The 141,700-nt window shown below is 46.7% G+C and overlaps 4 protein-coding genes across 7 annotated transcripts; 3 read left to right on the top strand and 1 right to left on the bottom strand.

The window, feature by feature from the left end:
- Positions 1 to 18,208: 18,208 nt before the first annotated feature.
- LOC135897629 (muscle-specific protein 20-like) lies at positions 18,209 to 22,300 on the top strand. Its single transcript, XM_065426313.2, has 4 exons — positions 18,209 to 18,374; positions 20,374 to 20,498; positions 21,088 to 21,292; positions 21,933 to 22,300. Exons 1-4 carry the CDS (start codon positions 18,324 to 18,326, stop codon positions 22,110 to 22,112), a joined length of 561 nt encoding a protein of 186 aa, XP_065282385.2. The 5' UTR covers positions 18,209 to 18,323; the 3' UTR covers positions 22,113 to 22,300.
- Positions 22,301 to 42,832: 20,532 nt separating this feature from the next.
- Positions 42,833 to 56,929, top strand: LOC139060201 (muscle-specific protein 20-like). Its single transcript, XM_070539167.1, has 4 exons — positions 42,833 to 43,047; positions 48,776 to 48,900; positions 53,246 to 53,450; positions 56,283 to 56,929. Exons 1-4 carry the CDS (start codon positions 42,997 to 42,999, stop codon positions 56,460 to 56,462), a joined length of 561 nt encoding a protein of 186 aa, XP_070395268.1. The 5' UTR covers positions 42,833 to 42,996; the 3' UTR covers positions 56,463 to 56,929.
- A 1,407-nt stretch (positions 56,930 to 58,336) lies between these two features.
- On the bottom strand, positions 58,337 to 83,781 carry LOC135897633 (uncharacterized). 2 transcript variants are annotated; one of them, XM_065426317.1, is made up of 8 exons: positions 83,648 to 83,781; positions 82,424 to 82,597; positions 75,407 to 75,495; positions 70,310 to 70,517; positions 65,159 to 65,290; positions 63,972 to 64,063; positions 59,155 to 59,362; positions 58,337 to 58,499 (listed from the first exon to the last, which is right to left on the bottom strand). In XM_065426317.1, exons 2-8 carry the CDS (start codon positions 82,520 to 82,522, stop codon positions 58,449 to 58,451), a joined length of 879 nt encoding a protein of 292 aa, XP_065282389.1. In that variant the 5' UTR covers positions 82,523 to 82,597; positions 83,648 to 83,781; the 3' UTR covers positions 58,337 to 58,448. The 2 variants fall into 2 exon arrangements, with proteins under 2 accessions (XP_065282389.1, XP_065282390.1); XM_065426318.1 differs by having other exon boundaries at positions 83,579 to 83,705.
- Positions 83,782 to 86,193: 2,412 nt separating this feature from the next.
- Positions 86,194 to 139,061, top strand: LOC135897635 (uncharacterized). Of its 3 annotated transcripts, none has more exons than XM_065426328.1 (35): positions 86,194 to 86,330; positions 87,626 to 87,641; positions 88,156 to 88,271; positions 90,034 to 90,093; positions 91,943 to 92,002; positions 93,647 to 93,682; positions 94,310 to 94,369; positions 96,522 to 96,563; positions 96,671 to 96,808; positions 97,556 to 97,696; positions 98,268 to 98,509; positions 99,928 to 100,049; positions 102,264 to 102,378; positions 103,310 to 103,480; positions 104,394 to 104,510; positions 105,496 to 105,625; positions 105,733 to 105,774; positions 105,867 to 105,911; positions 107,903 to 108,040; positions 114,011 to 114,252; positions 117,350 to 117,468; positions 118,839 to 118,953; positions 119,835 to 119,990; positions 121,693 to 121,812; positions 129,330 to 129,459; positions 130,463 to 130,510; positions 131,479 to 131,502; positions 131,844 to 131,885; positions 132,682 to 132,816; positions 133,536 to 133,771; positions 134,699 to 134,820; positions 134,938 to 135,052; positions 136,134 to 136,295; positions 137,658 to 137,774; positions 138,844 to 139,061. In XM_065426328.1, the coding sequence occupies exons 1-35, from the start codon at positions 86,297 to 86,299 to the stop codon at positions 138,991 to 138,993; spliced, it is 3,858 nt and encodes a 1,285-aa protein (XP_065282400.1). In that variant the 5' UTR covers positions 86,194 to 86,296; the 3' UTR covers positions 138,994 to 139,061. The 3 variants fall into 3 exon arrangements, with proteins under 3 accessions (XP_065282400.1, XP_065282399.1, XP_065282401.1); XM_065426327.1 differs by having other exon boundaries at positions 86,287 to 86,605; XM_065426329.1 differs by lacking the exons at positions 86,194 to 86,330; positions 87,626 to 87,641 and adding an exon at positions 87,654 to 87,728.
- Positions 139,062 to 141,700: the final 2,639 nt, after the last annotated feature.

Here is a 141,700-nt window from a genome sequence, read left to right as displayed (position 1 = left end):
GACCAGACGACAAGGACGAGCGCGAAACTTGCAACATTATTGTGAATGATTTACGAATATATACGTGCTGTCCGAGCGAGGGGTCGTCATCCGCGCATGCCTAGATATGCCAGCTCTTTGTCTGAAGTAGGGATGGAGACCATGCTGACACATCACTTCACAAGTCTAGAAATACGTTCAGATTCTGCAGTTTCCCGTGTCGCACGCGTTTTGTTCTTCATGATAACGGAAGTGTTTTCAAGCTCGCGCGAACAGTGCTTGCAAGTCAGACGATGATTTGCCAGAGAACCTTCAGAGTATTTTCCTTCGCGAGCATTTTTTACGTTGTTTGCGTGCTCCCTCAACCTATCGTTAACAGATCTCCCAGTTTGACCAACGTACATTTTTCCGCATCTTAAAAGAATTTGGTAGAGTGCACCTTCTGCGCATTCAACGACAGACCGCCTGTGCTTTGTGCCGCAGTCACGTTGCTGAGTTGCTGCAGGGTCGATCAACCTGCAAAGCTGGCCCCTGGCTCGGACAGCACGCATATATTCGTGAATCATTCACAATAACGCAGTTGGAAGCTTGGTGCTCGTCCTAAATTATGGAGTTTTACGTGCCAAAACCACTTTCTGATTATGAGGCCCACCGTAGTGGTGGAATCCAGAAATTTCGACCAACTGAGGTTCTTTAACGTGCACCTAAACCTAAGTACAGGGATGTTTTCGCATTTCACCCCCACCGAAATGCGGCCGCCATGGCCGGGATTCGATCCCGCGACCTCGTGCTTAGCAGCCAAGCACCATAGCCACTAAGCAATTACGGCGAGTTTTGGCGCTCGTCCTTGTCGTCTCGTCTCCGTCCGTATATTTCTTGCGCTGCCGCTTCTTCAAGTTTGAGTCGCGCTGCAGGCCAGGACAAGCCTGCCTTCACCACATCGCACTCGACCGCAGGCTTGTCTGGGATATGCGGTCTGCTCAATCACCAAAAATTGGTTTCACGGCGCAGATGTACTATCAACCAACCTTTGCTATGAGGAGTTACTTTCTTACTTAAGGACGTCGCGAAGTGAACCATGACGCTGTACACTGGACTTCACTATTCGGAAGGCAATTAAGGTATGCTGCACGGTCGACCACACTTTTCTATCTGGATGCGCAGTCTAGACCACCCAGATTGTCCGCGGAGGCCCAGCATATGTTTTGTCCAAACAAAGGTAAATAAAACATAGATATTTTACATATGGTCGTAACTTATAAAGAATCGGGCCTGTCGGATCCCGTTATTTTTCTTGTCCAAACACAAGATACCCATCTTACAAGAATGCCCCCCTCTCCTATGCGCTCACTGCATTCCCGCGCTCCGTATCCTGCTCGATTACGTAACGGTACCGAAATATCGGTGCAGTGTGTCGCACCCTAGCCGTTCCGTTCTTCTCTACATCTCATTTTTCTTTCTCGACCTTGTTTCGAGCCGCTTGGTAATTTTTCTCCCACGCGTGCATTTCTTGCGCTTCTCGAGCGGCTAAGCGAAAGCACGAAGTCTCACGGAAGAAGAGAGGAAAGTTTGAACTGTACACCGCCGCCTGCTTGCTTTCACACTCGGGCCAGCGGGGAGGGGGCGGAAAAGGGGGGCAAGCGAGGGCAAACGGGTGCTTGGCGCTGCAAGCCTGTCTTTAGGGGAGAGTGCCTCCCACGCTTTTGCCTCCTAGCCTGCACGCCTCGGGGGCCGGAGACCCGAGATTTTGGGACGCCGGGCGCGGCAGTTGCTTCTGGAAATAGGCGCCCTTCTGGCCGGCTTCTAGGTCACCCAACTCGCCACGCGTGCAGGCGTTGGCGGTGGCAGGCAAGACCGGCGGTGGCGGCGGCGGCGGCGGGCCGTTTGGCTGCGCAGTTAGCAAGTCCGGCTCTGCGTTGCGAGATTTCCACCGCGCAACCGACAGGGAGATGGACCCGGAGATACAAAAACTGTCGCCGCCTGTTTCAGCCGGGGTATCTGGGGACGCGGTAGCGCTGTGGCGGATTCGCAACCGCGGCGGAGCCAGCGCCGTCTGCTCAAGGCTGGTACCCGGCGTTGGATGCTCAGTGGCTATGGTGTTGGGCTTCTGTGCACGAGGTCGCGAGATCGAATCCCGGCCACGGCGGCCGCATTTCGATGGGGGCGAAATGCGAAAACACCCGTGTACTTAGATTTAGGTGCACGTTAAAGAACCCCAGGTGGTCGAAATTTCCGGAGTCCACTACGGCGTGCCTCATAATCAGAAAGTGGTTTTGGCACGTAAAACCCCATAATTAAAAAAAAAAGGCTGGTGACTTGGCTGCCTAGCCGATCTGCTGGCCCAGGCTTGGGCTGTTCAACGATCCTTGAAGTGTCTGTTGGCAAGTTCGCGAGCAGGTGGTATAAGAAAGGGGGGCCTTAACGACGCAATAAGAGTCGAGAGAAGCGGCGTTGTTTTTTCTGGAACGGGCTCCTTTGAACAACACCTCACGAGCGTGCCGAACAGCAACCGACGAGCTCCGACTGGCTTGTTGTTCGTGTCAGACAAGCGAACACTTGGCTTCCCGCGAACAGACCCGTGTTAGCAGGACTAAGTGTGGTGGGCAAGGAATAGGCGGGGCAGGCGGTGGAAAGTTCTTTAGAATGGTGTTCTTGTTTGGCCTGTTTTTATCGACTGACATACACAGAAGATTAGGCAAACGAGCTTTGCTGACATCGACAATGTGAAGGAACTTCCTTGAACGTGAAAGCTGTCACCCAACCGGAAGTGGTGAGCACCGACAAAGGGCATACACACATGGGTTTCCTTTGGCGTTTTGTATTAGTTACTATCTGCAGGTGCAGGAAACCCGTATGGGTTTTCTAGTGGACGGTAACTGAATGAATGGATGGATACAACTTTCTTGTACGTCCGGCAAGGTTTAACGCGACCCGGGCTCAGGTCTCCCATGGAGGAACGTCAAGGCCCTGCCTCAACGCCGCCTCACGGGCTTGCTGGACTGCCCACGTCTGTATTCCGAGGTCTGAGCTGCGCAGAGCGGCGGCCCACCTCGACGACAGGGTCTCCGGAGTAACTGCCATCCCTCCTATAACTACATTGCACTCCCACAGCATGTGTTTGAGTGTTGCTGGTCCTTCCTGGCACAATTTGCACGTGTCGTCCTGATGCTTATCTGGGAAGATGCGTTTGAGACGGAATGGATTAGGGAACGTGTTTGTCTGGAGTTGTCGCCAGGCGACGGCCTGCCTCCTGTTCAATTTGGGACTCGGCGGGGGGTATATCCTTCTGGCGTTCAAATATGCACTGGTGATGTCGTTGTATCTTGTGAGTCTGTCCCGTTCTGCTCGAGAAGCGTTCGCTATCGTACGAGAGGCGTTGCCCTGTTCGGCGCGGCGGGTCATGTCTCGCGCCGTCCGGTGCGCCGTCTCGTTTAGGTTCGGGAGCGCGTCACCTTCCGTGGTGACGTGCGCGGGGAACCATATGATCCTCGAGCTCGCGGTTTTGGATCTGCCCGCTTTGGCCAGAATGGACATGGCTTCCTTGGAAATTCGACCTTTGGCATAATTCTTTACTGCCGTTTGTGAGTCACTTAGTACGACTTCGCATTCCTGTTCTGTGAGGGCTAGCGCAATCGCTACTTCCTCCGCTATTTCTGAGTGTTTGGTGTATACACTACATGTGGTTCTGATTTTTGATTCTGCGTCTATGACTACGGCGGCGTATGTTTGGCCGTTCGCATATTCGGCTGCGTCAACAAAGCGCGCGTTTCTGTCCCTGCCGAATGAACGGAGCAGAGCCTCGGCTCTTGCCTTTCGTCTACCTCGGTTGTAATCGGGGTGCACGTTTCTTGGGATGGTTGCCACCGTAATGGTCTCTCTGATTTTGTTGGGGATTTTCATTTTCTGGCCGTGCTGGTTGTGGTACGTTATGCCGTGCACGGGAAATACGCTGAACGTTAGGTTAAATATTAGAAAACTACACAGTTGATTATTACAAAAATTTCTCCAATCACATTTACGAACACCGTGTTAAAAGCGACAAAACATTGACGAAAGTGTACGTACCAGTCCTGCAAGGACATGCGTGACTTAAAGATGTGCTGCCGTCTGGTGGTCCCGGTACTATAGCACTAGAGAGTATACGACAGCAATTCATCGCCAGTATTTGGTTCGCATCAGCCAAATGACTTTTTTCTAGGTTTCATACTTTTTATTTCTAGGTCATGCAGCTCAATTTCCACTCTGTAGGTAGAAAACTCGACAAACGTTGATTTGAATACCCGTCGCGGTGGCTTGAGGGACTAAGGTCACATAAGTGTCGTGCAGATGAGCACGAATTCGCTCGTTCGGTTCCCGGACAGAGCGGTTGCACTCCCATGACGGGCACAATGCAAATTGCCCGTGTAGTAGTGCTACATTGGTGCACGTTTAAGAATGGCTTGTGGCCAAATTAACCTCGAAATTTTGATTCTTCGTCTTTTGTCTATCATTCGTTCGTTTCTGGGCCGTAAAACAACGAGTCAAATAAATTATTAGTGTTATTTTCCTAATTGAAACTTTATTTTAAGAGTTTATGACATATTCAATAAAGAAAGCGTACTTATTTAGTGTAATTATTTGCAATAGCGATTGTAGTTGTTATTAGGAACCGTATTTATATTCTGCTACTACGCATTCTGAAATTCTTGACCATTGTCCCAGTTGCTCTCGAACAGCGTTATCTGTCAGGCAGGTGCATCGCTCACACCGAAGGGGGTGGCACAAAGATATGCAACCTAAGGTATTCCCGGCGCGTTGCGACACGTCTGAGTGGATAACGGCTTATCGGCAGGCCAGTTACAAGAAAACGAGCGCAGTGCGTATTGGGGTCCGACACTTCACTACATCAAATAGGGATAACATGGCAGGTTCCTTACCTCTTGAAAGTGCAAATATGCAGGTCTAATTGCGGCTACAAAAGCAGGATCTATGAAGCACGTATTGATCATGATATTTCTAGAAACGGAGATCGTTCTGTAGGCGGTTGCTTGCATCAGTTTGTCGTAAAAATAAATAGCATTAAAGTTGGGAATGCGACCGTTTATTAGAAAGTTCAGGCTGGGCCTCGTCAGTTGCGTCCACCTGTTCTTCAAACAGAGTCGCCAAGAGGTTTGGTGACGTGTCATGTACTACCTTTAAAACAGCTGTTTAAAACAAGGAATTTAAAGAATGTAATTCACATATAGTTGACAAAGTTTCCGCCTTTCGCGACGAACCAGATGCCCTCCTCTCTTTAGAACAATATCGTGGTTATCATATTCGGTGTTATAATTTTCCAATCAGGCCAGGCAGACGTTTTCTTTTTCTTTTTCTTCTATCAACAAAATTTGTTACGTCATCATCAATCAGCGCTCACCGAAGCGTTGAGCCGGTGGAACATTAAGGCGCGGTGAAAGAAACCTGTTAGCTGTTGGTTACACTTTCCGTCCGTGCCATAGAGTTTCCTACAATCACCAGAGAGAACCCTGGTGCCGCGATCGTTCAGCCACCACGAGAATGATGGGTAGTACATGAATTTGTGCGACCATAATGCTTGTGGCTTCAGACGTTCTTGTGGCTTCGTTTATTACGCCTTATCTGTGCCTAGATTGACCTCTAAACTTTAACTACTTTTCAGAAAGCGGCCAGTCGTCGAGGCATGCCAACTCTAATTATTAGAGTGCCGGCTGATGCGGTCCTCACACCAGAACGCGATGAAAGCACCACTGAAGTGTCTACGGTCAAGCGAGCTGTTTGAGCGACTGTGACACTTCTGAGTTCCTTCGTGCGTGCGCGCGCGTTTTTTTGATCATTTCTTTCCTTTTATTGTTAGCTAGCTGTGTGTTTTTTTGTCTCTTTAAGCTCCCTCTCTTTCTATGTGTGCGCATTTTTCTTTATCTTTGTCTCTCCTTACCCCTTCCCCAGTGCAGGGCACAAATTGGATATCTATCTTCCAGTTAACCTTCCTGCCTTTCGCGTCTCATTTATCTCCCTCTCTCTATATACTTTTTTCTTTTTTAGTGCAGAAGGCAATAAGACTCTGCAAACATGCATAATCGCTGCTGATTGCGGTGGTTTGGCTTGTCCATGTGTCCGTGGTGTAATGGTTTCAATATAGAGCTTCTGTACTAGAGGTCCTGTGCTCAAATTCTGCCATGGGACAACTTTAATAACCCTAATTTCATTTCTTATAACGAAGTCATATCTTAAACATAACCGCCTTGCAAAGTCACGAAGCCATTTAAAGCCAGAAGGACGAAGTTTAGGCAAATCCATGTGCTGCCCATCACTCCTATGCTGGCTCAACTGCCGTGCTTACAGCTCTCGTTGATGATAGCGCAACAGTTCCTTCTAGTAATTGCATGAAACTCTGGTCCGAGGTACCTATGCGTCGCGTCGTGGTCAAGCACATTGACACAACGGACAGCATTACCGCCAATTACGCCAACTGGCGTCCGTCACCACAGTGATGTGTATCGCCGGGATTTGCGCAGCTGATGGAATGGCCGATTGCAACCTGAGGACTGCGATATTGCTGTCTCCCCATGCCTGACGCGAACGCTGCGTCTATAAAGCCGAATCAACTCAGCCAGGCTCGCTGAAATGCTGCGCCTTTCGGAGAAACGATGCACCGTATCGGACACGCCGAGAAGAGAAAGAAACAAACATTGAATGCAGCTATACTAAGCTTGAATGTAATTTTTCTATTTTCGGCGCTTAAGTTTTAAGCAGTTTCCTCATTTGATCGTAAGTTTCCATAACGTCATTCTATTGGCATAAGGTCAGCAGAGGTGTCAGCAGAGTTACTGTCCGTCTTGTTTGCCTCAGTGACGCAACAGAGCATGAATAAATGTCGCAACAGAATGTAGCAATTACGCTAAAATTCCAAGATCGGAATTGCAGCAACGTGCTAAAGAGTGCCCATTTATTTACTGCCTCTTCAACATATATCTGCGGTTATAGCTAACTTTGCAGTGGCGAACACTCGGGTGTTTGAACATGGAAATTTATGTTAGGCCTTTCTCTCTCTAATTCTGGTCTCTCCGTCTTCCTCTATGGCTAGATAGTCAACCGTACGCAGCTGTGTCTAGCGTTTATGTCGTTCCCTTGCTCTGCATATCTCTAGATTGATAGTGCTTAACTGACAGTAATTATTAGAGGGGAGCGAATATTAACTTTCTCGGATAAGAATAGAATACAAATACTAAATATTGGATATTGAATCGAATATTGAATAGTCAAACGCAAACAACACAACCGAAACCTATTTAGGTATAATTAGGCACCACGTCTGTACTGACTAGTGTAGAAATTACAGTAACTATTAAGAACAAAAAATCGGTTGCAAGGAGAAGATCATTAACCATTATTAAAAGACTGCGTGAACGAAGAGTTTCTCAACCACTTTAGAGCCTGGTTGCAAACAAACCTTTTATGAAGAATGACTGCTGTAATACTATCTTCCCAAAAACGTTAACTAAATAGTTGTCACAACATGATGACAAGCTATGGAAAAAGAAAACAAAAGGCTATTGACGTATTTATGTGCCGTAGGGACATGAAAAAGGGCCCGCCTCAAGAAAGACACCACTGGTTGTAACTCAAAAGATAAAACTGCTGCATGACTAGAATGCCAAAAACACTGAATGATAGATTACACCCAAAAATCACAGGTTTTTCATGCAGGATTACGCTGAAAAAGCGAAAACAGAGCGTGTATTACTCATTTTGCTGTTGCATTTCTTCTAAATCTTTTGTCGCTGGTTCACTTCCGATAATTCGCGACCATTTCTTTTTCTTTGTTTTTTGTTTTAGTTTTAAGGAGACCATTAACCAAACTTTAACGGTCATTAGTTGCGAAATAGTTGGTTAGTTTTAAATATTCGAAAATACCGAATATTCGCCCACCCCTAGTAATTATTGTAGAAACATCCAAGCCGCTTCGGGAAACTCCTTCGTTAACATTTTCAATGTTTGCTTTTTACTTACCAGCTGAAGCTTATACCCGTAAGTTCATCAGCCTTCTCATGAGAGCTCTCGCCCCCGCCTGTGTGGTCGATGACAATGCCACATGAGTTAGTCAGTAAGGCACTACACAACCTGAGAGCTTGTTTTTGTCCTGCTCACGGTGTATAGTGAAGTGTCATCATAGCCAGGCGAGAGAGTGAATGATTGTGCACGCCAATGCCAGAAAATAATGATGCACACTGTATCACACGTGTTTCGCTTCCACAAGCGCTCTTTGCATCTATGCAAAAGACTGAGTTTGTATCCTGCTAACTCGCCTACAGCTCTGTGTCGGCTATAAAGAAATCAGCACAAAATCGCCGCGATGCGAATATCACATTGCTGTAGCTATTCGCTCCTTTTTGTTGTGGTTGGTCGTGGTCGAACTAGCTTTAACCACCGATGCAAAGAGGGACGTGTTCGTCGCCGAAGGCCAACTATTCTAGCGCATTCTGTCGAGCGAGAGCTTCGGTGTGTCACCTCTTTGAAGGTTTAGATGCTGTGGTGGAGCGCTCGGGAATGACACCTCCCCCTCTTCTCCCGCTGCCCTCTCACCCTGTGGGCAATGCGAGAGAGGAGAATAGCAGTCACCTTCCACGCCGGCGCTTGCGCCACTGGAAACAACACACACAGGACGAGTCGGCTTATATATGGCTGCCAGCATATCTGTACTACCGCTACAGATATGCTGGCAGACGGCTCTGGGGTAATACTCAATGGAACAACAAACGTTACCCAACTATGCTCAGTGCAGCACGTATAAGCGTTCGAGCGCACCAGTCCCTTAAATAAAGCGAGTTACTTTCTAGAAGCCTTGAGATGTTCGCGTACATTGACAATAATCGTCGACGGCTTCTGCACAATTTTTCATCCCGCCAGTTCAGCGCAGACAACGTACGTGTATCTTTTTTTTATGCGTTGCATATTGCAATCACTCAGTTCAGCCCTTGGGCGCGGCCGGGCAGCCACCATTGACCTTTAGCCCAACCACATGACGTGACGTCACGACAGCCGGAGGGAAAGCTGGGCCCAACTCGCGCAATATGCAACGCATTCTCAGCTTAACCAAGCTAAGCCTGGCCATTTTTTACTTGCGATAGATATACTTAGTGTTGGCGCTGCTTCGTGAGGCCTCTTGTGTGTCATGTGTGCCTCCGAGATGTGTGATCAGCCGTTGTTTTAGTTGCGACAGCAAGTTTTATTCAGTCTCTGCACATGTTCGTGCCAGCTTGTCTGAAGCCTCTCGCATGTAATATGTCTAATCAATATACAAAAAAGGCGAAACAACATGACCCAAAAGGTGTGCATCGAAATCTCAGAGGCAACAGCCGTCGTTCTCCTACTGCATATCGGATGGCGGCAAAGTAGTATCTGTGCCTCGTTTGTGCAAGTGGTCCACGTGCTGCTGATGCGGCGATTGGCGAGCGAGATCAGGTGCATTAGTGGCACTGTGTGCAAGACATGTCTGAACTATCGCAAGTCCTCGGAGTCGTAGTTTCATGCGAAAAGCCTTTCATTTTGTTTCTTCTTCTTTTTACTTACTTTCTCCAGTACCGTAAGTGTTCTCGTTGAGGTGAATCAGGCGCTGCAGTAAGTACACGGACGACAGAAAGGACATGGACAGGCGCGCACTTCCAACCGATTTATTTCGAGACGAAAACAGCCATCATAAAGATACAGCGCATGCGCAAAGAAATACCAGAGAAAAGTATCCAACTAAGCGCAATCAGACTCGTTCTTCGAGGAACCTAAATTCAGTACAGCGAAACAAAATAGATGGCTCCCTTCGCATAAATCGGCTTTAAATTTCCGTGATGCAGTAGGCCTCCGCCAGCGTACGCTCAACTGTACTGCCGTTTCGGTTTACAACTCGCGTCGCTGATAGCCCCCGGTTCACACGTACAAGTTGCAGGAGTGCTCTTTATAATAATTATAGCGCTGGCGCTGAACCAACGTTTCCTACTCGACACGAATTAGCACAACAGTTGCTCGCGATGTGTCGTGGGCGCATCGTGGAAAGGCGGCGCGCACCAAGAAGAGTTCAGCGCGCGTAAGCGGGTGCTCCCACGATGCAGACAGCGTGGGTTTGGCGGTAAGACGCAAAGGCGTTCAATAGAGCGCGTATGCCAAGGTTTTCCTTCGCGCTCGCGTCACCGTGACGCAACTACGCAAAGCAACGCTCCGGTTGTTTTAGCCGTCGTGAAGATGGAGAGGACCTTTTGGGAGTCGCGCCTGTCAGGCAACTCTACACTGTTGCTGGCACCGGCAGCGTGGAAACGTGAGAAATAAGGCTTTTTTCCCCTTTCAAATGTCGTTGAACAGTTAGTCCGCAGAAAAAAAAAACAAAAAAAAAACGGCACACTGTTTTCTTTTTTTTTTTAGTGAACATGACTGTTACAGGTGCTGAAAACACAATATCAACTACTACTACTACTACTACTACTACTACTACTACTACTACTACTACTACTACTACTACTATTACTACTACTACTACTACTACTACTACTACTACTACTACTACTAATAATAATAATAATAACCCGCGGTCTCCAATGACCTCTGTGTTGCACCAAATAACCAATTTCATCTTGCGCCTGCGAATTTCCTACTTTCATCATCCCACCACCGCGCTTCCCTTCTCTTGGCACCCATACTGTAACCATAATGGTCCATTGGCTATATAACCTTCTCTTTGCATGGCCTGCCCAGCTTTATTTTTCTCTTAATGTCAATTAGAATATCGGCTATTCCCGTTTACTCTCTGATCCGCACCGCTCTCTTCCTATGTCTTATCGTTACGCCTATCGTTCTTGGTTCCATCGCTCTTTGCGCGGTCCTTAATTTGTTCTCGTGCTTCTTGTCAATCTCCAAGTTTCTGCCGGTAGAATGCACCGATTGCACACCTTTCTTTTCAATGATAGTGGTAAGCTTCCAGTCGAGATTTCCAGTCGGGTAAGCGCAGTGAAATAAGTAGCAAGCAAACAGTGTTGTAGAATAATGATGTGCCGGGCTGGGACGTAAAGCGTACTTCTCTTTAGGCTACGCATGAACACATTATGTCTTCTGATTCACTGTATGTAGTGCTGTGGTTGTGCTTGATTACAGTATCGTATGAACTTCACCCATCATTTCACACCGGTGTTGCTAAGACTTAATTTTTTGTTAAAAACTTGAAGTTAGGTTGTGTTTTCTGGTACTATAGTAATATCCTCGAATTTTTAAGCACTCACTGCACCTTGGTTATTTTTTCATGCCAGTGATGACCAAAGCGACGCAACGTGCTAAGGTATCAGGTAAATACTATATTCGGGTATATCATTTTTTAGGGGGGGGGCGCGTTCACCCTAGGAATATTTAGAAATAGGGAGGAGGGAAAGACCCCTAAATGCGAGAAAATATGATAGTTAAAATACATGCAGCAGGGTGCCCTGCTAAACCAAAGCAATTTGCCTTTTTATGATTGTTTGTTATTCTATTCATTGTCAATTTTAACTGAGCGTTCTGCTGCATATCCCCAAGCAGCTCACTTTCAACTTTACGCCAAAAGCGCCTTGCAGGTGCTCGCCGTATACTGAAGCCACTTCTGGCTGGTGGATCGTGCTTGCCTAGAGATGTCGGCCAGGGGGCTCCCGGACGTCTAGGAGCCCAACCACATTCAAATAGAACCAATAAAGTTTTATCCATCCATCCATGCATCCCAAATTTTTACAGACTGTAACGCCCGTGCCTGGCGCCTGTGCTGTTCACGTACGAGAAGCCCACGCGTAAGCCTCTCCTTTACCCCTTTTTCGGAAATTTTATTTGAATTACTAATCCCAGCTGAGACCTGTAACCCAGTGGCTTCTTCTGAACGGCGTCTTTCGGAATTTTGAATCACATTTTTTTTTAGGTTTCTAGGTTATCAACAGAACTCTGTCACATGCTTCCGCCATTGTGCATCCCTCCTCTGTTTTATCGTCATTCCTCACCTCATCTGTACGTTTCTGTTCGCCATTCTCCTGTGCAGAGTAGCACGCTAGAGCGCGCTAGCTCAGGCCGACTTTTCTATCTTCCTTCCAATAAATATTCTCTCTCTCTCTCTCTCTCGTTTCTTTAATTATGGGGTTTTACGTGGCAAAAACACTTTCTGATTATGAGGCGCGCCGTAGTGGAGGACTCCGGAAATGGCTACCACATGGGGTTCTTTAACGTGCACCTAAATCTAAGTACACAGGTGTTTCGCATTACGCGCCCATCGAAATGCGGCCGCCGTGGCCGGGATTCGATCCCGCGACCTCGTACTCAGCAGCCCAACACCATAGCCCCTGAGCAACCACGGCGGGCATTTTCTCTCTTGAGCGTATGAACTACATTTTTGCCCACCATGTATGGTTTTCGGTTTAGCTATGTTTTATAGGTGGGCAATTAGTGCTGGCAGATTAAGGTATTAACGGTAGATTATGCGAGCATTATCTTTTTAATGGGACTTATGCCGATTCATGATATCTCCCGTTGAGCCGCTCATCCATACTATTCAAATCGAAGCTTTCTTTGCCCTGCATTTTGGGAGTGTGTGGCTATTGCGCAACTTTCACGGCACCGAAGCGACTTCTCGAGGTTACATGCGCGTTACCACGAAGCCAAATGACACTAAACTTCTGCAATTGGAAGTGAACGGGAACAGTTCCCGGCGCATAGCTGGAAAGAAAATAAAAAATTACGATTGCACGCGTCATATGCCTATCTTGCGTAGCGTTTAATTGGTACGTTTCAACAACGTTTCGCTTAATGTAGATTCTGGAAAGGCACTTTGTTTCTGCCGTCCCCTTTTTAGTGCGCAAAACAGCGCACCAGCGGATGGAGGACTGACAGAAGAAACGGAGTAGAAGAAACAGACGGAGTACTGACCGACCAAAAAGTCTTGATTGTCAACGGATTGGCTATTCTACTGATATACTTTCAAAGCATTGGCTTTATTCACCTTGTTGCTCAGTTTAATGCCGTTCGCGCCGTCCGTAGTGGTGGGTCAATCCCGCAGATAGTGCAGTGTACAGTTCTTGTGGGTATGTGCCACTGCATGTGTGTCGCTCTTCAATGAACCTCTTTGGTGCCAACATGGGTGTGTGCCGCTGGGGTCACTGAGTACGTGCTAATGTGTGTGCTCTGATTTCGTGGGCGTCGCACATCGCGAGTGGCGAAACCCGCCGATTGCTCCTGCATTATCGTGGGAGCTTCGCCACGTCGCGGTCACACCTCGCCTTTCCCTTCCTGAGTCGGTGGCGGGGCTGGCGTTTGCCGCCGCGCGCGTTATCCGGATGGTGCACCGCATCTCAGCGTCGGGTGCCTCTCTCGGAGCGCTGCTGCGTGCCCGGCTGCGTCACTGTATGCTTAAAAAGCCGGCGAGCACTCGAGCATTGGAAATGAGCGTAGTGGTTACAACTAGAAGGCTATATAAACGTTCTGTAAACTCATATGTCATGGAGCAGGACCTCCAGACCCCCAAACGATTTGACGCGCTTGCAACTCTCCTTTCTTTTTTTCGCTTCTCTGCTTTTGAATGCTGTGTGTTTAGATGGTATACTTTGACTGCTTGTTTTCTCCTGTGGGCGCTAGGATAGAAACAACATCCGCACGATGTGTTTTGCCGTTTCTGTGTAGGCCTACCAAGAAGACGCTGTCTAAATCTCGTAAAGCCGCTATGGAACAATCACCTGTCATTAAAGGCCGTCTTTCGTTTTTGCGTCTTTTCTGGCTTAGCATTACTCCACTCTGATTAAATTTTAGTCTCCTGCTTTTCCAGAAATGTAGTTTATCATTCCAACTTGAGCTAACATTCCTCTTTAGCGACCGTTCGAGCGTTCTTTGATAATGCCCCAGCAGCAGCCAAAGCGAGGCTGCTTGAACGTGCTAACCTCACTCAGCCTTGACCGTCTGGCGCTCGCCAACCGAGAGACAAATGGCAGCCCTGCCAGGGCTTCCTCTTCAGCGCAACAAGCGAGGCTCAACGCTCGTTAAGCGGTGACGACGACGAAGACGGTGCTCTCGTGACGACTCATTAAACCGAACAGCTCGCGCAATCGCGCAGGTCGGGACGGCCGTGGGTGTTCCTCCCAGTCCCCCGGCCAGACCACGCGCATCTGCGGTTTTCGTCCGGAGCCGACTATTTATACCGGCGTGTTTCGTTTGTCTGCCGCGGGCCCAAGGGGCAGGGGAACACGAAAACGCCGTCGGCGACCGGCGCCTGATTTCGTAATCGCGCCCGCGCACTGATTCAGCGCCCTATTTTGGGACAATAGGGTGGTTAGGAGAGGAGGGTGCCGCCAGGTTTCTGCCTTCGGACCCTCTCTTTCCAGAGATGTATCCGCGCTCCGTCCTAGACGGTCACGTGAGGATCCGCTGCCGAACACGCCACGAACGTTTCGGACGGGCGCCTGTCGGTTAGTTAAAGAAAAAAAAAAGAAGAAGCGCGCCTTATGTCTGGCTGCGCGCTAAGAATACGCTATTACAACTGTCATCTCTGGTCCAAATTTTTCGTGGCGTGAGATAGAGACGCATTATTTAGTGGGTGCGTTAGGCTGGCCGCGCACCTAGCAGGCTATTCTAGTTGACGAGGGGGATGCGTGAAATGACTCGCTCATACTTAGAACGCACGCACGCAATATACATAAGCTATACAAGAAGCAAATATCTAGTTTTTCTCCAAGAACAGTGACCTAGAATTCGTAGTTAGAATAAATAAATGAAGTCTTAATTCTACCTCTATAATGACTTTTCGTTGCTGTCTATTCTCCGGGTTTGATAAATCGATTGCGCATTATTCTTCAATTTTATTAAGTAAATGCCAAATTTTTGTTTATATTTTTTGCTTACTTTGACCTATTTTATTTATACCGGCCTCCCGATTTGTCGCCCATAAGCCATAATGGGAAAGTGTCAAACTCCCATCTCAGAAACGAAGACACCGACGCCTATTGACGTGTACGCACGCGCTGCGTAAGCAGTAAATGCACGAAACATATTTCTGACGTATTTTCGGCGTGGTGTCATTTGGGCTTTATCAAGCTCGGTGACCCCGCTCCGATGCCTGGCCGTAATGTGTTCCACGTTCTTACGAATGAAAACGAGTGGCTCGTGGCGTGCGGGTCGGCCACCGGTCTTACTGGCTATCGCAAGGCGCCAGTCGCGAGGAGATCACGCACTGATTCCGCGTTTTAATAGATAGGGAAATTCTGGCAAGCTATCAACGTTGCATGGATTTTGTGAGGCAGTTTCTCCTTCTCCATCCTCTCTGCTATCTTTTCGTCTTATTTCTGTGACACACCTGTCGCACAGTGGTCCCCGTCTCATCCATCCGGCGCGCTCGAGGTATTTTTGGTCTTTCGGGTGGAGAGATCAACTCCCAAGTTAAGTTTTGCGAAACGTGTAACCTGCGTAACCGTGTGACGAAACTCTGGAAGCCGCGCTGGTGGAATGTGGCCACTCGGAGGACTTGCAGCACAAAAGAAAAAAGAGAGCACACGCGTCAGCTTGGCAGTTGTTAATCGGGACGATCTACGCTACGGCTATTCAGGGCGCCTGGTCTGAACACTATTATTCGGTATCTGGCTTCGCTATAGTGGTCACTGTATCTAATCTTAAACTCGAAGGAACAAGCGGCCAAATTTGTAATCAGGCTAGACGTGCTAAGTTTATCCACATACAGACAGACAGACAGACAGCCAGCCAGCCAGCCAGACAGACAGACAGACAGACAGACGGACGGATGGACGGACAGAGGCAAAGAAATAAAAAAGAATTGTGCAGATCCCCCGCGCTGACGGTGTCAATATAAATTCTTGGCTTTTACGTACCGACAGAGTGATTTGTTTATGACGCATGCCGTATCGAGGAACATACTCACTCACGCACAAATCGCTTGTTCCAAAGCCAGCCAGCTCTTTGAAACATTTCTCGACGTTTTTCCTCGTGACAACTCGCGTTTTGAGGCGCTGTGTTTGCACTACCTCCGGGGCCGGCCCAATTTCCCCAGTACTTTCCTCGTAGCAGCTAACGCTACGTAGAAACTGTGCGATGTTGCACCGATTTTATGGTCGCCCTAGTTAACCTTGTTTTGACATTTCTTCGCCGCAGTACGAATGTTATCGTAGTTTTAACATACACCACTTGACATTGACATGGGTACGTGCGTACGATTGTATAAAACTTAGTCGCAGATCACACCACAATTGGCGTTTCTCTTACTAATGCCAGATGAGTACCTACGTGGGAACCATCAACCGGCATGTATAAACTTGTGTCTAACGTCCTTGGTACAAATCATGCCGGTAATTGCAGTGATACGGTAATCTTATACGTGGTCGTCATCGTGGTGCTGTCGTCACGCACAACATACGCTCGCGACCCACACAAACACAACTACTCAATTTATACAAACACGTTCGTCTACATAGGAACGTTTTGCGGAACTCCAAACAATGCTAGGTAGCCAGGCATCTGCAAAATGCTTTGCATAACATCGATTCCCACAGTGCATGGGGTGTGCACAATTTTCTGCCTACCTTTTCTGAGGTAGTTCGGCGTACTTAAATACGACCAAGTAAATCACCATAAATAAGATTTACTTACAACAAAACATTGCGATAGGACCTGAAAACGTCATGCTCATGTGCAATTTGGTGGAAAGGCGTTACGAACATATTCAACTTCCGTTTTAGCGCATGGCAGTACATTAGCGTTGGCTGCTGCGTATAAGACCACTGAGAACGCGAAATTGAAGTATGATCATATTTACTTAAATGTTAGAAATGTTATAAGTACATGGACATGTACGATATGGATGTGATACGAATTCATTTTACACGCAAGCGACTTACAGCCACACGAACCATAAATAACTACTAAAAAAAGCATTATGTAGCAATTTACATCACACTTCTTTAGAAGCAAATTTTGGTCGAAAGAATCTAAGACTCACTGAATATGCAGCATACGTTACTGTAGAAATGTTAATTAGTGGGTCAATTCCTTACGCTCGTCCCGATGAACACCGTTAAAAAATGTCAGATGGCGCCCTAACGAAGTAATATGCACGTCAAGAATAAGATGAGGTAATTTGCTGTTGAGGTCACAGTGACCAGTAACTAAGCTTGAATTTAATTTGACGTCACTGGCATTTCTAAACACATGTGTAATCTTGTTTCCCGAATACATGTTTTAAATGTGCCAGGACGAATTTCAACAACCTGAATCCTAACCATAGTAGGCTAATCAGAAAAAAGAAAACTTTATTCAACAGGGGAAACTAGCCGAAACGCGCAATTAATTTTTAGGGTAAATTTTAATGAAACACTTTACCTTCATTCCCTAACGTCCACATAATTGTCAATGAAAAACGCCAGAAATGCGTATTTGTAGCTGTGAGTAGTATTGAGTGATGTTTTTATTACCATAGTTAAGGTGCAAATATAACTAGAGAGGAGCCAGTGTCAGTCAATCGCCGTTGCCACTCGTTCTTAGCACCTAATGTATCACTCGGAGGGAATGCCTGCAGTGATTCACTCGTTGAACGCGCAGAGGTGACGTCAAAGCGAGGCCGCAGGTCTCAGTCATCCCCACAACAAACGAGGCCACGGGTCCCCGCTTTAATGTTGGTTTGTTTTGCCTCTCTCGCTTCTCTTTCCGATACACTACACGCGTTCACCGTTCGACTGGCTTCTCTCGAAGCGCGCAACTGAGCTCCAGCTACCATCGCACTCAGTAAAACGGTGCATCGTTTTCGACGCATGAGCTAGCCGTCAGGGGCCAGATTCACGAAGTTGATCGGAGGTAATAACGGTTGGCGACTGGTCCGGGCGCTGGTTCTCTGTCCAGTCAAGGTAGCCAATTTGCTGTAGTCAATGTGTTAGCCAATTAGGAAGCGTTCTCGCGTTCCAAGAGAATGACATACTGCGTCCCTCAAATGTCTGACGCCAGCTCCAGGTTTACACAGCGCTGCACCGTTTTACTGGGAAAGAGAGAGTGTGGCATCACTCGCCATAGTGCGCGCTCCGCGGAAAGCCGAACCCTCCTGAGCCAAAGGGGCCGTCATTGGCTAATTTCCATCGCGGCCCCGTTATGGGGGCGCTTGTGACATCATCTCCGACCAATCGCGTGGCTCCGCACGGACCCCGGGCGCTGACAGCGGCCCGTGACGACGGGGTATTTTTAGGAGGTCCCGCAGGCACCTTGGCCGCAGCGCATCCCAACACTGTGCCCAGTCGGAGTCCAGTGCTCGCCCCGAACGCACCGAGGAACAACCTTTCGCTTAGCGCACGCTACCAACACACAACACACAAGCCATGGCTAACCGCGGACCCGCCTACGGACTCAGCGCCCAAGTCCAGAACAAGGTGAGTATACGTGTACTCTGCCGTGGCGATGGACTATGCTGTGGGTGGCGCTCACGAAGAAGATGCTAAGGCCTGTCGGATTACGAGCGTTCTTCGGCAACAACTATAGTGACTGCATCTAGTCTGCGACAACGCGAACAGTGGTGAATTGAGTGAAAGGCGATGATGTCGATGCAACCGGAGAAGCTGTCAAAAGACGCTTGTGTCAGACCGTATGCACAGCGACGGGGCGTGGCCTCCTCGTGAAGTCTAAAATGAAAACGGCTGATAGAAAAAAAAAACCGGCTGGATACTCATACGCATGAAGATTGGTTCACTTCTAAGGCTTTTTTGAGAGTGCTGTTCCTGGTATGATATTTAAAATTGTAGGCGCTATACGCACTGTGACTCGTCAGCTTATAGTGTGTCTCAGCGTGTGGTGCCCGAAAGCTAGGAACTGCAAGTTTGATGGCTACCGAAAGATGTATGAACTTAGTTGGGGCTAACCCTTCAATCCTAAGGACAGAAAGTGGGACACATTCAAGATTGGTGCGTTGTCCCAAACAAATGTCAAGGGAAGTTTATGACAGGTGAATTTTGGCACCATCTGTACCCAGGTGGATTGCGCTATTGCACGGGCATCGCGATAAGCATATCCAAGCTGAAGCGAACGACAAGCTATATTTTTTTTACGGCTTCCTTCAGTAATTAGCCAAAAAGGAAAAATGACTCTGGTCAGGTGAAGCTGGAAGTAACTTTGCTGGCGATGTGAGTTTTGCCCCGCGATTGCAAAGACCGACGCCGGCTTGCCAGACACATCGTCACGAAAAATGGCCGACTGCCCGAAATTCTCGAGACGGTGTGAAACGAGAAAGAGCGATGCCGTTACTTTTTTGAATGCCTAAATTTAGCGACCACATTACTCGGTCACCAAAATTGGCAGCGTGCTCCGCGACCGCCTACGCGACGCCTTGCGCCGCAGCTGCCACCGCCAAAAATAGCAACACGTCTGCGCATCCTCGCCTGCTGACATTTCTCCACTGACCGATTTGGAGCAAAATGACGATGCCACGAACTCGCAAGGCTCTCCACTTTGCACAGCCCATACGTTTTCCGAAATGTTTCAACACAAGCTGCGTTTACAAACTGCCAAGAACCACGCGCTGACAGCCACGACGTTGCAGATTGACAACATGGCGTTGACACGACAACGTTGACACGAGCTCTCGAGACCGCTTAACTGCTTTCCTGTCAGAAGTTCCTGGCACTAAAGCAAGCGCATGGCAAAAGCTGTGGAATCTATCGGCTGAAACTTAAACGGAGGCCCCACTAAACAAGATAAAGTAGGGCTTGTCTGTGACGAATGGGTGACTAAGTTCTACGGAGTGGCTCGCACACGAGGTCTGCTCAAGAAACTTCAGTGCTAAATATTTTTTAATCAAAAGCGGGCTAGTCGAACACTCTCACCATGCGATGCGACAGCAGGTATATGAGGCCCATTGTGATCACTTTAAGGAGCGCCATGAAATGTTGAAAAACAAGGAGATAACGTTTTGGGGCAACCGATTACGCAAAAGGGGAACGACACGGAACATCGTCGTCATGAGCTTTGCCTCTGAATGTCGGTTGGTTGCAATACGTAGGCTCAGTCATACTTCTTTCGCCACAGCTCCCTTATTAGGCTAGAGATTTCGCGCTAATCTTAAGTAGGACTAAGACATGAGTAACTTCAATATAGACTACTACTTCCCTTCACACCCATCACCTGTTTTCAGCGTAACACAAGTACTTGACTAGCTCTGCCAATGCTACGAAAAGCGTACATTGACGTGGCATCGCAAATGTGTTTGGACGTCAAGGCCGGCCATCAATTCAAAGTAGCTCACCACTGTATCTGCAATCAGCATTTCAAATATGACTGGTAGACGTGATTCAATCCGCTCCGTACACAGTTTTGCTCTTGTAACACATTTTGTGGCAGACATCATTCTAAGTGCGAGCGTGTGTCACGACATCGCAGATCGCTGGCAAGCGTGACCCAGCTCTGGAGGAGAGCATCATTCAGTGGATGAGCGCCATCCTTGGTCAGCCCCTGCCCAACGGTGACTTCGGTGACATCCTCCGCGACGGCGTCGTCCTCTGCAAGTGAGTTCACCCTGAGTTTTTTTTTGTCTGCCTCTGTCTACTTTTCTACCGGCAATGCTCAAGAAAAATCTGATACGGATATCTATTTTTCACTTTTGGCACAACATACTCTCTTTCTCAAATGAATTCAATAAAACGATCTAGTTTCGATTTATTTGTTGAGAAGTTATAAAGATATAGGTTTTTATAAACGACGTTGGGATTTTACAAAACCTCGAAACGAAAGCTATGATTATGTCACGCCCATCAAATACAGGAAATGGCAAATTGCGCCGCGGGCACTGCATGTTTATCAGCTGTCAGTGACACGAGCCTGAGCAAAACAATACCCTTCTGCGCATAACAGAGACCGTGAAACGTAGTTTAAACGTATTGTTACTCGCTCTTTTCCAAATCCCGGGCGCCATTCTTCGCTGTCTCTCGCGCTTTAGAGTGAATAAGAATTTGTCATTGGTAAGAATTTGTCATTGGTAAAAATTTGCCATAACCCCATGAGCGATCCTTCTATTAACACTTCATTACCTGAGCAGAATTATCCTTGCATGCCAGGGTGGCGTGTCACATTGTTTTCCTACGTTTCTCTTCCCAGCCTGATGAACAAGCTGATGCCCGGTTGCATCCCCAAGATCAACACCTCCGGTGGACAGTTCAAGCTTATGGAGAACATCACCCACTTCCAGAACGCCGCCAAGGCCTGGGGCGTGCCCGAAATCGACGTCTTCCAGACCGTTGACCTGTGGGAGAAGAGGAACATCCCCCAGGTTGCACAGTGCCTGATGGCCGTTGGCCGCGCTGTAAGTACACGCGAACTGTAATACAAATGCAACTCATTCTTTCTCACGGCATCCAGCCGCGTGAAACCGTCTGCAGGGTACACACGGGAAAAAATTAGAAGCTTCTCAAGTTTCAGTGGCAGTGACACAGTCGCAATGACGTATACCGTAGACCCTGTCATCTCCGGGACGACTGAGAAGAATTTTATTGTCTGGGCAGGCGGAAACGCCTGCGAGTGACGTCATGGCCATGTAACAGAGAACGCTTCATAGCATTCACAACACTACAAGAACGTGGCACCTAACTCTTTGGCACGATGCTAAATTTAGAACACCGCAGCAGCGATGATGCAGCAGCCTTGCAAAGAGAAGACGCGAGAATGTCTCGAACTTCCCTGATAGAGATTCATTTTTGATAATAATAAGATGAATCACGCGGTTAGCTTATGAGCAATGAGGTTGCATTGTCACATTTTAGTATAGGGAGGAATAAAAAAAGATAAGTAGGATACGTCAAAGCAAGCGAAATAATGTCACTCAGGCAGCAGTAGTGTCCACAGAAAGTTAATCTAGTAATGGCTTTAGGGCCTTTTTCTCCCTTGTCTTCTTCCCTTCTGACTTCGATCTCACATGAGAGCCATGTTGCTTTTCACTTACGCAGTGCTACATGCACCCCGAGTACCGGGGACCCTGCCTGGGACCCAAGCCCGCCGAGGAGCAGAAGCGCGAATGGACGCAGGAGCAGCTGCGTGCCGGTGAAGGCATCATCAACCTGCAGTACGGCTCCAACAAGGGCGCCACCCAGAGCGGCCAGAACTTCGGCAACACCCGGCACATGTGAAGCGCTCGCCAAGCTTCCCGACCCGCACGCTGCTCGACACACGCAACAACAAGATAACGTGTCAGCTTGCCGCCAAGCTGCTGCCCCAAGTCGAAGAGGAAAAAGCATCCGTGCGAGAGCCTGATGCAACCGTACAAGAGACTGTACACATTAAGTTATTGTTTAAAAAAATGACACTTTTATCTTGACATTTCCTGTGACCCCTCATTTCCTCTTCCTTTGCGTTTCTTTTTTATTTGAATGCAGGCCAAAATTCACTCTGGAACTTAAATTGCCCATTACGCTATATACCGGTAGCCTTGACGTGCCGCGGAAGATTATGGATGGACTAAAATTATAATGAGGGTTCCGTCGCCCCCCTTCAAATGTTCCTTTACCTTTGTCAAATGCAAACGAACAGCAAAAGTTACGTCCAGCCCTCTTCTTACTTCCCTCTTTATTCGTATTTACCCTGTTTCCGTCATACCTACAACCTCTTGTAAGCATTTATAACGTTTAAAGTTGTTTTCAGGTACAGATGCCCCTCTATTGTTCTCCCGACTTACTATCTCTTAGCCATGCTGTGTGTCAGAAAGCTCGGCGTTGTTGAAAGATTCGCTAGTGGTCAAAATTAATCCGGAGTCCCATACTACGGCGTGCCTCATAATGAAAGCGTGGTTTTGGCACGTAACATCCCATAATTCAAATCAGTTCAATTCAAGCCATGCAAAAATAGAGAACGATATGCCCGATTAAGGAGCATGGCTGGAGGTTCTCCCATTTTTGTCGTTTAATTATTCGCAAAGACAATGGCAAGGACAATACTGTTCCTTTTCCGAGTATTTTTGTACGTGACAAATGACGCAAATAGTTTAAATAAATCATTAAGAGCGACTGGTAAAGTCTGTGATTCAGCGTCATTACCCCAATCTTACTCTAGGGTGGAAATAATTCGTTGAACAACGAGGCCATAATAACAAGGTCAATATCGAGGGCCTTAGGTTTCTGATGATATAGGTGGTTCTTTTCTTCATGAATCTTTCGAGTCATCTCTTATCGACGTTTATTTTCTCTTTCATCACACTTTATGCACAGCCTACAACATAAATCCGTGCTACATAGCAAACTTAACATATATTGATACTGATTTCGTAGGAGGCTAGTTCCCACACCTTTCACCAGAGTAGTCGGGATGGGCAAGCTCGGGTGACAAGTGCACGTAAAGACCCAGCGTATGGGTAGGCTTCATCTGTCCAGTGTTATAGGCTTACCACATGCGTACATCACGCCATACAGTCAGCCTTAGATGAGAGGCTGCATTCAGGCGCACTTTCCTTAGCCCTCTGTCTTTCTTTATTTTAATCTTCTTTGTGAATGTTTATTATCCGCACTTTTTTCTATCGTGTCATCACATTTACGGACCAAATTATCTTTCCAACCATTTCATTTATTTCACAATTATATATCTTTTTAATTATCCATACATTCCATAATTTTCTTTTTCTTTTCTTTTGTGTTTTCCATTTTCTAATTAACAAAAAAATATCTGGAAACAAATTGACCTGTAAAGTTAGAAGTCAAGGAGCCACAGTAAGAGGTGGCAGATGAATTCATGGAGTGATGAGATAAACACATTTGCAGGCGCAAGGTGTTTTCCGAAAGGTAGAGGCTTTTGTCCTGCAAGAGGATCAAAGTAGCTTTGATGACGATTATGATGCCGATTATCGTGATTTTGAAGAAACGAACGAGAATAGACGTCACCTGTACTTTGATAGTAACAAGCGGCCGGTAGCTCCAACAGGCAGCGGGTGAATTCGGGTGAATGAGCTAGAACATTACGATACAGTTTGTCGAACTTCGCTTGAGCCAACAAGATAGGGCGTAATATTTATTTAACCCAACCAGTGAAACTATAAGACTCTGAAGTTTAAAACGCCTAAATCTCAATTGTAGGCCCTCGAACCACAACGTACGACTAGTGCAACATCTAGCTCTGGCATATGACATTCTGGGCTACAAAAACATTGTCATGGTACGTCCTTGTCAAAGGGTAGCGTATGGGTTGGATACGTTGAGGCTAGCACAGCTTAACTGAAATTAACGTTGTAAATACTGACAGAGTTATAAGCCTATAATGCTCATTCGAACAGTTAAACATGGATGGCGGATTTTGTATTCGTGCCCAGTCGTGCGCTTCGACTGTGCTCGTGGTGTGTGGGGATGCCTACTCGGGTATCGCGCCAAGTACGATAGGAAGCTTAATTAACGCAATGACGCACAGATTTTAATGTCACAAACGCTCACGGCCGTACTCTACTCAAACGCTGGTAACAGGCACCATTGGGTTCAGAACCATCGTGCATACCATGCTCAATGCGTCGGTTTTCATCATCATCATCATCATCATCATCATCAGCCTGGTTACGCGCACTGCAGGGCAAAGGCCTCTCCCATATTTCTCCAACAACCCCGGTCATGTACTAATTGTGGCCACGCCGTCCCTGCAAACTTCTTAATCTCATCCGCCCACCTAACTTTCTGCCGCCCCCTACTACGCTTCCCTTCCCTTGGGATCCAGTCCGTAACCCTTAATGACCATCGGTTATCTTCCCTCCTCATTACATGTCCTACCCATGCCCATTTCTTTTTCTTGATTTCAACTAAGATGTCATTAACTCGCGTTTGTTCCCTGACCCAATCTGCTCTTTTCTTATCCCTTAACGTTACACCTATCATTCGTCTTTCCATAGCTCGGTTTTCGTCTGTCTCTAAAGGGGTGGAGGGAGGGCGCACAATAGGCTCGCTTCCACACCACACGTGCAGCACACGCCGGCACTTGGCTTCTGCTCGGTCATGTGACTTCATCTTGGTATATCATTGTATGTTGCGCAAAGAGTTCCCGCAATGACAAAATTTAACGTGCAGTAATCAGCACTACCAACCCAACCCCGATTAGGATGAGCCGCCACCTCCCTTAATTACACACTCTGCATCTCCCCTTGGTACTAGCATGAACTGCCCGCAGACACATCACTACGTGAAAAAGTGAACGTTATCCCCCGGAACGAAATCTAAACACACCTGAATGTTTGTTACGAAGAAAAAAGAAAGCATGGGGCAAACGATGGATAAAAATGCAGCACGTGTGTGACAAACAAAACATGAATAATTATGCAGAACACATCCCTGATGTCTACGTAAGCGAAGCTTCCTTCGTGTTGGAGAGCGATGCACCGAAACACAACATATGGCATGTGTCGAATGTCGACGTAGGTATCGCGTCATCTAAGCTCCAACCAGAAGGAACAAATTCCTGACCTTCTGCCGGCGTCAGCCGGTGTCAGGCGCCGTTGGCAGGCGTCGTCCAGAACAATTCGACGCTGGGAGCGACGCCGGGAGCGACGCCATAGCGGTCGCTCGACGCCGAAGTCCCTCCATGCCAGATAACAGCGCCGATGCCCGAAGTGGCTAACAAGGCATGAAATCCGGCTTACGTCGGCCGACGCCACGTGACACCGGCTGGCGCCGACGCCGGAACACTGTCGAGAACTTCTTTCTTGTGGCTGGGCCTGCGAGCACTTTTGAAACGCAATTGCGTTCGCTGCCAATGGGCTTCCCTGCTGACGATTTCCGTGAATTTAAATTCGCATGCGTCATAAATCGCCATGAGTGTATTAAGAACACATGCAGCGCACAATAGTTAGTCTGACGACACAGTCGATCGGGGATTATTTAGATATTTATGAGAGTTAGGGATGCGGAAAGGGTGCAGTATGTGTGGTCCGAATCAGGCAATAAATAAGCTGATACAAGACTATATGACGTCAGTGTGCAAAAAAGGTGTAAGGCGCGCAGACACGGACACAAGAGAAGTGGACAACACGCGTTCGTGTTGTCAACTTCTCTTCTCTTGGGTCCGTGTCTGAACGCCTTACCCCTTTTTTGCATTATCAATCCTTACCAGCTAGCTCACCTTTCTGTCGTTCGAAGACGTCACTGTGGCACAGTCTAGAAGAAACGGATACTAAGGTGCAGGAGTCATGAGAAGAAAGCTTCGCTTTAAAACAAACGCGGGAAATGACTATTTATGCACTGACACATTCACGTCAAACATGTGCCTGCGGAAGGAGAAAGGGAGATAGACCGAACGCATCATTCGTGATCAAGATAGACATTACTCTCGTAAAGGAACAACTTCACAAGCAGCAGTTACTCGTCTTTCCCTTATAGAGAGAGACAGAGTTTGAGTTGCCAACAAAAGATCAGCAGCTCTTTCTCTACGGTACAAAAAAACAATAAAGAGGAGATATTTGTCATTACGAGGCCAAAAGCACGGCCACCATTTGTACACTCCGAATCCTACTCTTTACTTCAGATCTACTATTAGTGCATTATTTCGGTATATTCATTTTAGGACGACAGTCTCAAAAGCTTAAAACCTTACTCATGTATTGTAACATACCAGGTAAAATTAAACATACATGGCTTTTCCGTGGTCAAATACTTAGGACACAAATCCATTCTCGATGTGCATGAATTTACTTTATAGCATGGTTAAATTTTCCAACACTAAATCGGGCTCCACAAAAAAAGAAAAGAAAGAAAGAAAAGGGAATTCTGAACGTTTTTACCCATCGAGAACTGCATAGCCAGTGTACAAGACAGCTTTGACGCAACAGTACTTGGCTGGTTATAGAAGAAACTGTTGCAGCCATGTGACCTGAAACTGCACTCACTACGTCTGACGGCTCAACCTGCAATCGAAGGCACAAGTATTCTGTCTTACAAACAATGCCTCCGAGATTCTAAGCGCAACTATGGCTTTCAGTGCATGGTCGTTCGTCTCAAAGCTGATGGCGAAGCTGCGACATCGCATTTTGTCTCAACGGTGGCGCCACTATATAACAGTCCCCTAGACAACCAGAGAAAAAAAAAGTGATAGAAATAGAGATGGTGGGATTCAAAGGAGTGAAACAAAAAAGACTATGGATATTTCCAAAAACGGGAAGAATGGAGGAGGGAAGATCTGTATGAAACGCCTTACTATTTTAGGCCTCGGCCGGCTGCAGATGAAAGGATTAGCTGGTCAGCTGTCGAGATAAGAGGCGATTAGAGTCGTGGTGCAAAGAAAAGCAGAGGAGAGATTTACAGAAACGTAGCCTTTGCAAGCACAAGTAATGCTACAATATGGTGAAATATGGTTTAAATACGATAGTTAAGATGGAGACCAGGTAGGCAGAAGACTATATAGCCATGCATGTACTAAAATCTGATTAAATCAAACAGGCAAAGTGACTGTCCCCGCCCCGTTTCAAAGAGGATGCCAACGATCATCATCATTGTCATCATCCATTGTGCGGCGGCGCAAATGTCTGCAGCGCACTTCACAAGACGCTTGACTATGACACAAAAATTATTTAAGTCCTTCACTACGGCATGTAAAGCCGTAGTTGAAGGACTAGGGTAGTTCCATGTAACAATGAGAAAGAATAACTATAAAATTACAGCAAATACCATTGATGAATAGGTATGGATAGATTATAGGTTATGATTTGAATAGAATGTCGGAATAAATGAAAACAAAAATATAGCTAATGTAATTGATTTTGTATAAATAAATAAAACCTCAAGTTTTGATTATTGAGTCGAAAGCTTTCTGACCCTGTAATAAAATCCAGGGTGGCATCGCCAACCTTCCTGTCGCTGAGCCCTAGGGTAGAGGCCCCCAAAGAAAGTAAGTTTTCAACATTTCAATCTAAGAAGGCGGAACGGCACTTCCAATGTTCTTTTTCGCACTTCAGAATATCTTTGACAATCAATGAGAAAATGATCGATTGTTTCATGTTCCCCGCAAGAGGGCCAGTTTGGTGTGGGAGCCAGACCAGCTCTGTGTAGGTAAAAATTGAAACATGGAATTCGGCCGCGTAGTCTAGTGATTGCGAGTTCAACTACTCGTGTTTGGTTGAGTTTACTATCCCAATAATGTGACAAGTGCCTAAAATCTGTACAGTTTGTTAAAGAAGGGGAGTGAAATTCACGCAGCGTCATTTGCCTCCAAAATCTAGCCCCTGTGATGAAAGCTGATGCCAGTAGGATTTCACTTGCTGGTTTATTAAGGGACGCTTTCTCCAACAAATCTGCCATTTCATCTAGAATTAGGTCCTCATGTCCTGGTACCCAAAATTAATCTAATCAAAGCTAAACGACGGGGCATTAACGATTTGAAAGCTCGCAAAACCTCCATCAAAAGAAGTGGGGGAGGAGCACAGAGACAGAGAGTCCATCACGACGACTGTAGAACATGTTGATGTATTTAGCTTATGAACGGCTAAAATTAAAGGTAAAAATTCTGCTAAAAGAATCGGTGCGAAGTCTGGGAGGAAGAGAAAACGACCAATCGAGGATAGGAGAAAATATTTTGATTCCGCACTTTTCTTCATTTTCGGAAGCGTCAGTGGCAATAACTGTCTTGATTGGTGTGTGCGGAAAGCAATCTTTCAAGATAGAGCTTCGCATGCGGTAAGATAGTGCTTTTGAATTTTTACGGAAAATATAATCGAATTGAACTCTAATGGAATTGGTGTTGCAACAAGCAGGAGGCACCTCACGAATTCGGACGTTTAACTGATCTAGGAGAGTTCACATAAAAAATAATTTGAGGTGTGTGGAATCGTGGCCCGTACAAGCCAAAAGACAAATCCGGCTAGGAGATCAAAACTGTTTGTGAACGCCTTATAGGGGATTCATATAGCATTAAAAATGATTGTACAGCTAATAATCGAAACCGCAGTACAAGAGAAAGGATCCTATAGCTTTCAGATATAAAACTTCATTCGCTACGAATTTATGTGGTCCTAAATGTCGCAAAGTTTTGTCGCAAGGCCTGCTTCTCCAGAAGAACAAGTGGGCGAAGTTGATATGCAGGTGCTCCAGAGTACAACACGCACCCAAATTCTAACACTGGGTGAATATACATGCGGTATATTTATAACAACGTTCTTCTTTGCATTAGTGATCGACTATTGCTCAGCCTGCGTAGAAAACCAGCCGCACGAACACCCTTTGCTGCAATATAGCCAATGCGCGCCTTCCAAGACAGAGAACAGTCATATATCACGCCAAGACACTTGACAGTATCTACTTGTGGAATGGTATCGAGATCATGAGAGAGAAATATACATGGGGTCTTTTGATGGAAATGTGAGCACCGAGCATTTGTTAACGTTGGGACAGATGCATCGCATCAAGCCATCTTTCTATAACAGACAAGTATGCCTGTAATAGGTTGTAAATATTTTAGATGTCATTTGCCAACTAAAAAACGGTAATGTCATCAATATACACGTAAGTATGTACATCATCATGACATGAGATGGAGCCCATTAGAATATTAAATAAGACTGGAGAAAGTACTGCCCCTTGAAGAACGACTCTTGTCTGCGCGTGCGTAGCCGAAAAAATGCCGCTTCAGAATCAATAAAATTATCTGTTCCTTAAAAATTTTGCAATCCATGCTTAAAGGTATTTTGGAATGTTCCGAAGCTGATCGAAAAATATCACATGCTCAACGCAATCACATGCTTCATCTTCTTCCTTTTCTTCATACCTTCTAACTCACCTCACGCACTGATCGCACGTGCTTGCGGCGGCAGGTGCATTGACCGCGAAATGCCAGCAACCACTAAAGACGCTCTTCTTGGTTCGGCATAAGCTTGACCGTAATTATACTTTAAGTATAAGGTACAACACCGAATTATACCGTAAGTAAGCCAAGTGACGACATCACCCCAAACTGTACATCACATAGGCGACAGTAAAAAAAAAAGCAGAGACACTTGTCTGGTGTCGAGAAAAATGTTGTACGGGTCATTACTCATTAAAGAGGTTTATTATGTTGCTTCTTTTATTACATTCGTTTTAGTTTATGTAACTTGATTTCTCATTTATATACCACGCTTAATTTCTCACTTGCGTGGCCAATTACTGTGGTGGGGTATGTGCCATGTTCAAAAGAACTCAACATCCAACTAGAGTCCAACCAAATAAATCGCATCAAGCCAGCTTGGGTAGAATGCGTGCAGGAGCTGTTCGTCTATCCTTCCACGTGTCTGCCATTATACACGGAAGATGCATAGCTATAGTTGGGCGAGTCGGTACAATTACATTTTTTACCTTTATATATGGAAGATGTATAGCTATAGTTGACAGTTGGGCGAGTCGGTACAATGACATTTTTTACCTACAGCATGAAGAATACGTACTGGGCACATAGGAAGGTCGACAACGTCCAACGACGACGGAAGGTCATATCGTCCTGTCGCCCAATTCATGGCCTATACACCTTAGCGGGTGCGAACCATGACAGAGGTCTGACATCATCATCATCTTCATCGTCACTTCTGTGGCTCGCACTGTAGGCAAATATGTCATAATACTACACGTTCTCCGTCTGCAGATCATCACAAATTAGAGCGTGCTAAGTGCATGCTAATTTGTTTTTACTTTGTCACTCTTCTTTGCAAGGAAATGAAGGCATGTCAGTCGCCTAAGAGCAAGAACAGGGACGTGTCACCTTCTAAACCCGCGTAGGATCAAGCAACAAAAGAAGTTCTTGAGAAACGTGCAAGTGTAGCGGCTACAGCAATGTGTGCATTGCTTGCATGGAACATTCAGAGCGCAAGCAAACGATGTGTTCATCTGCTCTAACACTTCAGAATATGTCAAGTTACGACTGCCGCTGTGACCGTTAAAGAGTGCGTATCTGTACTTGCCGAATTGTTTGTAACGCAAGCTCAATGTCCGAATAACCTTTGCGCCTTTGTTTCGGCATTCCGACCGGTACTTAAAGTGTGGGAAATAATGCAGGGTGTCGCAGGCTAAGTTATCACAATCTGTTAAAAAGAAACTGATACTATAATGATTATGAGACCTCCGCTGTTAGGTCTCATCAGTCCTCTTCCGCCAACAGGATAATTTAGATGTGCTAATTACACGTGCAATTATAGAAGCTCACTAATAATTTTTTTATTTTTAAATAAAAGGCTCACCTTCCGACGGAAAAGCTGTTATTGTGTCCTAAAACATCCCATTCAGTTGTTTTCAGTACGCCATGTCCTGCGTACTTATTTTCTCCCGTGTTTCACTCGTACCGCGCGTAATAAGAAACGCGCCGCCTGATTGCGCGTTTGCTCGCTGCCCCGTCTATGGCCCCAAAAGGATTCGAAAGAACTAACCTATACGTAAACAAGTAGTCTCAGTATATTGCAAGTAATATCCTGCGGCATTAGGGCAAGAAGGTTGTACCCAACGCCTGGTTGGCAGCGCATATGCCACATAGCACCTAACAGTATTGAATTCTTTGCGTTCAACTAATATGAATGATTCGAGCAATAAAAACACTGCAGTCCGAATGATTGCAGTCAGACACTTTAAATGAGACTACACATTCTCATTTGTCTTTCAACAAGCGACAGCGTGCCGTGATTAGCCAAAGCCGTCTATCTGGCTAGTTCAGAAATGTCTTTTCAGACCTATAGGCAAGCTGGAGCTGGCAGATTTTCAGTGACGCTTCGCTTTACAAGACCATGTTTACAAGACTTCATGGTTTGCATAAAGTAGGCTAATTCCTTGCTGGCAACAGTTCGTTGCTGGCAATAGCCTCTACTAGGTCGTGCCTGTAAGGCTTAACAGCCATCGTAGGGAGGCGAGGAAACTGCATGGACGACGCGGACAGGAACACATCGCTTTTCTCACTGTCTCTGTTTTAGCGGAGTAAGCGTCTACTTTGTTTGTACGCGTCGCCTTCGTCCGTTTCACAAAGCAAACAATCACCAAGTTTCAATGAAGCGTTGCAAGAGAGACACGCGAAAATGATGACGCCCAGGATGGATGAGTGCTAAGGGGAGGTCGCTTCAAAATAGCACGCGAGAGAAAAGGCTGCGCGGACAATATGGCACAACGACAAAAACTGCGCAGAGTCAAAGCGACAACCGCCACGAAACGCGAAGGTGACCGCAAACAGGATTGTGGCAAAAGAGCGACTACGCCTGGGCAGCATTGCGAATGAACAGAACCGGGCACAAACATGTTAACTCGGGAATATATTGACGTATAGTGACAACACCATGCGGTGTATTAAGAAGAAGAATGCCGCATGACGCGATTACAAGCACAGAGAGCCATCCAGTTACCCTGCATACTGTAATGAGTGCCTTTCCAGATCGTTCACGCTCTGTGAATAGTCGTCGGCCAATCATAATCCTTTTCCCTCATACTTCTTAGCGACCGTGGTTTACAGTGCCTCAACGATAACATCAGCCTCCCCGCAGGGGCGTCTGCGTAAGCAGGCGTTCGGTGTGTTGCGACACCACGTACCCGAGCACACGAGATCGGACCCTCCCGCGTGTAGCCGTGCACGGCTTAGCCATGTCCGGGGAAAGGGGGATCCCGGGGGTTGAGCCGATGCCGGGTGTTGGGACCGTGAAGGTCCGAACACCCGGCATCGGCTCAACCGGTGGAGGCAACACGCCTCTTCGGTCTCTGCTTCTTGTAGACGGCACCTCCAGGCTGACCCACCTGGGGGAAATCAACATTCGCCTTTTCCTGTTCCCCTCTTCATTCTTTTTTTTCTATCTTGTTTCTTTTACTCTCCTATCATCTCTTCTCTTCCATCACTTCCTAATTTTCCTAGGGTGGCTAGGGTTAACCTTGTGTGTGTGCTCTTCCTTGGGTATAATATTTTAGGTTTTAGTGGCAATGCACGGTTGGCGCCTGCCGCCTTACGCACTAAGTTCTGCAGCGTTCCGAGTTGGGCGCCGTGGTGGGTGGCCGCAATTGCTGCCGAAAACAAACCAAAATACAATGGGAACACCCGCATTTCCCCGCCTACTTGATCGTCACCCTCAGAAGAGGGGACGCACCGAAGACTTAAGATCATGTTTCACCCGCACAAAAGAGACCTACCCGAAATACCATGTAGTACACAGTGAGAGCGCTGAAAAACAAGCCAGATTCATTTCACCATTCCCAGTAGCAAAACCTTTGACCGAAACCTTAGGGTCAGGTTATAAAGTGATAAAAATGGCTAGTGGAGGCCTTCTTCTTGCGATCCCTCAGAAGAATCAGTATGAGAAACTAGGCAGTCTTGTGACATTTGGCAATATACCAGTCTCTGTTACACCACACAGATCAATGAATAGCTCACGCGGAGTCGTGTCAGAGGCAGATCTCCAACATTTGACAGAAGCTGAACTCCTGGAAGGGTGGAAAGAACAAAATGTCACCAATGTAAAACGTATTATACTTAGACGAGACAAGGAAATCCCCACCAAGCATCTTGTAACACACGCATCCAGCGTACTGCCCGAAACCACCGAAACAGGATATATCAGGTTAACTGTCCGACCATATATCCCCAACCCCAGACGGTGTTTCCAATGTCAAAGGTTCGGCCATGGCTCGCAGAGCTGCCGTGGTCAAATAAATTGTGCAGTGTGGAGTCTAGTGCCACCCCTCTGACAACTGCAGTGGCACACCTCACTGTGTGAACTGCAGTGGTGACCATCCAGCCTACTCACGCTCCTGTCCGAACTGGAAAAAAGAAAAGGACAATCACCCTCAAAGTCAAAGAAAACATTTCGTTTAAGGCAAGCCCGTAACAGGTGCTCACCTTTCCACAGCACACCTTATGCTGATGCGGCGTGTCGGGGGGCAGCGTCGCAGCGGCCATTGCCAAGTGCCCAGCCCGCGTGCAGCAAGCAGGTATCTTTGGCTCCTGCCCCCAGAGTGGAAGTAGGTAAGCCTACTCCCTCCAACCAGCAAACAGGCCAGGCTACCCTTGGATTGCCGGCCCCAGAAGAGTTATCTGCGGCAACCTGCGCTACACGCAATGATCCCGCAGGACTGATAGCGGCCCCGAAGGTAGGCGCAGCTAAGGCTGCCTCAACCTCCCCGGCCCCTTCCAGCCCTGGCAACAGCCGGCGCAGCCAAATCCCACAGGGAGCCCCATCGACCTCCGGGCGGATAGGCGCAGGGGTCTTGCCTTCCGAGGTGGGGCTCTCTCGGAAAACTTCTCGCTCTCAAGAGCGCGTGTCCAGCGCCTCACAAGAGGCAATGGACACTACACCTATCCTCACGGCGCACCAAGCGCCTAAGGAGCGGCGAGGCTCCCTCTAACGCTACAGAAAGGACAAAACCCCCGTTACAGGGCCTCAAAAGAGCTCTGTAATCTAACCTCTGTAATCTCTGTAATCACTACTTCTGTTTCTGTACACACAGCCCCAATTTACTTCCAATATGGATACATAAATTATTCAATGGAACGTCAGAGGTCTTCTTAGAAACCTTGGATGATGTGCAAGAACTTATCCACGAACACAACCCAAAGGTGCTGTGTTTACAGGAAACACATATAAAATCGAAACACAAACACACTTTCTCCGACAGTATGTTACTTCCCGCAAAGATCGCGATGATGCTATCGCATCATCGGGCGCAGTTGCATAAAAGCATAGCGTGCCAACGTTTACAGCTACGAACGCCCCTTGAAGCAGTGGCGGTTCGAGTTGTTCTCCTAAACAAACTTATCATTATTTGCTCGCTTTACATATCCACACGTTACCAATTAAACAAACATGAATTTCAGTCCTTTATAGATGAATTGCCAGAACCTTATGTTGTTCTTGGCGATTTAAATGCACACAGCTACCTGTGGAGCGACCCTCGTATAGATGCGCGAGGCCGTCTTGTTGAACAGTTCCTTTTTTCTTCTGGCGCGTGCCTGCTGAATAAGAAGGAACCTACATATTACTCTCTTGCAAACAGAACCTTTTCTTCAATCGGCCTTAGCATAGTTTCCCCTTCTATACTGCCTGAACTTGAATGGGAAGTCACGAACAATCCTTACGGGAGCGACCACTTTCTCATGCTGCTCAGAGCATCTAAAGAAAATGAATATCCTCCACAGGCTCCTAGGTGCAAGATCGATACAGCTGATTGGGAGAAATTTCGAACTCTCACCAGCATCTCATGGGCTGACATGTCTTCTTTAGGAATTGATGCTGCTGTGGAGTATTTTACAGTATTCATAATAGATGCCGCATCTAAATGCGTATCCGACGTAAGTGGTTTGGCATGCAAACGACGTATACCGTGGTGGAACCACGTATGTGGGATCGCCCGTAGGAAACAGAACAAAGCGTGGGGGTCATTACGCGCTTCTCCCACTGCAGAGAATCTTATTAACTTCAAGAAAGTAAAGTCTGAATGCAGGAGAACATGCCGACATGCCAGAAGTTTTTATCGGGCAGCAACTCGTATACAGATGAGGCCAAAGTCTGGAACAGGGTTAATAGGATAAGAGGGCGACAAACATATTCACTCCCTTTGGTAAACACACAAGGCGATACCCTGCAGGACCAGGCAGATTCACTTGGGGAGCATTTTGAGAGCGTGTCAAGTTCAACCCATTATTCACAATCCTTTCTCAAATATAAAAAAATAGAAGAATGCAAGGCATTCATAAGAAAATGTCGTCAGAATGAACCGTACAACCAACCTTTCAGTATTGCCGAGTTGAGAGCTGCCTTGAGCTCATGAAAGAGCTCTGCACCGGGATCTGACGGAATCATGTATGAAATGCTCAAAAACTTACTCAATGATACGCAAGTTACACTACTCACACTTTCCAACACTATTTGGACCATGGGATACTTTCCAACCGTATGGAAAGAAGCCATTGTGGTCCCAGTTTGGAAACAAGGCAAAGATCCTTCCTCCGTGACAAGTTACCGCCCGATAGCCCTCACAAGTTGCCTTTGTAAGGTATTTGAAAAAATGATTAATCGGCGACTCATTCATTTCCTCGAACTGAGCAAAATGCTTGATCCCTATTAGTATGGCTTCAGAGAAGGATGGTCCACAACCGATCATCTTGTACGTATTGAAGGATATATCCGTGACGCATTTGTACACAAACGGTTTTTCTTATCCATATTCCTCGACATGGAGAAGGCGTGTGAAAAACGTGGCGCTACGGCATCTTGAGAGACTTATCAGAAATGGGCATTCATGGCAAAATGCTAAACCTAATAGAAAGCTATTTGTCCAATCGTACCTTCCGGGTAAAAGTCGGCAATGTACTGTCACGTTTTTTTATACAGGAAACAGGTGTACCCCAGGGAGGCGTGCTCAGCTGCACACTCTTCATTGTTAAGATGACAACACTTCGTGCTTCATTACCACCGGCCATTTTTTATTCCGTCTACGTGGACGACATTCAAATAGGTTTCAAATCCTGTAACCTCGCAGTGTGCGAGCGACAGGTACAGCATGGTCCGAAGAAAGTGTCAAAGTGGGCAGAGAAAAATGGATTTAAAATCAATCCTCACAAAAGCACTTGTGTTCATTTTACAAGAAAGAGAGGCCTGGTCCCGGATCCTTGCTTAGAACTGTGTGAACAATGATTACCTGTCAACAAAGAACACAAATTTCTATGTATTATACTTGACTATCGGCTCATTTTCATTCCACACATAAAATATTTGAAAGAAAAATGTCTAAAAACAATGAACTTAGTGAAACTTCTATCCCAGACTACATGAGGTAGTGACAGGGAGTGTCTAATGAATCTATACAGGAGCCTAATACGGTCACGATTGGATTATGGCGCCGTAGTGTATAACTCTGCCGCCCCGAGCGCGCTAAGGATGCTGGACCCTGTCCACCATCTAGGTATCCGCTTAGCCACTGGTGCTTTCAGAACAAGCCCGATTAAAAGCTTATATGCCGAATCGAATGAGTGGTCACTCCACCTGCAGAGATCATGCATCAGCTTTACCTATTTCCTTAAAGGGCACTCTAATCTTGAACATCCATGTTTTAATACCGTAACCGATATGACGTGTTCTACACTTTTCCGCAATCGTTCCTCTATAAGACAGCCTTTCTCGCTGCGTGTGAAGGAGCTTAGCGATGCAATGCACGTCCCACTCCACGGGCATCTCCTAATGCGCCTAACCAAGCTATTACCTCCTTCGGACTGGCAGGTGATAGAATGTGACGTATCCTTTCTAAAAGTTACAAAGCATGCTCCAGAGGTCGAAATCCGAATGCATTTCCTAGAACTTCAGTACAAGCACTCGTGCACAGAGTTCTACACAGACGCTTCCAAGTCACACGCCGGAGTGTCCTATGCAGCCGTCGGCCCATCCTTCTCGGAATCCGATGTACTACATCAAGAAACAAGTATATTTATGGCAGAGGCCGACGCATTATGGTCGGCTGTAAAGCATATAAGGAAATCAACACTCCAAAAAGCCGTTATATATACAGACTCCCCAAGTGTGGTGGATGCCTTAATGTCACTTGCAAGCATAAAAATTCCGTACTCACTGAGGTCTATTCCGACCTGTGCAAAGCTTATCTATCTAACCAGCATATCATTATATGCTGGGTACCTGGCTATAGGGGAATCGAAGGTAACTTTCTGGCAGACCAGATGGCCACGTCAATTGCATCCCCTGCTGTTAATACTACTGCTTTGGTGCCTTTCACAGATCTGAAACCTTTCATACGAAAGAAACTGCGAAACCACTGGCAACGCATGTGGGACGCAGAAGTAAATAACAAACTGCATGTGATAAAGCCACAGTTAGGTTCTTGGCCCTCCGCAAGAATATCATGGCGAACAGATGTCCTATTCTGTCGTCTCAGAATAGGACACACATTTGGGATCCATCATTTTCTACTTACTGGAAGTGAACCTCCAACCTGTGGTAGACGCGGTGAGAGGCTGACCGTCCTCCATGTGCTCCTGGAGTGTCGGGAAGCCGAAACGGAGAGAAAGAAACATTTTCCGCTTGCATACCATTATTACATCCTTCTACACGCGGCTATGTTTCTTGGTAAGTAACCACCTTTTTAACACTAAGGCAGTCCTCAACTTCTTAAATGATGTTGTCCTGCATGTGATAAGCCCATTAAATTTGTAGAGCATCCTCGTTCCAGAGGATGCCGCTGCAATAATTGTTTTGCATAGCACGTGCCTCCAGGCCCTTGTGTTTCAAGGGCTCTAAGGAGGCAGTAGTGCTCTAGCCAATCTTATAAACTGATATATTTTACATATCATATCATTCTTTTGAAATGCATCTTAATGTTTATTGTACACGTCATACGTCATCACCATATTCTTATTATATAGACTTTACGCACTTTATAGCGACTATATAGGGCCCCTTTACAGCCACGTCACACCAACTTCAATAGAACTCATAATTACACTGGAAACTCATTACCACGGACATGACGCTCTTTGGTCATACTTGGCCCTTGCGCCATGAAACATCAAAAATTCATTCATTCATAACATCAGCCTATTTCACATAGGTCGACGGCCTTTCACAGCGATCTCAAATTACCATTGCCTTGCGCAACGGACTCAATCGTATGCCTACAATTTCCGTAATCTCCTCCCAACGCCAAACCTTTGGCCTATTTGATGACCTCTCTTACTTTATCTTGGCAGCCATTCGGTTTCTGTAGACCCCCTGTCGTTTCCTTATGCATCACATGACCTGAACACTCTCTATTTATTCCTCTTAATCTGTGGTTGAATATCAGCTATCCACGTTTGCTCTTTGACGACAAATTCATTAGCAACGTTTAACCAAAGGGCCCTTAGTTCACTTTGTATAAACTTTTTTCTTCTGCGTTTGTTCACCTTTTGTGGAGCAGCATTCCTGCTATATTGAAATATTAGAATAATTTTCAGGATACTTTAACCGACAAAACATCACGTGGTGCTCACGACTGACTAAATATGCCGGCCACTCATCAAAACGACCACCTACACGGACAACTACTCTTGCAACAGATCCGACGCGTTGGAAGGCTACTGCGTATTCATTTGCAGCCGTGCCGCTACTGCCCGGGCTAGTGGATGCTTGATATTTTCTTCAGCGCAATGTTCCGCAGCTCAGGGCCCGTATTGACAAACTGCTCTTACGCTAGAATCGTTGGCATACAAGAGAAAATTCCCGCCAATCTTGATGCTGGAGATATTCATAGAGCAAGCGGCCAGCCAATGGCAAAGAGCCCTCTCAAACGAAAAGCTTTGGGACTTTGGCCCCTCGTGTCCAAATAATACGGCTTGTTAGGTACAGCCTTGAATGATTAAAACCCGCGGAAATGCAAGCTCTTCTTCTTCTGATACTGTGACACCATGGCGCGCATATCCTGCCACGCACCGTAAAAACAACACGGAAATTACTTGTTGAAAGTTAACCATGAACGGAAATGTTTTACTGAAAAAGAAGATAAAACGCATCTTGCAACAAAGGCACCACAAAGCAATGTAAAGCACAACATGAAACGAAGGACACTGCAAGAAGCCGTGGTTTTGGTCCTTCCAGACTGCCCAAAATAGGGTTCTTCGGGCAATCTCTAGACTGATTACGTGCGCTGTAGAACGTTCTTGTTGTATCTTCCGAAATGACCCGAAATTGTTTACTGCTACAACAGTGCACGGCCTATATTACATTTCTCCATCTGTCTGTCCATGCAACTGCCAATCATATCACCTCTCCAGGCTCTCATTTTCCACTTACACATGCGTTCTCTCCCTTCAATGCAGGGTTGCCCCACCTTTCCTTGGCGTTGCCTAATGCGCTCAGTTCTCCTACGTCCCGTGACCTCGTGAAGTCAGAGCATAAGGCTCGCATGTCTCTTGTTATTTAGCACGTTGTGGTTAGAGCCGCTAAGGCTAACCAATTGCAGGTCGAACATATAGACAATACTAGTCTGAAGGTATGCACAGAACCACTTCGAGCAGCTAGGATGTGTGCAAGTTGGCATGCGCATACCCGAGCAGACGCTATTCTCTCAGACTTTCGACATCACCGAGTGTATTCTGATACTGGGTGACGCGGACCCCGGTGCATGCAAGCAGGTGTACGTTTCAGCCAGCACGTATTCATATATTTGCATGTGTGTTTACTAGCACCTTTGCTTGTTGGCGCCTGGGCCGCTGATCAACGGAATTCCAGCTTTTCCCCAGCTATGCACCTGGGTCGAGCCGGTGGGGTGGCTTCTTCGTTCAGCTCTGAGTCGGGGCTCGCACCTCGAAATAACTTTTCAACTCGCGCCCTTTCGTACACACTGAGGCTCAAAAGAACTCCGCGACCTTATTGTGGTGCACCGTCCCACTTGACTCTTCAGCCCAAAACCACCACATTGTTAGCCGAATACTTTTCGCTTTCCTGTTGACAATCCCGACAGCTCGCCCGTAGAGCCGGGCCCGCAAGTTGAGACTCGGGCGAAACTTGATGAGAGCGGTTGCGTAGTTGGCTTCGTCAACGCCTCCGGTGACAGCTGTCGCGAAGGATTTGGCCACCTCGATACAGGCGCCCGACGCGAGCCGTTTCACGCTCCGTGCCACACCTCCTTGGAGCGCTTTGCGTGATTTGCGCGCTACACTAGGCCGTCACGTGGCGGGACAAGATATCTTTCGGAGGAGCGACCTAGACGGCACGCTGAGAATACGCGTTTGGGATTCTAAGCACGTCCAATGACAGCCCACACTAGCTTCCGCCTGTTCCTTCTCGCCGTGCCCGCACGCGAGCTTCATGGAAAGCTGCCTGCCCTGAAGGTCAATGGACTCTCTGTCGCCTCCACCTTTAAATGCAACAACATTTATTGGACTTGTGCCGTCCCATTCCGTCGAAAGCCTGGGATATTCAGTCATGCCAATAGAACACGAGAGAAAAAAAAAGGACGGGATTGAGGATTGGGATGACATGGAAGCGGAGGGGGGAGTGGGGCTTGTTCCACTGCAGTGTTCGAAGAGCTGGCTATGCAGGCAGCCTGAAAGAGGCCGCAGGCAACCTCCACGCCCTAAAGGCTGTGGTTCTGCCTGAGTGCTGGCTCGTGTGCCTTTTGGTACAGCGGAAAATCGCACCTTGCTTAGACCTCAGACTTAAAGATGGTTGCCGCTACAGACAGCCAGGTAATTCTATGGCGGGCAAGTGCAACTCCTGCAACCCATTACTTGTTCCGTGTATCCCTCATTTAAAAGGGTAAGCTTCGAAAAATGACTAATTAACTCCACCATGATGCTGAAGCGTTTATAATTTGGGAAATCAACAGAAAAATCAAAATGTCAAGTCATATTATGTTTTGTGTTTTATTCTTCTTTCTTCTGCCCTTTTTCTTGTATCGCCCTTGTGCCCTACCACGTTCCTCATTTGCAGAGTAGCATGTTGGCGAATACATTTATGTCGACAAAGCTCTCTGCGCTTAGATAAAGAATTCCCCATTTCTCTTCTTCTTATACAGAAGTGTATTATTAATGATGCTCGAATAAGCGGAAAAAAATCGTCTGCAGTACAGTAGGGCAACTTCCAGATATGGTGGCCATGTCGTGCAACAGGTGGGATTAGCCTGGCGTGCTAGGCCAGTAATTCGTCCGCATGCGCGTCTATGACGATGGCAATACTAATTTCACCAAGCATTGATCAAATCAGCGTGTCAAATACCAGCAACGGTCCACGATGTCCACCGAGACAAATGGAAATTCGGACGTGAGCATTTAGCAGAACATCACTATGAGAGAATAGAAAAGAAAGGCTAATTGAAAGCCTGGGAGGTTGACCACTACAGAGCCTGGTTGACCACCCTTCACCGGGGATATCACTCAAGAGCACCAGTTTAGCCCCAGTTACGCAATGTCTGTCCTCTAGTTCACAGTCTTTAACCGTCATGCTAGCTCGCACTTATTCTCCTGAAGTATGTACTGTGATTTCTTTATGTATTGCCACGTTGCTTCTTCAAATGCGCAATTTTTCTTTAATTGTTTAAAGTCATACAAAACAGCAATATTTCTTTTTTTGTTGTTTTGTCCGTAACCACTCTTACACGGGTATGTATTGACTACACCCCCCCCCTTGTGTAATGCCTTCGGGCCTTCAAGGTGATAATAAATAAAATGATTCATTGGTGAGCGGGCAAGTTGAACGAATGATATGTGACAAAGAACTCCAGGTCAGTGTCTCTTCCATCTACCCGTTCCGGAACAGTTAATTCTCTAATGCCAACTTCACCAGACGTCTGTAGAAACTCGAAGGCGTTCTTAAAGACAAAAGATTGAGTTAAACGTTGACCGATTTTAACTTACGTGCACTGACAGCCATGTGTGTGTACTTGTACATCCGCTATGTAACTCTTCTACATTTCCGTCCATCATTCTCCCTCAATTTTTCCGTCTTCCACTGCTGGGCAACAAATCATATTCACTGTACCGGTTGGTCTACCTGCCATTTCCCTGCGTTTTGTGTCCATGCCTCTTTCTCTCTGTTGTTCGTGAAATGCACCATTTCTCGGTGCAATGCACCGGCCATGCTGGCACCACGACGCGGCGTCGTGGCGAGCCCCGGAAATCGTGCTGACGGCGGCGGCCAAGGTGCACAATCCCTGGGCTGAAAATAAGGAGGAGGAGGGTGAGCGCAGCACCACAGCCGTGCCGTACAACGCGCTGGAGCCCGTTATGGGAACCTGAGCCGGGGTTCTTTTTCCCTCTCTCGAAGACGAAGGTTCTTCTTCACCGCAACCTTTTCTCTTTCTTTTTTTCAGGGCAAGCTCTCGGGCGCGTGCAGCGGCATCCGCCGCCACCGCGGTAGCCTCCGGAGAGGCGTGGTCTATCTTTAGTAGGCTCCCTCCTCACTCCCCCCCAGCCTCCCATGCCCGGCGGTGAGAGGGTTTCAGGAGCCCTGGACGGCGGTGGGTCTTAGTCGTGGTCTGCCCCGGCTCCTCACTGCCGTCACCGTCTACCCACCGCTGTGGTCAATTGCCCCTCGCGCTTTCCTTGCCTCGGCTGCTGCTGCTGCTGCTGCTGCTGCTGCCCAGTGTGGTCGTCATGGCTTACCGTGGTCCGGCGTACGGTCTTAGCGCGCAGATCGCAAGCAAGGTAAGGAACGGCCCGAAAAGGAAGTTGCGATCGCCGTCGGCTGCTTTTCGTGGCTCGGAGAGGAGCGATATCCCGCTCCTCCCATCCCTCAAGCCTTATCTTCTCGCTGTGCTCAGGCTGATGACCCGTCGGAGAACTCCTTTTTAGCTCGCCGCCTTCGGGCTTCGGCGTATACGGCTCGTGAAGACAATGAAGGGAGCCCGTGCGGCAGGGTGCTCACAGCCGACAACATTAAGCAGGCGTTCGACGCCTTCTTTTGCGGGGCGATGAAGTGCCTCGAAGGGCCGTTACAGACATCCGATGCAATAAGATTAACCTCGACAGATGGCGAACAGTAACGCTCCAGAAAAGCATAGAAAAATACAATGCGTGTAATTGCGTTTATGTGTGAAGAACGCATGCTTCTCCTCGAAATAAACTTCATGAATAGGAAACAGAAATATAACGAATATAGTTATCCACTTTTAGATATCATTTCGCAACTCTTTATTTATTACTATCTTACGGGGCAGGAATGGCGGCCGTTGCTATGATGCTACTCTCAGCGCTTTTTGTAGCGTGTGCTTCATCACCAGTCATAGATGTTACCAATAGTAAAGTGACATTCGTTGTTGCGAGGCATAAGGATGCCTTAGAGTGGGACATCCTTCCCAAGGTTTCCCCATGCAAGAAATTCCACATACCTTGCCGGCATCGCCGGTAATTCTTGATTAATGTCTCCCGAAGGAGTGGAACAAAAATGATTTGATTCGGCATAAAAAAGGTTGAAGGGTGGAATGTTGTGTCTAGAAATATAGAGCTCGTTCGCTTTTTTCCCCGAAAAGGCAGTTATATTATATGCGCAGAAATGTCATTGTCAAGTCTCAAGGCACAGACATATCTTTATACATTGCAATTAGGAGGAGTCGAAGAGAACGGAAGTAGAAGGGCTGTCGGGTGAAGAATGAGAGTGAGTAACCTTGTCGGCTATATGTATAATATAGCGGTAGTGACCATGACACTGCGCCGGTTGTGAAATCTACACCCACTACATCTTTGTACCCAGAATATTTCTTCTACAACGGGACACTCGCACTCTAATGCCCAGTGTGTCTGCCGCCTTCTTCGTAATCTTACACGTGCGGATAAAGTATTTCTCCTAGGAAATCGGGCTGGGGCGGCCGTTAGACCTACCGTAACTTCGGCCTGGGGCCCAGCACGTGACAACCCTGAAGTGCCCAAAAGTACTTAGTCTCCAGGTCTGCAGCTGGTGCTCGTCATCTAGTGTGGCTGACAAAGGCCACAGAATGACAAATACCTATAGGTGGCGGGACACGGACAGACTAACCTAGGAGCGGTTATGGACAATAACTTCCACAAACCAATAATGCATCTTCTTAACGATGGTTCGCACGCAGTTGTTTAAATAAGTATGCCACGTGGCAACCAGTGTGGCAAATGAGTTAGAAGGAAGCACTTAATCTATAAAGGAATCTGGCCTTCTATTACGTCATTGTTTAAAATCTGAGCCATCTGGCTATTAGAATTGTAAATCATAGCTACAGGGCTAAAAGCACGGGACATGTCCTTCGCGCACTTCGTGTCATTGACCTGTCCATTTAGCGTGTCTGTACATTTTTTTCTGAAGTATATCAAGTCGCCTCATACCTTCACTACGTCTTCGTACATCGTTGTTGTGACGCTGCCATATGACTGCACTTCATAACACATGTGAGAGTATCATCGTAATATTAAATTAACCACGCATAAATACTTTACTAAGGGTGGTCTTGCCCCCTCGCAATGCGATAACTCTTCTCAGCCTAACCGTAGCTGCGCTCCGGGCATATGATTATAGCACTAAAAGAGCCGTGTGTATGTTCACTTACAAGTTATATCAGTGTTCAGAATAAACGGCTTGAATATCAACGCGCTCAATGTGGAGAAGTCTACAGACTGATTGCATTGTTGCAGCAAATGATAGTAAAGTTCTTTATTTGGCGTTTCTATTTATTTACTTTCTTTGGCGTTCGTCATAGGTACCACCAATTTAACATGCTGTTTGTTGCGGCGAAGAAAAAATAAAATAGATTTGTTATCTGCTTTTTTTTTACGTATTTCCTGTGATGCGGCAAGCATGCGAAGGAATGTAAAACGGAAATGCCAACAGCCTATTTGATGACTGATACCGTCCAATCTTATTGTGCAATGTCAGCCTTTGTCGTGTTCACTTCGTGCACAAAATGACGTCTGCATGACATGTTACGCGTGACGTTGATCAGCGAACACTGACAACGGCGTAGGGCTGTACAAACATAGAAGCATAACCTGTCATCATAAGTACCTTTGTTTCCAAGGGCTTACGGTTCCCATACCAAAGAAAAAACCTCACCCAATCTCATTATTTAATTCAAGAAAGAGAGGCAGAATTTACGAAGATTTTGTTCGTAGGGGATCTTTGCCATTGGCTGGACAGCTTAGCGAATGAAAGGTCCGGGATCAAGACTGGCTGGAATTAGCTCTCACGAACAATTCTAACTTAATAGGCTTTTGTGAATAAGTTCACGGTTGTTCAGTTCGGTTTTGCTCTTTCTATTCTGCTCTCCCCAAAATAGTCTCTGGCAGTTGACAGTTGAAATTTTTTTCTTCAGTCTGAAATGAGTTGAGAAGCGCTTCACTCAGTCCATCAGAATTAAAACAACGGGCACAGCTAATGAATTTACTGGATTCTGCGGCATCTTCTAGCTGTTTATACTTAGACGTAGTCCCGGAATCGACATAAAGAGCACAGGCAATCGGCTTCCACGTGAGCAAGATTGACAGCTCTTCTTATTTTTTCAATCTTATCGTGTGTAGTGCCAAAGTGCCTGTTTATTTTTCGAGAGTGTCATTTGTGCGTATATCTGGAGTTCAAGACACTGAGTTTTCGAAATTCTTTCCTATATTTACTTTAATGACCGTAACTAAAGCTAATTTCCTGCTGAAATGTCTTAGTTATGACTCACAGGAAGAAAACAAAAAGAAATATCTTCTACCAGGAGTGTTCAAGAACGAGCCGAAATTGACAGACTTGGGCAGCTTTCCATTTTTCAAGCATCGAAGGCTTTCAAAAAGCACTAGCTCTTTACTCTTTTTGGTGATTGTTTCTTCTGTCGTACTGTTTAAGCTTAGTTGCCCTATATCAGAGACAGAAAAATTTTGCAATGCGGTCCATAAGTGTAGATGGATATTAGCTACCATGCAACATCCGGAACTAAAATTAGAAATCTATATAGCATGTACACCCAATGTATTCATTCATAACTTCTGGTAGCATAAAAGCCGAACTAATAATGGAACAAAGTCGTTTATGGTAGCTGTCAAACAAGCCAGAAAACTAACTTCTACTTCCTTTTTAACTTTAGTGTTCTCACCATTCCTTAGCTATTTTCTTTAATCTTAGCCTTTAGCATCTCTTTCAGTGCAGTGTTTTGCACTAATCGATCAACATTCACCCATCGTTGCGAGAGCCTGTTTTTTCTTTCTTATTTTTGTCACAGTCTTTCGCGATTCTCGGCTTCGTCTAGACGACTCAGTCTGCGAGGAGTTATTTATTACCTCTGCCGCAACCAAGGAGTGAAGAACAACGCTTAGCGAAACGAGCCAAAAGGCAAGGCGTAACCGTAGACACACATACATTTTTGTCCTTTTCTTTATTGACGGTAGCTTCTGTGTTGTAAAACCCTCCAGTACTAGCCACTCGTCTATGGAGGCAGTTCGTCTTCCCCTGCTCGCAAGGGGCAAAGCTGCTCGTGTCACTTGTTCCTTAGGAAAGCGGTCTATTTTGGGGACTTCTACCATGCAACTTAAGAAGAAAAGGAATATACCACTGGCGCGCCTTCTGTTCTGTTTCAGTTTTCATTCCAGACTGTCTTTTGACACGTTCGCGCAACGGAGCCCGTGGACTGAGACAAGGGCTTTCTTTGAGCGAGAATGCTAGACGGTTTTCTTTTGATTTCTTGGTAAAGTCTATAAGGTGCTTGTGACAGAAAAGTAGATGGCCACTCGAAACAAAGTTTGTTTCGCACATCGCGTGGTGAGGAAAAGTGTTGACAGCAACTTCGCTGCAAACTATGATTGCAGTTACAACAAAATACTTTAATAACGCTGTTGAAGCTTTCTCCCGTCCTGTCAGAGGAGTTTTGTGGGCTGTGGCAAAGACAAACATAGACTCAAGGTGAGAGTGTTTGCCCCATGATGAGAGGCTTTCTGTGATGACCATCGGATAACTTGTTCACAGGAACCACCTTGTTATGTTTAAACTCGAGCAGGCGTCCACTATTGCAGTCAAGTAAAGAAAATAAAGCCCGCCACATTGCGGCACCTCGTTTCCTTGACACTGCCGGGACTTCAATAATTCTGAAGTTAGCATTACCACTGCCTCGGTTTTAGTCCTTGTTTGCGCTGACACTGATCGTTAACTCTTGAGTCCAGAGTGAGAGCGGCACACTCACAACCGCAGAACAATTCAAGAAGTTCAGAAATGTATTACAACGTATGCGCATTCCTAACGCACTGTGTTGTAGCAGCAAGTTTTGATCTACTGCCCGCAAACTTATAAACAGTGGCTCTCGCTTCCTGAGTCAGTGTCTGCGTCCGTTCGTTGCCGTATACGCCGACACAGTGAAGAGACATTCTCTCTCCACATGTGTGTAAGTGTGAGTCAGCGCAGGCAGCTTTGCACCGCTGCTGGAGAGCCGCCAAGACATGAACCTCGGAGCATTTTTTGTTTGTGCCGCTGTTCCCTCTTCAAGGACTTCTCGCCCTGCTTGCTGAGGGTGTTCGTGCGCGAGTGTGTACCTTTGCTGCGATCTGACTCAGCACGAGTCACGTTCAATGGGTCTTTCTGTTCGCTCGAATGGAGCAAGCTGAGCATTAGTTCCGCCTTCGCGAGGCAGGCTTCCCCTGCAGCGCTCGGCCCTGGGCTCTTCAACGAGACCGGCCGAGGGCATCTGTCACTGTCAAGGCAGCTGCCACGCTTTCGCGCACAACTAGTGAGGTTTGTTGAAGCGTACGAAGCAGATGTTTAGGAAACGTCAAATTTAGGAAGAAAAAGAAAAGTCAACAAGTGGCCATTTAGGGTAGCGTGCCAAGCACTAAGGATTCCAAACAGAACTTCTGTTGTGTGCTCGAGGTTAAGAAGTAACTTGAGTGAGTGTCGCTGTCAATGCACAATTACATAGCATATGTTTGTCAACGTTCTTCACGGAAAATGGTTATTCAGGAGTACAATGACCATGAACGCAACGTCTAAGTACTGTGCCTTGGCTTGGTCAATTATTTATTGATAACGTTATTTGTTTGAAGTGAAAAAATTTAAAAGTCAGATACAGGCTGGAAACTAACTCTGGAAGGCGCAAAACGCTCGCTTGCCTCGAGGGGGCGAGGAACTCTAAGCTGTCCTTCATAATGCGCATTTTCAAGGCTGTTATCAAGGGAAAGAATTTTGTTGGATCTTTCAAAATAAATTATTGTAAGGAGGCATGGGTTAGTCCTTTGCTCCCACATGTGATGAATTTTAATAATTCGAAGTTTATTTAGCACCGAAAAGTCTGATAAAATATTTTTAGATGAGAGCATCTACGCTTTTTAAATGATTTATAATATATCGCAGCTTGATTAAATGGTGTGCCGCAGACATGATTCGTACCCGCATCAAAACAGAATAAAGAAAAGGAAAGAAACTCAGTTTTCATATTCGCCAACGCAGATTGCATCGAAACGTGATCCCGAACTGGAATCTCAGATCTTGGACTGGATCGAAGAGGTGCTTGAACAGCGGCTACCCCAGGCACCATACGAAGAAGTTCTTCGGGATGGCGTCGTACTATGCAAGTAAGTTCCACAGCCGAAATCACTGAAACAGACTTCAGTCTTCCACATGCCATAAATTCAAAGCAGAACATCACATACGTAGTTTCAAGAAGCATGGTTTGCTAGGCGAACTGGTATTCCACTCCTGTAGCGAGCAGCGCGAAAAACAAGACTTATTACGAAGGCTGACGAAGGCTGTGTCCGTTGTCCTTGCCTTTGTAGGCAGTCGGTTGATGCGGGCCGTCTGCCTTTTCTTGTGAACGGCGATTAACAACGGCGGCTGGCCGGAGAAGCGGCATGCCATCGCTCGGGCCCGGTAGTTGTTATTGTCGCCTTTAACATATGGCACTTGCCCGCGAGGGTGGATTGGCCAAGGCTCGATAGTTGTTGTTGGGGTTCCTCAGTGACTTCGTGCAACCACACTGTGGGATCGGTCACGAATCGGGGGTGTACAAGGGTTTAAAAAAATAATACTGGTAGCCTGGAGCGTTCTCCCTCTAACTCGCCCTTGGCCAATCGTCCTTTTTGGCAGCCATGGCGAGCGCCCGCTACTAGCGCCGCTACACCTTCGTAGTAAGTATTTTTTTCACCCTGCTCGGCTCAAGGAAAAAATTGAGCTTTGCTGCCAAATGAAGATTTGTTAGCACATGTTTGCACAGTTTAGTACGTAAGCAGTTGCCCCAGCTGTTGAGCTCATGCTTCGTAGAATGAAGCAACGGTATACCAAACAGCGATGGAAGCTACACCAAAACATTCGTGATCTATCTCATCGGTGGGCTTATAGTACCACTACAGTAAAGGATTTCGCTCTTTACTACTGTTCTGCAAAATTCGGCTAGTCTGAATCTTGCTGCGAACGTAATATTAAGTTAGAGAATCGACACACCCCCAGTGCAGCAAGCAGATATTCAAAATATAGCTATAACTTAGGAAGGCGTTTTAGAATTACGTACCAAAAGTGACAACGACATCATTGCTGCTCATTGGATATTACTGCCATTGAAAGAAATAATACTCACGCCTCATTACCGCACACCCAACTACATTATTATATGCAGCCACTAGCATAATTGACCTTCAGATAGGAGGGATCACTAATCTTCCTTGGGCCATTTGTTTTCGCACTATTCGCGATGTTACAGCACCATCATGATGTTTGTTGAGCGTCTTGAGCAACACGAGCTGTTATCATTTGCAGCCACAAAAGAAATTGAGACCTTTACAGGAGAGACGAAAATATGCCCAAATGAGCGTGGAGGACCAGAAAAATGCCTGTTTTGGGCTTTCATTTTAGCGTTTCACACTGAAAGCCTCGTGGCGATGCATTACATTTACTTTAAATAGTTATGGGCAATAAGGAGTGATGGATATACGCAGCTACGTTTGGACTAGTTGTTGTTCCAGTGGTGAAATTTAGACCCACGAAGAAAACACAGGACGCAGGATACCATATTAGAGAAGGTGTTGGGATGAGATTAGGGGATTGCAGCTTGCAAGTGCTTGGGTGGGCTGCGTGTCTTCTACGTACCGTGTTTTGCTCGTGCGGCTACATTCCAGAAACAGTAAACCAACTAGCCCGACCTTACCACCTGTTCAGCTGTACTCATTCCTTTGTAGTCTTTTAGTTGAAACATTTCTTTCGTAATCACTTATCGCTCATGTCTGTCTTACTTCTGTACGAATGTTTTCTTATTGCGCGAAAAGTTTGGAAACGTACAAAAGCATCTCCATGTTATCGCCTCTTCAATAGGATTGGTCCTTCAAGTTCAGTCTGATTCTTCTCTTCAATTCGATTTATTTATTTATTTATTTACTTATTTATTTATTTATTTATTTCAATACGTTCATGGCTAAACGCGTTACAGAAGGTAGAGGTGAAAGACAAATAAATGCACCTGTCACAAGCAGTTAGCACGTACGATAATTTTCAGTGATTAAATGCAGGAGTGTTGATAATTGTGACGGCGGAGGTGGGAAGCGGTTTCATTCATTGGCAGTCTTCGGGATGAATGAGTAAAGCGAAAAAGGAAAAGAAAAATAAAGTGATAAAAAGGAGACGTCAGCTTTCTGGCGTCGACAAGCGCACGAAAGAATACGTGCATTGGCTCACTAAGAAGTTCATTTTTCAGGTGTGCATTACGAAACATCTAGTGCAAAAATAATGAACGGGACATTTTTCTGCATCAAACCTTTTCCGCACGTCAAATCAGCTTGCTTGTCGACAGAGTGCATACTGGCGATTCTTACGGGCCCTGATCGCATTCGCCCCTTCGCATTTATCGCTGATTCTCGCCTTCGTCAGGCCGTCAGTTCCCATTCTCTCGAAACGGGATGCTTATGCCCGTGGGCATGGGAGACGGATAAACAGAGGCCAAGGCGTATTTTGGTGCTGCCTCGAGATATGTTTTCATTAGCGCGCCGGAGCCAAGACCCGCGGAATGGCCGCGGGCTGCCAAGTCTAACCCCGAGCTTCGAGAGTTCTGGCGTCCTGACAAGGGGGAGGGTGGACGCATTCGTCCCAAGGAACAGGTGCTGCGCGTAGCAAGAAACCACCCCCTCCTCTCGCCATAATACGGGCGATACAAATCGCAACCTGCGACAGGCACGCGCCTCGAGGACGCACGCTGCGCCGTGGTATATAGCGCGCGTCTGCCAGGAGACAAGCCTTGGCCACTGTGTGCATTAGCACGGCATGGTACCACCATATGTCATGCCTGTTCCTCGCATTAAGGATAGTTGGCGTAGGTATATCCGCTTTCCGATGCCCGACTTACCGTGGTTGTTTGGTAGCCATGGTTTCGGGCCGGTAAGCACGAGGTCGCGGGATCAAATCCCGGCCAGGACGGTCGCATTCCGATGGGGGTGAACTGCGAGAACGCCCTTGTAGTACTTAGATTTAGGTGCGCGTTAAAAAACCCCAGGGGGTAAAAATTATTTCCGGAGTCACCCACAACGGCGTGCCTCATAATCAGATCGTGCTTTTGGCACGTAAAACCCCGTGATTTTCTTTCCGATTTCCGCATGGATGGCGTGCCTATCTTGCAAGAACTTGTTTTTCTGAAGATTAGTAAAACATTTTTGAAAAGAGGTTAGGCCCGAATCTTGAATTAACTTCTATGCCCCGCCTCGCAAGAGGAGGAAGATGGGTCTCTGCAACGTTATGGATGGTGATGAGGTTGTGGGTGTTTTGCGAAGCCAGCTCGATGTGAAAGTGAGAGTGGGCAGACCTTGACGTGCCAGCCGTTGACGTGTCAAGTATTACACAAGGCTAAATTGAGATACATCTTTGTACAGTAAGCGAAATTTTACGGGACATGAAATATGAGAAAAAAGCTGAATATCTGTGCAGCCTCACAACGCAGCCTAGTGTTTTTATTTACAGCCTCTACTAATATGGGTGAACAATATAGTGGTGTTCGGCTTTACTCACTTCTGTTGCAGGCTGCTCGGAAATAGAACGTTTTCTGAAATTCCCTGGCCCATAACCGTTTGTGGTCGAGTGTACATGCCATGTGCATTCTATCAACAAATATTCAGCAAAGCACCTGCAGCTGCATGCCAGCCAAGTGATAGACGCACATTGGCGCCTTCCCTTTAACAATGAAACGCAATGAATGTGCCCAATCGCGCTAGTTTAGCGGATATGACGTAGCGCGGCTGAGATCGAGGCCATTGGCTCGATTCCTGCCGCTGCGGCCACATTTCGACGGGGTCGGAAAGCAAGGAGGATTGTGCACCGGCGAACTTGGTGCACGACAAAGAACCTCACGTGATCAAAATTATTCCAGTGTCTCCACACTATGGCGTGCCTCATAATCAGATCACGATTTTAGCACGTAACACCCTATAGAATTCAATGTTAACGAGCATAATTTTTCGCTTGCACTTTGTTCTAATGCCAACTAAACATGCCGGACCGTTTCATAAAAGTGGAAGAGATTATCGCTACGTGTTTGGCTAGTAACCACATTAGGTGGTGGTTTGACTACAGCAATCCACATCCACTCTTTTTTCTGTTACCGAATGGGTTGTCATAAGTCATCTTATGGTTAAATACAAGCCTGTGAACCTTCTTCCTAACTCAGATGCATAACTTTCGTGTGGAACAGTGCAAAGAGAGACACATGCAGGCCAATGAATGGGGCGTGCTGAACTCGCCTTGGCCCGTCATTTGAGCTGCTCCTTTCAAAGATCTTACCTTACCAACTAGCTAAAATTCAGACCTTATGGCCTGTAGAACTTTTGTCCATAATGAAGGCCTGTGTGCCAGTCTGTTATGAAACGTTCAGCTATCGGGCATAGATTTCGACGCAATCAAAGCTCACGTCATCGCACGCGCCTTCCAATATTCTCTGTTCTGCCGCAGGCTTATGAACGCCCTGAACCCGGGCAGCATTCCAAAGATCAACACCACTGGTGGCCAGTTCAAGAAGATGGAGAACATCGTGATGTTCCAGAATGCGGCCAAGAACTGGGGCGTGCCTGATGTCGACGTCTTCCAGACTGTTGACCTCTGGGAGCGCAGGAACATCCCGCAGGTCTCGCAGTGCATTCTAGCACTGGGACGAGCGGTGAGGACTTGCTCAGAATTCCCTATACCGAGTGCATTGTGGTGAGCGCTTAAGAGGAACTTTATCATCGTGTTTGTAAGTTCTGTGCAAAGATCTATTGAATATTTGAACACCAAAGGACACCACGAGATCGATCGATCGATCGATGATCTATCTATCTATCTATCTATCTATCTATCTATCTATCTATCTATCTATCTATCTATCTATCTATCTATCTATCTATCTATCTATCTATCTATCTATCTATCTATCTATCTATCTATCTATCTATCTATCTATCTATCTATCTATCTATCTATCTATCTATCTATCTATCTATCTATCTATCTATCTATCTATCTATCTATCTATCTATCTATCTATCTATCTATCTATCTATCTATCTATCTATCTATCTATCTATCTATCTATCTATCTATCTATCTATCTATCTATCTATCTATCTATCTATCTATCTATCTATCTATCTATCTATCTATCTATCTATCTATCTATCTATCTATCTATCTATCTATCTATCTATCTATCTATCTATCTATCTATCTATCTATCTATCTATCTATCTATCTATCTATCTATCTATCTATCTATCTATCTATCTATCTATCTATCTATCTATCTATCTATCTATCTATCTATCTATCTATCTATCTATCTATCTATCTATCTATCTATCTATCTATCTATCTATCTATCTATCTATCTATCTTGTGACTTGCAGATAAACGCACAGGAAGGAAATGGATGCTTTCTATTTGTGACCTGAAACACGCTAATGTATAGAGACGCATAACCCGGAGTGAACGTGGATCATGAGCACAATGCATATGGAATCTCGAAACGGGATTGTACGATATGCGCGATACAGCATCAGCATAATGTATATGAGAATCTCGAAACGGGAATAGTACGATATGCGCGCTACATAATGAGCATAATGTATATGTGAATCTCGAAACGGGAATAGTATAGTACGATATGCGCGTTACATCATGAGCATAATGTATATGAGAATCTCAAAACGGGAATAGTACGATATGCGCGCTACATAATGAGCATAATGTATATGAGAATCTCGAAACGGGAATAGTATAGTACGATATGCGCGTTACATCATGAGCATAATGTATATGAGAATCTCAAAACGGGAATAGTACGATATGCGCGCTACATAATGAGCATAATGTATATGAGAATCTCGAAACGGGAATAGTATAGTACGATATGCGCGTTACATCATGAGCATAATGTATATGAGAATCTCAAAACGGGAATAGTACGATATGCGCGCTACATAATGAGCATAATGTATATGAGAATCTCGAAACGGGAATAGTATAGTACGATATGCGCGTTACATCATGAGCATAATGTATATGAGAATCTCAAAACGGGAATAGTACGAATAGTACGTCCCCATTTCGTAATCGTCAACCCCACTGTTGTCATGCCGTCATCATCGTACCACCTTTGTCGTTCCATCAACGTAATTCCTTCTTCGTCTTTTCATAGGGATCACGCTGTCGTCATTCAGTAATGATTACGCCACCGTGGTCGTTCAATCGCCGTCATTCGAGCTCTGTTATCTGGTTCTTGTCACACCACCGTCATGCCGTCGTCGTCGTACCTTTGTTCTAATGCCGTAGTCATCACGTATTCGCCGTAACACCATCGCCATCATTTCAGAATTTGCATCACGTAGCCGGCGTTACACCATCGTCATCATTTCAGGATCTTGATCACGTAGTCGCCGTTACACCTTCGTCATCATTTCAGAATCTTCATCACGTAGTCGGCGTTACACCATCGTTAATATTTCAGAATCTTCATCACGTAGTCGGCGTTACACCATCGTCATCATTTCAGAATCTGCATCACGTAGTCGGCGTTACACCATCGTCATCATTTCAGGATCTTCATCACGTAGTCGGCGTTAACCCATCGTCATCATTTCAGAAACTTCATCCCCTTGACGTCGTTCAGTCGTCACACCGGCTTCAACGTTCCATTGACGTCATTCTTTCTTCGTCATTCCATCGTCGTTACTGGGTCGTCGTCATGCCACCACGATCATGGCCGATCTTGGCGAGCGAGTGATCGTAGCAAACTGGGCCGATTCTGGAGACATTTTATGAAGCAATTGTCCCGAACCAGTGACCTCCACCATACCGCAGAAGCGCGCACTGTCGCACACCAACCACACTGTCTATACGAGCCCGTGATCATACGGAGTACACCGTCTGTACAAATAAGCATGCACAAATATATGAAGGAAAAACGAATTTGTTGAGATAAAAATTCTGCCGCAGATTTAACTTCGAACTTCGCTTTATTTTCCTGCTCCATAGTTCTTATTATGTGAATGTGAATCATGGCGGTTTTCTGAATTAAGCAATATAGAGAGAAATATTACTGGCGTTAAACGCAAATCTTCAGTGTGCCATTTTAAGCGGGGGGCAAACGGATAAGTACGACATAGGGAGAATAAAGGATGAGCTTTATTTATCAGCTGAAACATGGCACGTGGCTTCCGTAACGCTTTCTAACGAAGAAATGGCGTCCATTTATGGCTCATGGTATTTTCACTCACATTACAATATATTCTTTTTCTTTCTTTCCATTGTTGTAGTAGTGTTCATATTAACATGCTTTTCTGAATGCACTTTCACTTGAGCGTCAGTGCTCGTGCGGCGTTCTAAGTCGTCCTCAATCGATTACGTGGTGCTTACAAAGCATCCAACTTGGCCGCTTCACCGTATTTCTGAATTGTTCTCGCTCATATTGGCGCACACTGTACATTTTCTAATCCTACCACTCTTCGACGCGCAGTGCTACCTGCACCCGGAGTACCAGGGACCTTGCCTGGGACCCAAGCCGGCCGAGGAGAACAAGAGGCACTTCAGCGAACAGCAGCTGAGGGCAGGAGAAGGCATCATCAACCTCCAGTACGGCACAAACAAGGGCGCCAACGCGAGCGGCATCAACTTCGGCAACACGAGACACATGTAACGCCGCTCCCGCGACATCGAAAAAAAAGGAAGATCGTCGCACTTTCTTTCACTCAGCAGTTCGCCTCGACTTTACAGAAACGGGCGATTGCATCGGCGTTCACCATAGCCTGTTTTCGCTCTGCCGTATAACGATGTCATCGCAATCCATTTATTGACCGGTCGCTGCTCACCAAGTGATCAGAAGCGCGTTCATAATGTTCTACGTGCCATACAAAATTTATTACTGAGCAACGTCTCACTAAAGTATAGGCGCGTGGGGTAAAATCGGTGACTTTCGGGGAAGTGAGAAAGAAACGAACACAAATAGTCGCTTTTTTTCTTTTCTTCTAGTATCGTGAGACGTAACCAAATGTATCTCAAGACTTCATCATACTTCATATGAGTGCAGTGCAGAAAATAATATTGAAAAAGCGGCACTAACATACGCAAAGTAGCTCAAAATAAAGGTGACTCATTGTAACAGCACGAAGTGCTTTTGCTGTGGCTTTGTGACGGTGTTACACGTCTGTTTGTACTACCTCGCTGTGATAAGTTTCAAACGGAGTTTTTTCAGAAGCCTATCTCTCCTTCATTGCTACCAAATGGTGCGGAGAGATATGCACCAAGGCCTCACATATATCGTTCTTGCCTTAATTATTTTCAGTTGACTAAAGCCCTCTCGCATCTGGCTTCAATTACCCTCTCCGCCCTCAACCGACCACATCATGAAATACAATCCGTATAAAATATGCGTTCTTAACAGTTGGCACCTTATAACCGACAATGAAGTCGCGTGGGCTGATACACTCCTCGAGGCAAGCTTTTTTGTTGCGCCAGCATACTGCTTGCGACTTCGCTATGCTGCACTGTTATAGTTCCTGCGTCTCTATGACATCGTCCTGTTAAGAATGCTAGCCGCACATATCGTGCATGGTGCACCGGTTCTCGTTTCTTAGCATGGGCCGGGAAAGCGACCAAGTTGTAGAGACATGAATAAATGAATACTGGGAGAACTACGACACAAAATTGGGCTGTGGGTTGGAATGTTAATGCACGGATGATACTGTCGCCTAAGATTAAGGACTAATTGTGCTTTTATGTATCCGCGTGAACATCCCGTGAACACCACGTGAACGATGTTCAGTTTTGTACCTTAACAGTCTGCAAAGGGAACTAAAATAATGCCCGTTCACGTTCAGACTGATTCAATAACCTGTCATGACGCTCAGGCTTCAGAGGCAACATTAAGTGTGTCGGTCGATCCAAGCAGCAGCTTCACTGATAATATCCTCACGTGCATCGCTCATCATGCCTATGTTGTGTTCTACGGGCTGTTAAACGCGCGATGTTTAAAACTTGACATATTTATGCGCTTCTTGTGAAAAGTTGAATTTTATTAACTTTAGTTTAGAATCGCCAATACCTCATCACATACTTAATGTGCGCTTCTCAAGGTTTTAGCTGGGAAGCTAATGCCTCAAAAACCACGACACTCTGGCAGGACGGTACATCGTTCACTGCATGAACGAAAATCCACAGATTGGTTTCAGAGCGGATGCGTCTACAAATCGCTTCGTGGTTCAGCCGTCGATTTTAACATCAGGTCATGTCGAACGTCGCGTTTTTCTTTCCCAGGGACATGCATGATAAATAACATCGGGCATAGACCGGAGCCCGTCATCTCTGCTTCGAAACTTCTACTCATATTTTAGTGTCCTTTCCCTCTTCCGCAGAGCTGAGTAGCCAACCGGGCTCCATCTGGTTAATCTCCCTGCCTTTGTTTTATTGCCTCTCTCTTGCTCTCGCAAAGCTATATTTTTCATAAGCTGAAACGCATTATATTCTCGAAACAAATGCAAATGTCACGTTCATTTTAATGATTTAGACAGTTCGTTGATTCCAACCCTAGTTTATTTTATTGAGGCGGATAGGCCTTGCTGAAGCCGCAACTGTCATGTTAGGCCTTGGAGTTTTCATCTTTCTCCTTGGTTTCCTCCTTTGCTGGTTACTTTTCTTTGTTGTCTTCGATCGCTGCTTCAGGCCCGCCAGGTTTGGTCTGTTGAAAGATATATTTATTTAAAAGCAAGGCGCAGGAAGTTACAAGCAAGAAAAAATGTACATCATCATGAGTGCTGGAAGATGCTACATAGGGACCCATTTCGATGTGTCCGAGAACTCCACTTTGCAGTTACAAAAACTTCCTCCGGGCATCAAACCCGGGACCAATGCCTTTCCGGAGTGGTCGTTCTACAACCTTAGCTGATTCGGAAGCTATAGCTGATGGCTTCGAATCGTTAGAAGAAACTTCGAATCGTTAGAAGATTGAACAAACCTTGAGTATTCCCGCAGTGTTTATTTCAATATAATTTGCTTTTTCACGCTTCCATCGCTTGAAAAATGCAGACATATAGGTTGGGCGTATGCGTAGAAGCTCTCGATACTGACAAAATAGAAACAACATTCCCAAGTGTCCCTACAATTGGTTTCAAAATATTTACAAGGCCATGGATAAAACGGCCACGAGTTATACCGTGAAGCTTGTTGTCATACAAAACCTTGTGGGAAAACATAGAATCTCATAGCTTCGCTCTTATACGCCATCGATCTTTTGATCGCAACGAAAACATATCTCGCGGCATTCAGGTACATTTTACCAGAGCGCAAAAGCCCAAGAGACACGTTTCAAAGCAAGCTTCGCGAAGCTTCCTTACAATGATGACCCAGTGGAAGTCCACGTCGCCCTCCAAGACCATTCTGTCTGCGAGGAAGGGACCCTTGCTGATGACGCCCGGCAGTTCGACACCGTTAAGTTTTGCCGTGCAAAGGCCGTCTTCTTCACCCTTAACTTCCAGAGCGAACTCCTCGTGCTCGGCGCCGAGAGGAACCTGCAGCGACTGGTCACCGAACACGAGCCGAAACCTGGCGTAGGATAGACAACGTAATGAAACTGAGTCGGGGTTCGTCCAAACAAAGACAGATTTCCATAGGAAGATGAACATTTGAGGTGATCAACAGTATCGTACAAAAGATGGCTTGTGCATGAAGCCAACTTATATTATATTCCAGTCACATGGGGGGGGGGGGCGCTTTTGATCGCATTCAAGTTCGATTAGTATCGAATTTTTTCCATTTCATTTGGCTCCCTCAGCAGCTTGCAAAGAGCTGGCAATCGCGATAGAAAGTGTCTCGCGTGACTAAAGCGTGGGTCAGACAAGTTCGCTTTGACGAAACGTTTGCTCCATTCTCAAGCATTTATTGTTCGACCGCACTTTAAAAACGCTTACTCTCTTCGGAGCTTGTTTCGATACGACGATCGTGTCATCTGTCCTGCTTGTGCATTTTTTCTCGAAAACTGTGATCTTTACTTTCCTGTCAATAATGCTATGCCACGCTGATAACGCGAATGTCGCTCGTGACCTGTAAGTGCCGGGCCTGCAGCGCTAAAGAAATTAAAGGTACGCAAGAGAAGCGATGAATATTATCTGGGGACAAGATAAGCCTTGAAGAGTGCAAACTTTCCTCAAAGTGCATTGTTGATCATTGCATGAGTGTTTGTGAAACAAAATTGTTCTACACGTGCACAGTGGAAGAGTCCATACCCTAAACAGCTTAGCTGCGCGGCTGTGGTAAACACACATTTCTAGGTCTTGAAATTTGTTCGGCCAACTTTACTGAACACACTAATGAATTCATGCAACGGACCGTGCATCGAACCGATATTTCTGTTGCTCTCGTTTTCATGATGCTGTTCGGCGCGATTCGATCGACGAACTGCTGCTTCAGAGGCGCCTTGAATGCAGCGTCCTTGCAACACTGTGCGATAAAAATTTTGTTCGTGCAGCCCTCCATTAACACACATCAACCAGGTTTTATAGCGATTGGTGCTCGATTCCGTGAAAAGCGCTGACTTTGTCAAACTTCATAGAGTAATGCCTGCACACGATGGAAGCGCGATAGAATTGAGCCGGCCTGCGGCTTAAAGTCCAAGTTCTCACCACATTTGTCAAAAACAGCGTTAACAAAAGCGGATTGCAAAGCAAAGCGCAATGCCCGTGTTTACCTCGCTTCTCGTCTGTCATCGCCGAGCTGTTTTCAGCAAGCAGAAGTTCCCGAAGTATGGTCGTTGCCGAAACTAGGTTAGCATTACAGCGTTATTGCGTCAGAGATTTCCTCTTCGGTGTTTGCGCCATGCAACATGCAGTTTCCGAGACTACGGTATTGTTATATATGTACTCGTGACCAGCTATCTGACGCAACCACTCTGAAAACCATTGTCGCTGCCACAAGCCGCCGGAATACAAGCTTTAATAAAATGCGAGAGATGTTAGCCTGACTAATGACCTGACATGCTGCTCCACGCGCCTTGGTTGCTCAGTGGCTATGGTGTTAGGCTGCTGACCACGAGGTCGCGGGATCGAATCCCGGCCACGGCGGCCGCATATCAATGGGGTCGAAAACAACCGTGTACTTAGATTTAGGTGCACGTTAAAGAACCCCAGGTAGTCGAAATTTCGGGAATCCGCCACTACGGCGTGCCTCATAATCCGAAAGGGGTTTTGGCACGTAAAACCCCATAATTTTTTTTTGGCATGCTACTCCAAGTGCTGGGTGATGCTTATGACGTGAACAGTGATAAACGCTAGGCTGCGAAGTAAATGCAGCGGTATGAAACGTCAAGAGACGCGCCCATGCTTCACAGTTAGTCTGAGGTTTACTTGGCGAGATAGAATCCCCAAAATATTGATTTAACGCCAAAAAGAAGATGACAGAAAGGGGAGGACATAAGGAATGGACGTCCTGTCTTTGGCGCCAACTAGCCCAACACCAAGTACTATTTAAATCGAAGCTTGGAAATGTTCGTGCTTCAGCGATCGATAACAGCCATGCCAGGTCATCGCATTTAGCGCGTATATGGAAACTTGCCGGTGTAGGGCACTCTTGCCTTGCGATAAGCAATCGCAGTTGCAATCGCGAATGTGAATCGCGTATTTCTAATCTATTTTTCTTTATTTCAAGGTGGGCAGCCTTAAGGCATAGTAAAAAAATGAAATTATAAAAAATGAACGTAATCCCGCATCGTTCGGAAAGTTCAGTGACGCCCTTCAATGACCGTCATCTGGAATCCGCGTACTGCAGTCAGCGCACCGGTCACCGTGGAGACCAGACTGTCTGCATGAGCAAAGGCAACGTGATGCGTCGTTCTAAATTCCACCAGGCGCAAGGGTACGTGTCCTAGATCTTCTGTCGACTGTGAAAAGCTTCATTCCAAGGTGCGTGCATCTGTCCTGAGAATATGGGGTTCTCTGTTCGTGCATTTGAACAGTAGTTTTGAAGTGAATTGCTGAGCATATTCGCAATGCCAGTAGGCGGTAGCGCCCTGTAGTGATGCGGGAGAGAAACGGCTCAAGGAGGGTGAGCCGAAGACAACATGGCATGGCCACGTTTTCACCTGGCTATAGGTCGGGCTGTGCCAACAGCTGCCTTGCAGGCACATGCCTTTGTTTACCTCTTTCGCGCGTGCGACGGTAAAGAAGTACCGTAGTAAGCGCATGTGCTGCAAGCCCCAGTGCACAAACCGAGCTTTCCACAGCGATATGAGTGTTCTTTCTGGCAAAATCCGCAGAGAAATAGGTCGTGATGCTATGGAGAGCAAAGCTTGAGGCGGATTATAGGCCGTTCCAGGGATTGTCGTTGGGCTTTTCCTTTGAGAAACCTAAAGATGCTCGAACTGAACAGAGAGTGTAAATAGACAGACGCGGGCGCATGAGGCTGTGTCTGCACTTCTTTTAGTTTATTTTTTTCTTCTTGTGTTTGTCGGTGCACCGGTTGTGTGATCCTGGGCAGTCAAACTAAGCGAATAAATTTTTTTCTAGTGTGCCTAATAGGCTTATATATGTTAGCATATGCTCAATGCATTCTAATTCATGCGGCATACGAAAAGTTGCATGCAATAAGTTTAAAGCTGTTTGTTTCCTAATAGCTTTGCATGAACTCGAAGCACTATGTCTTCCAATACGCTGCAGTTCTTTCTTTTAATTAGTATTTGTCACATTGTGCGTCAGTTGCGCTACATTTGCCCTTAGTGGAAGCATACAATAATGAAGTATGTGAAATAATGAATGTTCAGATAATAAAGATTACTGAGGACACCGGTTAATGACTTTCCTCACCTGCGTAATGTTCATAAAGCTCACATATGCAATGGTTTGAATAAGCGCTTCATGCTTAAAAGGCGTTTGAAATAGCTAAGAGATAAAATGGTATTACTTGTCACGTATTAAAGCTTACAGCGTTTTTTTTTCTCTGAGTTACAAAGCGCGAAGTAGGGCACAGACGGTGGCTTTTAAGCCACTACCCTTGATATCCTCCCGTGATGCCGTCATATACACCACTAGTAGCAAATGTGTTAGCCAGTATTTATTGTTGTACTTATTGATGCGAAAGCGTAAAATGACCCAGTGAGCGAAAAAAGACGGCGTCTGTCGTCTGCAGCAGCGGAACGGCGCCTAAAATTGCATTGCCGTAAGCTGCGACGCGGCGTCACGAGAGCGCCTCGACGTAGCAGAGCGGGTGAGAGGGAGCACCCACTGGCCGCGATAGCCCACCCGGTGTTGTGCGAGGGGAGAGGGCATCGCCGCGACGCCCATGTCGCCTTCGCTCTCGGAAGCCAGCGTTATCCGCGCAAGATTTCGTTTGCGTTTTAAGGGCGCCTCGCTATGGCCAAATCTGAACGCACCGAGCACTTCGACGCACTCGCTTGCCCGCGAGGAGTTCGTAACTCTAAGGAACACTCAGTGGCATTCAATTAGACACTAATGGTTGTGCGTTCGCAACTCGTAAGTGCTTACGTGTCCTCGGATTTTTCACTTTTAATTAGGTATATGATCGCGGTACCGTTTCGAAAAAGCTCATAGGGTCACGCAGTGAAAGCGGCATGCTGTAACAAATTCGTCACAGCGTGCTATACAAAACATTCCCGTGCCCCCATCCTAACTCGTGTTCCTCCTCCGAACAGCCATCTCGGTTTACAACGCGTGCCACCTACAGGTCGCGGGCGTTGCGAATTCACGTATGTGAAGTTTTGGCATAACCACACTAATGTCTATATAATGCCTCAACAGAGGGGTGCAGACGCGTGACTTCTGTTCTGCATCGCTCTCAGTTCGTTTGGCGACCTATTAACTTTTGACCATACAGAAAAGCAATTTATCATTCGGAAAGCCTCAGACCAGACTAAGAGAGAACACAGTAAGTTATTGTGTACACTGTATGCTTATCGTGTGCAGAGACCACCCAGCAAGATCCGATAACACGCCTGCCAGCTAGCGTATATTGTCTACTAGCTGCAGCTAGCAAGTACGTCTCACATGCTTAGAACCTACCTCAAACCATTCAAGCACCAGAAAAAGACTAAGTAATATGTCACACGAAAAAAAGAAAGAAAAAGAAGAGGATCTCGAAATGGGGTAACGGGGGCTAACAGATCCTTGTGGCAGCCACCATGTATTATGTTGTCTGTGTACTCAACTCTTCGGCGTTCCTTGGATTCTTCCCTTTTATCTCGTAAAGGTCACCTTTCAGTATTCCCGCTGAGGTGAGAGGCAGGGACAGTGGCACCGGCTGCGAAGAAATGTGCGAGAATGAAAAAGCGTATTCGCAAACAACGCGGACACGTAGGGCTGTGGTAACGACACAGACGTGTGTAGCTCCGCCCAACAGTCTGGTCATCGCTGCAATGCACCATGCTCATCAAGGAATCTCTTCAACTGGATGCAGAGATACAGCTAGGGTCCTGTTTGATTACTGCTTAAATGTTGATGATTCAGATAAAGAATTGTTTTAAAATGTCAGTGTATTCAAATGATGTCTTTTGCTTTCTTTTGACAACCCTGACGAGCTTTTCACGCAAAACCCCGCAAAGTCACTAACATACTTGTCAACCTGCAAAGGAGCTTATTTCCAGGCATTCCCGCATTTTGATCACTTGGACTTTTCGACTCTAATGTACATTTTATATTTCGCGCTGTGTTCTTTTTAAACATCCGCGCTGTTGAGGTATGCTCCCTAGAAGCGCACTGTTCGTCGAGGCTTACATGCCCTCATCAGATGAAAGCGCATACAACTTTTTCTTGTTTTAGTCTACCAACGCACGTACTGGTGGAATTGGTAAATGAGTACTGCACTACACATAACACTAAACTCTCTCCTTTCTTCTTTCTCCACATACACCGTGGGAGAAAGACCCGAAGAAATGGCCTTTCAAATAACCTGCAAACCAAAGTTGTTTTCTGTTCCCATCACGCCCACCCGAAAGCCATAATTACCCCAACGCGGTGTGCCACTTTGGGCTTCATTTGTCATGTCACACCGTACCACCCCTTATCTTCTTCTAAATCATCATTCTTTCATCATCGACTGGTCAAGACAAGATAGCGCACATCTCATTAGCGAAGGTGCAGGCCAGTAGCAAACGATTCTCACAAACAAAAATGCTTGAGTATTCCTCTTATCTGTTCCTTTGATTCGATCAGATTAAGGCGCCTGAAACGGAAATAAACATGTTCGACCACGTGTCATCTATACAATCGTTCGCAGCCAAAGCGAATAATCTTCAGAGCGTTTCATTATTTGCGATACAGTTACAAAGATCTCCAACAAAAGCACACAAAGCAGTCAAACATGTGGAAAATAGTACTGAGGTTCCGTTATACTTACCAGAGGGTCTTCGTAAGGAATTCGGATCGATTTTATGTCGAGGTCACCCTTTATGAAGAAGCGGTCGTAGGGTGAGGCATCAGCGTACCTTTCGAGGGGCTCAAGCAGAGAATACCTGCCGTTGATTCTTACCTAAAAATACAGTAACTAGTTAGGTTGCGAGGAAAGAAGTAGGATGCACTAACCACTAAGGACAAGTTAATTTCAACCAACGTGACGCCAATGTCATAACTGTTTCTCAGCAAATAACACAAAAAACAGAATAACGTACACAGTAACCTACACGTTTTTGCCTTCCATGTGGAATACTGCGATAAAATGGCACAGCGTATAGCAGACTGCCATAAACTGCCTCACTACCTTTGTACTCAGCGGCACGAGAATCAAATTGTGTTGGAATCTGGCCTCGTACCCACAAAACACCTCTCACGTGACGTGTAGTGCAAACCGCGCATGCAAGACGACCGAGACGGCGAAAACATTTCGCACCCTCCTTTCATGAATAAACAAATGCAAAAACCCACCAAGCAGCAGCAGCAGCACATCGCGGGAGCAGTCTGGTTCGCGTGCGAATAAAGGACAGCGAACGGGAGCGCAGCACACCGAGGGTGGCAAACGAGATGAGAAATATTGGATCAATAGAAAGAACTGTCGGTATATTGCAAAAATGTTCACATCTTTAAGAGCGTTTTCTTGTCGCACTGGTAACACACTGACCGTTAGGGCCTTACGAACATTTATAGAGCCCGACAGCGGAGCTCTAACTAGACGTGCGATGACAAGCACGTCGTTTAAAACTATGTATTCATTCTGGCAGCCTTGGGAGCACAGAAATATCCGACAAGATAATTTCACAGGGAGAGATATGTAACGCTCCAGTTGGATATTTATATACGCCCAAGCCTGTCAGAATGATTACATAGTTTTCAACCACGTCTTTTGCCAGCGCACGCCTAGCCAGAGCTCTGTTGTCCTCTATAAATTTCTGCGAGGCCCTAATGGTAAGGATGTTACCAGTGCGACAAGAAAACATCCTTAAGGGTGCAAACATGTTTAGTGATAAGGCCCATCTAACTAGAAGCAGTTCCAGAGGACATACTATTTAGTTAGTTGGTACTAAATTATGTGATTCAATACTATACAACACAATAAGAGCACCAACTCACCTATCAACAGCCTGTCCTTTTGAAGTTTGTTGCTCTCACGTGCGTAAGAAAATCGCTAAGTGTTCGGGTGCCCACCACTAAAGGCAACGACTGATATGACAGCGTGACGACCGCCGCGGCGGTGGTCAATCGTACACATAACGTACTTAGGAGAAGGTTTTGAATACAGGCATTCCTGTGAAAAAAATCTTCATGGAAGGTCTTCACTGTTCAATCACTGGTGAAAAGCACAAAATGATGTCCTTATGCAGCCACTACATCCACTCGAATCCAATTCGTTCATTTGAATGGAAATGCTGAATGCGCAGACTATAGTTAGTGTGGAATATTAAGTATCTTTAGAGAAGTGGGCGCACAGTCTTGACAACTCGAAAATATTTAAAGTAGAAGGTAGCGCATCTAAAGAGGACGAAAATGACATATCAAACGGGACTGGAGATGATAGTTTCTAAAGATCTGTTGATACATCCTTGTGAGGGTGTATCAACAGAGCATGCTAAGCGAACCCAGCGTGCTGCTGCTGCGTCGCCCCCCCCCCCCTCACCTCCACAACATCGCTTTTTCTGTCGATACAAATAGCTTAAAAATCAAGTAACCGCAAAGCAGCAGTCTCAAGGCATTTCTGTCCACTTTTAAGCGTCTATGTGGACATCACTTCACATGAAGCGAGACAAATTGCAAGGATATGGTTCCTACAATATTATGTGTTCTATCGAAGCCACTAAGTCACCCTGTGATCCAACCTTGTGAGTAAGCCACAGGTTTACTTAGTGGGTGACTCAGGGTGACTTAGTTTTCACCCTGTGATCCAATCGCCAGAGTCCAGGCTGTGTTTCTCATGCTGGAGTTGACAGCAGCTATCGACGCAGAGAAACACCACACAGCGCCATGGCTGGACGTTTTGCCTTATGAACTATTCAAGAACTTTATGAAGACGTCACTAGGATATTTTCTTAATATCGCCAAATCACCTTGCATCGGAGTCACTATGCCAGCGTCATACATGTGCACACGCTGAATTTATACCTTATAAATGCGTCGGCGCTCACATCACTGCTTTTTATATTGGCGCCATGTTTTAAACTAAACCTTATCTAGAACGTGCAAACCACCTGCAGTGGCAGACATCTACGTCACAGGAAACGCTCGATATAGCCCACGTATGGTGTCAATCTGTAGGCTTGGCACTTTCACCAGAGAAGACATAATGCATGCCGCTTGCGAGCAACAGCTCGGGCCATCGACTGTTTCTTAGCACGCCCATCTACCTGCACCTATTTAAATAGGATTTCCAGCATGCATTGCCTGTGCCGCGATCACGGCAAATGTGAATTGGGCAGCTAACGCACCGTACATGTGCTTCATATTACACAACAATCTTCCTCAAGGTGAGGACGCGCCACACCAAAGTTGCCCAGTTTCTTGGCTATTCTGCTAAGTCCTAGCACCTCGCAGTCAGAGATATTGCCTGCATTGAGTGTACCAGCGAGGAAGCAATTCCCATTGCTTCCTCAACAGAAATACCCTGTTACCAGGCTTCTACGATAAACACCAGTTTCTAAACTCCAAGAGGCTCCACTCCACACGCCGTGAAGCTGTGGACCTTAAGCCAGTCTTTATGCAACCTGACGCAGCCGGTAAGCTTTCACGCAGTTGACCAGGGGTCCGTCTCGACCCCTTTGGGATAGAGAGAGAGAGAGAGAGAGAGAGAGAGAGAGAGAGAGAGAGAGAGAGAGAGAGAGAGAGAGAGAGAGAAAACATTTATTTGTCATCAGATTGGGCGACTTCCTCGCAGGGTGGAGCCCTTAGTTCAGGGCCCCATTGGCCCGCGCCACTCCGCGTGCCCGCCGGATCAGCCGTCGCTGCTCTTGCGGGTCTGAGCTGGTCAGCGCAGTCTCCCAGCAGGAAGGTGAAGGTGAAGGAATACGTAGTAGCCCGGAGGATGTGGGCACTCCCAGGTGCAATGATATATTGTGGGCTTTGCTCCACAATAGGGACAGTATGAGGGATATTGTGTGGGGTGGAAGAGGTGAAGGTAAAAGAGGCAGGGAAATGAATTAGTTTGAATCTGTCGCCACGCAACGGCATCTTCTCGATTAAGGGAATTATGTGGTGCAGGGAAGTGTCTCCTGGTATCTCTGTAATATTGTAGAGTTTCAGTGTAGTTCAGTGGTTCTGTCGGTGCGTCGTCTGGGTTGGACAGCTCTTCCAATGGCGCCCGGTTAGCGAGCTCTCGGGCTACCGCATTAGCGCGTTCATTACCATGGAGAGAGGCGTGTCCAGGCGTCCAGACGATACGCACCCTGTGTAACGCTGTGGGGTGTAATGATGTAAGGATGCGGTGTGTTTAGGGTGTCACCCTAACTCCCACGATCGTGGGGCCGAGTAAATCACACTCACGGGCAATATATTCTTCAGCTTCTCTGGATATCCGATCCCTGGAAGACAGATGCTCTTCAGGCGCCACTTAGCAGCAGTAGATTACTCGTCCTTGGAAAGCTCTTCAGACTCTTCATGCCCTTCAGAATCTAGCGGCTAGAGCTGCACGTAGCCTCTTTGCGCGCCTGGGAACTTAACCTTAAACGCTCCTTAGGTGCTTCGCGTGCCAACGCCGGTTCCATGGGTCAGTGCGGAATTTCTGACCCCTAGGAGTGCAACGCACTTGGTGACAGCTGCGTCCGCTTCACCGATATCGGTTGTACGATAATACGGACAGACTTCACTTCGGCTACTGAGGGGATCCGAAAATTACCATGCCTATTTTTTGGCCGTCGAAATTTGCCGCATGGCCGCACGCAGGCGCCCGATCAGTTCCGGGTATGTCAAATTTGTTGTGACAGAATTTCTGCATATATAGAAGTCGGCTCTGGAAGCCGCATACTTAAGTTACCGCCCGGGTGACTACCCCTAACGCAAGAAGACGCTCCGCCTCTTCACAAAATTTCTTATTTCACCGTGTGGTTCTAACATCCCAGATGTTGGCACCGTCGAGGAGAATGTGGTGTGACAGAGGCCAATTCCGGAGGTGACAATTAATTTCATGGTCAAATGTGTCTCATGAGAGAACATCCGTCGGAAATTTATGCACAGCTGCCCATATTAAACGCCTAACACGACAGGAACGAACAGTGGAAGAAACGGTGACACGCCGACGCCTTTTGCCCATGTTCGTTCACGCTGCACTACACGTTACAGACGAATCCTGAACAACTCGCTTACCTCATCACCTTGCTGCCCATATTCTACGGCTTCCGCATCGACAGCTGCCATCAAGTACCTCTTGCGATCGTCCGCTAACCGCAACTACATTTGGCGCCGCCATGTGGGGGCAGTGGGTCTTCATCCCACAAGACACGCAGATTGTGAACTTTGGCTAATTAAACTTCGCCACAACATCCCGACTTACGGCCGTAACAAGACTACATTTGACTTAAAAAATAAAGCACGCTCAATCGGCTGCCGTTTACAAGATACCAAACATCCACTTTGACAACGCAGTTTTTCAGTGCTATATCTCTCAAAAATAAGAGTCACATAAGCACTTAGTCGTGCAAAATACCTTGACAACTATTTCTTTGTCCATAAAGTGTGCCCGATACAAGCCTGCATTATTTCGTTTAACTACCGTATTATTCCGCGTGAAAGCCCATATGTATTAAAGAAAAAAATACAATATTTTAGCAGAATGTTCGACAGTGTCTAAAGGAATCGCCTGTAAGCCTCGTTTTATTACGAGTATTCCTTCAGTGCCCTTTATTTTGAGCTCAATAATTTGAGCATTGCACAATTCGTGTAGTCTTGCGCCCATTAGAATGAAAAGCTGCCAGCCGATTGTTGCTGCCTTCTAGTCATTAACATGCACCAAAACAACTGCCTTTGTGCCACAAACGCAATTCCCTCTGATGAAAGTACAGCCTATCGGACACCACACGTGGAAGAGCGAGCGCTTCCCCTCAAGACAACGTAACATATATCGTGTACTGACCACGAGGTAGCGGTCCTTGACGTGGTAATAGAATTTTGTGCGCGTTTCCTGCCCAAGGACGTAGTAGAAGTCCCCGTTGTCTACGTCCTTGGATTTGGTGTTGTAGTCCTCGATGTAGTATTGGAGCTTGTTCTCCGTGTACTGTTCGCTCGTCACTTCGAACAGCGGGAAGTCCATCTTCTTACTCCACCACCACTCGTACACGACGCTGAAACGTTTCGGGTTCTTAAATGAGGTAGCACTTTAAACATACGTGTTCACGGGTGATCGGGTGGCGTTTGCTTGAAACTTCAACGCGTGATGTGCGCGAAGCGTGAGCATGAAAACTGTGAACAACAAGCACAAAGAATGGTGTGTACTGGGAGCATATTTAGGACCCGAGACTGAACGCTACACACTTCACCTCCGTAAAGCTAACAAAATTAGGACTGGAGTCGATGAAACCACGTGTCAGTTCCACGAAGCTGTTTGCAACAAGAAAACAAGACTAGTCATAGCCACGTAGCGCCGTCCTAACGAGGCACATAAAATGTGGAGCGCATGCTGTTTGCTTGACGCCACCCGTGGCAAGCCGAGCGTCGTTTTTTCTATTGCCTTCTAGATCGCGCCAGTCAAGAACTTCAAAAGCAGGTTCACCGTGAATTCTATGCTGTCTACTGCAATTAATCTCATTCCAAATCATTCGCTATGCAGTGAGTTTAGTTTCAGATTCTCATCTTTATTTTTTTCTCTATCTCTTCAATGACTCTTCTTCATCTGCACGCTGTTCACGACGAATCTATGCTCGTGCGAGAGCTCAGGTAAGCGGCGCGTGGGTCGCGATTTGTGTTCACGCACGGGTGACGAAGCAGGTAAGCGCCTCAAAATTATTGCGATTACAGCAGCCTGTGGCTTCGCTTTACAATGAGTTTTGTTCAGACTGAACAACTTTAGTCATCAATCACCGCTAAAACCTACAAGAATATAAGAAATCTAACTGCATGAACGAGTATTCCTATATGTACTGTTTAACCGCGGGGTAGACTTTCCATGCTTCAGCCCGTTTATTTCGGAAACGTAATTGTATTCTCACTATGTAACTTCGCTTAAAGGATTATTATTTTTCCCTACGTTGTTGCTAAGGTTACGTGTATATTTCAGTATCATAACACAGACCATCGGTAAAAATAGCCCTTTTTGCATATGCCCATGAATCTTGTGCATGATTCATGACAACAATATTTCTGTCTTTTTTTCTTTATGCTGATAATGCGACAAAAGAGCGTGTCTTCAATGTAATGTCGATTGCCTATTCCACGCAAGGAAACCTAATGCTTGACATGGATTTACAAAGGGGGTTCTTATTAGGTTCACCGACCTCTTCACATAAATGCGTGTCCTGAAGAAACACCCTATACACCCTAATATACGCGCCTAGCTGTCCCATGATGCCCGAATGGTACTACCGTTATTTTTTTTCGGCCCAATACATGCTTTAAGTTGCATGATTAGTGTTTAAGTATATGTGAGTCTGCGAAAGCTCTCAATTATGGATGCTTTTTTGTGGAAAAGAATGATTTGCGGTGAAACTAAATTATCGATTGTAATTAAGCCCGGAAGTTATTAGAGTCCGCTTTGCGTTCGCGACAACGGCGCGTGCTGAGACGACAAGGAATTGCCTCGTTATAATCAGTTATTATCAGCAAGCACATAGTAGAACTCAACCTGGAACACGGACGAAGAAGGAGGACTGGACGAGCTGCTTCTTCGCCGTCCTCTTTCTTCGCACGTGTTCCAGTGAATGTGTAACAAACAGCCCAGTGACTAGTACTGCTGAGTGAAATTATAACCCTGCCCATGGAACCGACGCGTCCGTTCAATAGATGCGGACGAACGACCTCACTGTGACCAAATTCACTGTTAAACTCGAAACGTAAGTTCGCCGATTCGATTCCCGTGCGCGGAGTTTTGACTTTCCGTCGTTACTCGCCGCAGTTCAGTCATTGACCGTACATAGTACTTGCGTCACTGCTTGCGTCATTGCGGGAATATTTAAAATGAGAGGTCGCGGTATCGCCACCTCGTGGTGGACCGGCTATATTCCCCTGTAACGACGTTATTTCCTCACATTATATTTAAAAAAAACATTACTAAAAATACAATTCGTCGGTATACTGCCCTGCAAAAAAAAAATAACAAAGAAACGCAGTATGTTATAAAGAGAAAAACTTTTTTTAGGAGTGGCACGTTACCGCTCTCATAAGCATAGTATTTAGGTTTGGGTGGGTCGGTATGGCGAACCGGCGCTGGCCAGAGGGCGCTACAGAAGTCTTGAACGTGGAACTGAAGTATGCCTACGACGCCTGGTAAGGATGACACGAAAAATAATGCGACACTTTGACCAACAACAGACGCGCGCCTGCATCAACGTTGGCTAAATAGGGCCGATATATGCATACTCTAACCATAGTCTAACTCTGTCCACAGCCATGTGCGTTGCCAGAAGCGCAGGCGCTTCTGCGGTCTAGCGCGCCGTTTCCCAGTCAGGTGAACCGCTGGGCACGTGGGCCTTCGGATAAACGGCGAATTCATTGGCGCGAAATCACAGTTTTTGCTGTATTGAGAGCGCTTTCCTTCGCTCACTGTGCGGTGTGTTACGGCGCTGCTGTTGACATGCGAAGTCGGTTCTGCTGGTTGCCCGTTGTTATAATTGAACTTATTTTGCTCTGGATGAGTTTCCGCCTGCCGAAACTAGGCAGTATTATGAGCTTGAACCCAGTCGTTGATGATAAGGTTGCAAAAGTTCTACGAAGGCACAATTGCTCATGCCTACATGCAAGCAGACAATAACGACTGTAATCACGCTTATATGGGCGATTTCCTTGCGTAGCATGTGCGGACTCCTGTACATGATTGCCAGTTTTTTTTTATCATTGAGTTGGTACCGTGTTCACGAACCTTTCTTTCATATAGTTTTCTCGGGTAGAATTGATTTTTTTCCCCTGATTGCACTGTTATTAACGCAATACATTTTGTGCCCGAACGTTATGGCTGTGGTATGCGAAAGGAATGAGTATAGAATGTTGACCTTATACGCTGAATTGTTTTCAGGCTGTCCTAGTCGATCGATGTACGAGCGCTGTGGCAGGGACACGAACCAACGACTTCGCGCGCAGCAACAGGACGCCACTCATTATGTATTACTTCGGTACACTATACCTACCAGGGTAACATAAACTAGTCAATCGTTTCATTAACACGATTCTGATTGATTGATTTTAACGTCCCAAAGCAGCGAATAGGGGGGCTGCGAAAGGAGTGTATAGTAGGGGAAGCTTCGGATGAATTTTGCCTCTTCCCCCCCCCCCCCCCCACCCTGAAGTATTTTGGTGTGCCCCCGAATCTCAGATACCGACATACGAGCCGCTTTGCATTTGACTTTTGACTCCTGACCGCCTCAGCTACTTTGACATGCGCCGAGATCTTGGATGTTGGTGCATGAGCACCTTCGCATTCCGCCCCGCACGTGAATGCAACGATCGATCTGGTCGGGACGTCACAGTGACCGACAAAGCCATGCATGCTGCTAACACACACGTCTGCAGGACGACCGACTGACCGAGTACACTGGGAATCCTTCCTTCATCCCGAGGTGGAACTGCAGCTCGTGCCTCTTGCCCAGCTCGAACTTGCACCTGACATCGGGTATCATGTAGCGCCTGATATGTCGTAGTCATCCAGCGTGTGGTTCAGGACCCCCGGCTTGATCTGCTTCGTGATCAGCTCCAACAGCGGCATGTCCATCCGCGCACTCCACCAGTACTCGAAGGACACGCTGCGCAGTGCGCGCCGCCCCGATGCCTTCTAGCATACGTTCCGATGTGCCCCCCCCCCCCCCCCCACTTCAGGCACTTCTATTACAGTTCTACAAGCCGAGATAATACTTCAAAAAATCTCGAGAACAAGTGAAAATAATGACCTCTAGAACGCATAGAATACATATTGGGACACTAATTGGGTCTACATGTTCTCCAATGTTAATTAATACGAGTCAAGCGCTTTAGAAAAAAAAAAGAGTTGCAAGGCAGATATAGATTTTGGGGTAATATCAGTGTGTCGTCACATGATGGGTTATCTTCTGTTGTTTTGACATTCACTGGGCAAATTCACGAAGTGACTCATTGTTCGCCAAGCGCAGCTTCACAGTAATAGTCGATATTGTTACCGCACTTCAAGTATTCTTGATAGTTCGTGCGTGCACATATGCAGGCACATCAAAACACTCTTAAAGTGAAAATTCTTTGTGTTGCTCCTGTATTGCTCCTGTATATTGCTCCTGCGGTTTTTCACGCTGACGGTGCAAAACCGCAAAAGTTGCGATGCATAAGGCCAGTGACGCGTATTTTACCTGCATGCTGTGGTATCCTGTGTTAACTTCTGGTTTCGGTTTTGGATCGTTTACGTCAGGGCGCCACTCAGCACCAAACGCTGTAAGTTGCCTCCTGCTTCCCCTTGGAGAAATAAAAGAGCATTCTTTGTTTGGTCCCTAACCGAAGCAGTCCGGCTCTTTCTTGCAGCGCTGCGCGCCCCGGCCGTTTAGGCCTCATGCCGTAAATCCTCCATCCGGCCGCCCCATCGAAGCTACAACACATGCATGTACCGATAATCAGATAAAACAAAAAGGAAACGACGGCACCACTGATGAACGAATGACGCAGGCTTTAAGTATCGTCTACCTTATTTTTCCTGCCAATTTTTCTTCCGCGACAAAAGGGGTATGTCTGAACAAGAAAGAATGCACCCGTCACGTCCTTTAAGAAAAAAACGTGAGTGAAGGAACTGTAATAATTCAGATCGTAAAATAACGTCGGGTATATGTAGCGAGAACAAAAATTAAATCCAGAGTGAGAAGCCGGTGAACCTGATATCGCCCCTTCTACAACACAGCAGGTTCGTAAAGTAAAAGCATTTTGGCTGCCGCACTAAGCACTTCGCTAAATGCAAGAATGCCGTTTTAATGTCCGACAAAAGCGTATACGTGTAACTTGCATGGCGGGTGAAATAAATCGCGTAGATTAAGCGAAAGAAGAAAGGCTGAAACAAATGTTGCCAGTATACGTCTTCATATCCTTCCGAAAGGTGCTTTCCATGAAGACATCGTTGAACTTTTGTATTCCTCCTGGAAGATGCAGTTCTACCGGCGTTTTCTGAAAAAAAAGTAATGAAGGAATGAGATCTTTATTGCAATGGCCTATGGCATATTGGTAAGGGGCTTAGAGAATTCAGGTATGGGAATGGGTGGAAAGGGGGGAGGGGGAGGACGACGGATAGCGACGTTCAGTCACGTGTCTGCTTAAGCATCACAAAGAACAGAAAGAAGAAAAGAAGTCAGTGCTCGGGTATTTCACAGGTGAACATTCGTCCACGTAATAATAAAAGGCGATAAAGCGACTTGTCGCGTGAATTCCTTCCACACGACTGCACAAATTCGATTTTTCTGGTTTTATTTGAAGCACCAGTTCTCAGTAGCTTGGTTCGCTACTTGTCCTGTTGTAGTCTGTAATCTGATCAGCTTCTTGTCGGGTGCGGCCGCAGTTAGACTTCCGTGCTGTGCAATTATTTATAGTGCGCATGAATGGCCGCATTCTATAGGGCGTTGGTTCTGTCTTGGCGGCAAAGCTACAGGAAGCGCGCTTAGCAGGTGAGTACATTTCCTATACTATCAAAGTGCATACGGAGGTGGCACCGTAAGAGGCGTTTGCAGTGTTTCATCCATCGTGTGCGTTTCTCGTTGCCATCTTGTCGGCTCGCAGTTTCATATCCCTAATACGTGTGGGCGCACTGCAATGAGCCTTCTAGTGGCCTAGTATGCTGCAATGCCAGAAATCTAGTGCTTGGGTCTCTTTACCTCGCATCTCCGGAAGCAACAGCCGCCCAGCCTGATTTTCGCGCTCACGCCCACAGTGAGCTGATCTAGGCTCGCCGCTTTGAGCAAAACCACTTTGCTGCGTAGTTGCGCATACGGATTTTGTTCTACCAATCATCTTCCCATCAGCGGTGCTACTTTCTATGCGCTCTTCAACTTCCATCGCGGAGAGGCAGGTTATAGGGCACGCAAGCACTGTCAACATCTTCCGATTCACATAATACTAGGAAGGAAGGAAGGAAATCAACTTTATTCAAGGTCCTGCAGGCCACGAGAGCTTTGGGCTCTCATGGAGTGGACGTCTCCCACGACGGAACCGGGAGGTTGAGTTTCGTGGCTGCGTCGTGGACCTGCTGGACGGCCCAGAGTTGAGGAGCGAGTTCTTCGCTCCGGATTGCTTCTACAAACTTGCGCTTGCCCGGTATGGAATTTATGTGAGCTAGCGAGCCCTGCCAGAGTAAATGATAGACGCTAAGTGAGGTATTGCAATTAGTGCAATTATACTTGTAGAGCTCCGGCATGCTGTGGTGTGGTCTGTTTTGCGTGGGGTATGTGTCTGTTTGTAGCATTCTGAATGTAACCGCTTGAGCTCGAGTGAGCGTGCGGTGTGGCGTGCTATACTCTCTACGCTGTAGGTAGTTGTGTTTAGTGATTTCATTGTATGTAGTGGGGGCGTCCCTGCTCTCCGAGTGGTCGGGTGAAGCCCCGTGGTCTCTAAGTGCGCGCGCAGCCTCGTGTGCTGCCTCGTTAAGGTTGGGGACGTCGCCGATCTTTGGTCCTAAGTGTGCCGAGAACCAGTATATGACGTGGTTCTATGTGCTCAGCGTATGACGTCATCCAGAGAGGTTCACAATCTGATCGAAAACCGTCACTTGGGAAAATGATGATCGCTTTAGCAGTCTTTGACTGAATTGTGTGGCCTTCCCCACAACTAGAAGCATGCACGATCTCATACCTTGTAGGCATGATGCTTATCAAATTATCCTTGAGCTAGTCCGCGTACACAGCCGTATTTATCACGCGTCTGATACGAGTCATTCTTACTTCTAATTCTGAGCGCGCCTGCATGGGATTTCACGACATTTTATACATGTTTAGGACCTCCCTTTTTTACTATATCTTTTTTAGTAAAAAATGCAAAATGCTTTATTTTGACGCTGGAGTCGTGACTTCATCTTGTACTCTTTCTCTCTATCACGAGAATTAAGAAGGCCTCCTATGGCACAGTTTGCCCGAACTGACCAACACTTTCCAGACAAAGCTTCGTGCTCTACAGGCTATTCAAGCTCGGGCTCTCAGGGTTTGTCTTGGTTTGCCAAAATGCACATAGACATTAGCGACTATTGCGATCGCCCGGGACCAACCCATACAAACACACATTGCGGTAGAAGTGTTGAGAGTTCACATTAGGCACGTTGCGCGTGCCTGTTCTCACCATGTGACAACACTACCGCCAGAAAGGCAGCATGCATCATTTTGTACTGCGATTTCGGATTATTACACCTGCCTTCTATTAGGCTTCACCCCCGCAACTAAGCCATCGATTCCTCCATGGTGTTTGGCTCGACCTACAGTGCACCTCACCATACCAGGAATCAGGAAAAAATCCGAGCTGTCATCACCTGCTCTTAAACAACTAACACTGCTACTTTTGCACATGAAGTACGCAGACCACGTAGATATTTATACTGATGGATCGGCCACTCCCCAGTGTTCCTCTGGAGCCATGGTTTTCCCAGCGAAAGCCACCACCACCAGTTCCAAGACATATCACCCAACGACAGCGATTGCTGCGGAACTTTCAGCTCTTCGCGCTGCACTTCGTCTTGTCAACCAAGAACAACCTCGAAGATGGTCAATATTCACTGACTCGAAGGCAGCACTGCAGTCTTTGCTATCAGCCCTGCGACGTGGACCACACGAACAACTGCTATTCGAGATTAGAAAATTAATCCATACCTTGACTGAGAAAGGACAGCAGGTGACGTTTCAGTGGCTTCCAAGTCACTGCGGCGTCATAGGGAATGAACACGCTGATAACATTGCTCGGTCGGCTCTGCAAAGCGACGAAGAGGAGTCGATACCATTATCAAGGACAGATGCCGCTAGAAAGCTTCGAATGCTCAGCCATGGCACCACTTTCTCCTTGTGGAATGCAGGAGGTTTTCAAAAGAACCGGCTGCACCACCTAGACTCTTCTCTACGCCTTTGCATTCCAGCTGGAGTATTTCGTCACGAAGCTACACTGCTTTGTCGAATATGGCAGCCACTAAGTCTTTTGCTTTCCGAATCGGATGAGCCGACGACGCCTCGTGTGATGACTGCGGTGACGAGGAGACTCTTCAACACCTTCTCTGTGTCCGTCCTCGCTATAATTTACAGAGACGATCGCTCGCAAACGCGATAGCACGCTTTGACAGAACACCTCTAAGAGAGGAATTTATTTTAAAATGCTGTCATCACAAGCCATCGCAGCAGAGGGCGACGAGGGCACTGTTGCAGTTCCTTAGGGCAACAGAATCGGACAAGCGGCTGTAGCATGAACGGATGGTTCACATTGCTGCAAGTGCCACTGTGCTGTGCGGTGACAGTATGCGGTGACAGTGACCGACTGTGATTGTATGTCAGTGCTGCTTTCTTTCTTTATCTCTACTTTGTTATCATTTTACCTCCCTCTCCCCTCTCTCCCCAGCGTAGGGTAGCAAACCAGATCTTCCCCTCTGGTTAACCTCCCTGCCTTTCCACTTTCCTCTCGCTCTTCTTTTCCCTGGACAATCCACTGTAGTGCTCTAATTATTCCACCGGTTAACTCCCCTGAGCATCAGAAGACTTGCCCTACTCTTTCCTCTTAATTCTAACTATACTATAATCTGCACCTGTTTGTTCTCCAATTCATTGTTAGCGTTTGAAGTTTATTATTTTATGTTATTTATTCAATTTAGCTATAAATTATATAGCTATAAATTAGTTATTTATTCAATTTCAATTTCATTGTATGTAGTGGGGGCGTCCCTGCTCTCCGAGTGGTCGGGTGAAGCCCCGTGGTCTGTAAGTGCGCGCGCAGCCTCGTGTGCTGCCTCGTTAAGGTTGGGGACGTCGCCGATCTTTGGTCCTAAGTGTGCCGAGAACCAGTATATGACGTGGTTCTATGTGCTCAGCGTAGGACGTCATCCAGAGAGGTTCACAATCTGATCGAAAACCGTCACTTGGGAAAATGATGATCGCTTTAGCAGTCTTTGACTGAATTGTGTGGCCTTCCCCACAACTAGAAGCATGCACGATCTCATACCTTGTAGGCATGATGCTTATCACATTATCCTTGAGCTAGTCCGCGTACACAGCCGTATTTATCACGCGTCTGATACGAGTCATTCTTACTTCTAATTCTGAGCGCGCCTGCATGGGATTTCACGACATTTTATACATGTTTAGGACCTCCCTTTTTTACTATATCTTTTTTAGTAAAAAATGCAAAATGCTTTATTTTGACGCTGGAGTCGTGACTTCATCTTGTACTCTTTCTCTCTATCACGAGAATTAAGAAGGCCTCCTATGGCACAGTTTGCCCGAACTGACCAACACTTTCCAGACAAAGCTTCGTGCTCTACAGGCTATTCAAGCTCGGGCTCTCAGGGTTTGTCTTGGTTTGCCAAAATGCACATAGACATTAGCGACTATTGCGATCGCCCGGGACCAACCCATACAAACACACATTGCGGTAGAAGTGTTGAGAGTTCACATTAGGCACGTTGCGCGTGCCTGTTCTCACCATGTGACAACACTACCGCCAGAAAGGCAGCATGCATCATTTTGTACTGCGATTTCGGATTATTACACCTGCCTTCTATTAGGCTTCACCCCCGCAACTAAGCCATCGATTCCTCCATGGTGTTTGGCTCGACCTACAGTGCACCTCACCATACCAGGAATCAGGAAAAAATCCGAGCTGTCATCACCTGCTCTTAAACAACTAACACTGCTACTTTTGCACATGAAGTACGCAGACCACGTACATATATATACTGATGGATCGGCCACTCCCCAGTGTTCCTCTGGAGCCATGGTTTTCCCAGCGAAAGCCACCACCACCAGTTCCAAGACATGTCACCCAACGACAGCGATTGCTGCGGAACTTTCAGCTCTTCGCGCTGCACTTCGTCTTGTCAACCAAGAACAACCTCGAAGATGGTCAATATTCAGTGACTCGAAGGCAGCACTACAGTCTTTGCTATCAGCCCTGCGACGTGGACCACACGAACAACTGCTATTCGAGATTAGAGAATTAATCCATACCTTGACTGAGAAAGGTCACCAGGTGACGTTTCAGTGGCTTCCAAGTCACTGCGGCGTCATAGGGAATGAACACGCTGATAACATTGCTCGGTCGGCTCTGCAAAGCGACGAAGAGGAGTCGATACCATTATCAAGGACAGATGCCGCTAGAAAGCTTCGAATGCTCAGCCATGGCATCACTTTCTCCTTGTGGAATGCAGGAGGTTGTCAAAAGAACCGGCTGCACCACCTAGACTCTTCTCTACGCCTTTGCATTCCAGCTGGAGTATTTCGTCACGAAGCTACACTGCTTTGTCGAATATGGCAGCCACTAAGTCTTTTGCTTTCCGAATCGGATGAGCCGACGACGCCTCGTGTGATGACTGCGGTGACGAGGAGACTCTTCAACACCTTCTCTGTGTCCGTCCTCGCTATAATTTACAGAGACGATCGCTCGCAAACGCGATAGCACGCTTTGACAGAAGACCTCTAAGAGAGGAATTTATTTTAAAATGCTGTCATCACAAGCCATCGCAGCAGAGGGCGACGAGGGCACTGTTGCAGTTCCTTAGGGCAACAGAATCGGACAAGCGGCTGTAGCATGAACGGATGGTTCACATTGCTGCAAGTGCTACTGTGCTGTGCGGTGACAGTATGCGGTGACAGTGACCGACTGTGATTGTATGTCAGTGCTGCTTTCTTTCTTTATCTCTACTTTGTTATCATTTTACCTCCCTCTCCCCTCTCTCCCCAGCGTAGGGTAGCAAACCAGATCTTCCCCTCTGGTTAACCTCCCTGCCTTTCCACTTTCCTCTCGCTCTTCTTTTCCCTGGACAATCCACTGTAGTGCTCTAATTATTCCACCGGTTAACTCCCCTGAGCATCAGAAGACTTGCCCTACTCTTTCCTCTTAATTCTAACTATACTATAATCTGCACCTGTTTGTTCTCCAATTCATTGTTAGCGTTTGAAGTTTATTATTTTATGTTATTTATTCAATTTAGCTATAAATTATATAGCTATAAATTAGTTATTTATTTAATTTAGCAAAATACCAATAAAGAAAGGCGTCAGGCAGGGAGATACGATCTCTCCAATGCTATGCACAGCGTGTTTACAGGAGGCATTCAGAGACCTGGATTGGGAAGAATTGGGGATAAAAGTTAATGGAGAATACCTTAGTAACTTGCGATTCGCTGATGATAGTGCCTTGCTTAGTAACTCAGGGGACCAATTGCAATGCATGCTCAATGACCTGGAGAGGCAAAGCAGAAGAGTGGGTCTAAAAATTAATCTGCAGAAAACTAAATTAATGTTTAACAGTCTCGGAAGAGAACAGCAAGAGAAAAGTCTATAATAGCTGTGTCTTACCAGTACTCACCTACGGGGCAGAAACCTGGAGGCTTACGAAAAGGGTTCTACTCAAATTGAGGACGACGCAACGAGCTATGGAAAGAAGAATGATAGGTGTAACGTTAAGGGATAAGAAAAGAGCAGATTGGGTGAGGGAACAAACGCGAGTTAATGACATCTTAGTTGAAATCAAGAAAAAGAAATGGGCATGGGCCGGACATGTAATGAGGAGGGAAGATAACCGATGGTCCTTAAGGGTTACGGACTGGATTCCAAGGGAAGGGAAGTGTAGCAGGGGGCGGCAGAAAGTTAGGTGGGCGGATGAGATTAAGAAGTTTGCAGGGGCGGCATGGCCGCAATTAGTACATGACCGGGGTTGTTGGAGAAGTATGGGAGAGGCCTTTGCCCTGCAGTGGGCGTAACCAGGCTGATGATGATGATGATTCAATTTAGCTTCTCCAAATTCTTTCTTTCTCTTTCTTTCTCCCTTTCTTTCTTTCTTTCTTTCTTGCCATGCCCCAAGTTACAACCCTAGAGGTTGAGTGCTGGTGCTGCACTGGTCGTATATCTTCAATTCTACTTACGGGATTGTAGATATGAATGCCGGGTTTGTCCTTGGCACTTTGAAACTCTTTCTTGCTCTCCTCGTTGTGATACTCCGGAGTCCCGAGGATGTCATTCATACTTCAGGATGGCGATGAGCAGCCGTCAACAAAGATGCTGTTAACTGTCCACACGCAGGGACAAGCCGCTGGAACCTGGTGGTGGAGATGAGACTCAGAGTTTGTGATCAGGCGCGAAAATTCCGCGAAATCTTTCAGTGTATATCTTCAACTCAAGGTGCTCGCTTCTGCTGCGCATAGTACGACAGTCACATTTCTCCAAGAATCTTTTTAATATAGGAATGTGTGACGCTCTGAAAGCGGCAAGAATCGGATTCACCTCGAGGTTCCTGAGATAGCCCGCCTTTGCGGGATCGCGAGGAGTAGGACCTCTGCGATGTGTTCGGTGGTATTTACTATAATTAATTAGAATGTTTTAGGAATATATGCGTCATACTGTTACGGTTGCCAACTATTATAAGAGGAAAGCCAGAATTGGTGTAATTAATTATGGGGTTTTACTAGCCAAAACCACTTTCTGATTATGAGGCACGCCGTAGTGGAGGACTTCAGAAATTTCGACCACCTGGGGTTTTTTAACGTGCACGTAAATCTAAGTACACGGGTGTTTTCGCATTTCGCCCCCATCTAAATGCGGCCGCCGCGACCGGGATTCGATCCCGCGACCTCGTGCTCAGCAGCCCAACACCAAAGCCCCTGAGCAACCACGGCGGGTTCAGAATTGGTGTAAGTGCTGTGGCAGGGAACATAAAAAAAAACTGCCTCTGAACTCACGAGACAATAATTTCGAGTAAGACGCATGGCTGTATCGTAAAACAACCAAGCCCTCTAGTCTTAAGTACAGCAGTAACGCCCAGGCGGCTTTCGTAGGGACCCGCTTGCTCAAATTCTCAGTTCCCCCGAGACGGTATTCATGATTTGAATGCACTGCCTGAAAACGTTGTTCTGTCATCACTACCTTTTCAATTTTCTTATTCATACTATTCTTCACTGTTTCATATGTTCTCCTGTGGCCCTTTGTAAAAAGCCAGCACTCCACCGATTTTGGTTGGTCCGTGATCGCTACTTTTCTGAAACGTGATAAGAGAAAAGGAGGAAATGGTAAAGCAAAATAACTTAGCAGATAGCGCATCCCGTTTTTTTATGTCGAACTTCCATGGCACAGACTTCTTTGGTAACACTCACAGTTTCCCTTTGCAATTCTTGAAATAGCGGTCCCGCTATGCCCGATATTGAACAAATCTTAGCCAGCCTGCTCCAAGGAACCGCTCTTTCCCTTCGAACCTTCTGGAAGGAACCAAGGAAAGATAAATGTTGGTCTCCTTTCACAGCTGCCGAGGAAAGAAACGAGCAATATGTCGGCCTGTCATCCAGTCAAATAGGCTCGCTTTGCGCCGAAGAAGCGCAGATAAATCATTACGAACTGCATGTCTGGTTTTACCACGATACGAAAAAGTGAGAGGCTTTAGGTCACAACTCGTAGGAAAAAATGGAAAATTAATAACAATCACTCAGTCAGGAGAAATGCACCTTTAAGCAGGCCTTCCAAGCAGCTAACAATTCATTACCTGGAATTACTAAGGAACATGTTTGAGGGTTGTGTACTAAATGTCCCCGTTGGTCGGCGCACGTCAATCACGGCACACGCGCCGACTAACAGGTAAACCTCGACGAAAGCAGCGGGCCCACCTGCTTGTATACTATCAGATTGTGTGGCGTGTTTGCAACACATGTCGGGAGAGGGAGCTGCCTGTCCCTTGAACGGGGTGATTGAAAGCGCAAAGAGGGCCCAACCTGGGGTCGCTAAAAAGAAACTGAGAGAAACAGGGACGGTAAATTGGGTGAAAAGGTGAAAAAAAAATACTCCGTGGAGATCTACAAATAAGCGGGGAAAAAAGGAGAGAAAGTTCGTAGGATAACTCAAAGGAAAGTGCCTCGACTGCCACCGCAGTCTCCTCGACCACAATTTTACTGGTTCCCACGTGATATCGTTTTCTTTTTATGCGCCGTGACAGTCGAGTATACATGGCGTTTTACTAACAACTCCTTTAAAGCCAGCAGGCATCGTGCTCCTCCGGGTGACAGGTGGCCAGTCAGCTCTCTTCCTCCTCTCTGTGATTGTTTTTATGTGTGCCAACCAAACATTTAAAAAAAGTAATGACAACAATTAGGAGTCCACAGGTTCCATTCCCAGCTGCTGCTGTGTCACTTCTACGAGAACAGAGTGCCAAGGCACACTAATAAGCTTATATTTAGCCGGACATATAAAATAAGTCAAGAATGGTCGGAATTGTCAGTGCTGCAGGCTCACTGTAAACGCTCGGGAGCTGTATGAGAAGATCATGCATGCAATGCTTCCATAGCGCACGGGCCATCCAGTGGCGTGCAATTACTCTCCCAACTGCGTAAACTATGCACTGTGGGTTCGATTCATGGTGGTGTTTCATCGTCTCGCATCCTCCTTCTATCTTCCTTTTTCTCCTCACTCTAACGAGGAGCAGCGGGCCACAATCAAATCTCTTCGGCTGACCTCTCCGGACTTCCTTTTCAGTCTTTCTGCGGAAGTTTAACGCTATACATCATCGTCGTCGCCCCCATATTTCTTTCTCCTGACTTACTTAACAGGTGCGCGCCACTCTAGGTCAGCAGATGATTTTACTCCCCTTGTTTCTAGTGGGTCTTACCAAGCACACCAAGATTACTCCCTCGCGCACCCAGGAGTCAAACAAAACACACCGAACGACTCCCTGGACGTGACGTCTTCATTGAAAAGAGTGGCGACACCTTGGCTGGGGTCGAAGGTAATTCAGGCATGGGAGCGGATAGAACTCTGAGGACGGTCGGCCCGGTGTGCGTATGGGAGTCTCGCAGTTACAGAATAGCGGACCGGAATCGACGACGAAGGCCAGGAGCGCTTGCCGAGCCCGTCCTCCGATCGGATGCAGCCACTGTAGTGCGGGATGGTCGTCCTGTTTCCTGCGTGTGTCTTTATGATTCGACACTCCCAGAACACGTGCTTGGCCGTGGCACGACGTGGCTTGCGGAAACCGGTACACTGGTAGTGGAACTGCATAGAAGTCTTTTCATCTTCATCGTTCTGTTCCTTTCCTTTCCTTCAATATATGCACCTGCAGTGATCAGTGACGTCAGAATTAAGAGCAAAAGTTTGCAGATGATGGTGAGATACCAAGGCCGCGTCGCGTATTAAGACGCTTTCACATAAGCAGCGCCACCACGCGTGCCCTCTCGAACATACCAGTTTCTCTATGTTTGTTGACGACGTAGATGTATAGGCATATGCATCTATTGCACGTACCCACTTTGGGAGATTAGTCAAGCAGCGGGTAACTCCCAAAATAATAATATATAAATTCACATTAAAAAAAATCACTTAAAGCACTCAAATTAGGTGGGTTAGAAACAAAAGATCCAGCACTTGTCGTACGGATATCTATAGAAAGGAAGGATATCAGAACAAATAAATATAACAGAAAGCAATACAAATTTTGGCAAAACGAAAATTAACGTATTGAGGTCGAAATTTAGCAAACTTAAATAGCGTAGAACCTAAAAGAACGAACTCAACTGCAGCGCAAGTTTACTCATCCCTGTGTCCACGAGTCGAGGCACCCAAGATCACCAAACCAACGTTCGTTAAGCCCGCGGTAAACTTCGTGCGCCGTACAGTTCTTCCTCTTCGCCTACTTCGGGCATCGGGTTCGTGCTTCCTCCTCTTCGCCAACGGTGACCGCGCGGGAGGCGAGGAAGTAAAAGTTTCCGGGCTGCCCGCGTCGTATCCGCATCGCCATAGCCGGGTCGACCGCCAGCGCAGCCATGACCACGCAGAGGGGCCCCGGCTACAGCAAGGGCAAGTGTCGCGCTTCCCCTCCGCTCGCCGCTCTCTCCCCTAGGGCTCGACAGAGGCGGCTGTCCGGCTCCGCGGTGCACACCGCAGCGTTGCCCCATCGCGCGCACCGCGAGCCGCCAACTGCATTTGGGACCCGGCACACGTCGGTGGCGAACTCGGATCGCGGGTCCCTCGGCCAGGCACCGGAGCCCGGAACATGGAGCGCATCTTGGGCAAAGTTCGACGGAGCAGCTCGTCGCTCATGGAAGGCGCACAGCGAACACTTTTCGGATCGAGTCAGTAACTGCGGTATTCTTTGCGACGGGAGTAGCGAAGTTGCCGGTGTGTAGGTGGTGCTTGATGAACGAGTATATGTCTGCCGCTAAAAAAAAAAAAAAAGCTCATGGAGAAGCGAGAACACTTGTCATTCATGTTCCATGTCCTCGCGTTGGTCATTCTTAGCGTGTGAGCAGGTTCTTCGGCAAGGGATGCGAGTACACCTACGCCTGGCCTAATGAGAGCTAGATTGTGAAGGAATCATTGTAGAACCATGTAATATAGCGGCATCGTTTCTTTTTCTTCATTCCTTTTTTTCTCTTTGGAAAACGAGAACAGCGACCAGTACGCCTGCTACCTGCGGGGCCCATTCGATCGGTGCCTTTCATAGGGTGTTGAGTTACGCAGAAAAGTTATACTGACTCGCTAAATACGGGTTTTAGGGGATTGTGCGTACTTACTATGATCGCTTCAGCAGGCCATTCCCACTGTTCCACTACGCGTTTGATTTCAATTTATCGCTTCAAGTAATGCCGTGACAACGTGCTAACGCGAGATTAAATGTTGATAGTGTACACGGTTACGTCGCAAAAAAAAACATTGCAGAGAGGGGGCTAATAAATTTCTTTGAGAAGTTTATACCGACAGTATCTTTGCGTTTTGTTTACAAAGGGCTTTCTTGCCCATGGACAACGCGATCTCTCCATCCACCCGTACCACGCCATTTTTTGTTCTCATATCCACACCCGTTTACATAAACCCATAAGTCCGCCCCTAATTGACTCCAAGTCGAAAAAAGTGTTGAAATTTACTGCTATTCATCCTTACATTGCTTCCTTTCCGAATAATTAACGCACTTTTTTTTTATTCCGATGGCACTTACTGTGTCTTTTACCATTTGGTCACATTTCAAAATGTACGATCACGTTGTTAACACGAAATTAAATAAAATAAATATAAAAGAAAAGAATGGGTGAAAGTATTTGCTCAAGTTCGCTGGCCGAACAGTACTATATTAGGTAGTTTCTTTTTAATTTCAGCCTTCGATGAAACACCGTAAGTATTTTCACGATGACTTTTCAATTTATACTAGGGTCGTGTCCGAAAAATATCTACACCGTGGTGCCAATTACATATTTGAAAGTAAGTATACGTCAATACCATTTCTCTGAACACTCACATGTTTTGGAATAAAACGGAACAATCCAAGTAGCTTCCGATATTGATTCCATGAGCGGTTCGATATGTTCTGTCACACTATGATTAACGCACTCCGTGAAAATGAAGTATGCCGTTCACGGTGCATTGCTGTCTACGCTTTTATTATCCCTAAAGAACCTCTTCCTTTATTTTCTAAATGTGTACATGCTTGCGTTAGCGCTATAGCATTTTTGCACCAATATGTCCGAATGCCCAAAAATATTGACCTATTAGCAAAGGCACGACACTGTCCAACTCGCTAAAATAAATCCAAGACAATCCAATTCAAGATTCCATAAGAATCGTGAGTGAAACGTGCATCACGCAGTTTCGCATTGCGACTTATAGTCGTGGCGTCAATCTATCGCAGGTCTTCGCTCGGCCACTTGTTCACGTGGGAGAGCATGGTGGTGGTGTTGTGCGCCCTCGTGCTGTCCGTCATATTCGGATTCTTCATTCACCAGAGTTTCCACTCCAGAATGTCAAGTACGCCCGATCGTCGCCACTTCTTATGTTCTTCTTTAGCAGTGCTAGAGGTGGTATCAATGAGTCAACAGAACCAGAAGACGCAATTTAAGAAGCTGCGAAACCCACGTTAGGCGGACATGAGTTGCAAGTAAACATTCATTGTTAGCTGTTTGGAGGAACTCTTAACAAAGGGACAAAAAAAAAGAATGCACCAACCAGTTCAATTTTCAACCTCCCTGCAATCCGTTGATCAGCCGCAACGTGTACAAAAGACGAGGGTCACAAGTAAGTTAACAAACGCGCTTGCTCTCAACTGTGTTTGCACTTTGAAGGAAACTTCAAAGTTTGTAAGAGGCAAAACGGGTGTGGTGTAGTACATGTTGCCATTAACTTTCAGTAAAGTACACATAGACAAATCTGGTCGGTGTGAACACCACCCCGTTAAAAGAGCATCTCCGATCACTTGGTAAAGATGATTACTCACACTTAGCCAACCACTGTAAACGCTTTCAGTGTGAGCCTGTTTCTTTTGACACCTTTGTTCTGTTAGCACGCGAAATAACAGGTATATTTAAACACCACGTGACCTCCCCGCTATCTGTTGCTGTTTTTAACTTTCTATTCTTTATTCTACACGTGTTCATTGTATTTTGCTGGGGAATGTATGTATCACGTTTTCGAAAAATCAGAATAAACTGAGTTGTGAGTCAGCACCTGCGTATTAACTCTAACTGTGAACTCTCTATTTTGTGCGCTCTGCAGATTAACAATGAATAATTGCCAGCTCGCGTCCAACTTTCTGTTCTGTTGCGCGTAAGCGCCATGTGTGCTTAGTCTTTTCTTTTATCGCCTCTTCTAGCACTGTTTGATTATGTGCCGCCATCAACTATAGTCCAAGCTGCCCCTGTTGCAGCAAGTGCGTGTTGTCACAAGAACGTTCCAGGACGTTCTGTCGCTAAAGGCTTCAAAAGCATTTCGGGCTTTTCGTGATGAAAACCTCCGGAACTTAATCGCAAAGCGTTGCTTATGCCACTGAGGGCCGCAAACATACATCCTAGTAGACGCAAAGAAGACGCAGATAAGTCCCCTATAGTCCGTGTGTGTCCACGTTCCTCAGGTGGCACAAACAGCGCGCTTTGACATGAAGCGTTGCTTCCGAGATTACAACGGCCACCTTTGTGTGCCACTGTGATCTCGGAGACCACGCGTAACCTATCGCTAACAAGTCCCGCTTGAAACCTAGCCCGATGCAGTTCGCACCTGTGGTTTAGGACACACGTCTAGCACGAAATTGATTGCGATGAGCCTAGCGTCTGACATGAAAAGGAGCTCATGCACTATATGCTCTGACAGTGTTCGTAAGCCTTTTTCTTTCTGTAGTAACTGCATGTCCGAAATTAAACTCCATATATGTTAGAGTGCTCGTACATATTCGTAAATTACATTTACTTCAATTTAAGAAAGAATGACGATGGTAACCGACACGCCACTGTTCTTAAGATGTCCCTCTTGTCTGAAGAGTCACTATGACCAAACCTAATAGCACAATGAATGTTGCAGTATTTTTTTTAACAATTGAACACCCCATTCGCGTACCGGTCGGCTACTGCACAGCTTTGCAGTGGTCACGATTCCTCTTTTGGCGAACTGTACATCCGTCTCTGAGCGACGATCGACACTACAGCGCTTTACTTGGGCTAGAGCGAGCTATCGACAAGCATACCTCATACGAACCTTAGACAAGCGTTCGTTATTGACGAAATCATTGCATTCATTCCAGGTGGACTCATGGCTGACAACGACGCGCATGAAATGCAAGACAACGTCGATGTCTCAAATTGTAAGCAATGTCCACACTATTTGCATAATTTTCGCGGTATACCTCTACGGCCAGTGCTGTTTTATATAGAAATGACGTATTCCACTTGTCGTTCCAGTGCGCTTTGGTAACACCGCAATGATTGCCTGCAGGCAACAGTTATACTGCGCTGCGATGGTGAGCTAGCTCCAATGGCGATGAAAAACCGTAATCATCACTGGTGGATTGGTTTATTCTCGTAACACAGCTTTAGAGCTGCCGTATACTACCTCAGTAACAGAGTTTGAGTGCTCTGAGACGTAATACTGACACAGTGCATACAGGCAAGAACTCAGGAAAGCTCACGAAGACACATCACGATGCCAGGAATGTGTGTGCTCATGTCCCTTCTTGTGTCCTCGCCTGTTTGCGTTACATCAGTGTTCCAAGATGCCAAACCAACAGGACCGCATCGCAACACTAGTTGGCTCTGAAATGGCCAGGTGAATATTCTAAAAGTGATGACTCTTAAAGAACTATGGTGATTGTCCGATACGTACTGATCATTCGCATCTTTTGACTTGCTTTGATTGACGCTTATTGCATGGTTACATTACACAGGCATATTAAATCCTGTGTTTTGACTAAAACATGCTTGTAGCCCAGAACTCGTAAGAGCACATTGTGTAGGCTGTGGGGTGCTCGGTTTTGGCGCGAAGGCGTACGTAAACGTACAACACTGTGCAATATATACTCCTTAGGTGTAGATATACTCCTTAGCACTACTTGGAAAAGGCGCCACGAGATGACTCTCCATTCATAAGGCTCTCACGGGAGAGGCGGCAGTACTTTTCTAGAGAAAATGTCCGCTATGATGGCGTTGTTTTCTGCGCCCCATTTTGTGTGTGTGCGCCACTTGTAATGGCGACGAGACCACGCCCTTTTAGTCTACTTTTCGCTGGAATGTTGCGCCTAATTCTTGCCGTATGACACTGCGATCATTGGTCTCTTTAAGAAGGAGGCGTGAAGGGGCACTATCTGGACGCGCTCGCGACGTAATTTGTTGCGATGTGTCCGCATCTAAATAGACTATATATATATATATATATATATATATATATATATATATATATATATATATATATATATATATATATATATATATATATATATATATATATATATATATATATACATATATATGTTGCAACTTTTCTATACGAAAACTGTCACGGGCAGTTGTCATCATCTGCAGATCTCGATGTAGTTTCTTGAAGTCGATATTGATGATAATATTAGGTGAGAGACACAGCGATGGCACTATGTCAGTCCATCTCAAAATCATTGTCTGTTGTTGAAATATAGGCATTACTTGTCGCTACTGCTTAAGATTGCGTTATACCAGTGACTTCACTATAAGGAGGGAGGGTGAAATGGCAGATTTCTTCGCCAATGAAGCAAAAAAGGCGCCGGGCGCCTTTCGCTGAATGGAACCGTGGCACTATGGGTTGACTAGAGAAAAAGAAAAGAATGGAAATTTGTAGGAGGGTGCCCTTAGCAAAGCTTAAATGACTTATAATGCTGTAGAACGTTGAGTTGGAATGTACATTAGAAATGCTAGTCCTGAAAAAAGATACATAAAATGTTTTTACAGGTATAGCCGCGCAGCGCTCGTTGTAGCTACTGTAGAAATACTTTAACACCTGGGCCGAGTGCACTAGCGGATAGCGCGAGATTAGCATAAATGTGTGCTATAATTTTCTTACGAAAGCCTCATTAAAATACCACATGGTCTACATAGACTGTATTCTTCACCAAGTCACCTACCATTTCTGTTTCGTCTTCATTTTCCTTTCCGTATTTCTGTTTTTTTGTCATCTCTCGAAACCAGGGCCACATAAGGACGGAGAGGCCGTGGGCATGCAAGGAAGTCTCGACATACGACGCTTAGGTACGTTTTCAAAAGTTGAATGCCTACACAGAAAAATGTATGCGAACTCGGCTGTCTAGAGTTGGAGGGATGGCTTGCAGTGAGTATGAACATCGGTGACACTGAAAAAGATCACACTCAGGAAAGACGACGCCCTAAGGAAAAAGAAAAGGACAGGAACGACGATAACTGGATTAAAGACTCGTACTTTTTTATTCACAAAGCCGTCTCTTCTGTCTGAGATTCATAACAGAACAAGTCATATCCGGCAGTGAATGCATGACTACATATCGCATGACCACTTATAAGATGCAAGCGTCTAGAGATTCAAGGGTCCAAATTCACATCGAGTGCTAAAAACTTCTCGACGTGAGAACTCTTACAAGCGCTTGTCATCATCTGCAGGGTTAGGAACTTCTCTACTTGATGCAAAAGAGCCAGTGTTCCCATCTGTTTCATAGCTGTCCTTCTGGCTCGTTTACATCCTTCCAGCATACCTACGTACGAACCTGTGGGCTGGAAAATTCGTAAAATTCACCTCCCAGAAAATAAGAAGGCGGGGGGAAGGGGGGGAATAGCACGTGCGTGATTTTTGTTTGTTTGTTTGTTTGTTTGTTTGCACTGACCACTTGCACACACTTGCTTGCGTGCGTCACATACATCGTTTGTGGTGGTGGTGCTTGTGTAGCGTCTGCAGCAGCTTCGCTGTACACCCACTTCCAAAAAATGAAATAGAGGCGGAATTTCTTTTTTTTTTTGCATACTGTTCCAATCTTTCCGTGAAAGCACTGTGTTGCTTGGATATAGAACTTCGCAGTGGTACAAAAATGATATAGTAATGGTTAGTTACTTTATGAATAGGATTATTTATCTTGTGAATACATAAATAAAATACTTAAGCAAGACTTGAATGCCCACTAGTTATTATTACATGATAATAAACTTCAAGCACTTGAAGCGTTCGTTCTGTTGATACTGTTGTGTCCTTTGCGCTACAAGGTCATTATTCTTAAAATGCTTCGTGTCAAACTCTACACTATACGTTATCACGTTTGTGTGCGTTTAGAAATAGCTAACCACGTGGTCTGCACGCCTAAAAGTGTTAGGCTGTACGCTAAACCTTGGTAGACATGGCATATGCGTACTGAGGCCGTTCTGTCTCCAAAAGTGATTATCGACTCCCTCAACGTTCTATTGTCCTCATAATCTCTACTACTCATTTTCTGCCCCTTAGCACTAGCATATCATGCTTGTTAGCGCTGCTTCACCTTCGTCCAGGAGGCCTAGCGAAACGAGGCTTCCACTGTGCTCGCACAGCTTCCAGTGCATATTCCCCTTGACGACTTCTGGTAGCATATCATGCGGCACTGGTATACTAATGCTATTTTAGTCTCAACGTGCGTAAAAAAGCTAGCGTTGAAAAAAAAAGACAATGCGAAATGACTGTGTTATTGTTAGTAGCGAAACATATCTATACTAATCTTGAGCCACATACGTACGACGTTCCTGGCACAGACTCCGTGCAGCTGTATTTTGCCTCAGTACAATCCATTTTACTAACACAGCGAAGCATTTTTCAGATTCCTAAGCTCAGCCTCCATTGCTGAGCACAATTTTTTTTTTCAAATTAAAATAAAATCTCTTTATTGGATTTTATTTCTTTAGAAGCTCCAACCTTCAAGCCCAGGATGTCAAGGACTCGTAAGCGGTCTCTTTCAAACGATTCTTTTGCGATTTTGAATGGACGTGCATGGATGTAAGCATTGTTCTCTTCGGACTTACCGCTTGCCTGTTCCCCATGGGAAATACACATTACCGACGTTTTCACGAGACGGGATCGAAGAAAAAGACGAGTATCCCCGCAGCCTAAGCATCCAGCAAAAAATCGAAAGCGTCCTTGCGAGCGCTACCTAAGCAGTGCAGTGCACTTCACCGAATGTATGCCTAATCTTTTGCGGCTGTCGCGATTTGAAATCTCCCGTGCGTCAGTGCGCATACGCACGTGCGCGCGCGTGCGTGTGAGCGTGACGAGTGCGCCATCGACAAATTTTGATATGCGCGCATTTCGGGGTATGTGCGTTTGCATTTGCATGCTGGCATGTGTACGTGGGTCGATTGTTGCCGCGTACCACTCCTACTGTATTTATCGAAAATTTCTGTCTAAAGGAGAGCGGAATAATCCGCTCTCCTTTAGAGACGCAGCAGTCTCTTCATAGGGACGTAATATCAATAATTTTGCCAGGAAAGAAAGACAACCCTTCGTTAACACTCTCGAAGTGCAGCGTTCTTCCGGTAGGTTTCATGTTAACCGCAAAAGTGCTTTTACAGGCAAGCACAAGTCTTCCAACGAACATGCAACAAAGACTACGAAGAAAGACACAAGGACACGTAAGTCATTTTGTGTAACGAAGCATTTCTTCACGTCTTTAGCCAATCCCTCGAGGCGATATCTTTATTTTTTAAAGGGAGAAACGTAAGAAACCATATACATTATGCTAACGATCTAAAGCGCATATCGTACTATTCTCGCTTCGAGATTCTCAGGCACACCACTCCGAAGAAAATACTGTCTTTTAGATCACGTCACGTTTGCAAACCTCAATACTTCGCCACGAGCCTTTTGAACTAGGCTCCTATATTGAGTGACAAGTGAATTCCCCGTTTTTTCTTTTTTTTTCTTTCTCAAAAGCAATTTATTTTAGTAGATGCTAACGACCTGGAGATAAACATTGGTTTTAGTTCATTTCTCTTTTTTTTCTGTTTTCTTTTTTTTGCAAGTGTGCTTGCAGGGGTGGACGAAAAAAAAACTACTCTGAATTGAAGCCAGGGCCTGCAGGGCCACGTGTAAATCGTATAATCGTTTTTCTCTAGCGGTTGTCGTGAAAAGTGACACTCATGCTTCCGTACTCTCTAATTTTGCTCTCCCAAAAGCAAAACGAAAAAAAAAAACCTAAATTATCGAGTAGGCTGTATCGACAACGCAGTGGTTCCCGTGAAAAGTCTCGTGTGAGCTGCTGAGGGTGTGTGGGCCCTAAGTCACAGAAATTGCATAACCAAGTACGCAAGTGACATTTATTCACGCCTTAGCAAGCTTATATTTTCAAGTCACTAAGTTATGATGCCTATAGGGAGAAGAGGAGGCGCAAGGGGGGGGGGGGGTCTACGTTCTTAATTTTGCAATCGTACTCGCTACCTAATCGTAGTAGGCCCGCCGTGGTCAAAGGTCGTGGGCGCAAAACTGGCGTTCCTCTGTCATGCTGTCCGAGTCTCTTCACGCCATTTATTGACGTTACGTGATGAAAGCGGAAGTGCCATAGCCGAGCAACCGTCAATTTTCTGCAACAAATTGCACACTTGTAAGCCCCATAGCTGCTGATGAGCACAGGATTGGGCTTGATTAATTATACCTATGCTGAGTGAGCTCTCCCAAACGCGACTACTCCCGCTCGGATCGGCAAGCATACCGCCGCGCTGCGCTTTTCTGAACGCCGAGCGAGAGGCTAAATTTAGTTCCAATTGCGTCATGCGTGGCACGACAACGGCGCCCTCTGTGCACGTGACCAATGAATGAATGAATGAATGAATGAATGAATGAATGAATGAATGAATGAATGAATGAATGAATATTTTGACACAAGAATACAAAGAATCTCTGTCAAAGAGGTTGACATAAAGGCACGAATGCATGGTCGAGTAACGGCTTTTTTTCCCTCCATCAACGCAATGATCCCAAAGTTAGGAGCGTGGGTAGTACTGTTACATAGACATAAGCATTAATAGTATGACACGTTTTCGTAACGTGCGGTTTTAGCAAGCGACCCCCTATGCTGACCAAATTGAAGGACGTTTCCCGTCAAAAAGAGTACGCTTTTCTGTATGGACATAGCAAATGTCTTCAGACTTCACAACTTAGCCTGCAACACGAACCCATGAATATGCTGAAGGAAGCTGCACATTCGACCGGGCTTATGTGTAAGGAATAAAAGCAGTATGTACTTTGGCAAGCTAAAGGATGTGGTCACTTTATTCATCGTGCTTTCTTAATGAAAATTTCACATCTATAAAGAAACCAGGAGATATTATCAGATTCGTAGCAGCCCTGCCATGCAAGTGAAACTGACTTCCCGTATTCCGCGCATTGGGGGCACGTTAAATATCCCCTGATGGTCAAAATTATTCTGGAGACCACCACTATGACTTATGCCTCATAGTCAAATCGTGGCTTGCCACGTAAAATCTCAGAATTCATTCATTCATTCATTCATTCATTCATTCATTCATTCATTCATTCATTCATTCATTCATTCATTCATTCATTCATTCATTCATTCAGAAACTGACTTGACAAGGTATTGTGTGTCTGAACTTTTGTCGAGTCTCAGCTTGGAATACATGCAAACCTGCAGCCAACGTAAACGTCTTGCTTAGTCAATCGACAGCGTGAATGTGCATAACTTGTACAACATTTTCAGCATACTAGCGCTCGCTTTCTCAATTGCTCACTAATACATTATCATTATTATTTTTCTTGCACACGCAGATGGCTCTCGTGCCCAACAGCGCGTCCCCGAGAAGCAGAAGTGTAAGTATTCGAAAACGGGCTTGAAATTTCAATGGAAGGGGAGATGCGTGGCTATTTGAATGTATAAGGAATCATGTTCGCAATTTGACATGACATTGTCTTTGCAGCTCTCAACGAGAAGATCAAGAAGACGAAGAAGAAAAAGAAGAAGAAGAAGAACAATTCTGCAAAGGCCCTCAAGCCTAAAACGATTCCAAGCGCTACCAAAGAATCCAGCGAACCCGTAAAGGGTTTGAAACCAAGCGGTAAGAGAGATGTGGTTAGTCTAAGGACTATGACTCAACAACGTACAGTTCTCCACGTATAAAAAAAGAAACACTGTTGTCTAAATGAAAGCAATGTTTTGAAGTTCACTGCGCCTACGAGCGCAGGTCACTTGTATCTAGACACGTCAGAACTGTCGTGAAGTGGCCAACGAGTCGTATTCGAGATCTTATTTTCGTATTTATCGCTGCGATTGCATGCACGAAGTAAAGGCTTCGCGCACAGCAATATCAGACACAATCTCCACAACCTCCACAACACCCGCTTCACTCCACTCTCCTTCTGCGAGGAAGAAGAAAACATGACATTATACTTGCCTTTGTTTGCAGCAGATGACCTAAGCACGTCATTTTGAGAAACACGTGAGTAATTACGTGCTTGCTTCCCTGTGTTAGACAGTTCCAAAAATAAATCTTGTGTGTGTGACACGCCCAATGGCACTGATATACTTACGAAACACTTACACAACAAAGGAGCACGCATTGGTGACATTGTTCAGTGCTGAAACTGTTTTACGCAATTTCATTTATCTTTTCGCGCACGTAAGACAAAGTAACTTCACAAAGAATACTTATAAACTTGAGATCGCTTCCTTGGGAAACAGAACGCATTCTGGCTCTATGATACGCTGGAACTTCGCATTGCGTCCTTTATATTGGCAGCTTTCGGTATGATGCTTATCGTGCAACAGAGCACCGAAATGGCCGCGCTTTCAACTCTGCGTGCAGGCATTTCCAATCACCTGCTGTGTTTCATGTCGGACAACGCCACGGACAAACTACAGATGCCGGCCGAGTACTGTACCCATCTCGTCTACAGAGACGTGGCCCTGAGCAAGCAGAGTCATACCTTTGTGCCTGCCAATAACGGTGCGTCTGTTTCGCCCGCAGACTTCATGTTTGTCTGAAAATGAACGCTATATGTAATCAACATTAGCTTATTTTCTACAGTTTCTCGATTGCATGTGGCCAGCGCACAATAGATATGTGAGCACCAACTGGATATGCTTCAAGACGCAGGATGTCTAATTCATCATCATGAAATCATATCATAGAAACAACGAACTTAATAATCAATGAGCAACATTCTTACTGAGCAGTTAAAACTATATATTTATATATAGGCTGATCGCCTTTGTAAAGAGAAGCAATGTGCGTGGTAGCGCCGTACCTTTTAACTTCATTAATTAAAGAAAAATAGTTAACGCAATAAAAATTGACCTTAATACACCCAGTCACTAAACACGTTGAAGTCACTGCTATATTCTCTACTATAGCTTAAGACCCTGCTAGGCCACAATGCCTGTTTTTTAGCTGAGTCGATATTTTCATTTCATCTGTGGTGGTGGGGTGTATATTATTATTATTATTATTATTATTATTATTATTATTATTATTATTATTATTATTATTATTATTAAACTCTACATTCTCCACGCAGGCACTGGCTTCGACGAGTTCATGTCCTTGCGGGAGCGCTTCGTGACGACCAAGTTCGTGGTGTCCCTGAGCCCGGCGCTGGTGCGCGAGCTGCTGGACTACGCGGACAGAGACGAACGCAACCTGGCGGCCGTGTGCGCCCAGCTGGCCAAGTGGATCTCGCAGAACGAGCTCAACGGCGTCGCCTTCACGGGACAGCTCATCACGAGCACGCGACACAAGAGCATGCTGGCGGTGTTCAAGGTGCGGCGCGCACGGCCTTCTACACTCGCCGCATGCAGCCTCTGCCGCTCTAGCTCTCTAGAAAAAAGTTTCCGTGGGTTCGTGTCGCTTATTAATCGGCGTGAGCACTGATCAATGCGCACTCGGTCAAGACGCTCAGCAAAGTTGGATGAGTTTGTTCAGCAACGTAGTACTCCGGGTGCATGTGCGCAACAACACGAGCATGAACACACCAGCCGTGGTGGTTCAGTGATTATAGTATTATTTTGCTGGGAACGGAGGTCGGGGGCCCGATTCCGGACTGCGGCGGCCTCACTTCGATGGGGGCGAAGGGCAAGAAATCTCGTGTGCTTATAGTTAGTTGCACGTTAAGAAATCGCATGTGGTCAAAATAATTCCTAGCCCTCCAGTGTGGCCTCTCTCGTAGCCCCGGAGTTTCCTTAGGACGTTAAACCCCATGAATCAATGAATCAACAAGCTTGAACAAAGACGTCACACAGGTTCTCGCTCTGATGCAGGCAATCAACTAAAAAAGAAAGTGCCTTTGTGCTGGTGAACAAACGCAAAAGTTATCGTTCTGTGCCTTTTATCCTTACTACATGAGAGTGCGAGTTGAGAGAGGGTGCAGGGGAGAGGGAGAGCCGTTATTAATTTAGCCACCCCTTGATTATGAGAGACACCACAGAAGAATGCTCTGGGGTAACTTTTAGCATCAGGGGCACTTAAAGACTAATACCTAACTATATACGGACTTTTCTGTATTTTGACCTGTTCAGAATACGGCTGGAATCGAGCCCGGGTTTGATGCTCAACATCATCATCACCACAAAGTTTTGATTACAGTGCATTGAACGCGGCTAGTGCGACCTTTATTGTGACAGTAGTTACACATTCCAGATGAAATTTCCCAGTCGCCGTCATGATCCGTATGAAGCCTGAGTGCGATCAGATGTGGGGGGTAAGGAAACTGTGCGATGATGAGCTGAGAACGATGGTAGGATCGTGGCTTGATGCACGCCGTCTTGCGTTGCACCCATTGTTGCATTTCACGTGATCAAGCACGCGCTACGGGGCGGGGGATACGCGGCCCACGCGCCATATCTTGGAGGTGATCTGCAGCGGGCACAGAGTCTAAGGGCGAGCCTAGACGACTGGTGGCTTCATGCATGCTGCGTTCCCGCGCGCCTATTAATATGTTGGAGGTCGCGTCATCACTAGCTTCCGAGACGCAGTGAAGCGAGAGGCAACACAAAACGTTCACTCCTTTGTCGACAAACTCTCTCTCTCTCTCAGTTTTGTTTTGCACACTCGCATAAGGTACAGCTGGAAGTACGCCAATGATACTCCTTTCTGTAAACGGGACGACTCTAGTCCAGGAACATGTGGTGTATGTTCGTTAATCTATCCTTCGCACCTCTCCCTCTCTGTGGCTCGAGCAGAACGTCCAGGATGCCTTGACGCAGTTGGGAGAACCTAAACCTGCCCTTATCTACTCTGGGTACGCATCGCATGACCAGTACACGCAGAAGAGTATCATGGGCAGGATTAAGGATTACCTCCGGTAAGCGCTTCTTGGCAGCCCGTTTGGATGTGATGCGTAGGCACTGGTGTAAACAGTGCGAGTAGTTTGGTGACGTTATTGCTAGCTGCCCGTTGTTGCACCTAAGTCAAAAAGACGGTGGGACATACTTCACTGAATGGTTGTTCCCTCCAGTCACAAGTAGATGACGAAAGCAAAAAGATAGAAGCAGCATTGGACGCGACACTATGCAAGAGAAGTCTGGTGAATCAAGGGAGAAAGGGGATAAAGTAAATTTGTCAGTGCATGAATAAATATTTAGGTCATATATATTTCTCTTTATAGCAAGATAACACCTGTCGCTACGCCTGTCTGACCTTCCTAATATATTTTAGTTCCTATAAGTATTTCTGTACCTACTATCCCAGCTACGCATAACTTGAAGCCGCAGTGATGATAGTAAGTTCTTTAGGGTCTCAGCCAAAACCACGTTGAAACTGTCATTCAGATGAGCGAATATGCAATGCAGATTCATGATTGGAAAATGTGCCATTCATCCAACTGTAGCGCATTGCTAAGTGCTAGGAAATGTAAAATGGGCTCCTCTTCGGATCCTTGCAAATGGCAGTGGGATGCTCAATCTATCAACGACTATATGTGCCGAAAGCGTCCTGGTAGCGGACTGAAGTGACACTATGAGGATTGCGTCGCGGGCAAAACATTCACGTCGCGAAACAATATAGATGAGCGGAACCGCTGGTCTCGTTGCCTGCTATTGCACGTCACCATTGCGACTAGCTTTAAATGGGTTGAAATAAATATGGTCGCATGAGGGGTGTTTGCGTGGCACACGATGGGATCAAATTATGAAGGAGCAGAAAGGCACGGTGGGTTCCCGGCGTGTTGATACAAGAATGCGCGATGCAGAGGAAGAAGCGCTGCAATAGTTGCCAAAGCTGGAAGCAGGTTCATTCCTCCCATGAACAACATCAGCACACATTCAGCAGCATCAGCACACAACTGGCTTTCCGGTTGGCTCCTGTTGAGACAAGTACCGGCGCATACAGCATGACGTGGCTGGTGGTCTACGGAGAATGGTTGCGTTCAAGCGTCAACAAAAAGAGCATGCCTCAAGGGCAGCGTAATTTTGTAGTTCTACGTAACTTCACTTCGAGATTGAGCGTTTCGCTGCACAGCCTGCACTTAACCCATTGAGGGTCGACGCCGTAAATATACGGCGCCGCGAACAGGTCCGAAAATGGTCGATGCCGTATATTTACGGCGCCGTCTGTACGTTTAAAACGCGCGCTAATTTCCTAACTTTTTCTCGCCTGGCATGTGGTGCTACTATGTGGGAATACATGCAATTTTTTTCTCGCGTCTCTCTCTTTCAGTTTTCGTTCTATAGTTTTTTCTTGCTCCGGCGCGTCTGCTACCGCTCGCGCATTGGCGCGCTCGCGGGCGCGCGGCGGTTAGTTTCGGTTTTGTTCCGCACGCGGTTTCGGCTTCTTTTGCTCGCAAAACTGATGGCTATCTCGTTCTTGTCACTCAAAGGGTGACCGCCTGTTACCCGCTCGGTTGTTGCTCACAGGGGTCTGCATACGAAGGATGCCGCTGTGCATGCGTTTCCTTTTTTGGCCCTTTATTCCGAAGTTGCCTCCCACGTCTGCTCAGGGAAGCAGTACCCAGAGGAGGTGCCATGTCTGCGCCAACACCACTCGGCAGCAAAAATATCGCGAGGACACAAGGTACATGCGCGCTGAGTGCAACAAACCGCTATGCGTGGAGCCATGCTTCAAGAACTACCACACGCTGAAGAAGTATTAGTGTAAAAGGAACATTTGAGACTTGCAAAAAATTTTCGTGTGCGCATTCTTCTTGTGTATTTTTCTCGTGTGCACATTGTGTATAACAATGCGCCAATTTTTTAAAAATCTTATAACTTTATTTGCTATTTTTATTGTTTTTCATGAATAAACAGTCCATATATGCCAACGCCAAACATTTTTTTCTCACTTTACGGTCACCCTAGAAAAATTACAGTAATTTTTTTTCGAAATAGCTCGCTCTGAAGAATTTAAATGTGCAATAAAAAAAATCGACCCTGAGTGGTCGCATGTGGCGAAAAAAATCGACCCTCAAAGGGTTAACCTGGATACATTGATAATGCACCAAAAATATTGCACAATTACCGAAGGGTATGCGTAAATCGCGGCATGACACATTTTATACGTGTTTTTCCCTGGCATGCCTCAGCGTCGCTGACATCTTCGTGATTGAGACCCACTATCACGAAGAGGAGCAGTTCTGCAGGCTCGTCTATCCGTCCATCTTCGTTCGGATCGACGACACACCCAGCAGCATTCCTGTGGTAAGTGCCACGTGCGTAAAGATAAGGCCGGACGTTGCCGTGGAACCTATGTGCAATCGGTGTCAATGGTTTACAGACAATGCGATCTGAGGAAACGTTGAACTACCTAGCAATTCGAGACCATAGCCAGTAAAGCAGTGCACCATTATACTGTTCGCATTTACGGCTATACGTTTGAAATCTGAATTTCACTTTGCCTGCCCAGACTGCGGAATTATCCAGCTTTTTCTCAGGTCCCGCGGTCCGTAAGCTTTCGACACCGACAGCATACTTTGATTCGCTATCACAAATGCAGAATTTTAAAGTGACCCCGCAACACGCCTCTAGAAAGCGGCCATTTGCTTATTGCTGAATCATGTACGTGGCTCTTGCATCTACTCGTACCTTCTTGGTTGCTGTTGACATGGACTGCTGTTTATTGTCGTCACGTCACGTTTCTTTGTAAGCTCCTATCTACGACAGTTGTCCCGTGACGTTTCCTTGAAAACTTGACGTAGTAGTTCTGCGGAAACCCGCAAGGTGGAGAGAAGTAATGAATGAAGGGAAAAAAAAAATTCATTACTTCTCTCTGCTTTGCGGGTTTCCGCAGAACTACTACGTCAAACTCTTGCCTTTGCTTCGTGTTGTCGACAAATTCGACTTCGCCCTGCCATCTGCTAGCCGCCTGATTAGCTCAGATGTTAGAGAGGCTGCCCCGGAAAGGCGGTGGTCCCGGGTTCGAGTCCCGGACCAGGACGAATTTTTCTTCAACTTTGAGGCTTTTCTTTCGAGGAACCCGTATGGGTTTCCTTTGTAGCAATAGCTACGAACGGGTGGATGTCTCTTTTTCCCTTCATTCCTTGAAAACTGCCCGTCCTTCCTCCTCGACTGCACTGGCGTCTCCCAACTCAAGTTGACAGACTTCCTCGCACACTGTTCACGCGTACCGCAGAAATCGGCCCTACTCTGGATGGAGATCGTCAAAGAAGACGACGGCCTGAATGGGACGCACAACATGTGCTTCTCACTCGACATGTCCACCATGTCGTTCGACGTGGCAGCCAACAGCCGGCCTACCGTTGGCGGATGGTGCACGGGCCGCAAGTGGATCAATTACGGACAGGTGAGCAACAAGTACCCACGCAGTCAATGAAAACGCATTTATGGCGTCCTCATACCCAAAGAGAGCTAACACATGCAATCGCTTTCAAAGTCGCAAGTGGCTGGAATGTTACAAACATGAAAAAAGAAAGATCACACCTTTTGCTTAAATACCACGGTTGAATGCTGATAGCAGCATCCCCATGTACGCGGAGAAAGTAAGCGTCTTCTAAAAAAAAGTAACGCTTTATCTTAAATTATTTCATTTATTTATTTATTTATTTATTTATTATCTTGTTTGTTTGTTTGTTTGTTTGTTTGTATGGCTTGGACATGTAGATGACGATCTAGTGGTAGTTTCCCATGTTGATCGTATATCCTGGAATGTCGTGTCATCTCGCGGGTGCTTCCCACTTCACGGGTACTTTCGTTGCCTGAGACGACTTACTAAAATTTAGTAATCTTTTCGCAAAATCGGAACATACCGATTTGATTAAAATAATATACATACACAGTTCCATCTGCATCTGGCTTCACATCCACAATAAATACTTTATAAGTAATCAAGAGCAATGCACAGTATAACTTCCGACGGACCGAGTTTAAAGGGACGCCAAGCACCAATACTGAATCGCTTAACGCTGGTGGAGCATTCTTTCAAGAGCCTATTTCCATTTCTTTCCTGTAAAAGGGTTAGCTACTGCAATGGAGAAAATGAAGGTCAAAGGTACTCATCAAATTTCTTTTCGTCCGAACCACAGCGTCACATTGTGTGCAAGTGGATTAACGGGATGTATATGGTATGCAGATAGCAAACAGTTATCCGGTTTTGAAGACGTCTGTTCGTGTGGGCTGACTTTTCGGGACGCGTCATATGTGCGCGCATGCTCGATGCACGCACAGAAGGCCCACTATGGCTTTTCGTTTACTCCCAGATGTGCGGCACGAATGTCTGGGTGACGCCCGACGAGGACCGCGTAGCCCTGTCGACTTCCAGGCGCAAGCCGCAGACGTGGCTCGCCTATGACAGCGAGGACGCCATCAAGAAAAAGGCACGTCATCTTCCGGGCACTTGACATCAACTTGGCAATAACTACACGAGTGGAAGGTGCAGCCCGGAAATATTTCAGCATTGTTCAAATCTACTCGCAGAATATCATCCATTCTATTCCTGCCGGTGGCTGTGACAAAATTTTGGCGACGTAAGATAACAGAAATTTAGAATTCGCCAGATGTTCGGCAACTCTTGTTTAAGCAGCACAGTTACACCGACAATTATATGTATACGACGGAAGATACCAGTAGGTGTTGCGAGCTCCCCTAAAATAGAACGGATTCGAGAGTTCGTATGGATGATAAGCAAAATTCTGCAATGCCTCGACTGGAATGTTTATGGAATTGAAAACTGTCACCTTCCTCAAAGTAGTGGCATGCTACGAAATAAGCTCACGCGGCTTTTTAGGAAAAAGGGCTTCGTACTTCAAAGGTAAACTTGTTTCAACGCCTTTGCATGGTCAAGGACGTCGGTCCCGCGTTCAATTAGGCCAGGATGAATTCGTTATGACTGCGAAGCTTTCTTCCTGAATAAACTGCATTGGTTTCTTATGCGGCTTGGTTCTGCTGTAGGGTGGATGACAATTTTCTTTTCATGAAAACGTATACGTCCATATTGCAAATGTTTGCAGAGCTGATTTTATTTTCCCACCATATGTTTACTTTGCTGCCAACCTTATGAGGAAAAAACAGTTTTACCCCTCTTTCAGTTGAGTTGTGCAACTTTCCATGAGAATGGAATTTCTGAACTACGTCGCTGCTAAAAGCAACATTCTCAGTTACGCGAGAAGGACCGCGGATTCATTCTAAAGAATGTAAGAGCTCGCCCGGATGCGCACCGCAGTATAGGGCAGCAGCAGCTTGCACACGCTGTAGCCTAATTCATTGCAAAGCATTTCGCATTGAAACCAACTCTCGATAACAATATGGAAGAGCACATTTTTTTTAATTACTTTTCACCGCGTCCTCTTATCGCGACATTAGGTGGGCCGTGCGATGGACGTGTTTCACGGCGTCTGTGTAGCCGTCTTCCATGTGGACCACGACGACAGTGCCGCCATCTGTGACGGCATCAACCGCTTCCCCAGGCTGCAGGCCATTCGGGAAGTGCAGAGTACGCCATATTGTCCGCCTAGTTCTCTTTCGTTTAAACTATGACACAAAAAAGTGTGGACATTTTTCTAAGACTTCTCTCCTGCATGCTCTGCTTTATAATTTCAGAGCACCACGTGGAAAAGGAATTCTACGGAGTTAAAAAAAAACGTAAGAAAAGAATTGATCGGCACATTGTGTGGAGATGCTCAGCTTATAGAGGTATAGCACCTAAATAAACGCTGCTTCTTTGCTGTTTATAGCGCCACGCCGCTTTCAAGATCGGGAAAGGTCCAAAAGTTTGCCGAGTAAGTACGCTATATTTATACTGGGGTGCGTATTCCCAGTCTTCTAAGAAATGCCTTTTGAGGGGTCACTTAGGCATAATAGTCCGAAAAAGCAAAAAAGAATTCTGGTAGAAATCATCGAAGATGATCGTCAGTGTAAGCGATAGCTTTCTTGTGTAACCTGCTTCATATCGCTATGTCATCTGTGATTGACGAAACGTAATGTACATATCAACAAGACACACGAAGTAGCTATCTCACTGCCGAAAACAATGTCACATGATACCACGACATGGTACATCTCATTGCAATCACTGCAATGAAGCCTAAACTCCGTAGCAACCTAGCCCTATTATCCCTAGTACCGATGGTTGTAAATTCGTTGTGATGGCTATGCATCCAGCGGCAGAGCTCGGCACGCAGGAATCCGTTGCTGATGAAGCGCTGTCGCTTTAATAAATACACTTATTGCTATATGACCCTTGTGTCCCTTTGGCGCATTCATTCTGGTGGATTGACAAAGGATGGACACATTTCAATGCCAAATACGCCGAGCCAAAGAGTTTTCTAGCGCATTGAAAAATGGCTGTGGCTTAGCTAAGGTTAAGCCCAGGATGCGAAGCTTACTAGCCTTTATTTTAACGCGACAGCGTTAAGGAGCTCGTGTCGCAGAAAAGCCGGTGTCGTCGGCGTCGGCTCAGGCGTGCGGCGCTTGCTCAGGCGCACATTTCGTTGTCGCGCCGAACGCTGCGTTGCTCGACGCTCACCGCGTCCGATGCGGGGGGCGACGCCGCGAGCGACGGCGCTAGTTGGAGCCCCGTTTCTTTTCTGTCGTGACGTCACAGTGTCACGTGGTTTCAAGGCGACACCGCCGCGCCTGAGGAGCTGGGTTGAGCTCTCGTAATATGCTTCGCATAAAAAGTAGTTCTAGGATTTTACTTGTCATAACCAGGATACGATTATAAGGTACGCCGTAGCGGGGGACTCCGAATTAGTTGTCACCACATCATCTATTTGATCCCCATCAAAACGTCCGCCACGGCCGGGACTCGATACCGCGCCCTCGGGCTTAGTAGTAGAAAGCCCAGGCGACTACACCACCACAGCGAGTGGAGCCCATTCCCAGTGACCCATGTTGTCTGCTCGAAAAAACAGCAGCCAGCAAATACGTAAAGGTTCAAGCTAGTAGACAACTTGGGTCATAGGGTGTGTGCCACTACTGTTTACGCGAGATCGTCCAACCATACAAGGTGGCCGAACTAACTAGCTTAAAATGTATCTGTCGCTTTAAAATTGAAAGCGGGTGACAACGCCACACCGACAGAATGTAACGGATTTTGACAGCGTTCGCTGCAGTCCAATTGCTTATCGCTAAGGTAAGTCTGCATTGCATTGTAAACGATCCAAAGACCCAACCAATAAAGTTTCAAAAGCTTTTCCTAAATGCGGCTGAAATCTGAAAGTGCGCTGAAATGCGTGACGTCACGGTGGCGCACCACCACAGTTATTTTGGTGCGAAATTCAACTAAACGAACTTTAGCCCCCATTAGATTTTCTATTAGTAATGAACTATGTACCACGAAACTAATTAAAGTATACTTTTTAAGTAATAGCGTATCAATATAATAAACTTACTGTCGCTCTTTATTCTACATTCATAGGACGGCCAGCAACTAAAGGCCACCTTCTATGTTCCTCAGATGTATGGATGAAATGACTAATGCGTTTCATTTACAGGCAATTACTTACGCAAAAGGAGGTACAAGCACTACCTTTATTCTTAATGCAAAGATATGAAATTAGGAAATTACTGGGATTTAACAAAATTTCTAAAAGATCCCAACTCTCTAGCAACATTGCTCGATGTTTTTATGGTACGGTCCAAACTCAATACGTCTATTCGTTTGGCCGTTTACGTGAGTCGGTTTCACGAGTTTGTTATCTCGGCTTGAACGCTTTGCGAACGAAGGCGTTGCCCGATGTGTCCGCGTAACAGGCGACCGGCGGTGCAGGTGAACCGGCGGTGTTGTGCGTCGCGGGCGACCTGCTCTCTGACATGGACCACTACCCGACCGAATACTGCACGCACCTCATCTACCGGGACATGGTGTTCTTCTCGGAGCACAAGTGGTTCATGCCCAGAGAGGACGGTGAGTGTTTCCAAGATAATTACGTTAACAAAATGGTGTCAATGTTGGCGGGCCATTTGGTGGTAATAAAAACTCGAGATTCGTGAGCATGTGCCGCCTATCTAGAGTCCGTTTAAACCGAGCTAAGTGAACACGGATGAGGTTGTGGTGGTTAGGTGAGCGGAATCTGAGAATAAGGTACAGGTTCTTGGTTGTGCATTTGACTTTACCTGTATCTACCGGAGTTGTTATGAGGTTGGAATAGCACGCCAATTTACTATTAACCGAATATTCGGGTTGTGTTGTTATGTCAGGGTTTTCCAAGAAATATTTGCTTCACACACACAGGGCAAATGACGACGACGATGAACGTGCCAGTAAGCGGCGAAAACCCGCTCCCGCTTCTGAATGTGATTTCGGTGATTTAATTTTAGCCCAATTCGGCAATTTTAGTGCGAACGGACTCTTTAAGTTGTGGTGATCCCGTAGACACCCGACTCTTGAAGTACGGAGTGTGGGGTTACGTCTACGACACGAGCAAAGGCCGAGGTCTGTGGCAACACGCCAACGAAATGGACCTCACGCTAATCACGGACAAGGCGTTCCCCACCCAAATCGGCAACTCGGAGAGCCGCGACACTACCCCCGATCTATCGTTTGTGAAGAACATCGAAGGCGCCGAGTGGAGTAACACCGTAATGGATTTTGGTAGCGACCATTACGTGCTCGAGACCTGCTTCGAAGTCACCCGAAGTAAATCCAGAGAATTCGCTGTCACGAACTGGGACCTTTTTCGCAAGCTCCGCGGCAACGACAGCGCACCCGTCGCCAAAGACCTGGAAGATTGGTGCGAGCGAATCAAGAGTGACGCCGAGTCATCCACTAAGAAGATCGTTTGCGACCTGGAGGTAGAGAAGATGGAAAGCAGGCTAGCGCATCTGATCGAGACCTAGCAGGCGCTTCTTTGATGGAAGTGACAAAGGTTTAACCGAAGATTGAGGGAAAATATCTCCGAGCTTAACAAGGCCGTCGAAGATCACTGTCGGACCCTCGGCAAGCAGCAATGGGACAAGGTCTGTGTCTTGATCGACGGACAGATGCGTAACGGAAAGCCCTAGGGCATGCTAAAACATCTCCTCAACGAGGGCAGCACCAGATCTAGTCAGAGACACACGCTCACCAGAGCCCTTCACGAAGCTACCACATCCTGTTCCGGGAACGAGCTGGTTGTCAAGCTCATGAAGTATCTTCCCATAAAGCACGGAGACGAGGAAGACTGGTTTCCCGACTACCTCGGCCCAGTCCGTCCGGAATTGGATGACTTCACCGTGGGGGAAATTAGCAAAGCCATTTTTGCGCTCAAAGGGAAGTGTGCACCAGGTGCCGACAGAATAACCAACAAGATGCTGCGGACTCTTGACGACTGTTTGATCGGATACCTCACCAAAAAGATCAACGAGACGTGGAAAAATCGGCAGCGTCCCAGAGCAATGGAAGACCGCCGACGTCGTCCTGATCCCCAAACCCGGCAAGGCTCCGAACGTGGACATCCTCTGACCCATCTCTCTCGCCTCCTGCGTCGGGAAAGTGGCGGAGCACGTCGTGCTCAACAGACTAAACAGATATGTCGAAGAGAACAGCATGATTGGCTTCGATTCCGGCCTCTCGTCGCAGGACGCCATGAAGATGATCAAACATCAATTCATCGACGGCAGTACCAGGGTCACCAGGGCCCTGCTCGGACTCGACCACGAGAAAGCGTTTGACAACGTTCTCCACGAATACGTTCTGGCCTCCGTCGCAGACCTCGAGCTGTGCCCTAGACTATATAACTACGTCCGTTCGTTCCTGACGGGGAGGAAAGCGAAGCTGCGGATCGGCGACTTTGTCTCCGACGAGGTGCTCCTGGGCCCACGGGGCACGCCGCAAGGCTCGGTCATTTCGCCTGCTCTCTTCGAAATATGCATGGTCGGCCTCTCGAGGAGTCTGGCCCAAGTTAAAGGTATCAAACACACCATCTACTCCGACGACATCACGATCTGGTGCGCCAGTGGTAGCGAAGGGCAAGTCGAAAGCGCCATTCAAGAGGCGGTAGACGTCACGGAGCAGTACCTGTTACCCACCGGACTCAGATGCTCTCCGACCAAATCTGAGGTTCTGCTTTATAGAAAAGAAAAAGACGGCAGACCCAAGGTCTGGAAACCGGTCTCGTAAAGTGGCGTTTACCTGTTCCCTCGGAGTGGTGACCCGATGCCCAGGGTAGACACCATCAGAGTCCTGGGTATGTTCATCAAATCACGCGGCGGCAATGGCACTGCGTTACGCAAGACAATTACGAAAACCGACATTGCTTTTCGCCTCATCCGATGGGTCACGAACAGACATCGTGGCCTCAAGGAGGACAACCTAGTTCGGCTCATCAACGCCTTTGTGCTGTATCCCTTCACCTACACGGTGACCATGCACAACTGGCTCAGAGCAGAGTGGGAAAAGCTTAATACCCTCATTAGAAAATTCGTCAAGAGAGCCCTCAGGCTGCCCGTCAGAACGCATACCGAGGGCCTCCTTCGGCTCGGCATACACAACACCATGGAGGAAATTGCCGAGGCTCAGGAACGGACCCAGCTAACTCGGCTGTCCACCACGCCGGCTGGCAGGTGTATCCTCGGGAAGATCGGACTCACACCCACCAAGAACTTGGCTGAAAACACCCAAATCCCCAGAGAAATAGGGGAGAAGATCGTGGTCAGCCCTTTACCCCGCAACGTTCATCCCGTTCACAACACAGGTCGCAAGTCAAGAGCATTGAATATACTGAAGCAGATAAACAAGGACGAGATCGAAGCAAGCTTCGTGGACGCAGCTGCATACCGAGACGGCAAGGCTTTTGCTGTTTCCGTCGTGGACACTCTGGGCAGTAATCAAATGTGCTTACGTCCGGACGACGAACCCCGAGGTGGCCGAAGAAGTGGCCATTGCACCCGCCAGGCAAGTCGGTCGGAGGGAAGGGGTGTATAGCGATTCTAAAGTGGCCGTCAGGGCATTCCATAAAGGCCGGGTAGCCCGGCAGGTAATTAAAATTCTGAAATGCACCAAACACGGCGACACCGCCATACACTCCATCATTTGGTTCCCTGCCCACGTCGGGGCGATTGCGGGGGTTCCTCTGAACCTCAACGAGTCTGCCCACGAGGCTGCGCGTGGCTTTACCGACCGCGCTGTCTTCGGATCAGGCGACTCTCCTCCGGACACAGAGACGCTCCTATCACGCACAATGAACTTATAGAGAGAAGGGTTTTCGCGCCGCCTTTCTCCAAGCTAAGCAGGCCGCAGGCGGTCACACTCACTCTTGCAAACGAACTCCTACTCAAATCCAGCGTCCCTTAACAGCATATATCCCGAGATTTATCCGTATTGTTCTTGCGCGGCCTGTGGTGAGGTAGCTACGTTGCCTCATATGCTCTGGGAGTGCGGGTCGCGGGGCACGAAGTTCACCAAGGAAGAGTGGGACGCGCTTCTGTGCAGTCCCGTCTTTGAGGAACAAATCCTGGCCGTCCAGCGCACCCGCGATCGGGCCGGCAGACTAGATCTGTCAGTCCCGTCGTGGGATTAGCCGGATGCACGTTTTATCACGTTTTGCTGGACCCAATAAAAGTTTATTCACACACACATACATACATACATACATACATACATACATACATACATACATACATACATACATATATATATATATATATATATATATATATATATATATATATATATATAAACGAGAAGAAAGGGGGTTAACCGAGGGGCCCGATTTTTATTAGTCATATCATAAGAAGCCAACAAACACTGATACCAAGGACAACATAGGGGAACTTACTTGTGCGTAATAAATGAAATCAATGAACGATAAATTAATGGAAAGTAAAGTGGATGAAAAAACAACTTGCCGCAGGTGGGAGCCGAACCCACAACCTTCGCATTTCGCGTGCGATGCTCTACCAAATGTTGTCCTTGGTATCAGTGTTTGTTGGCTTCTTATGATATGTCTAATATATATATATATATATATATATATATATATATATATATATATATATATATATATATATATATATATACCACGAACAAGTACAACGGACGCATTGAATTCTCAGCGTTGTCGCTAACGTGAAAAAATTCGCGTAGCACGTAGCCCTTCAATATGGCCGCCATGGGCTTAAAAAACTGCGACCTCCACGCTTTCTCTGCCGCCTCCTCTGAAATGGATTTCTGGGTACATACCTGTAAATGACTAAAATCAGTGCTTCACATGCAGTGTGTCGAACGTAACCTCAACCCGAACAACAATTTTGGCGGTATACTGTACCCGAACACAAACCAATATATTTTGTCACGTGCCAGAACCCGAACCGAACCTGAACCGACAAAAAAATATTGATGGTTACCGGTACGGTACGAAATGGTTCAAGAATATAATTCGACAGTGGGCGCTAGATAGTTTGCACGATTCTGCGAAAACTACTTGTTCAGTTGGAGCACCCTATACTAGCCGATTGTTGCGACTTACGACTTGCATTGCATGCGAGAATGGGGATAGACTATACGGCCACCTCGACAGAGACGCTTGCACTTCTGAAATCTACCATGCCAATTATGTCATGCGGCCGAAAATCTGTCACAGGGGCTCCACAGTATCAACATTTCTGGTGGCGCTCCCAATTCGGCAGTTACGTCAACTTGTTACTAAAGCTAAATATACGAGATAAACACGAAGAGTCACAAAGATGACCTCCTCGACAATAGATATCTACGAGTTCATCTGCGTGACTGACTGTAACCGTAACACTGCGCAGTCGCTAAAGAATGCCGTGACCTTTTCTAAAGGGCACGAAAAATCTGCTTTTGTTAAGGGCCGTGGTTCAATGCACGTTTGGTGCTTAGCCAAGCCGAGTACAACGCTCTTAATGTAGTAGGAATTATTCGTGGGGCACGACGTGCTTTCTTGTGACTTCTTTGTACGCCCTTGGCCAGCGCAAGACGACGCACCACGTGCAGATGCGCAAGAAAAATCTACATATGATTTAGCACTAACCGTCCTCGTTCATCTGTCAGAAGGATCAGTGTCCCCACCAGTTTCTAAAACATCACCAAGCGTAGCAAAATGTTAGATGCTAGCTTCTGTTTCTGCTACAGACTAGAAGTTTGAATTTGTAGTTTATGTAGTACAATGTGAATTCGCACTGTCTTCGGCACCATAGATAATGCCATAGTTTCTCACCATCAGTCCTGCAGTAAACACCTGAAGCAAACCGAAAATTAACCAACTGTGCTGCAGTCAAAGTAACTAGTGTTGGAGCTACGCAAGCAGGAATTCTCGCTAATTATCTCTGTCTTTAATATGTACGTGAGAGTTTCCACGCATCTGTATAATTCATTCATAAATTTCTGCCTCCTGTTGATGAAACTTGCACATGTGCCCTGCGGGCAAGTCTATAGTACATCATTGGGCAGGATAGAATGGACAGCGCCCAACCGGTTTGTGAACACGTTCGCGAACCGTTATAAATTTGTATTTCTCCGAAACGGAACTGAACCGGAACAAAAACGGGTACCCTTGAACCCGAACCAAACCAGTATATTTTTTACACATTGCTCATATCAGTTATATGTTATGTTGATATTCACGTTGGTTTGCGATCTCAAGCTGAGGAGAGAAGGAAAACGTTGAGGGGAAGCAATGATGAACGAGGAATGAGGAAAGTAGGAAGGCAGGCAGAGTGATTTAGGATGGATGGCTGCATAAAGAAAGAAACGCCACTAAAAACGTCTCTAAAAGCTCATTTATATATGCCTCAGCTTGTTAGACCTCAGTATCGCGACCACGCGGAGTTTTACTCAATTCGGGGTTACGTTGTAGCGGTGCCTCTCGATGTAGTTCTGGATTCCTGGCTGTGGTTCTACTCAGTTCTCGATACCGGCGGCTGGCGCGTTTTGCAGAGCAAAGCTTCAAGCAGTTCAAGGAGCTGCGCGCAAAGACATCGCTTCCCCTTCTCGTGGGCGTGTCGGCCGAGCAGCTGTCAGACTTCTACGTGCGGCTGTGGCGAAACCCGCCCAAGATGGGCCACTTCGCGCGCAGCGCCATCGAGTGGCTGAACATGCAAGGTTTCGACGGCATCGCGCTGCTCGACCAGGAGGTCAAGGCGGCCGACATCGGCAGGCGATACTTCCCCATCGTCAAGGTGCGCCCGCGTTTGCGCGGAAGGTGCAGAGGCAGCGCATCGCTGCACCATTTCACGCAACGTTATTCGTTCTTTAGCATATGCACTCAGCACCCACCCCTTTAATCTCGGAGGTCATGGCTTTTCACTGCAAATAATGAACTAGGCATGGCAGTTCTCGTAATAAAAGTAACTTGATCGCTTTTCACAACCAACAACTGTCTCTGCCTCCCGCGGCGTTGGTACACTCCCTTTGAGCGATCCTCGATGTCTATGGGTTTCGCTTGTAGCTTGGTACACGGCTATAATTGAAGCGCAAACACAGAACGGTAAAATCGCACAACACTACTCCCAACAATGTTACTTTGGTCCGTTGTTTTTTTATGGGCTCAGGGAACCCCAATACAATGTCATTAAGAACGTACCAAGGGCGTATTTCGGCCCTTCAAAACGTGTGGATGCTCCCCACCACTCCACGAAGCTGTCATTCTGCATAGACATAAGGATCGGCTCACGCGCAACCTGAGGCCGAATAAACGATAGCCCGTAAGCGGCACGTGTGTGTCAGTGCCATTGTGTAGCCATCATAGAGAAAAAAGTCGGGTGTAGACGCTTCCCGTAAAATATGCTTGTCTTTATCGAATGCCTCTTGCGCATGCCTCTTGCAGCCAACAGTTTTGGTTATAGGTAATTATCAAGTGCTAGATGCCCTTCGCAGGTGTTGTACTAACAGTTGAGATTTTTTTCGCTCGTTTTTGATACCACGCGTTAGCTCCCTTGCGGATGTGTGATGACTGCGGCATGTAGCTTGATTATGTGGCATACTTATCTTCGGAAATAATATTGTTGAGCGTACAGCGGACTGCGGTATCCCGTCCTGTCACTTCGTCGTTCTGTGTTAGTGCTTGGATAAAATTAATGTAGTGCCAATGAGCCCAATTCTCCACAGTATTATGAACTTGGTGCTGCTTCAAAGTGACTGCCGATTTTCCCTATTTATACGCTTCATCCATAGCGGAGTCATAGTGGAACAATCATTAACAAAGAAAGCCTACTGTTTCTTACTGCGGTTTTGGGCAGGGCTGAGTGCTAGATTCATGTGAAACTAAAGCAAGGCCCAGGCTGAAAGATTAGACTGGCAAACATAGGCTAAACAGACAAATAAATGCAAGACTGAATGCATGATGAATCCAAAAGGGAAAAAAAGCAATGCAAAAAAAGGTATGGGTACGCCCGTGACAAAAAGCGCGCATGACAAGCGCTGCTCTAACGACTGAAGCTTATTCGTCACATCATAATGCCTACCGGAGTCCACAAGCACTGCTCGTCTGCTACAGCTGGGGGTATACAACACGCTTGAGGAAATTGTGGATGCGCAAAGAACCTCTCAACTCGAACGCATGTCTCTGACAGCCACGGGCCGCTACATCCTGCAGAAACTCGGCTTCAACTACCACGTCCAACACGGTCAGAAACAGGTCATTCCACCTGACCTCAGCGACACGCTGATTGTCGCCCCTATACCTCGAAACATGCACCCCGAATTTAATCGGGGCCGACGCCAGGCCCGTGCCAAGGCACTGCTGCGCTCCTTGGGTGGAAAGAGGACTACGCGCTTTGTAGACGCCGCAGAATACACACGAGAACACCGGTTCACGGCGGTAGTCGTAGACGTTAGCTCCCGGCTTACGCACGCGTGTAGTGTCGCAACAGAATACCCCGAAACAGCAGAAGAGGTAGCAATTGCGCTTGCGCTTACCGACCCCCTCTGCGAGGTAGTTTTTAGCGACTCACAATCCGCAGTTCGCAACTACGCGCGGGGGCGCATTTCCTCCGAAGCTCTCCAGATTCTAAGGAAAGCTGGTCGACAGCACTTAGATAACACCGCCATCATATGGTTTCCAGCGCACGTGGCCACCCCCACCGATGAGGGCCTCATTAACTTGAACGAGGTAGCACACCGCTCTGCGCGAGAACTGGCCCGCCGCGCAGAATCGGAGACCGCCTCTTCGAGTTCAGAACTGCTGGCTCAAAACACGCGAGAACGCCTGGTCAGGTACAATGACATCACCAAGCACTACCAGCTAGGCAGGCGGTTGCTGCCCCCACCTCACCCCATGCTGAAACGTCGCCAGGCAGTCATCTGGCGACAACTGCAAACACAAACCTTCCCCAGTCCGGTGCGATTGCAGCACATTTTCCCCGCGCAATACCCGACTGCTCTTTGCAAATTATGTCAGGCAACTAGAGCGACGCTGTCACACATGTTGTGGGAGTGTCGGGTTACATCAGCTACAATGGCAGTAGCTCCGGAGGCTCTTGCGTCGAAGTGGGCCGCCGCTCTGCGCAGCTCCAACCTCAAGACACAAGAGTGGGCTGTCCAGCAAGCCCGAGAGGCGGCGACGAGGCAAGGCCTCGAAGTCCCCTCATGGGAGACCTGAGCCCGGGTCGTCAAATTCGCCGGATTCAGAATAAAGTTGTTTCCATCCATCCATCCACATCATAATCTCGTCTCAAGCATGAAGCTCATGATCCAGCACAGAAGCAATCCTACATTCACATACTTATACGAAAACCAGGAAGCCTCTCATACATTAGCGTGTTTTATGGCAGTGTGTTTTTGGTGCACCGTTTGGTATAAAATGTGAATGTTCATTAACTGCTAAAGAACATACATTGCATAAACAAGCTTTGAATCATTGAAACTGCATACTGCAGACTTCAACATACACCCCTAATTATCAGAATCGTGAATACGCTACGCCTATTCATTTGATTGAAGACATGAAGATGCACGTAACATTGCTTCTTTTATACAAAGTGTTTTAGAACGGCACTATGCGGTGTTACATACGATCGTGATTAACGTGAGATTGCTTTTGTGATGGCGAAAGCACTTGGTCCTATTTTTGCAGTCTTATGTGATCAATATAGCCTTCAGTTAGTTCGTGTGTGGCCGTGAGTACACAAGTTCTTCCCTTTCATTTTGTGTCAGAAACAAAACGCAAATAATTAGACTAGGGAAAATATGTTCGACACATTTCACAGCCACATGCACGAGTACATCGTACTCTATACAGTCCTCGTTTATTAATGCTACCATCATGTTTGCTTGCAGAGACTGCACGATGAGTTCGCGAGGGTTGAGCGCAAGCTCCTCATTGTGGTGGGCCTCAGCATCACGGACCACGAAAAGACGGCGGAGGACGTGGCCGAGCCACTCGAAGACATCGCGCGGTATGTATACCACCACCCTGCGTCGTAATCGTAGCGAGTTTTCCGCTATGTTCATGTCGGCCTAAGCGCGACTTTGGCAGATCTATAGAAAGCTCTTATGGGGATTTCAGAAGGAAGCTTTCCTAAGCATTTTAGCAGACTTGTGGAAATTTTGGGCAGAAGATAATTATACACCGATGTGACAGTAAGCTCTTGATATCATCTTTCGGACACACCGCATTTCTTGTAAACATGGATCATGCGCTGCTAAGACGCATCACCTGCGAGCCATAGGTATAGCTTGAGTGGGTGAAGTCGACTCTAGCGCATTCGTGTGAATGGCTAGTTTGTTAGGTCAACGGGAGTGAGTGCGGCAGAGGAACACTTGGCGTTTGCTCGCGTCCGCTCACGGGCTGGTGGTGCGCTACGGGTTGGTGCGCTACGTGTATGTAGTAAACGGCGTGGCGTTGGCACTGTGCTGACCAACTAGAAGAAACGATGCGCTGCCCTCCAATTCGTGCCCTGATTGGATCGAGTTTCGAATGTGTCTTTAGCAGAATTCCCGCAAAAAAAACTAATGGCAACGCTGTCAAAAAAAGCGCGCGGAAAAAGACCATTCGCCATCTGGTCTCGAAAGCCGTAAACCGAGCAGAATGCATATCAGCGCTGTGTTAAGAGATTACTTATAGAAGAGCGGACGGAAGCCTTGTTTTAGATTGCGTGATTGCCTGTTAACTGGATAATTGGTCTATTTCATCGTTTGTTATCACAAATACGAGCGTTGTCCTTATGAACGCTAAATTGAATCATTTGTGTATGATTATGTAACCTACGTTTATTTCATTCTTATAACTTTAAAGGGACAATGAAAACAAAGGACAAGTTAGGCCGCGTTTGTGAATTACGGTTGCGCTACAGAGGAACGGCCACTGACCCCGCGAGAGGGCACCGCGTATGTCAGAGAAGACGCTAAAACAGAAAGCAGGCAACGACGTCGCCCCGACGTTCCCGCACCTTGCCATGGCGTCACGAATTTTCACAGCGTGTCTATGGTTGTTAATAGGTATATAAGTAATATTGACATCCAATGCTGGAACCAGATATTCAATCTAGCACGTTTCCTGCTGCAAAACTGCCAAAATGCGGGTAAACATTTTGAAATCCTTGAGGTCGTATTGCTGTATACCTCCGCTGACGTATCGCACGAAATTTAAAAAACAGAAAGAAAAAAAAGTTGCTCGGCTATATTTGTCTCCTTTTGCCATCAACCGCTGTCGACATAATCGATGAAAATACGCTTTTTAAGTGACATCTCTACTAACACGAACTGATTTAAATTGGTGCGCGCTCTTTAGCGCGTTCTTAACGACAGCCGTTGCCCGGCCTCGCAGGTACTCGGACTACCTGATCCTCGAGACGCACCGTGTCAAGCGCCAGGGTCAGTGCAAGCTGTCGCTGCCTTCGTCTTTCCTCGAGGACAGCACACTCACATCTTCCGTTCCAATCGTAAGGGTTCCGCTATCTGCATGCCCCTTTACACAAAATACAACCATGGGCGCCGTCTTAAAAAATAAAGGAAAAAGATAGCCTTAATTAGACAGCCTATAGACATACTACAGATGCCTTCCGGCGAGTTCTATAGGTTGTCTATAGACACCATGGGTAACTTTTAATGTAGACCTCAAATGACAAACTTTATCCCATTTATGATGCTGCCCATCAGTGAATTGTAGACAGGATAAAAGCGTTGTTGCGGCAAAGTTTTCTTTTCTCAAGGATTGTCCATGATGAATTACGAAGGGCGAAACCATCCGATAAGTAAACCTCAGTTGAATGGAAGCGTACGCGTCCCTCTCGTACTTTTGTATTTGCATTTTTGTTATGCGAAGTGTTGGCTAATGAAGTCGCTGCTTGGGTTGTTAGCCCTAATAATAGCCGCCGTCATATTCAACCAGAACAATTATGACACATTCCTAGCAGCCTATTTCTTGCCAACGCAGGCTTCAAAGCTAAAAAATACTGAAACCCTTGCAAGGATTACGCAACAAGTAATCAGTTTCAAGTCACTCCAGCCAGGAATATCCAGAAGCGAAAAACGAAAAAAGCGCTGCAGGCTTTTTCAGACGTGTTCCTTTTCTGTTGGCTGGCTTTTAGAGGGGCTTCCTAGGTGTCTATGTCATGCCGTGTCGCGAATGTTGATTTGGGATGGGTTCGCCCCTCTCGGCCTTTTTGGCGAGGATCAAAGTGATCTGAGATGCGAGCTTTTTTTTTTCTGTACGTCCTTACAAAGTCACGAAGAAGGGTGTTTCAGAGAACGTCTGGGATTTCGTGACTGAACTTATTTTCTGCTGTTGCTTTTCTCTCTCTCTCTCTCTCTCTGACCCCAGCGAACGGCCCTTGCCTGGATGCGAATCCTGCATGTGGAGAACGACACGTCAGCGCACCTCTGCATTTCCTTCAACATGGCCGCCCTCAACTTCAAGACGAGGAAAGGAGACACAAACCTGACCTGCAAAAATGAGCGGTGGTCCAACTATCGTGACGTATGTTTCCGATCCTTGAAGAAGGATGATTCTCTGTGGAGAGAGCGTTTTCTAATATTGCTGGAGAGAAGCTCGGTGGGAACTATGGCTAGTACACGGATTTCGTCTTCACGCTTGTCACTCCACTTTTTTTTTACTTTATTCATTACACTATATTTGACGTAATATTGGTATAACTTGTTTCTGTACTATTTTACTAAATGCGTTAAGGCAATGCGTTCTGCCCAGAATCATAATTATTGAGAATTGTTGCATTTATAACACAGTAGTATGCCGAATGTGTTCAACTGCAAAGCGGCAAAGTCGTTTGAAGCAGGAAAGACGTAGTTTGGGCAACTACGTATAGCACCCGTCATTCTCAGGCGGGTAAAATCGCCATGATTGCAACTCCCGCAGACAACTATCGCCCCATTTTCTTCCGTAGAGATTCCGGCAACCGTGTTAAAATCGTAAACGTTGTCGATTATAACAACGATGATAATGGGACGGCTGAGTCTATTGAGACTCCGCAATAGCATTGAAGAACAGCGCGACAACCGACTTCGGAATGCAGCCCTCAACAAACAGACCGTGCGCAGGCCCGCCACTGGGAGGACGGTTAGGGGGTCCTGAAACCTCCCTAAATTATCGCCTCGGCGCCATACTGTTCAGCACAATTTACATATACGTCACGATATTCCCGTCTCAATGGACGCATTGTATGTTATTGTCTTATGTATGTCAGGGATGTTCTTGGTTTACACGTAAAATTAGGTGAATAGAAATCTTACCCGCCGCTATGCGTACCCCGCGAAACCTCTCCCGAAAATAATTCCTGGGTACGGCCTTGGCAGTTTGCGATTCGCTTTACCGATGCTTCTTTGGTCACGCAATACATTTGTCGTTCTATAATGCGTCGCTTTACTATATTTTGGATATTTGTCGGCTACCTGTTTCCGTAGAGCAAAAAGCCATCTCCGTAACTGGCGAACGCATTACGTCATTTTGAACCACATAGTATACTATAGTGCTAGCGAGTGTATTTTTGTTCTTCGTTATCAGACAGTAAATAATACAAAATATCCGTATATCTTGCACGAAGTCGGCTCTTGGGTACTTCTGGAGCACTCAGATACCTTAATTTAACATCCCACTATGTCCCAAAGCTTTCTCAAGGTGTAAAGCCTATAACTCTGAACATTTTTACACTCTTAAGGGTGTTTTCTTGTCGCACTGTAACACCGTTATCGCTAGGGCCATAAAAAAATTTATAGACGACGACAGCGGAGCTCTAACGAGATGTGCGATTACAAAAGATGTAGTTGAAAACTATGTAATCATTCTGACAATTCTCTTGTAGGTTCTTTCTTTGCGCCCAAGGCTGTCAAAATGATTGCATAGTTTTCAACTACGTCTTTTGTCATCGCACTTCTAGTCAGAGCTCCGCTGTTGTCCTCTATAATGTTTTAAGGCCCTGATGGTAAGGGTGTTACAGTGCGACAAGAAACCACGCTTAAAACACGCTTAAGGGTGTAAAATTTTTTAGAGTGGGTGTTGTTCCAGCGCCTTAGGTGCAACATAACGAAGTCGCTAAATTCGTGGAGGATACACAAATAAGCGCTCTTGTTACGGGTTTATGGCACTGATATTATAACGAGACTAGCACATTACGACGCTAGAATACTCGTAGACGCAGACTGAGGGCAATGCGTGCCCCCCGCAGGTCTGCTCGAGCAAGGATGGCTACGAAGTTCCCGTGCACGTGGACGGGGCGCTGGGCATCTATCGAAACAACCAGAACGCCTGGCAGACGTTCGAAGAAGAGGGCACACTTCGCGAAAAGGTGAACGCACAACTTTGTACCGTCTAAAAGTTTTCTTTTGCAGAGCGGATTTATTAGGCGGCGTAGTGGATGGCGCCTACAAATACATCGAGCTTTACGGACCTCGCGCCAACCCCCAAAATGGTTAGTCAGTGTACTGAGCTTTTACGTGGTGGAATCTGTTGGGAGTAAACTTTAGCTGGAGAACGACTCCTGTTTCGCTATTCAAATGCATGTCAAACGCAGAAATGCTTTTTACACAATCGCTTGACCAATTTTAATGAGATTTTTTGCATTTGAGAGAAAAGTTTAAATTCTTCTGATGATAGAAGCAGAATTTTGGATTTAAGACCTAGAAGGTTTTACTAAAATTACTGAAAAACAGCTAGTTCCAAGAAACTAGAGGCACGACGTTTACAAATCCGTCATTCTGTACAAAAAACACGTATCGCATTTCTGTAAGCTGCGTGAGTTAGGGCATCTAAAGCGGACAAATTTGATATACGAATCGAGAGCTTACGCAAAATTGTTACAATCTTTACGAGGGTGTTGCATAAGTCCTATACACAAATTAAGGAATATATTTCAGAGCACGCTATAAAAATCAAATTTGTCCGCTTTATATATATTGTTACGATATCATCGAGCGATGCTCAAGAGACGAGCCGCCGCGAGAACGACGATGAAGTTGGTCGGTGCGCTTGGCGCGATCGAGTGCCGGCCTGGCTCCAGTGTAAATAACCTGTGAATAGGCTCTTCTGTCTGTGTCTTTCCACACGCAACACTCTGGTGGAGGTCATCGATCCCCGTCCTCACTACGGAACTCCGAAGTGGTCGGCACAGCGAGCTTGTCACCATGCCTCCCGGTGACGCGCCCGCCTCTGCAACGTCTTCGGCTTGCCCCACTGCTCTAATCGTCACGGTCGCCCCACATCGTGACCCAGGTGTGTTCTCTGGCCTGGAGGGACAGGATGTTGACGACTGGATCAAGCTCTATGAACACCCCAGTGCTAGTAACAGGTGGGACCCAACGATTATGCTCGCCAATGTCATCTTTTATCTCGGTGGCACCCCACGCGTGTGGCACCAAACGCATGACGACGAGATAACCAGTTGGGACAGTTTCAAAGAGAAGCTACGGGACCTGTTCGGCGACGCCATTGGGCGCAAGGCTACCGCGAAAAAAGGCTTTTGGTCTCGTGTTCAGTCATCTACGGAGTCGTACGTTTCCTACATCCTCGACGTCTTGGCTCTATGCCGCGAAGCTGACGATGCTATGTCCGAAACAGATAAAGTATCGCATGTTTTATAAGGCATCGCCGACGACGCTTTCAATTTGCTTGTTTTCGGCAACGTCTCGACTATCGACGCCATCATCAAAGAATGCCGTCGCCTTGAACAAGCTAAGAGCCGCCGTATCACACACTACATCACGCGGCTACCCAACACTGCTGCTACGCCGACATGTGAGGGCCGACCACGTCAGACCACCACCTGTGGCGACGTCACCCGTATTTTTCACCGCGAACTCGAGGCCGCCTGTTCACCAGCTTTCTCCACGACGCCTCCCGATCCACCAGCAACCACCATTGCGATAATTCAGGCCATCGTCCGACAGGAAATTGAGAACATGGGTCTGAACTCCGTATGCTCCACGTCTCAACGCAGCGTTCCCCAGTTCTCTAGTGGCCCTCCTCGTCCTCGGCTGACCTTTTCTGCCACATCTTGCCGCAACCCGTCCCGTTGGCGTACCCCTGATGACCGGCCGATCTGCTTCCACTGCTGTCGCATCGGCCACGTCGCTCGTCACTGCCGCAACCGATGGCCATCACCTCCTCGGACATACGCCACCGCTTATTCCCGCACCTTTTGACCTTCCGTTCTCTGTACCCCCCGCCATGAATCCACTGCCGCTGATGCTCCTGCTCTGAACCTTCGCAACAGCCACTCGCCCTCACCTTGATGCCATCAGTCTCGTTCGCCCCAACCCCGTCGCTTCTCTCCGCCGCCTATCGCCTCCCGGATCCAACCGGAAAACTAGCCACTGCAGCTTCTGGAGGTGAAGCTGCGTTGTCGACCCTGTCCTCAAATCCTCTGCTCACGTTACCCACGAACGTGACCTTCTTGACGTTGACGTTGACGGCTATCCTGTCACGGCACTCATCGATACAGGAGTACATCTTTCTATTATGAGTGCTGCCTTCCGACGACGACTGAACAAGCTCCTCACCCCAGCTTCGGCACGCGTCTTCCGCGTTGCGGATGGCGGTGCTGTGCCCATCATCGGCATGTGTGCGGCACGCGTCAGCATCGCCGGCCGCCACACCCCTGTCCTCTTCACCGTAATTTGTCATTGCCCCCACGACCTCATTCTCGGCCTCGATTTTCTCTCCGCACATTCTGCTCTTATTGACTGCTCTTCCAGTACCCTTCGCCTTTAGTTGCCGATGCACGCAGAACCTTCTTACGCACCCCACTGCCGCTACGTCCCACCGGCTTTCTTCGCCTGCAGCCAAAGTCAATAGCCTACATTGAACTGTTGTCTTTCCCACCAGTTCCTTATGGCGAGTACCTCGTCACTCATCTGCCCGACTTTCCAATAAGGTATGACATTACAGTGCCTCACAGTATACCAAATATTACTGGGAACCGCACTCGCATGCCTCTCTGTAACTTTGGATTGACAAAGCAAATTCTACCGCAAGGTATTTGCCTTGCCACCGTTGATTGCCTCGGCGACCAATACGTGGCAGCGTTATCGACCGATGGTTCTCGCGAGCTTAGCATGCCCCTCGCGCCAGCCTCGCGTGCCGATCCCAATATAAAGAAAATGGTTGCGACGGACCTATCCACTGCGCAGGCTGAAGAGCTTTGCCAAGTATTATCGTCCTACCGAGATGTTTTGGACATCGTCGATCGCCCTTTAGACCAGACGCTCGTGGTCAAGCATCGGATTCTTACTTGCGGTGCTACGCCTATTCACCGACGACCGTATCGAGTTTCTGCGTCGGAACGCCGAGTAATTCAAAACCAAGTCAACAAAATGCTAGATAAAAACATCATTGAGCCTTCTTCGAGTCCCCGGGCGTCACCTGTGGTGTTGGTTAAGAAGGACGGCACGTGGCGCTTCTGTGTAGACTACCGACACGTGAACAACATTACTAAGAAGGACGTCTACCCGCTCCCACGTATAGACGACGCCCTTAACTGCCTGCACGGTTCCAGCTATTTCTCATCTATCGATCTTCGTTCGGGATACTGGCAGATTGCTGTTGATGATATGGACTGAGAAAAAACCGCGTTCATCACACCTGATGGCCTATACCAATTTAAAGTAATGCCGTTTGGATTATGAAACGCCCCTGCCACCTTTTCGCGTATGATGGACTCCTTGCTCCAAGGTTTCAAATGGTCCACATGCCTCTGCTACCTCGACGACGTCATCGTCTTCTCGCCAACGTTCGACACTCACTTTGAACGTCTCACAACTATACTTGGTGTTTCGAAAGGCGAAGCTGCAACTTAACTCGTACAAATGTCGTTTTGGCCACTGGCAAATTACTTTTTTGGGCCATCTCGTTGACGCTTCCGGAGTACAGCCTGATCCCGACAGAACTCGCGCTGTCAGAGAGAGTTTCCACTTCCGAAGACAGCCGCAGACGTTCTAAGTTTTGTATGGCTATGCTCGTACTTTCGTCGTTTTGTTCCAGATTTCGTGACAATTGCGAGAGCCCTAACTAATCTATTGAAGACAGGCGTACAATTCTCGTGGGACACTGGAGAGGCCGCCGCCTTCTCTCGTCTCGTCACTCTTCTAATCTCACCACCCATTTTCGCCCACTTCGACCCTGATGCCTCTACAGAATTGCGTACAGATGCCAGCGGTTATGGCTTAGGTGCCGTCTTAGCCCAGCGTCAGCGTGGCCAGGATCGCGTTATTGCTTATGCGAGCTGCCTCCTAGCACCATCGGAGCGCAACTATTCCATTACGGAACGAGAATGCCTTGCTGTTGTCTGGGCGCTTGCGAAGTTCCGTCCTTACCTTTACTGTCGCCCTTTTTCCGTAGTCACTGACCATCATACTCTCTGCTGGCTCTCATCGCCAAAAGATCCTACAGGCCAGCTTGGTCGATGGGCTTTGAGGCTACAAGAATTTTCATATTCCATGGTGTACAAGTCTGGCCGCCTGCACCAAGACGTTGACAGCTTGTCGCGTTACCCTGTTGACGGCTCTGACTCTACCAATATTGCCAGTGCTTCTTGCGTATTCTCTGTATCAGAACTGCTTCATTTCGCCGACGAGCAACGCCGTGACGCCTACATCAGAGCACTCATCGACCGTTCTGAGCACTCTCCGGCCGATGCTGCTCTACGCCTCTTCGTCCTCCGCGACGGTACTCTGTACCGTCGTAACCTTCATTCGGACGGCTCTGAATTCCTGCTTGTAATACCTAAACACCTCCGCTGCACCATTCTAGAAGAGCTCCACGACGCACCAACAGCGGGACATCTCGGCGTATCTCGAACCTGTGACCGTGTACGTCGCCGTTTTTTCTGGCCGGGCCTTGCCCGTTCAGTACGACGTTACGTCGCCGCTTGTGAGCTTTGCCAACGACGCAAGAAGCCTTCACAGCTCACCACTGGTTAACTGCAGCCGCTCGACATCCCTGCCAAGCCCTTTCATCGTGTCGGCTTCGACCTTCTCGGCCCATTTCCAGAATCTACATCAGGAAACAAATGGGTTGCAGTCGCGGCGGACTACGCTACCCGCTACGCCGTAACCCGTGCTCTTCCGACCAGTTGCGCAACTGATGTTGCGGACTTCCTCCTACATGATATCATTCTGAAGCATGGTGCTCCGCGTCAATTGCTAAAAGACCATGACCATACGTTTTCGGTCAAAGTCATCGACGAGATCATGCGTACCGGCTCAATACGGCATAAATTTACCACCTCCTACCACCCTCGAACGGCCTCACTGAGCGCTTGAACCACACCCTTACAGACATGCTGTCCAAATACGTTTCCGACGACCACCGTGACTGGGACCTGGCTCTACCTTACATTACCTTTGCATACAACTCTTCCCTTCTCGAAACTGCTGGCTTTTCCCCGTTTTACCTCTTATATCGCCGCGAACCAACGCTACCACTGGACACTGTGTTTCCGTCCGCCACAGCTTCAACTAGCGATTATGCCCGTGTTGCAATCGCCCATGCTGACCACGCTCGCCAGCTTGCGCGCGTTCGTCTACAAGTGCCTCAAGACAAGCAGAAGGAACGCTACGACCTCCGTCATCATGATGTCCATTTTGGGCCCCGCACCCTCGTGTTGCTTCGGTCACCTTCGCGTAAAGTTGGCCTTTGTAAAAAACTGCTCTCTCGTTACACAGGCCCATATCGCGAGCTCCACAAAGTGACCGATGTCACCTATGAAATCGTTCTAGCCACGCCCACTACGTCTTCCGCTGTGACAACCAGTGACATTGTCCACTTCGCCCGACTCAAGCCCTACAACTCTCCACGCGCCTTGGATATTTAACAGCACCGTGACGGTGCTTTTGCCACCGCGGGTGTGGGGGGGGGGGGGGGGGAGGAGTGGTATTACGATATCATCGAGCGATGCTCCAGAGACGAGCCGCCGCGAGAACGACGATGAAGTTGGTCGGTGCGCTTGGCGCGAGCGAGTGTCGGCCGGGCAGTCTGGCTCCAGTGTAAATGGCCTGTAAATAGCCTCTTCTGTCTGTGTCTTTCCACACGCCACAATATCATTAGGTGCCTTTTAGAGAACTGTACTAGCACTCTGTTTTTGTTTTATTTTTCATTAAAGTCGAGTTTTCTTTTTTTAATGCAATTCTCAACAATTCTTGTAAACGAAATGAAGGCCTAAATAAATTTTCCCGTCCATACATTTTTACCTAAATGTAGCAAACCTCAGAAAAATCAATGGATTCGTTGCCGCACAAGCAATTTCACGTATTCCAATCTATCTAGATGAGAACGATGCTAGAGCTTCCTCTTAAACTGTGCTTTCAAAGTTGGCCACTCTACATTACCATGTATAATTCACATAACAATAGCTTATCAGGGTAATGATTTGGCCAAGTAAGAATTATAAAGTTACGGCAGACAGGTATAGCGAGAATCGGCACAGGAATTAGAGGAACGAAGAATTGTATACACAGTGATGTCTAGCTTCTGGGAGACACGAGAGGAAACTAACGAACCCCAGGTGGTCAAAATTAAACCGGAATCCTCCTCTACGGCGTGCTTCGTAGTCAGATTGTGGTCTTGGCACGTGAAACGCCAGAATTAGATTTTTCTCACGATAAGAGACACGTGATCGCGTTCACCCTCCACCAATCCCGTGTCATGTCGTATTGTCTACGTGTAAAACAGACAGCATCGTGTCTGGTACATCGATCCTATGGTTTCAGCGTCAGTTCTGCTCAGAAGCGCCGAAAGTTGGGCGTGTTTGTATGCATTCAATACAGTTCTAAGCAGCGCAAGAAAGCGCAGACAAAGGGCGAGAAAACAGACCGGATCACGTGTTGCGTCAAACAGAACACGAGTTGCTTCAAAACACTTATGCAGCGCTTGTCCGGCCTGTTCTCCCTGCCCTTTGTCTGCGTCTTCTTGAGGTGCAAAGAACTTCGTTAAATATTGATGTCAATTCTGTGTTCACTGACCGCATTGAATACTTCCGATACGGGAAAATGTAACTGCATTTTTATGGCCAGAGACAAGAAGAAGTAATCTGCTGCTGCGGGAGTCATTCGTGCGGCGGGAGTCATCTTTTAATGCAGGAGCATTGTTCTATGGCCACGTTTCCAAGTATATACCAGTAAAAATGCCACTTAGTTCTCGCCTTCCCTAGAACACGCTGAATCAGCGAAGATGCAAAGAAAAAAGGCTGTGTGAGAGTGGAGCCTATAGAGCCGACTGGCTGCTTTGTTGCCGCGGTGTATCATGTGGCTAGGTCTGCTTGGTCGCCAAGACACTTTCCGCCCAACATCTGTAACGGAACTGCCGTCCGCAGCTGGCGTACAATTGCGCCGTTGTGTAGACAACAGGTGGGACACTCAAACGACGTCCACGGCGTCGTGAAAGTGCTCACGAAGTCTACATCCGGCTAATCTAACCAATTAGAAAGATTACGCATGAACCAATCTTTTGGATTAGCCACCTGCCTTAATCCACCCACCGACACTATATATATATCTCTCTCTCTCTCTATTTCTCTCTCTCTCACACACACGCGCACGCGCACATATGCGAGCACGTTGCCGCTTATACGCCGCCTCTGAAATGGATGCCTGTAAGTAGATTTCTCCCTACAATTGCCCTTATTGCGGAGAAACCGACCTCGGCGAGTGCTTTCTACGAACTGCGCCCACATTGAGCGACCACTTTCAGCGACCACTTTCGAGTTGCATGGAAAGTCTACACGTACGAGCGATTTATTGCCTGTTACAAAAACACAAAACAAAAAGAAATCAAGACGTGCTTGACTGGTAATGTGAACTTACCTTCACGCAGGTGCAAAGGGCTGTAACTCTGTACCCTCGTCTGTGCGTGGCTGCATTCTACCTTGAATACGAAGACTCCATGGGACTCTGCCGGCCCAAGTTCTCACGACTATCCGAAATAGCCCAAACACTAAACAGAGGCGAGCACTCTTGAATTGTTGTAGCATAATGCGCACAGAACGTTGTCCGATTAGTTGGTGCATATGCCGAAATTTTAGGCGAGTTAACGAACGACTAAGGTAAAGCGATCTTTCTGTAAGAATTAACGCCGTACATGGACATTTACCCAGCCTCTTGGTACACAATTACATGTACAATGCCGCTTCTTGGACGCGCGAAGACGTCGAAGAGAGAAGGGGCGTAATTTGCACTCGTGCTGACAGAAACGTACCAGGCTGATATATATATAGTGCGGAATGCATTACTGATAGTAGTTCAATTGCAGTGTATCGTGGGGATTTCATGACTGGAAATAAAATTCCTGGACGATATATTTATTATATTAAGCTGGCCTTCTCGCCTGTGTTGCATGTGCGCTAATTGGCCTTGAGCATGCGTACTTACATTTAGGTAGATTTTCACGAAGATAGCTTTAGCTCTGTTCCGGTTCCGTGTGTCCTTCTTGCGCCGTATTTCGGCATAAAGCTTCCGTAATAAGCCTCATTGGCTGTCCAAGAACAATGACATTAAAAATGCTTTGTAGAGCTTGTAGAGAAAAAAGGAAAAGAAAAGGACCTCGATCTCTTGCACAACAAACTTTGTCAATCGCCTCCCAGCGTTACGCTTGCCGTCAAGTTACTGATTTCTTTTTCGTTACTTTTGAAATGCTGCAAGATACTCGAATCATTAGCCCTAAAAGTTTATCTTTATTGTTATTAATTTTTTGAAGCGGGGGTTTACGTGGTATACAAAAAAGTGCTTAGATGTATAGAGGAGCGAAGAGCATTTACAATTGTTCTTTCATTCCTCCAGCCTATTTCCAGCACTCCTTAACAACAATGATTGCCCCCTAGTAGCACTGCAAATGTTGGTGCCTAGAGCATCCAAACCCGCAGCGGTAGGAAAGTACGCGTATAAGCGGAAATACTACGCAACCATGTCATACTGTGCAACGTTTAGTCTAATAGTAAATGCTTTGTGCAGGTCCCGTGGAAAACTTGGTCGAACTGAAACCACCGATTAACAATGGAGGTAAACAAATCCTTCGATACCTTTTGCATGCCTGTGTGCTCCACTAAAAAGAAAAAAAAAGTACTAGTCTAGTCTATACGACGAGACATGCTCTTTTTCTCAATTTTATTAAGTTTTGGAACTGCGTATTATCACTTCAGCTGGTTGCGCACTCTAGCCTGTAGCTGGGTTTGTCCAAAAATAAATGGCCGTTGTCGCCATTTTAAGTGCATCTACAGATTGGTCACCATATGGTAACACATCCCGAACTCTTATTGAGACGGCGGGAAGGATGGGGGGAGGTAAAAGCGGGGGTAAGCTCGCTCTTATTAGGTGACTAATTTGTCGTTTCGCAGTACTCAGGACCAATCGAGGCGTTAATTCAAAAAATAAAATTAATTTTGTTTTTTTTTCTACTTGTGAAAATCATGATCTAATTTTGAGCCAGGGCGCACTGGAGGACGTCGCATTAATTTTGACCACCTAACATGTACGTAAATCTAAACATTACACCCCCCCCCCTTTTTTTTTTTGATTACGCGCCCGTCTGAATGCGGCGACCGGGGTGATTGAACTCCGGATCTCGAAGCTCTGCTTTCAGCCGATGCCGGTTTGGGCCTGTTAGGTTGGATCAGTTTGGCCAACATCAATGCGACCACACTATGAGAGTGAGTAATGAACCACACCGTCGGCACAATCTACAATTTGCTTATGGTTATTAGTCAGGGAGGAGACGTGTTCCCCTCGGCTATTGTCGTCTCGTTCGCTCTCAGACGAGAATAGTGTCGCTGTAATTTTTCTTTGTAGTACATACTGGTAAAAGCGTAAACATCTGTGGAGATAAAGCTTATAAAGTATAATACTGCAATGTACTAGATCTATACCGCTCCGCTATGTGCACATCCATGGAAGGAGAGAAAGACTGCACTTAAAAACAAAGGTAGCTGCACACAACATACCACTAAGAACGTCTGGCATTTCGTTTGCAGATTCTCGTGCTCGGCATGGAGCAGGTAAGGAACTATCGATGTCGTTTTACGTACCGAAAAGGGAACCGCGTCATGCTCTCGTAGTAGTATGCAAAGCACGTGTAGTTGGCTTTAGAGATATAGAATTCACGTTCCGCCCCTTTGCTTTACACTAGCGGGGGTATACACAGCATTCATACTGAAGGACTCCACACCAGGTTTCAGCATTTTAAAGAGACGAGCATTTTAAACAGACGAGGTTAGGTCATGTAAAAGGGAAAGGATGCCTGAAATGGATCAGCTATATTGAAATGCAGCTGCGTAGTTAAATCAGTAGTCCAATGTAGTCCAGTAGTCCAATCAGTAGTTTTCTAATGCACTTCCAGTGGTGACGACTGGCAAGCCTGAAGAAGAGCGATCGGGGCGCCGTAAGTACATCCGACTGAAAGGAAGGCGATGCTCGCGAGTTAAGAAGTTTTGTCCTCGGAAGCTTGTATATAAATACATAGTAATTGAGAAATTGTATTTCTCCGCATTCAATGCACCACATTCGGTGAGGTTTGTTATGTTCAAAGGAAAAAGTTACAATCTACACTACTCTATGATGCAGATCTTTTATTTTGACAATCAATTTTTAATGCATTTAAATTAGGAGTGCCAAAGCGGAAAAAAGTATATGTTTGTGAAGCGCGGAAAGGCGGTCACCTGGTACAGGTAGAGAGTGGATGGGAGAAGCTGGAGGATCTCGGAGTACACGCGCCTCGACGTGTCAACACCACTACAAAACAAAACATACACGACCAAAGTATAGGACTGCCTAAACTGTACATTTGCATGACAAACACAAAACAATATGCGCAGGAGTGAACAAAATATTACGCAATGTATTTAATCTATTTCTTCATGTATTTCCTCAATCGGCGCTGTGTTGCCTTATTGGGAACGAAGTGGCTACTCGTTGTGGTTGTTGCTGTTGTTAACTGTTACAAAAATTGCGATGATGCCAGCTTACACCAATCCTCAACTCTCTTGTTACGTTTTCTGTAGCTTAGCGCGGAAACTTTGGGCAGAACAGACAGAAGTCGACACACGCACAGACAAGTTTCTTCGCGCTAAGCACTAGAAAAGATGTCGTACGAACGAGTTCGAAAGTGAAGTGTCTTAGAACTTTCTTCCCATCTCGCTCGCTGACTGACGTCAAGCCCGCCCACACGTGTTTCGCAGCGCATAACCTCATTTGCGTGATGACGGAGAAGACGAGCGTGAAGCAGCAGTTCCCGAATGAAGCTTGCGACTTCGTGGTCTTCATGGACCTCACGTACAACGGTCAGGAGGACAAACTGGTGCCAAAGACCAACGGTTCGTGGTAATCTTTCCCAGCCGCAGCCTCTGCGTAAAACGTCGCGAAACCGCTGCATCGAAGTCCCGTTGCACGCAAGCTGACCACACACCACGGTGGCTCAGCGGCTTTGGGGCTGCGCTGACGAGCACCAGGTAGAGGGCTCGATTACCGGACGTGGCGGACGCATTACAAATGGGGGTGCAATGCAAAATCGTTCGTGCGTCGTGTTTTGTGTTACATTAAGGGAACCCCGGATGCCATTGCAGGGGTAAAGCGCAGGAATCGGACGAAGGAAAGCACAAGGAAGACATACTAACCATTTCGTCACATTCCTGCGCCGTTCACCTGAAACGATGAACAACCAACAGGACCAAATCGTAACGCTTTCGCGTACCGTGAATTGGGTGCAATTTAAAGGGCCTCAGGTGCTCAAAATAACTCTGGAACCTTCCACCACGGCAACCCACTGTGCAAATTTGGTACACTAAAGTCCACAGTTAATAATTAAATCAAACTGATCGCGCGTCGCTACCATCTCTTCGAGACACGCATCAAAAAATGCAAGATCAACGTCATGCTCTGCAGTGGCTTAGAGTGCGAAATCCTAGTGGTGTGGACCGCATGAGAAACACTCAGCTGAATCTGTTCCCCGTAACCCATACCTGTTCACGGAAATAAACTTAAGGAGATCGTTGGCACGAATGAGGTCACTCTATCATCTCACGGTGCCTTTCAGGCTCGAGCTTCGAGTTATTCCGCGCGATGGCGGCCAACCGCTCTGGCAACCACCTAGTGGCCGTCAGCCAGGAGGACATCCGCGAGTGCATGGACAAGTGGAAGGACCCGCTCGCGCTGTCGCACTTCGTAATCACCACCTCGGCGTGGATCACGAAGAACAAGTTCGACGGGCTCGCCTTCCTCGGGGTGCATGTCCCCAACGACCGCTTTCCTATGATGCACAAAATGCTTCAGGTGAGACTCGCACGAGTAAAGCAGGGATAAAATGCCCTGGCCGGCAGTTAAGGATGGCATAGATCCACTGAATGAGGAATCTGAGCGAGCTTGAGTGTTGCTGGAGCCTAGCGCTGTGTTTTCAAAGCTCTTGGAAAACTTCATTATGGTGATGGTTGGTAAGCAAGGACGATGAAAATTGCGAGCATGTGCTTGCGGCCTGTAGAAACACAACCGTTTCCTCTAAGTGCTCGGAGGAAGCCTAGTAGGAACGCTAGAAAAGTTCGACTTATAAATCACTGCTAATTCAGGTAGTACTTGCTGATGTTCGTGTTAGCGCAACCATAGCACATCGATGTGGCTGTTGTCTTTACTTTGTTCTGTCTGAAGCGCTGTTCGATTGCCTTCTAAGATTGCACCAACCAGCCCAGTTCAGCACATCCTTTAATACCATAAGGTATGTTCATATTTTCCGGAAGCGTCTCAGAAGATATGAGTACAATGCTGATAAAGTATTTCGACATGTCTTTATACGGCTGCCACCGTCGGGGAGGTATTCTGTAAGAGTCCGCCTAGTGGGCTCCTCCATTTCTTCTGTTGTTGAAGCTCTGATTTGCTGGGCTGGGCTGTGCGTCCACAGCAACCAGACGCCACAGCCAATAAGCAGTTGATCAGCAGACGAAATGGACATGTCCACAGGTAGACTCTTACAGAATACTTCCCCAGTTGTTGAATACTTCCCCAGTTGTGAAAAAGAAAAAGAAAAAGAAAAAATTTCGCACATATGCGAGGGACTCTTCGTGGTATATATGAATCTAAGATCGTTAATGTGACTCCTCAACTCGGCGCCTCAACGATGAGGTCTTAGCATACGAAACGTATATTGCATTGAATAATAGCAATCAATCTTTTTAATCGAAACAGCGCTGGCTGCCACTTTCAATGCAGAAATTCCACGAGGCGTTTAAGGAGAACCAGCCGCGGTCGCTTTTGCTGATGTTCGCCATTCAGGTGAAGAACTACAAGTCAACTGCCGTCGAAGTGCTTCAGACTCTGCAAAAGATCGTGAAGTAAGATTTCTTCACTACACAAACGCGGAGCAAAGTGGGGCACAGGTACATAAGCCTACGTGCCTGCGTACATAACTTTCTGAGGCACCGGGTTGACTAAATGGCTTCTCTTTGCAGGGTGGTCGACTACACCATCCTGGAGACGCACCACTCGAGGCCTTTGACCACGTGCAGTGCTCTCCTACCTACGTCATTTAGAGAGTACAGCGACGTGGCCGACAGTGTGCCCGTGGTAAGTATCTGAATAGTGACGATCGTCACGACCAGCGCAGCGAAGGCCACATCGGGGCTAACGTTGCCGTGGCCTCCGAGATTGCAATGGCGAACCGTGGCTCCCGTGCACTCTCGGAGGCCACGACATAATATTAGTGGAAATAGCAAATCTACGAAATAAAACCAGAGCAAGCCCGATACTAACCACGTTGAAAAGAGACGCATATTGCCACGTTGTGCTGACGGTTAATAACCCCAGTGGTACAACGCAAGTCACAAAACTAACCTTTCTTCGTACGAAACTGTGCCCAGCGAAACAAGCTACAGTGGGCGCAATGATATCGGTGAGCACACTCGTCGATCGTCGAGCTCTGATGTGCGGATCAGACGCGCCGGCTATATATGCGTGGTTCAACGAACTTTCCAGCGCAATCGCGGGTGCTCACGTAAGTGCTAGAATGTGCATAAATATTCACGTCGCGCACACAATCTGGTTACACACGGCTTGGCGGCGACACAAGCAGTAGATAGAGCCAGCGATAACATTTGAGAAGCTTCCTATACAGAAAGGCGCGTCTTGCGCTGAGCGCTAACGTTAGCAGTTAATGTGTTAGGACGTGAAATGTGGTTCCAGGAAAAAGGACAAACGAGCACTCGCGTCAATATACGCAGCGCGGTCATCTAATTACGTTCCACTTGAATCATGCACACATGCATAACGTTGAAGGTAAATACCATCAGGTAGCAAAGAAAATAGAAAGGCAAAAAAAAAGAATGCACCAGCGCATGTAAAAGGAATATGGTACAGAAAATCACCTATTGTACCCTCGTGACCTAGAACAACATCGAGCTCATCGACGCCAAGGCGCACTGACACCTAGCCTACGAACAAGCAGCCCAGCCGCACTATCGCTGGTTCTTCAATAATTGGACTAGTAGCTTGATCCGCGATTCTCTCCGAAACGATGCACGCTCCTGGAACAGCGCTCCGCAGAACTGTCCGAAATGAAGTTGAATGTAGGACGAGCAGCTTCCAGCGCTCCGTTGCCTTCTGGAGTGATAAGGCACGCTGCAGTGTCGTGTAACGGTAATGTGCGCAGGTGACGGCGCTCGAGTGGACCAACAAGTTGCAGAACGGCGTGGAGCCACTGCCCAAACTGTGTTTCTCGCTCAGCCTGGCTTCACTGCATTACACTCTCAAGACAACCACCAACAACGTTGGCGCACCCTGTGACGGCGAGACGCTCATTCCCTACAACCAGGCACGTGCTCTACGACGCATGCCTGCACATTCAGGCTAAAGGACGAAGCAAGGCTTGCAATTCTACTTTGAGACCGGGCAAAGCGAAAAGCGGCTGTATTTGAGGCGTGCCGTTTAGTGCATTGAAACATACATTTACAATATATATATATGCTTGACATGCAACCAAGTGCTTTAGATATCATGCATATGGTCACGTGGTCGTGACCTCATAGAACACAGTAGCAATACTGTGATAGGCAAAACTAGCTTTTATTGGGCGAACCTGTGCCCACAAAACAGGCTACACTAAAGGCACAACGAGAGCGGCGAACACAGTCGGCGATCGTCGAAAATCTGATCAGCGGGTCAAGCGCATCGGCTTTTATACAGCAGTCGTCGAATGTTCCAGACTAATCGTTCGGGCCCGCGTGCCTTCCACAAAGTTCTACACCATTGGCGTCACGCGATGAAATCAGATAACACAAGGTTCGGCAACAGACAGCCGGGTAGAAGCATCGATAACTTTACAGAAATTTCGGATACATGCAGGCGCGTCCCGCGCTGTGCGATTACAGTTGTTAAGCGGCGAAACGTGGTCGCCCGATAAAGATAAGTACACGTGTCAATATTAAATTTGCAGTGCATAGCTTGGTTCAGGCAGAAATCACATGCGCTTGTTTGTAGAAGTCGTTCGCGCGAACTCGAACACCTTGCGTTCACTGAAACATTACGTCAACAATACTTAAACACTTGCAAAGCGTTCTACAGCGCCGAAGAGGTTTACTCTATGCGCTTGAAGCGTGAATGACAACGTATATCGAGACATCACTGTCTTCTGAGAACATGTATTGAATATCGTAGTCACCATCGCTTCTGCCACGCGTGCTGTTCAACGTATTTGTACAGGTAGGCAGACAAATGAAAATGTTTACAGGATGTTTGCAGGTTGTATGCAACTGTGAAGTGGATTAAGACCCCTATGTTCTATTCTTCGCAAAATGCATAACGTTGTCTTATCGCAATTCTGTGCTATGACAGCAGTATGATATGATGGCACGTCGAGAATCTTGAGTTCATGAAATCGCTACGGATACGACGCAACAGAAATGCATATTAACAATAAGTTACATGTTCTAAGATTTTAGGTTATATGTCCCTAAATCAGCGGTATCTTGCCTTGGTTAGTTGTATAAGCACGAAAGAAAAAAAAGAGACGGATATTGAGACGTGTGTCCATCATCTAAGGCCATCAACCGTGTGATGGCCTAAGCTAAGCAGGTTTGTGCTTTGTTCGTGAAGCAGTCAGTTTGACGACACAAAATATGTGTGCACTTCCGCAAGAGGAAGGCCTTGTCTTTACACGACGCCACTTCGCGTGCAGACATGTTCCAGAGACGACTGGGTGGGCCCCATTCAGGACGAGCGGGCCATCGCGGCGTACCACTACCGAAACAACCAGTGGCAGTCTTTCCTCACGCCGGACAGCATCACCAAGATGGTAAGATCGATTCATGCATGCGGGGTTTAAAAAAAATATGAATACAACAAGAATAGGAGGGGTAGGAGTAAACGGAGTTATTTGTATATGTTAACAAACTAATAAAAGGGTTCTCTATCTCCCTCTCTCTACCAAATGAATAAATAAAGTAATTCATAGGGTTTTACGTGACAAAACCAACATCTGATTATGAGGCACGCCATAGTGGGGCACTCCGGATTAATTTTGACCACCTGGGGTTCTTTGACGTGCACTAAGTACGCGGGTGCTTTTGCATCTCGCTTCCATCGTAATGCGGCCGCCGGGGTTGGGATGTGACTCCGCGACCTCGTGCTTAGCAGTGCAACACCAAAGCCACTAAGCAACCACGGTCGATCATATGCTACCAAATACCTTACAATAAATATACAGTAACTCTAGGAGTAAACGGAGCCCCAACTTACTGTATAGGCTGGACCATAATTGTCAATTACGGGGACTGCACCACCGAATGCACCATTCAGACAAAAATTCGTGAGAGCAGCTGAAAGAAAAATAGTTTAACTGCCTGTTGCCAGTGCGTGCTCTTGAGCTTTGTAATGGATCGTACTTTTTCTTTCGGTATTCTTGTGGGTGGAATGCTTTAGAAAATAAGCTGCAGCACATAAATAAGGGGAAACGAAGGACCGAATATATATTTTAGATCGTGGTTGTGTGTTGTTATCGAATGTTACAAGGAGATTCTTTTTGTACAAAGGAATTGAACCACGCGTAAATAAACTTGAAAATTTTGATCACAACAATGACTGGTTTATTTTATGCGCCTCCCTCAATGCACAGTTATGTCGAATTCCACACGAACTCCTCCTCCTCCTCCTCCTCCTCCCAACTAACTCCCCTCCTGCCCCCTCTTTAAGGACGACCCAGGCGGCTGTGCTCGGGGATTATGACATATGGAACCAAGTGTACCAAAAGCTATACTTTGGGCTTTGTAAGCTTGACGTAAATTATTCGCAAATTGGCTGAAAATTTACGTAACTAAAATCGCTCTTTCTTTCCTTTCGTTTTTCTTTTTTTCATTTTTAACCAGATGCGACTTGCCCTGAAGATGAACCCGAGCGTATGCGCTGCGGCTTACTACGTGGACTACGAGGATTACCAGGGCCTGTGCAAAAATAACGAGACGTTCCCGCGACTTAGGGCTCTGCGATACGTCCTCGATCAAGTCAGGACGCGCTGAACGGCATCCGTCACCCAACCCCGTCACTGGCAGTCCTTGAAATGAAGATGCTCACATGTCTCGCCATACACGACACTGTCTTTCTTTCTTTTTTTATCGCAATTGTTGGTGCACAGCCGCAAAAGAGCGGGCAGTTCGAGTATAGTACACCGTAGATATTGTACTAAAGTTAGTAGGGGGCCTTATGGCGCTGGGATCGCTCGGCTACCATGGGAATAATATATAATGATGATCAGTACGTGAACATGCTTCTGGTCTTTGTGCTTGTAGCTTCGTACGTTCTTGCGGATTTACTTACAGCACGGTATCTGCCTTTTTCGGCCCATATTTCGAAGTCATACTTTTAAAGGCAGAAAATAACATTGTGCGCACATGCAGAATTATGGCGAAATGTCACATTTATAACGCAACAAAGCTACAGAGTCTCAAAGCCGTTCGAAGCCAGAAGGACGGGAAACCCATGTACTAACCATCATTCCCCTACCGCCAGGTTTGCAGTTCCCGTATAGACTCTAGTTCCCTCTAGTTATTATTGTATAGGAAACTTGCAGTACTCGAGGAAGGCTGATAGTGAGTTCTGAAATTATTCGTTTCGCTCTTTTCTGGTATAATATTCCGTACTTTTATCCTTCTTTATTTGGTTAAATAAATATACTATGCCTCGAAACCTAAAAAAGTACTGGCAGAGAGTCTTAATTATTTACTATAATAGCATTTATGCGAACCAGCTTCGGTCACGTTTCCCAGGAGGACGTCATAACGTCATGACACACACACTTGGGATACGTAACGGAAGTTGGCTCTATAGGAAAGCTGGTTCGTAAAAAAGTCTACCAGCATTTATATAAGAAACTAACCCCAACTGCCGATGCTGTGGCACTCACCCGGCTACGCTTCCGTATATGATGTGGGAGTGCCCAGCACAGTACACACACATTAACACTACGACCCTCTCGACGAGGTTGCGTTAGGCTCTTCGGAGCTCCGCCCTCGACGACCAAACCTGGGCGACCCAGCACACCCGTGAGGCGGCGGCGAGGCAAGCCCTCGACGTCCCCTCATGGGAGGCTCATGCCCGGCCATCATAAAGTGATGGCAGTACAATAAAAGTTTATCTCTCGCCCCCACATCCTTCGAAGAAAAATACAAACAGTTTAAAATGCCAGCTCGGTACTCCTTCAAGTAGCAATATTGTTGTTAAAGCACACCTTTCTTGAGGTCAGTGTGAATTTCAGGCAATTCTTATCAATACCATTTCCCCTGGAACGCAGTACTCTATACAGCCTGTTCTTCCGAACTGTATATGTACGTGTCTGCTATAACATTTAGATTTGCCCACAAATGCAGTAATTTTAATGCGCTACGTTTACCGGAGTTGAAAGTATACGAGATACGCCCAAGATCAGGTGCCGTAGATTAGATGCTTTGATTACATTTCGTCGGTCAGCGCTAAAGCCGCTTACATGACACGCAAGTCTGGATTATTTCGTTCGTATGCCGGTAATAGTTGTAGAATGCGAGTAGGGCCAGTGAGTTTAATTACACTTTGTAAACAAAACAATTATTTAGAGAAAATAGGCGAAGAAAGCACATGATTGGTTAATGACATGACGTAGCGCAACGACACAAACACAAAGAAGAAACACGGACCTGTGACGTATTCTCTGTGTGCCTTCTTTGTGGCTGTGCCCTTCTGCTACGTCATGTCATTACGTAAGCACGGGCCAGCCCACCGACATGTCCTTCTGCACGTGTTCAGTGTTCCCTTCGTCTTTCTTAGCGATCAAATTAATGCACAGAATTCACAAAGCTATTCGTTCGTATTTCATTTGCTCTTAGATACTGCCTGGACGTCTTCGCTGATAATTCGTTCAGCATGATGATTGATTCGCATCTGTTCTTACGAACAATCATAAGCATAAAGGCGTTTTCTTTTATTATTACCGACCCGGCTACTTTCCGCACTTTCTGGCCTGGGCCGTATATGGTGAAATCGCGTTGCAGCGCTCTATTACATTAAAGCGAAGCTCGTGTTTTGCCAAATGGCTCCAAATCAGGTCGAACCTACTTGCCATAGGTCCCCCTTTTATGCGAAGCATATTAACGTAGGTTTCGGGCCTTCGCGCGACGCCCGGTGGTGGCCACCATTGACCCTGAAATGGGGTCACGTGACATGACGTCACGTGATGACGTCACACAGGCTGCAGATGGGTCCTCATATCGCGCCGTCGGTCGCCTCCCGGCGGTGGCCACCATTGACCTTCAAATGACCTTCAAATAAGTCACGTGACATGACGTCACGTTATGACGTCACACCGGCTGCAGATGGGGCCTCATATCGCGCCGTCGGACGTCGCCCGGCGGAGGCCTCCACGCTTCGGTTCGCGCCGTCGCGCGCGACGCGGCGGCGGCGCCACCATCGCTGCATCACGTGATATGTGACGTCACGCCAGGGATGAAGCAGCGCGCGCCCGCCGTCGCGTCAGTCTCTGTGCCCGCAACCGTGCCCGCCGTGCCAGCGTCTTTGCGCCGGGCGTGTATGCGGTCAAGATGCCTCCAAACGCTAAGGATACGCTAAGGTTAAGCCTCCAATTTTCATTTTTCTTTTCTTCTTTCTTCCTTTCTTTCTTTCTTTCTTTTCTCTTTTTTCATCTTTTAATGCACATCAAGGTTATCACTTTGCTTACCAGGTCAGGGCTGAAGAAAC

This window comes from Dermacentor albipictus, chromosome 5, assembly GCF_038994185.2.
Source record: "Dermacentor albipictus isolate Rhodes 1998 colony chromosome 5, USDA_Dalb.pri_finalv2, whole genome shotgun sequence".
Lineage (NCBI taxonomy): Eukaryota > Metazoa > Arthropoda > Arachnida > Ixodida > Ixodidae > Dermacentor > Dermacentor albipictus.
Note: the sequence above shows the minus strand (reverse complement) of the source record. Positions and strands in the feature narration are given on the sequence as shown.

Bases quoted from the DNA above. Each gene is read 5' to 3' on its own strand.
- LOC135897635 (XM_065426327.1), top strand. From the start codon at position 86,527: ATGGAGCGCATCTTGGGCAAAGTTCGACGGAGCAGCTCGTCGCTCATG. The intron at 96,809-97,555 runs GTAAGAGAGATG...CTCTGCGTGCAG, and splicing joins AAAGGGTTTGAAACCAAGCG to GCATTTCCAATCACCTGCTG. The intron at 134,821-134,937 runs GTAAGATTTCTT...TTCTCTTTGCAG, and splicing joins ACTCTGCAAAAGATCGTGAA to GGTGGTCGACTACACCATCC.
- LOC135897633 (XM_065426317.1), bottom strand. From the start codon at position 82,522: ATGAATGACATCCTCGGGACTCCGGAGTATCACAACGAGGAGAGCAAG. The intron at 75,496-82,423 runs GTAAGTAGAATT...CTTTTTTTTCAG, and splicing joins GCATTCATATCTACAATCCC to AAAACGCCGGTAGAACTGCA. The intron at 70,518-75,406 runs GTATACTGGCAA...GAAACGTTTCAG, and splicing joins TTTCGGAAGGATATGAAGAC to CGTCGTGTACGAGTGGTGGT.
- LOC135897629 (XM_065426313.2), top strand. From the start codon at position 18,324: ATGGCTAACCGCGGACCCGCCTACGGACTCAGCGCCCAAGTCCAGAAC. The intron at 20,499-21,087 runs GTGAGTTCACCC...TTCTCTTCCCAG, and splicing joins GACGGCGTCGTCCTCTGCAA to CCTGATGAACAAGCTGATGC. The intron at 21,293-21,932 runs GTAAGTACACGC...TCACTTACGCAG, and splicing joins TGATGGCCGTTGGCCGCGCT to TGCTACATGCACCCCGAGTA.
- LOC139060201 (XM_070539167.1), top strand. From the start codon at position 42,997: ATGGCTTACCGTGGTCCGGCGTACGGTCTTAGCGCGCAGATCGCAAGC. The intron at 43,048-48,775 runs GTAAGGAACGGC...TCGCCAACGCAG, and splicing joins GCGCGCAGATCGCAAGCAAG to ATTGCATCGAAACGTGATCC. The intron at 48,901-53,245 runs GTAAGTTCCACA...GTTCTGCCGCAG, and splicing joins GATGGCGTCGTACTATGCAA to GCTTATGAACGCCCTGAACC.